This window comes from Hyperolius riggenbachi, chromosome 6, assembly GCF_040937935.1.
Source record: "Hyperolius riggenbachi isolate aHypRig1 chromosome 6, aHypRig1.pri, whole genome shotgun sequence".
Classification (NCBI taxonomy): domain Eukaryota; kingdom Metazoa; phylum Chordata; class Amphibia; order Anura; family Hyperoliidae; genus Hyperolius; species Hyperolius riggenbachi.
In genome coordinates this window covers 358,399,082-358,543,260 of record NC_090651.1, presented here as the reverse complement: position 1 = coordinate 358,543,260, position 144,179 = coordinate 358,399,082, and the positions used below count along the sequence as shown (strand labels likewise).

The window sequence follows — 144,179 nt, the reverse complement described above, 5'->3', positions numbered from 1 at the left end:
CACTTAAACTAGTTGCTGATTCCATCTGCAGTCGCTCTGAGGTTAATGACAGTTTAATATGCTTTTGTGTAAACAAACATTGTCTGCTGCAATGGAGGGGCAATCCCTTTCCTGCAGGCTGCATATCATTGTCTGCCTTTTCCTGCTGTCAGCCTGTGATTAATTACCATTCACTTGTGTGGGAATCTGCAGGTCTGCTCCCATTGGATGACCTCAGTATAAAGAACTGCTTCCTGCAATGTCTCATGGGCTACCATAGTCTCAGATCCTGTCTGTTACTCTGCTCGTGCCCCACCTCGTTCCTATTCCGTGTGGACTGCGCTGACTCCTGCGAAGGGGTCAGCGAGTCCTCCTAGTTCTGCTCTTGTTCTAGAAGTTGTTACTTTGCTTGTCTTGTGTCATATATTGGTTCATCGCCAATATATACGCATACTTGCACGTTTATTATTTTCCTTGTATTCGTGTTACGTTGATACATCAGTGTCGCTGATATATACGTACACGAACTGTTTATATCCTGTGTTCCGTTAGTCAGCGTTCCAGCACGCTGAGCTAGTTATCCTGTTCCTGGTCCTGTTTGTGGATTGCGTTCATCTCTGCGAAGAGATAGCGAATCCTTCTGAGTCCTGTTCCCTGTATTACTCCAGTCTTAGTCAGAGTTCCTGCTTATGTCATATATCGGTTCATTGCCGATATATACATATGTTAGTCAGACGTTACAAATAGTTTCATTGATAGCTGTAATTGTAATACGCTAGGAAATCATACTTATTGTATATTTATCTGTGTTACGTTCATCTATCTTGATCCTGCTATTTCCTGACTATCCTGTCCTGTCTTTGTGAAGCACGCCATTGCTGCAAACGCATTGGCTACCTCATTCCAGTCTGTTTTATTGTGGACGCTTGCTGTCACTAAGTAGTGGCTAGTTAAGCAAGCGTTCATTCTGTCTACCTGTCCTAATCTCCTCAGTCCTGGTTTATGCGCTCAGCGCTACTTTGCGCTGAGACGTTATTACGAAAGTGTTGTTTGTGGCTGTTCGGATCTGCACCGGCTCTGTGCACCACAATCTCCTATTGGAGTCAGTCCTCTCCTCCACTAAACTGGGGATATCCTGATCCCTTGTGCTGGTGTGTGTACCTCCTTCACGTCAGCTTATGTGTTGTATGCTGACTGTGGAGATTACACCTCCAAGCTTAACATTATGATAGCCCCATTACCAATCCCTATTGTGGGGGGAATTTCCAGAAATTATGACACTGTTTGTCAGGGGTCCTGCTCCTTTAAAACATTTGAAAAGCTTGGTCCTGAAGTTACAGACAAATTTATATCAGAATTGGTTAAAGTTCTGGCCAATCCCGACTTTCGGGCTTCTGCAATTTCTACCTGGTCTGATTGGATCGTTTGTGCTCTTTTTAAGGGCAAACTTTTTGATTGGGCAATCGATGTCTTAGATCACACTCAGTTTCGACAAAGTCCTTTGCAATTTATAGCTTTTGTAATTCACAATTGGTTGCGCATAGATCCATTGCCTTTTCCTCTTAATGAACTCCTGGCAGCAGGCCAATCAGCTGCTCCTTCAATTGCTTGCAAGAATGAGCAGCAAGCAGAAAGTGTTACTGATAATTTTCCTGCAGCTTTGAATAAATCACCAAAAACAGCAAGGTCAAAGGCAAAACGCAAACGTTCTAAGAAACGTGTCCAATCTGCAGAATCGTTATCTTTAGCGACTGCGCATCAGACCTGCAATGAGATTCTGCCATTAACAGATAATGAAATGCAATTGTCTTTCAGGGGAGTTAAATGGACTTATGAAACTACTAATGAACTTTCATCATTGGCTAGGGAAAATAAAGATTTTTGTTTAAAAGAATTATCTGAGTATGATTATGAGGATATATTACAGAGTATTGAACAAATCAATCTATTCGTGCAGCAAGAAAAATTTGCATACACTACAGTCCAACACTTGCTACAGGTATTGGAGATCCTTAGGAATAAGAAATCTGCCAATCGCCTGCTAAATAATCCAATGTATGTTTCTGCCAAAACCACATTTGCAAACTGTGATCTGCCTGTTAAGTATGCTTGGAATCCTCCATTTGAGAAAGGAGAGATGGAAGCTCTGGTCAATGAATGGAAGAATGATTCAAGTTCATTTTGTCAATTTTACAGTGCAAAAAGTGAATTAGTATTGAATGCATGCATTAAGTCTGCCTATAACCTAATAAAAACTGGTGTGTGTGGGTATGACCTTGTGGCTCCATTGATCGATGTGTGGAAAATGATTTTGGACGATTTTTATGCGATTCAATCAGTTGATACCAGGGAAGACACACTGTCAATTGGAGACTGTCCCACTTCTCCAGTTACTGAGTCCCTGCCATGTCTTGTGAATGTTCCTGTAACTCCACCCTGTACCATGGATAACTCAGTGTTACTTCCCAGTAAAACAGAAGCCACTGATACTTTCTTAACTTTGCCCTGCACAAATTTCTCAGCAGAGAATCCAGAGGTCCTGCTGACTTCTGAGTCCAGCCTAGCCAGTACTCATGAGTCTTTGTTCAGTGAAACAGACACCAGAAAAATCTTGCCTGTCTCTGCAAACACTTCTGCAGAAGTTACCTGTGTTAATAAAGTTCAACTCCTGTCTGATCCAGCAGATGCCAGTAGATGCACTACATCAGTTTCCGAGTCCCAGCAATCCTGTCCAGAAACCTCAGAACCCCAGCATCTGAATTTTCCAATTTCACAATTGAATGGTGATTTAGATGCGCAAACATTGTGTTTTGATCTTCCTGTTTCTACACCTCACTTTAGCTTCGTGAATAACTCAAAGCGTCTGCTATGTGAATCCGAAATCGCAGAATTATTACCGTGTTCAGAAAATGTTCCAGTAAATTTGCCCTGTACCATGAATTGTGCAGTAGATCTCTCCAATGAAACTCAGGTCACAGAATCATTATGCTGTCCAGCAGGTGCTTCCATGGTTTTGCCCTGCAATATGGACTGTTCAGTGATCCTGTCCAGTGAAGCTGTGGTCACAGAGTCTTATGCTTCACCCAGTACTTTGGATACTTCAAACCCTCTAGCAGAGGAGTCTGAGGCACTGCTTACCTCAGTTGGTGTTGCAGTAATATTCACTTGTCTAGCAGCTGTTTTGGAATTACATTCTGCTCTAATAAAACTTGATGAATTTCTGCCCAGCGAAGCAGAAGCCATTGAAATATTGTCCTCGTCAGCAAGTGTGTTAGATACCTTGCCCTGTACACAGTCTGATTTAACCAATGTTGTTGAGTCCCTCTCCAGTGTTGTAACAGCCGAGGAACTCCAGCCCTGTCCTCTGAATGTTTCAAAAGTCTTGCCCTGTAACATGGATAATTCTGACTCGCTGGAAAAAATAATAGAAATCTCAGAATTTCAGTCCGGGTTAATGAGTGTTTCTGAAACCCAGCCCTGTATCCTGGAAAATTCTGGTTCTCTGGCCGGTGTGGCAGAAGTTCCAGAGTCCCCTTTCTGTCCAGTGAGTTACTCAGTTTTGCCTAGTTCAGTGGGGATTGCTGCACTACTGACTTGTTTTGCAGCCCTTCATGAGCTCCAATCCAGTGTATTTGATGAGTCTCTGTCTAGTCCAGAAGAAGTTATGGGAACCCTGTCTAGTTCGGTGCATACATCAGAAGATTTGTCCTGTCTTGTAAATGCCCCTGAACATGATTTGTTAATAACCTTGCTGGAATCAGAGACATCTAAGTCTGATCCTGCATTTTTTAGTGAGAATCCAGTAACTGTGAAGTCTAGTCATGATGATTTTTTTTGCCCAGTCCTGGTTTCGGTCCTACCTTGACTGACTTTGAGGTTCGCAGTTCCTTGACATGCCCAGAAGTCTCTCTTGTGCCGGTGTGCCCAGATGTGCTTCGTATGCCAGAGTGCCCAAGTGTGTCTGTGTTGGCGTGCTCACACGCTTCCCTAGTGGAGACATGTTCTGATGTTGCCGGTTGGCCTGCATGCCCGGAGATGGTTCTGGTCCCTAAAAACCCTGATCTTGATGTTTGTCCTTGTGACCCTGACTCTAGAGTTGCCCTGGGTTCCATAGGGGTTCTTGATGGTTCTCCATGTGAGCCTAAGGGGCGTTCTGACCTGTGGGGATCTCTTTGGAGCTTCCAAGTGTTCTGGGAGATCTCTGAGGAAACTTGTCCTGGTACCTTGGACTGGTTCAACGGTGGGTTTTGTGTTGGTAGGGACAGTTCCGGTGGGCATTGCAAAGGCTTTGGCGTTTTTGGACAGTCCCGGGAAGGCGGTGGGTATCGCTCAGAGAGTTTCTGGGGGCTTTTTTCTGGAAGTCGTGGTTCTGATGGGTATCACACTGAGGCTTGTAGTGCTGACGGGCATGGTTCTGTAGGTTCTGGTTCTGATGGGTCCAGTCTTGTGGGGACTGATTCTGGAATTTGGTCTTGCCGGGCTGTCCCGGTCATCATGAATTATCAGTCAGATTGTTTTGTTGGGAATTTCAGTTTTGAAAAGCGTCTGGTATCCGCTTTTAAGGGGGGGGGGGGGGTAATGTTATGATCATGTCTGCAGCGTTTACTGCTGGCTGCAGTGGTATTGTAACCCAAGCAGTTCTGATGTCATTACATACATTTTCTTGCATAGTTTGGTTTGCACTTAAACTAGTTGCTGATTCCATCTGCAGTCGCTCTGAAGTTAATGAGAGTTTAATATGCTTTTGTGTAAACAAACATTGTCTGCTGCAATGGAGGGGCAATCCCTTTCCTGCAGGCTGCATATCATTGTCTGTCTTTTCCTGCTTTCAGCCTGTGATTAATTACCATTCACTTGTGTGGGAATCTGCAGGTCTGCTCCCATTGGATGACCTCAGTATAAAGAACTGCTTCCTGCAATGCTTGATGGGCTACCATAGTCTCAGATTCAGTCTGTTACTCTGCTCGTGCCCCACCTCGTTCCTGGTCCGTGTGGACTGCGCTGACTCCTGCGAAGGGGTCAGCAAGTCCTCCTAGTTCTGCTCTTGTTCTAGAAGTTGTTACTTTGCTTGTCTTGTGTCATATATTGGTTCATCGCCAATATATACGCATACTTGCACGTTTATTATTTTCCTTGTATTCGTGTTACGTTGATACATCAGTGTCGCTGATATATACGTACACGAACTGTTTATATCCTGTGTTCCGTTAGTCAGCGTTCCAGCACGCTGAGCTAGTTATCCTGTTCCTGGTCCTGTTTGTGGATTGCGTTCATCTCTGCAAAGAGATAGCGAATCCTTCTGAGTCCTGTTCCCTGTATTACTCCAGTCTTAGTCAGAGTTCCTGCTTATGTCATATATCGGTTCATTGCCGATATATACATATGTTAGTCAGACGTTACAAATAGTTTCATTGATAGCTGTAATTGTAATACGCTAGGAAATCATACTTATTGTATATTTATCTGTGTTACGTTCATCTATCTTGATCCTGCTATTTCCTGACTATCCTGTCCTGTCTTTGTGAAGCACGCCATTGCTGCAAACGCATTGGCTACCTCATTCCAGTCTGTTTTATTGTGGACGCTTGCTGTCACTAAGTAGTGGCTAGTTAAGCAAGCGTTCATTCTGTCTACCTGTCCTGATCTCCTCAGTCCTGGTTTATGCGCTCAGCGCTACTTTGCGCTGAGACGTTATTACGAAAGTGTTGTTTGTGGCTGTTCGGATCTGCACCGGCTCTGTGCACCACAATCTCCTATTGGAGTCAGTCCTCTCCTCCACTAAACTGGGGATATCCTGATCCCTTGTGCTGGTGTGTGTACCTCCTTCACGTCAGCTTATGTGTTGTATGCTGACTGTGGAGATTACACCTCCAAGCTTAACACTTACACAACCTTGTGTTAGTAGACTCTGAGTTACTGGCAACGGTAACGGTTTCTCCAGCGACATCGTCATTAACATAGGAAACCATGGCCTGGCCGGCCAGTCTGGAATGACTGCAATCACTGTTAGATTGGTAAAACTCAACTTTTGAAGAAATCTGAATATCATAGGTATTGGGGGAAATGCATATGCTATCCTGTAATTCCAGTTTTGCGTCAAGGCATCCACTGCTAGAGCCCTCTGATCCGGAGACCTGGAAAAGTAAACTGGAACTTTGTGATTTTCCCTCCAGGCAAATAGATCTATTTGAGGTACGCCCCATCTGCGAACCAACATTTGAAATACTTTGTGACGTAGAGACCACTCGTTGTTTTGCAGTGTATGTCTTGACAGGTAATTTGCATGAACGTTCTGAGTACCAGGCAAATAGACTGCTGTCAGATTGTCCAGATAACTTTGTGCAAGACTCATGAATGGTTTTACCTCTCTCAATAGTGATTTGCTGTGGGTTCCCCCTTGATTTCTCACATACGAGACTGCAGCTCTGTTGTCTGACCTGATCATTACTGATTTTCCCACCAGGAGAGGAAGAAAATGCATCAGACCCTGAAAGACTGCTCTTATCTCCAACACGTTGGATACTAACCGACTGTCCTGACCAGTCCATAGCCCTTGAGCTACATAATGACGAAACACTGCTCCCCATCCTGAAGAACTGGCATCCGTCGTAACTACTTCCCAGTCTAGCTGGAAAATTGGCAATGCTCTGCTCATGTTGTCTTGATTCATCCACCAACTGAATGACCTCTTGGCTTTCGCTGAAATGTGAATTATTTGAATCATACTTGTCACAGACCGCTAGGCCGGTCTGCGGATGGGGTAAATCGATCAGCGTCAGAAATCCTCTTACACGGTCATTTGTTCATCACGAAGGGTAACCCGCATTCGCAATTTGATGAACTGACTCGCGAAGGGAGCGTTCTGATACCAACCGAATCACTCCACACACATACAATTCAAAGATCTGCCACCAAGCGAGTTACACAGCCCGCTACTGTAATTTTACTAGGACTTGGAGAACGCTATATTAACCCTTAGCAGTATGCAAGAATCTGGGTCAGATCGTTATGTCTGGGCCGGGTTCTCGCATACGGGTTATAAATGTATACTTCTATTAAACACAGGGTAGCGAGTTCAGGAGAATAGGTACGATTGTGTATGTTCAGCAACAGGTCATAACCGCTAAACGATTTTTAAACGTTTAATAACACAAATGCATTACATACAGTTATATACACCTATTAACATATAAAACACAGAGCTTAAAAATAAAAAGGAATAAAATCAGAAAGTTCTTACTTAGTTAGCTGAGCAGTCCATTTGAAGGATGAAGAAAATAGTCCAGTTTAAAGTAGGCATTCAGGTTAAAGTCTTTGTACACAACATGCGCCCGGTTCTCCTTGAGCACATGTCTAGACCTTCCTGGTAGATGGAAATTGAAGAACTGGGTGGAGTTCCTTGCAAACGCTTTTTACTGACCAGAGTTTTGGGGCGGTCACTACCTGGAAAGTAGGTGTGTTTGAGTCAGGGTTACCTCCTGGCAGTCAGGTTACTACCCCCAGACTTGGAGCAAGGAATGTACCAATTATTAATAATTTGTGTAATTCCGCCCCAGATGGGTGCAACGCAAATCCGAGACCATATTCATAAGCAGCACGCGACTCTGTATTAAATGAGTCTATACACGCCTAGTCTGTCGAATTTGCTCTACGCAGGCCGGATCAAGTGGATTCTCTGTTGATTCCTGATAGCCAGAAAATTATAAATCATGTGAGTGATAGAACTGATTTCTGGGTATCAGGAAATGTGTTTGTTGTCTTTCTGTGCCAAACCCATCTTGAATTATTAATAAAGTAAATGTTCCCATTGTGTGAAGCTATAAGCTTGGAGGGAAATTTGAAGTTCAACCAGTTTGAGCTGGTTTGGTGGAACCTGAGCTATGTGACCAAATGCTGCTCCCCAGGTGGTCTGGCCACTTGTGAATTCTTTCCTGACCTCAACAGGATGTGGGGGAGGTTACTGTACTCAGTAAGAGAGAGGGAAATTGACATCTATTGTGTATTTACCCAAGACTGACAGGAACTGTGCACGACCATGCGAAAGTCGATGGCGATTTTGCGCACAACTTTCCGTAATGTCCGTCACATCTCCCCCCTACCAGTCGGACGCACAGAGTGGGTCTGCATGACCCGCTCTACGCGCCGCTTAGCTACTGAACGGGTTCTCGACTTCTTATCTGACTGCCCGTTAGACAACTCACCAGAAGCATAAGGCCTCATGGTCCGGTGTGTCCCAGTTTCCGCTTTGCAGACGGTGCGATGCACACCAACAGGCTGACCTCTAAAGGCTTGGCTGGGTTTGCGTAGCGCTTCCTGTAACGGAGAGAGTCATTGGCTGACATCCGGGTCACTTCCTGACTCTCGGGTGTCAGCCTGCGAATCTGGAAGCAGCGTGGCATACCCCTGCTCTAACTGACTACACCTTGGCACAACATTTTGGTCAGCACAACCTAGTTGGACATTAGAGCACATTTTAAAAAACGAATCAGCCTTTACCGGGGTGGCGAGGCTTGCCCCTTCTCCAGGAAGGATAGAGGGTGGACCTCTGGGCAGTTTTGCACTGGGTTGCTTCTGCAAGGGGAAAACATGCAAGGGTGAGACAGGGAAGGCATGGCCTGTCTCCACCAGCTGTTTGTTAACAGCAGGCAATGGTGGAGCACTCTGGCTGTCATAGCAGGAGGGGAGGTCTAGGCCCCCTGCTGCCTGCTCTGACACCTGGCCTGCTTCCACTGCCAAGCACGGATATGACCCAGGCAACACAAGACTGTTACCTCTTAGGTTAGAGGCAATCACACTTAAACATAAATCATTTTTAGTAATAGGAGATTCGGCATGAAATCTATTAGCAACATCTGGTACAACATTAACATCACAGTTACGTTCTTTTTTCACATCATGTACACAGGTATCTGGAACAACAGTGACAGGTTTAGAATCAGACAAACCGTGATTAGACAGCTGTCCATTAGAAACAGGTACCGCTTCCTTGCCCCCTTCCCTAGGAGGGCTAGGTACCATTACCCTTGCTGCCTCCCTCTGTCCCACCCCAAGCTTGTACAGTACCTGAGTGGGTCCAGACTGGCAATCCGGGGTGTTGATCACAGGTTCATAAAAGGATCGTAGGGTGCCAAGATCGGTGCCCAACAGCACAGGCACTGGGATGTCATCTGTCACCCCCACAACTTTTGACTGGCGGCCCCTTCCCCAATCGAGAACAACACGAGCTTTTGGCGATGCGTGCGTGTGCGCCACCAACTCCCAAAAGTGTGACACGCTCATTAGGCAGGAAATTCTCCCTGGCTACAAGATGAGAGCGAACCAAGGTAAGCTCTGCGCCTGTGTCACGGAAACCAACAGCGATCTGGTCGTTAACTTCCACGACTTGATGATTTCCGGAAAGTCGAGGATTTGCTGCTCCCATGACGAGGTAGGCGTGTGCAGTGGAGGATGCGCTAGCCACTTCTGCGCTAGGCTCTGGAGACGGCGTCCTCACCTCGGGGCAGGCAGACTTGAGGTGTCCTCGCTGTCCACAGTGGTAACACTTCGGAACATATGTGGCATCAGGCGGATGAGTAGCAGGCGCAGCATCCGGCCTCTGTGGCTGTGGGACCCGATTCCCACAGTTAGCAGGGGGAGGAGAGCTGGGTTGCATAGGTCTCCCCCCTCTCCAGCTCTGGGCTGGAGGTTTGCGGCTGTCCGGCACACGGGTGGCCACAAAAGTGTCTGCAAGTTCTGCGGCAGCTTTGGCGGATTCAGGCTTCCGCTCCAAGACAAACTGCCGGACATCTGGAGTGCAGCAGTTCAGCAACTGCTCCTGCACGATGAGGTCCTCCAGACCTTGGTGAGAGTCTTTTTTGAGGCCCCGTGACCACTGCCTGAACACAGTCAGCAGGCGACTCTCCAGGTCGGTGTAAGAGTCGGTGTGGCCTTTCTGCAGGGAGCGAAACTTTTTGCGATAGACCTCTGGGGTCAACTGGTATTTGGCGATAATTGCAGCTTTTATCGCCTCATAGTCATTGTCTTTCTCAGCGGGTAAGTCCACAAACGCCTCAAGCGCTTTGTCCCGCAAGTTGGGTGTCAGATATCTCGCCCACTGCTCCTGGGGCAGATGATGCTGACGACAAGTCTTTTCAAAGGAGTGTAAATAAGTGTCCGGGTCGGTTCCCTTCTCCATTTCTGGGAATTTAAACTTTGGAGTCCCAAACGGGCCTGCTGTGGGCCGGGGTTCCGGAGCACTTTGCGAGGGATTTTGGCCTTGCCCTCGCAGTTTGGCCATTTCCAGGTCGTGTCGGCGGGCGGATTCTCTCTCTGCCGCCTCCTTCTCAGCAAGCCACCGGCGTTCAGAGGCTTCCCGTTCTGCCTGGCGTTCTGAGGCTTCCCGTTCCGCCTGGCGTTCTGAACGGTCAGCGTCTCGTTCTGCTCTGTCAGCGTTTTCTCTGACAATCTGCATGTACAGCTCAGGATTTGTCTCCAACAGCCTTTGTAATACAGGTTGCATTCCAGCATCAGGAACACAGAACAGGTTGGCATGGGCGGGCTCCTGCCGGCCACCATGCTCCTCAGCAGTTACAGCGACCGGTTCAGACGCGGTCCCGTTTTCCTCTGGGTCTGGAAGTGGGTTGCTTTGCTCCAACCGCTCACTTTCCTCTGCCCCAGTTACAGCACCGTCTGAACCAGGAGTGTGCTCTCCCAGCATCTGCTCCGGCTGGGTATTCAGTCGCAACAAGTCCTCGATCAATTGGGATTTCTTTTTTCTATACGTCATAATGCCTTTTTCCTCACACAAGTTTACTAGGTCTGCCACTGACATTTTCTTGTATCTTGCTGCAGCCATTTTTGCCAAATAAAAGATAGGATAGCAAAAGAGATTGGGGGGGGAACTCTGTGCTACACGTTTAGTCTATATAAATGGTAATGCACCGGTTATCGACCACAGATTTTTGATCTGTTCTGGCAGGTTAATCAAATAACGTTGCCGTTGATGTTCTGAACATACACAAATCCCAAAAAGCTGCCAAACAAATGTCACAGACCGCTAGGCCGGTCTGCGGATGGGGTAAATCGATCAGCGTCAGAAATCCTCTTACACGGTCATTTGTTCATCACGAAGGGTAACCCGCATTCGCAATTTGATGAACTGACTCGCGAAGGGAGCGTTCTGATACCAACCGAATCACTCCACACACATACAATTCAAAGATCTGCCACCAAGCGAGTTACACAGCCCGCTACTGTAATTTTACTAGGACTTGGAGAACGCTATATTAACCCTTAGCAGTATGCAAGAATCTGGGTCAGATCGTTATGTCTGGGCCGGGTTCTCGCATACGGGTTATAAATGTATACTTCTATTAAACACAGGGTAGCGAGTTCAGGAGAATAGGTACGATTGTGTATGTTCAGCAACAGGTCATAACCGCTAAACGATTTTTAAACGTTTAGCGGTTATGACCTGTTGCTGAACATACACAATCGTACCTATTCTCCTGAACTCGCTACCCTGTGTTTAATAGAAGTATACATTTATAACCCGTATGCGAGAACCCGGCCCAGACATAACGATCTGACCCAGATTCTTGCATACTGCTAAGGGTTAATATAGCGTTCTCCAAGCAGTAAAATTACAGTAGCGGGCTGTGTAACTCGCTTGGTGGCAGATCTTTGAATTGTATGTGTGTGGAGTGATTCGGTTGGTATCAGAACGCTCCCTTCGCGAGTCAGTTCATCAAATTGCGAATGCGGGTTACCCTTCGTGATGAACAAATGACCGTGTAAGAGGATTTCTGACGCTGATCGATTTACCCCATCCGCAGACCGGCCTAGCGGTCTGTGACATTTGTTTGGCAGCTTTTTGGGATTTGTGTATGTTCAGAACATCAACGGCAACGTTATTTGATTAACCTGCCAGAACAGATCAAAAATCTGTGGTCGATAACCGGTGCATTACCATTTATATAGACTAAACGTGTAGCACAGAGTTCCCCCCCCCCCAATCTCTTTTGCTATCCTATCTTTTATTTGGCAAAAATGGCTGCAGCAAGATACAAGAAAATGTCAGTGGCAGACCTAGTAAACTTGTGTGAGGAAAAAGGCATTATGACGTATAGAAAAAAGAAATCCCAATTGATCGAGGACTTGTTGCGACTGAATACCCAGCCGGAGCAGATGCTGGGAGAGCACACTCCTGGTTCAGAAGGTGCTGTAACTGGGGCAGAGGAAAGTGAGCGGTTGGAGCAAAGCAACCCACTTCCAGACCCAGAGGAAAACGGTACCGCGTCTGAACCGGTCGCTGTAACTGCTGAGGAGCATGGTGGCCGGCAGGAGCCCGCCCATGCCAACCTGTTCTGTGTTCCTGATGCTGGAATGCAACCTGTATTACAAAGGCTGTTGGAGACAAATCCTGAGCTGTACATGCAGATTGTCAGAGAAAACGCTGACAGAGCAGAACGAGACGCTGACCGTTCAGAACGCCAGGCAGAACGGGAAGCCTCAGAACGCCAGGCGGAACGGGAAGCCTCTGAACGCCGGTGGCTTGCTGAGAAGGAGGCGGCAGAGAGAGAATCCGCCCGCCGACACGACCTGGAAAGTAGGTGTGTTTGAGGCAGGGTTACCTCCTGGCAGGCAAGTTACCACCCCCAGACTTGGAGCAAGGAATGTACCAATTATTAATAATTTGTGTAATTCCGCCCCAGATGGGTGCAACGCAAATCCGAGACCATATTCATAAGCAGCACGCGACTCTGTATTAAATGAGTCTATACACGCCTAGTCTGTCGAATTTGCTCTACGCAGGCCGGATCAAGTGGATTCTCTGTTGATTCCTGATAGCCAGAAAATTATAAATCATGTGAGTGATAGAACTGATTTCTGGGTATCAGGAAATGTGTTTGTTGTCTTTCTGTGCGAAACCCATCTTGAATTATTAATAAAGTAAATGTTCCCATTGTGTGAAGCTATAAGCTTGGAGGGAAATTTGAAGTTCAACCAGTTTGAGCTGGTTTGGTGGAACCTGAGCTATGTGACCAAATGCTGCTCCCCAGGTGGTCTGGCCACTTGTGAATTCTTTCCTGACCTCAACAGGATGTGGGGGAGGTTACTGTACTCAGTAAGAGAGAGGGAAATTGACATCTATTGTGTATTTACCCAAGACTGACAGGAACTGTGCACGACCATGCGAAAGTCGATGGCGATTTTGCGCACAACTTTCCGTAATGTCCGTCACAATACTGACCTTGTTCCACTGACTCAGGAAACAAGACTGCAGGGGTCGTAGATTCCAATGTGCCCACTTTATCATTGGTATCGTGGAAGACATTATACCCAGAATTTTCATACACTTCCTGGATGTGACCCAACTCATCTGGCGCATTTTTTGAATCTGCAGACGAAGAAAATCCTGCTTCACCTTTGGCATGGACACTGTAGTCTTGACTGTGTCCAGCTCTGCCCCTAAAAATATAATTCTTCTTACTGGCTCCGGTTGACTTTTTGGTACATTTATGATCCACCCGAAGGCTTGTAATATCTGAATTGTGAGATCCCTGTGTGCTACTAACAACTGTCTCGACGAAGCCAGGATAAGAATATCGTCCAGGTAATGGAGGACGCGTACCCCACGTACCCGAATCAGAGCTATTACTGACAATAGAATTTTCAAAAACGTTCTCGGCGACGTTGCTAAACCGAAAGGCAGACATACGAATTGTAGATCCAAACCACCGACGGCAAATCTGAGATACTTTTGAAGCTTCTGGTTTACAGGTACGTGGAAGTACACGTCCTTTAAGTCGATTGAACACATCCAATCTTGAGGTTGTATCGCCATTAGGATGGACTTTAAACTCTCCATTTTGAATTTCGGTATATGAATAAACTTGTTCAGGTTCTTCAAGTCTAATACTGGCCTTAGGTCTCCCGTTTTTTTCTTTACCAGAAAAATTGAAGAGTAGTAGCCCCGGCCTCTCTCTTGTTGGGGAACAAACATCACCGCTTTTTGAGCCATCGACTTTGTGATATAGTCCACAAGCACAAGGAGATTTTCTTTGTTTTCTGGAATTTTTGTCACCACAAACCTGTCCTCTGGAGGATTCCTCTTGAAACTCCATAAATGACCCTTTGTCACTGTATTCACGACCTAATTGTTGTTTATTGATCCCGCCCAGACCTTCTCGAAATAGGAAAGTCTTGCACCTACCGGAAAGTCTTGGATGGGCTTCATCTCAAAAAGACTTCTTACTATCACTTTGTGAAGAGGTTGGCTTAAACTTATTAAACTTTGAAATAGGATTGACTCCCTTCTAATTTCTTCTGTACTCTTTCCCAGGCCTGTAAGATTTTGAATCGTTAAACCTATTAAAAGGTTGTCTCTTAAATTGGTTACATTTTTGTCTTCTGAAACTTCTATCTTGCGGGATTAGCCCCGACTTACCCCCCGTAACTCTAGATATTGCTTGGTCCATTCTTGGACCAAACAAATTCTTTCCATCGAATGGAATCTTAGTCCACGATTGTTTTGAGGACGGGTCTGCGGCCCAAGGTTTGAGCCACAAGGCCCTTCTGGCCATAACTGCATACAGCATAGCTCTACTATTGCTCCTAATAGCGTCAATACTATCTACTCCGATAAAATCTGATGCTAGCTTAAAGTCGGCAAATAGTGGGACCAACTTTTCCATATTGTCCAGCTGATGACACTGTCTTTGTAAATAACAGACCCAGATTTTGATTGCTTTTGCTATTGAAGTCAGTGAAACTGCTGTCTTAGAGGAATCGCCAATCACCATAAAGGTTCCTGATCGATTTGACTGTCCATAATGTCCCTAAACGATATAGCATCTTCGATAGGTAGGGTGACATTTTTAACTACTCTCATTAGTGAAGCATCAACCATAGGGTTAGACTGGAATAGTGCCTCATCCTCTTCTTTCAATGGATAAAGCTTTTGGAATCTATTTTTCAATGATGGTTTCTTGACAGTCTTATCCCATTCTTCCAATACTAATTCTCTTATTTCTTCCATTAACGGGAAATTTTCCTTAGACTTATCCAAATGTTTGTAGAACCTTCTCTTCTTCACCTCAGCCGAAGGAACTTCCTCCTGCCAGCTGATTGCATATTTCACATCCGATACAAACTGAGGCACTAAGGAGAAGTCAAACCCCACATTATCCGCCTCTGACTCTTCATCTGATGAGTACTGTTCCGAAGAAGAAACCTCCTTTCGCCTAGAGGCATGAAGACGATTCTCAGACGTAATTTCTGAGACTGTATCCTTTACTACTTGTTTTATTAAAGAAGATACTTCTCTATCCTCCTTTGCAATATCTAGGTAACAGAGTTTGCAAACCTTTCTTTTCGGTAAGGCGTATCTACCGCAAATCTAACATTTTTCTTTCCTGGAAGAAGAAGTGTAGTAATCCTTGGAAGGTAATGGCTCCTTAATTTGCACCTCCTCACTAGATGAGGATGTGTAATCCTTTGAATTTGACACCCCCGATTTTGAACGTGAGTCTTAAAGAGAATCTGTATTGTTAAAATCGCACAAAAGTAAACATACCAGTGCGTTAGGGGACATCTCCTATTACCCTCTGTCACAATTTCGCCGCTCCTCGCCGCATTAAAAGTGGTTAAAAACAGTTTTAAAAAGTTTGTTTGTAAACAAACAAAATGGCCACCAAAACAGGAAGTAGGTTGATGTACAGTATGTCCACACATAGAAAATACATCCATACACAAGCAGGCTGTATACAGCATTCCTTTTGAATCTCAAGAGATCATTTGTGTGTTTCTTTCCCCCTGCAGCTCTCATGCACTGAAGTTTCAGGCTGCTCTTTTCTTCCTGCAAACAGCTTTGCCCTTGTTTGTAATTCCTCAGTATGTGAAAGCCCAGCCAGCTCAGAGGACGATTTATCCAGCTTGTAAAAGATAAGAGAGAAGAGAGAAGCTGCACTAATCTAAATAACACACAGGCAGTGTGCAGAGAGGGGCCTGGAAGGGGGAGTTCATAGCAGAACCACAACACTGAAGAACTTGGCAGCCTTCCAGACACAGGCCGACAAGTCTGACAGGGGAAAGATACATTGATTTATTACAGAGATGGTGATAGTAGAACGTGCTGCAATAAGCCAGAACACATTAGAATAGCTTTTGGAACTTGTAGGATGATAAAAAACAGGATGCAAGTTTTGTTACGGAGTCTCTTTAAGATTTAGGGACCTCTGCCACTGAGGTTTTTGGCAAAGATCTTTCCTTATGCAAGAGAAGTTCCTGAGCTGCAAGATAACTTGATCCAGGCAACTGGGACCGCTCTTCTTGTGTAAAAGAACTTGATGTCCGTTTCTCAGATACAGGATCATTTTGTTTGGAACCCCGACTTGAACCAGGAAGCTTGTCCTTAATGTCTGACTGGTGAGATTTTGATTCCGATTTAAGTCTGGTAAAACACAAGAATAATAAATCTATATCCGTTTTTGTAAAAAAAACTGAAGCTCCCTAAGGCCATACTCACCCATCCTTACCTATTAGGCCCCGTTCACACTTGCGGTTGTCTGCCAAACGGACCGGATGACCTGACCGGATCCGGACCGGATCCGATCCGGATCCGATCCGGATCCGGTCAGGTTGCATCAGGTGTTCATCAGGATGCGATCCGGATCCGTTTGGCAAAAGTTACGTAAAAAACAAAAAAAAATGTTGGGGTCTGGGAGGTCAGCAGAAGGGGGACCTGTGGAATCAGGCCCTCCGCTGTTTAGCACTCACCTCCACCTCCAACATGCTGCCAACATCTCCAGCTCGTGCTGCTCCACTCCAAAATGCTTGCCCATGTGTCCCCGATCCAATATCGCCGCAACAATCCTCATAGGAAGTGGGGTAGAACATCCGGATTTTTAGCCAGTGTGTTGTGCGCTATCCGGTTCTCATTGATTTGTATTGGCTGGATGGTGCAGTCCGGCTCCGCCCCGGATACGGCTGCCGGAGGAGCCGGACCAAAAAATAGCGCATGTTGGAACGGACGCCGGAGTCCGGATCCGGTCCGGCTCCGGTCCGGACGAAACGGACGCATGTGAACGGTGGCATAGACTTACATTGCTATGCCGTGCGTCCGTTTCGTCCGTTCCGCATGCGGTGCGGCTCCGGCACGGCGATTCCGGATAGCCACCGCTAATGTGAACCGGGCCTAAGATTTATGATCTGAGCACTCTTTTCTCTTTTTCCCCATGATACAGCTTCTGAAAGTGATCAACCCACTATTAGTGAATGATCCAGTAATCGTTATATGAAACAACAAAATTGAACAGATATATATATATATATATATATATATATATATATACCTAAAGAATATATATATATATCCAGATCCAGATGTAACAGTTCCGCCAAACCTACCGGAATCTTGATACAAGAAAAGCTCAGCCTAGTCCGGATGGATGCAGAGCAGCAGCACGAGGCTAATGGCGCCGAACGCTGAACTCTGCTTGAGTTATATCACGTCCGGCACCTCCTCCTCGCACTTCAATCACGGAAGCCGCCGCCGAAGCAGAGACACCCGTACACGTTCCGCATACTGCGGTAAGAAACTATCCACATAGTAACAAGCTGCTGGGGCCACCATATCGTTTAGATATGTAATGTGGGTGCAGGATTTTCATAAGTATGCCTCAGAGTGCTTAGAAGAGGCTCTATATCTTTTGATAAGCATTTAGCTCTATAAGATATAGACTCCAACAGGGGAGCAACCTGCTGGTACCGCCTAGCATAGCAGAGCGGAGGTAAGGAACGATGAAAACACAGACGGAGTCCCACTGGAGGCGAGGACAAAAAAGAGAATAAGGGGATAGGATATGTGGGGCCTTTTAACACTTTGGGACGTCCTACATGAGCAAAGGGGGGGCGTGGCTTTGCCCATTAGTATGCTGACATGGGAGACACCAGGGAAAGAGGCTTTACCTGAGTGATTTAACTGCATGGATGCGCAGAGCTCCAGTATATGGACTACATTACACATCTAGCATTCAAAACAGGCAAAGAGGGTGTTAGCTTCAGTAAATAATATGTGCACAAATTATTCCCTACTGGACTTCCCCACGGCGGTGACGTACCCCCTCGGGGAAGACCTAACACTAGTCTAGCGATAAAAACATAATATTCCTCAGCTGCTAATCATAAAATGGTATACACATTTCATCAAACAGACAGACAGATAAATGACAGCACTCAAGATTGCACCTGCAATGTAAGCCTACAGAGGCAATGCAAAGCCCTACTGAGCTATATACATGCCTTGAATGCAAAGCAGATGCAAATTATGTACTAATTCTAATCTAAATTTTTTTTATTTCATTTTTTAAAGTAGATTTGAAGCAATTAATGCAGCTAGCCACTAGTATACTTACGTTCAATTTGCACAGCGGGAGAGATGGCAGCGCTTTCAAATACAAGCTTTACCTGAGTGATTTAGCTGCATGGATGCGCAGAGCTCCAGTATATGGACTACATTACACACCATGGTCCTGACAGTTTCCTGTCTGTGGACATCACTGCATTGTGGGAAATAGCTGTTTGCAGCTGTTTCCAACTGCCAAAAAAGCAAGCAGCATCTCCTTCCACAGGTACATATTATCTCGACGCCACTCAGTTTGGCGCGGGGAGAGCCGGATGACGGCTGTCCCCGCTGCCGCTAAACTCCGAGGCAAATCGTTAAATACTATTCCCCCTCCAAGTTGTCGCAACTCAAAAGGAGATGTAATTCGGGGTCTGGCAGCCGCCAGAGCCCCGAATTACTGCTACGCGGGGCGCGCATCGTAGCATTGCTGCTATGACTGCGCCCAGTTTCAGCGCTCGGCTCTCAGAGCCACGCGCTGAAATGAACTGATCCGCCTTCCACTGACATCACCTGCTAGCAGTAAAAATGTCACCATGTGATAAATGTCAGAATGTAAATCAGGGAGAGGAAAGCTTTTACAATGGGCAAACACTGACTAAATCATTTATACATAATTATCGTAAAAATGAAGCACCTTTTTTTATTACATTATTTTCACTGGAGTTTCTCTTTAAAGTGTTCCTGAAGTGATTCTTTGACCTGTAACTTTAAAAAACGTCTCCTGGGGGCTATTTACCTCGAACGGTGGCCATGTAAATATTTACCTTCATCGGCTCAAACACAGGTGCAGTAGCGGCTCTCCTCTTGGGGTCAGGCGGAAAAAGCTGATCCCGATCGGATCCGGTCTACTGCGTAGCCGCAATTCACCTGCACCTGTGCAGTAGAGCAGACCCGATCAGGATCGGCTATTTCTGCCTGACCCCGAGAGGAGAGCCGCTACTACAACTGCGCTGGAGTCTGGGAAGGTAAATGTTGCAGGCACTACTGCACCTGCACCACAGCCGACTTTCCATGTCGGCTGGAGTTTCGGGGAGCCCAGCGAGACCACCATGGAATGGAGGAGGACGGGGGAAGCCTCTATAGGATGCAGAGGCTTCCCCCTCCGAAGGTACGTATCCCCCAGGGGACGTTTTTAAAGAGAAAATCCGACCAAGAATTGAACTTTATCCCAATCAGTAGCTGATAACCCTTTTACATGAGAAATCTATTCCTTTTCACAAACAGACCATCAGGGGGCGCTGTATGTCTGATATTGTGTAAACCCCTCCCACAAAGAAATTCTGAGTTCGTACTCTTGGCAGTTTCCTGTCTGTGTACCTTGTTGCCTTGTGGGAAATAGCTGTTTACAGCTGTTTCCAACTGCCAAAAAAGCATGCAGCAGCTACATCACCTGCCAACAGTAAAAATGTCACCTGTAATAAATGTCAGAATGTAAATCAGAGATTTAAAAGATTTTACAATGGGCAAACACTGACTAAATCATGTATACGTAATTATTGTAAAAATGAAGCACTTTTTTATTACATTATTTTCACCAGAGTTCCTCTTTAAAGTTACAGAGTCTCATTAATGATAAAATTAGATACTTACCTCAGTATTGTAGTAGGAAGCTGCTGAATAGTCCTGAGGCTTCCCCAATCATCTAACATCCCATCGATTCACATGCAGGGGTAATTTCATTCTGCTAGGCATGCGTGGATCTTGTGCATGCATGTGCCATAGGGAGGCGCCCATACACAGAATCATAATTTGGAATCATGTCCAGCATTCATGTGTTGGTGAGCCCGATAGAAAGGCATGCGCTTTGCCTTGCAGAATAGCATGTTGAGGACCATGGAAAGGGCGGGAAGAGAAGGTGGTGCCATAATCAGGGCCTTTTCCTGCCCATCAGTAGTATTATTATTGATTCATAAAGCACCAACATATTCCATGGCGCTGTACAAGGTAAGAAACAAACATGAGGTACAAAATGATACAATGCATGTTCTCCCCAGAATTTTTTTTCCAGCCGGGTGGCATGAAAAAGAAGCCGGGTGGGGCGCGACGGGGGAATGCAGTGTCGGCGCATCTGTCCTTACAGCAGAGGAGGAAGTGACTGATGACAGCTGGGTACTATCCAAAATTAGCCAGGTGGAGCATTTGGCTAAAACTGCCTGGGGAGAACACTGCAATGGTATACATCAATATACAAAATAAGTCCCGCCACACCCTCTACTGCATGCACAGTACAGCTGCACTTGTACAAAGTACGGAGCGCGACCACCAACAAAAAGAGAGTGCCAGCCAGCAACAGTGCAGCAGAAGTGCAGAGGCTTCCCTCTACTACTTTTTTTTTTTAACCATTTCAGCCCGCGGGGATTTTTCACCTTATGCAACAGAGCAATTTTCACCTCCCATTCATTCGCTAATAACTTTATCACTAATTATCACAATGAATTGATCTATATCTTGTTTTTTCGTCCACCAATTAGGCTTTCTTTGGGTGGTACATTTTGCTAAGAATTATTTTTTTCTAAATGCATTTTAACAGGAATATTAAGAAAAAAATGCAAAAATTCATTATTTCTCAGTTTTCCGCCATTATAGCTTTAAAATAATACGTTACCATAATTAACCACTTCACCACTGAGGGGTTTTACCCCTTGAACACCAGAGCAATTTTCACCTTTCAGCGCTCCTTCCATTCATTCGTCTATAACTTTATTATTACTTATCGCAATGAAATAAACGATATCTTGTTTTTTTCACCACCAATTAGGCTTTCTTTAGGTGGGACATTATGCCAAGAATTATTTTATTCTAAATGTGTTTTAATGGGAAAATAGGAAAAAATGTGGGGAAAAATTATTGTTTTTCAGTTTTCGGCCATTATAGTTTTTAAATAATGCATGCTACTGTAATTAAAACCCATGAAATGTATTTGCCCATTTGTCCCGGTTATAAAACCGTTTAAATTATGTCCCTATCACAATGTTTGGCACCAATATTTTATTTGGAAATAAAGGTGCATTTTTTTCAGTTTTGCATCCATCCCTAATTACAAGCCCATAGTTTATAAAGTACCGTATATACTCGCATACAAGCCGAATTTTTGACCCCCAAAAAGGGGGTCAAAAGTTGGGGGGTCGGCTTGTATGCGAGTCTTCCCTGGTGGTCTAGTGGTGGGTGGTCGGGTGGTCCGCGCCCCGCTCCCCCCCCCCTCCCCGCTCCCCCCGCGGCCGCCGCTGCTATTTTACCTTCTTAGACAGCGGCCGCTTCCTAATCCGCGTTCCTCTTCTTTCTCAGAGTGTCAGTGTATCACAGCAGCGCGCCGGGCGCTGCTGCTGTGACGATGCAGGGGGCAGGAAAGAGCGGTTCCCTTGGTAACGGCGATACAGATCGCCGTTATAGGGAGCCGCGCTATTTCCTGCCCCCTGCATCGTCACAGCAGCAGCGCCCGGCGCGCTGCTGTGAAACACTGACACTCTGAGAAAGAAGAGGAACGCGGATTAGGAAGCGGCCGCTGTCTAAGAAGGTAAAATAGCAGCGGCGGCCGCGGGGGGAGCGGGGGGGGGGGAGCACTACCCACCTATGCTGGGCACTATACTCGCTAAACTGGGCACTATACTCGCTAAACTGGGCACTATACTAGCTAAACTGGGCACTATACTGGCTAAACTGGGCACTATACTAGCTAAACTGGGCACTATACTAGCTAAACTGGGCACTATACTGGCTAAACTGGGCACTTTACTAGTCATACTGGGGCACTATACTGGCTAAACTGGGCACTATACTGGCTAAACTGGGCACTATACTGGCTAAACTGGGCACTTTACTAGCCATACTGGGGCACTATACTAGCTAAACTGGGCACTATACTGGCTAAACTGGGCACTATACTAGCTAAACTGGGCACTATACTGGCTAAACTGGGCACTTTACTAGCTAAACTGGGGCACTATACTAGCTAAACTGGGGCACTATACTAGCTAAACTGGGCACTATACTGGCTAAACTGGGCACTATACTGGCTAAACTGGGCACTATACTGGCTAAACTGGGCACTATACTAGCTAAACTGGGCACTATACTGGCTAAACTGGGCACTATACTAACTAAACTGGGCACTTTACTAGCCATACTGGGGCACTATACTAGCTAAACTGGGCACTATACTAGCTAAACTGAGGCACTACCTACCTATACTGGGCACTATACTGGCTATACTGGGCACTTTACTAGCTATACTGGGCACTTTACTAGCTATACTGGGCACTATACTAGCTATACTGGACACTACCTACCTATACTGGGCACTATACTAGCTATATTGGGACACACTGGGGGGCTGCACCAATCCAGCATTTCCTACCCCCGGCTTATATGGGGGTCAATCATTTTTCCCTGTTTTTTCAGGGAAAAGTTGGGGGGTCGGCTTATATGCGGGTCGGCTTATATGCGAGTATATACGACAGTGTTATACCCTCTTGACATAAATATTTTAAAAGTTCAGTCCCTAAGGTAACTATTTACGTTTTTTTTTATTGTATTTTTTTTTTTAATTACAAAAAAAATAATAATTGGGTAATGTGGGAGGTAATGAGTTAATTTATTGTGTAAAACTAATGTATTTGTATATGTAAAATGCTTTAGGGTGTAGTTTTACTATTTGGCCACAAGATGGCCACAGTGAGTTGGTATTCATGCAACCTGTAAGCGGCCGGAAGGACGCTTACAGGAAGCAGTATGAGGCTGGGAAAATCACAATGATCGCGCTGTTTCTCATAGAAGCAGCAGATCATTGCGGGGGCTTAGATCAACGAACGGGAATGGATTTTCCCGTTCATTAATCTCCGGGCGAGTGGGCGTATTTGCCCATTTGTCCCGGTTATAAAACCGTTTAAATTATGTCCCTATCACAATGTTTGGCACCAATATTTTATTTGGAAATAAAGGTGCATTTTTTTCAGTTTTGCATCCATCCCTAATTACAAGCCCATAGTTTATAAAGTACCGTATATACTCGCATACAAGCCGAATTTTTGACCCCCAAAAAGGGGGTCAAAAGTTGGGGGGTCGGCTTGTATGCGAGTCTTCCCTGGTGGTCTAGTGGTGGGTGGTCGGGTGGTCCGCGCCCCGCTCCCCCCCCCCTCCCCGCTCCCCCCGCGGCCGCCGCTGCTATTTTACCTTCTTAGACAGCGGCCGCTTCCTAATCCGCGTTCCTCTTCTTTCTCAGAGTGTCAGTGTATCACAGCAGCGCGCCGGGCGCTGCTGCTGTGACGATGCAGGGGGCAGGAAAGAGCGGTTCCCTTGGTAACGGCGATACAGATCGCCGTTATAGGGAGCCGCGCTATTTCCTGCCCCCTGCATCGTCACAGCAGCAGCGCCCGGCGCGCTGCTGTGAAACACTGACACTCTGAGAAAGAAGAGGAACGCGGATTAGGAAGCGGCCGCTGTCTAAGAAGGTAAAATAGCAGCGGCGGCCGCGGGGGGAGCGGGGGGGGGGGGGGGGGAGCACTACCCACCTATGCTGGGCACTATACTCGCTAAACTGGGCACTATACTCGCTAAACTGGGCACTATACTAGCTAAACTGGGCACTATACTGGCTAAACTGGGCACTATACTAGCTAAACTGGGCACTATACTAGCTAAACTGGGCACTATACTGGCTAAACTGGGCACTTTACTAGTCATACTGGGGCACTATACTGGCTAAACTGGGCACTATACTGGCTAAACTGGGCACTATACTGGCTAAACTGGGCACTTTACTAGCCATACTGGGGCACTATACTAGCTAAACTGGGCACTATACTGGCTAAACTGGGCACTATACTAGCTAAACTGGGCACTATACTGGCTAAACTGGGCACTTTACTAGCTAAACTGGGGCACTATACTAGCTAAACTGGGGCACTATACTAGCTAAACTGGGCACTATACTGGCTAAACTGGGCACTATACTGGCTAAACTGGGCACTATACTGGCTAAACTGGGCACTATACTAGCTAAACTGGGCACTATACTGGCTAAACTGGGCACTATACTAACTAAACTGGGCACTTTACTAGCCATACTGGGGCACTATACTAGCTAAACTGGGCACTATACTAGCTAAACTGAGGCACTACCTACCTATACTGGGCACTATACTGGCTATACTGGGCACTTTACTAGCTATACTGGGCACTTTACTAGCTATACTGGGCACTATACTAGCTATACTGGACACTACCTACCTATACTGGGCACTATACTAGCTATATTGGGACACACTGGGGGGCTGCACCAATCCAGCATTTCCTACCCCCGGCTTATATGGGGGTCAATCATTTTTCCCTGTTTTTTCAGGGAAAAGTTGGGGGGTCGGCTTATATGCGGGTCGGCTTATATGCGAGTATATACGACAGTGTTATACCCTCTTGACATAAATATTTTAAAAGTTCAGTCCCTAAGGTAACTATTTACGTTTTTTTTTATTGTATTTTTTTTTTTAATTACAAAAAAAATAATAATTGGGTAATGTGGGAGGTAATGAGTTAATTTATTGTGTAAAACTAATGTATTTGTATATGTAAAATGCTTTAGGGTGTAGTTTTACTATTTGGCCACAAGATGGCCACAGTGAGTTGGTATTCATGCAACCTGTAAGCGTACGGAAGGACGCTTACAGGAAGCAGTATGAGGCTGGGAAAATCACAATGATCGCGCTGTTTCTCATAGAAGCAGCAGATCATTGCGGGGGCTTAGATCAACGAACGGGAATGGATTTTCCCGTTCATTAATCTCCGGGCGAGTGGGCGGCGGCGTGCACGAGCGGCGGGAGCGCCAGCGGCGGTAGCGCGGGAGGTACGGATTTCTCCGTCCCTTGGTTTTTTAAGGGTGCAAAAAGGGACGGAGAAATCCGTACCGCGGGGGGTAACGTGGTTAAAACCTATGTATTTTATTTGCCCATTTGTCTCGGTTATTACACCATTTAAAGTTTGTCCCTATCACAATGTATGGCGCCAATATTTTATTTGGAAATAAAGGTGCATTTTTTCAGTTTTGCATCCATCACTATTTACAAGCTTATAATTTAAAAAATGTTCTTAATATACCCACTTCACATGCATATTTAAAAAGTTCAGACCCCTAGGTAACTATTTATGTGTTTTTTTTGTTTTCAATTGTATTTTTTTTTCCATTAAAAATTATAGTGTGGGAAATAAACAGTTAATTTTAAATGTAATAATGTGTGATTATTATATTGAAAAATGTATGTAGATGTAGTTTTACTATTTTGCCACAAGATGGCCACATTGAGATTTTTTTTTTTTCGATTCTTCTCGCTTCCAGGAAGCGAGAGGAGGACGGGAAACTTTTTTTGTCTCTGATAAGACACCGTCGGTTTTTCTGCTGGGGACTTAGATCAATGAACCATGTTCCTGTTCATTGATCTCCAGGCTACCAGGGGGTGGCACTGGGGCGCGTGGGCATGTGCGCGGGAGCGCGCATCAGCAGGAGAGCAGCCGCCTGGACGTGAAGATCACGTCCAGGCGGCATAAATGGTTAAGTTACAGGTTTTCTTTAAAGCGGAACTGTAATTTCACAAAAAACAAACAGTTTCACTTACCTGAAGCTTCCCCAAGCCCTCAGCAGCCGTCCTGTCCCATGCCGATCCTCCACGATCCTCCGTTTTCTCACCACAGTGTAGTTTCGCTACCATCAACTTGTAAGTTTACAGCAACTGCGCCTGCGCGGCCCGGGCTACGCGAAGCTTTAGCTCGGGCCACGCAGATGCAGTTGCCTTTGACTTACAAGTCGATGGTAACGAAACTGCACCGTGGCGCTTTAAAGGGAACCTAAAGCGAGTTGTATATGGAGGCTGTCATATTTACTGTATTTCCTTTTGACCAATGCATATTGCCTGGCTGTTCTGCTTATCCTCTGCCTTTAATATTTTAGCCGTAGACACTGATCAAGCATGGGGATTAGGTGCTCTGACTGAAGTATGACTGGATTAGCTGCGTGCTTGTTTCAGGTATGTGATTCAGACACTACTGATGCCAAAGAGATCAGAAGGACAGCCAGGCAACTGGTATTGCTGAAATAAATCTAGACGCCTCACTTTAGGTTCCCTTTAATGTCTATTCAAGGTTTTCAGTGGCAGAGAGACTACAAACCTCAGCATATCTTCCAAGCTTAAGGTGCGTACATACAGTACTAAAGTCGCCTGTCGAAGATCGGGACCCAATCCCCTTGGGCGACATCACTGAGCTAGGCTGCACAGATGCGAGACACACTGTGTTACTATGCAGGGGGAGTGGAGGGAAGATGCATGGGTGACATCACACGGCGGGTGTGGGTGTGGCTTAAACAATGGGATCGGTCGCTGGAGGTGAGTTGATCTGGTGATGGGCGGATCACTTGGTGGTCGCGAGTCTTTGTACCCACGCCTGACTATCAGTAAAAGCAGTCATTATCGGTCTCCTCAGCCGACTTTAGTCTAGCGTATGTACGAGGCTTTAGATGTGTAGTTCCCCAACTGAAGGTCCACAAATAAGCAACGGCTGCGACTTATAACCTTGTATGAGTTCTTTGTAGAATTTCCTGACAACCCAGGTTGCTCACCGTTGACTAAACAAAGCCCATCCCTTTCATCCTGCTCAGGGGTAGCTGGTAACTTATCAGTGGCCATAAAGCTTATCAAATATTGAGTTAAAGTTTAAACCACAGGCGATAAGAAGCAGTCATCAGCCATCTGGAAAGGGTTCTGTTGGCTGCCTGAATTCAGCGCAACCTGGAGGAAGAGCAGAATAACCGCAGCAAGACCAGACAATACACGCCAACTCAGAGGCTTGGTGATGGGGGAACCAGCAGACCCTCATAATATTGCCCCGGGGGGTTCAACATGTCAGCTTTCCTCAGACATGGAACATGAACGGAAACTGGATGTGTGTAAAGACAGAGAGCTAACAGAGATCCCATCACCTGCTGTGACTTCATCTCCTGAATTGTTGAAAGAACAGCAGGCCACTACAGGTGCAGACAATGTGCCATCCGCCACGGTTAACATGGATGCCTCCTCGGCCAAGGTCAACATGGATGTCCCAAGCTCTTGCTTGACAGATATGGATTGTCCCATCTGTTTTACCAGATATGACATCTATCGTGTCCCCAAAGAACTCTCTTGCAAACACAACTTTTGTGCCGTGTGTCTCAAAATTCTCATCCATAACCAGGGGGGCACCTGGCTTATCTCATGCCCCATCTGTAGAGGGTCCACCACAGTGTTTGGAGGGCTCGTGTGTACGTTGCAGAACCAGGAACTACTGATGAGCAAGCTGCAGAACCCCGAGAAGAAAGTAACTGACCCTGCAGCCTCCAAACCATCACAGCCAACCATAAGACTGGACAGCACCAATACGACCTGGATTTCGGAAAGTGATGGCCATGGGAGTCTGAGGATGGCAGCAAAGAGGCTGGTGATACTTCTCCTCATGCTGGTGATTTTGCTGATAGTCATCCTGCAGTTCATCTGCAAGGGCATCGTGAAATGGGTGCTGGGCTGTATACTAGGAGTGGTTGTTACCATCACCATCTTATTATGCTTTAACCCCTACTGCCGAGAGAGACCGCCTCAGACAGCAAGTCAGGAGAAGGAAACTCAGAACGTTTCATCTGTGTGACAGAAGCCCATCCAGATACTTTCTATTTATCCAGATATGGAATCGTGGACTCATTTTCCCAGATTGTGTAGCTTAAATATAGCTGGAAACATGCATAGACATTAGCAGAAGCTGAGATGGTTTGTGTGGAGAAAGACTAAACCATGTCTGCCCCTTATTTTTTAGGTGTACATCCAAAAACAAACTTTTCATCAAAACGACCCAAAAAATGTCTTGTGCATAAGCTTGTATAGATAACATCCAGTTTTGTTTGATACTTAAAAAGAAAGTTCTGTGTCATGCCTGAAGAGGCAACTTAGTTTTTAAGAACTAGCAAGAAAACTATGTACTGTTACTTATTAAAGGTAATTCCTAAAGCGAATGTTGTTATTTCCACAAAAAATATATCTTTGGATCTTCTCCACGAGTATCGATGGGGGTCCAAATAAAGAGGGACTGTCGTGAAAATCTTAAAATTTAAAACACATACAAATAAGAAGTTAATTTCTTCCAGAGTAGAATGAGCCATAAACTACCTTTCTCCTATGTTGCTGTCACTTAGGGCTCTTTCACATCAGAGCTTGCGTTGGAGAACGCTCAAAGCATACGTTTTGTTGTATGCGTTTTAATGCGTTTTGATATGCGTTGCACTGCAGTGAGTGTGCGTTTTTAATCCGTTTTCAATCCGTTACTGCACATAGAAAAACGCAGGTAATTTTTTTTACTTTTAGTTTTCAACTTTCTACATTGTTCCTCTGTTGCATTCTGGGACTGATTGCCTGCGTTAACGGATTAAAAACACGCATAGTGTGCGTTTTACATTGACTAACATTGTAACGCATAAAGCTAGCGTTGGCCAAAAAACTGCGCCTGGGTGCAGTGTAACGCAACGCACAAAAAGGCTGCGTTATATGTGAAAGCTAAAATGAAAGTCTATGGACTTTTATTTCACCTTGGGTAACGCAAACTTTATCCTTTGCGTTGAAACGCAGAAAATCTGCCCTAATGTGAAAGAGCCCTTACAGTAAGTATTAGAAATCTGACATTACGGACAGATTTTGGGCTAGTAGATTCTCTTGATTGATTGACAATTCTCTTCATAGGTTATTCTCTGCATGGCCTTTATTCTTTATAAAGACATTCCCTGAAAAAAGATTTATACAAATATGCTGGCCAGCCTCCCTGCTCCCTGCACACTATTTTGACAGTTGAACAGAGCAACTGCCATTCACTAAGTGCTTTTAAAAATAAAGAAAACCCTGAATACTCCCCCATTTGAAGATAGGCTAGTCCAAAACCTGTCGGTCATGTCAGATTTCTACTACTTATTGTAAGTGACAGCAACATAGGAGAAAGGTCGTTTATGGCTCATTTTACTCTGGAAGTAACATACTTCTTATCTGTATATGTTTACACATATTTTACATTTTAAGATTTTCCACAACAGTGGTCCTTAAAGGCAGGGTTCACAAATAACATATCTGAATTGCGAATTAGCAAAAAAGCAATCACCACACATACATTGGAAGCCAAAGGAGATTTGTATGTTGGGTTCACACTTTGCGACATTGCTTTCACCTTTCCATCTGCATGAAAGAGCGTACATCATGCAACATCAATTTAAACACACATGTGTTTTCTCATTGTTAATCATTGTGGTAAAATATGCATGTTTCACTTTTTAGCAGCCAATTTATTTAGAGGCTTGCAAGTGTTCCAGGCCAATTTATTTTAGCACTTTTTGTTATTTCTTATTTGTCACATTTCCTTGCTACTAATTAGTACTGCTGTAATGTGTATTTATGGTCACTTGTCACTAGGGGGCAGTGTGAGCCAATAACAGAGGACTTCTGCTTTCAGTTTCTATATCATCTGCTAGCAGAGAGACATCAAAGCGTTCCAAGAATTTGCAGCACAACAAGCTCTGCCTGTGCCTGCTGAGGTCAAAATCAGAGCACTTACCTCAAACGTTATAATTCCTTTGAAGCTGCTAATGGGTTAAGGCAGGCATGGTCTCACAAGTAGTTACCATTCCCTAAGGACTCGAATTTGTGATTTAAATGAGGCTTAATTGCCTCAGGCGTGCGGCTGGATGAGAAGGGGTTAGTTACCCATAAGTCCGTCGTCCTCCCTGCGCTCCAAACAACTTGCACACATCCTAATGGACGCGTTGCAAGCCGCACTACGCGCACTTCCTCCTTCAAGCCGGAAGGAGGAAGGGTTTTTTGGGGGTTTAAAACCTGAATGACCTTCAGCATGACGATCAAGTTGTACAGCATGGAGTGTACAATTGCGTGCTGACAGGCATAGGTAGAGGAGGGACCCATTCTAGCTCAGAGCTACCGTTTTGCACGGGTGATTTTACCATGTTTAGCACATTAAAATCACTGTACACTCCCACGATTCCCGACGATCACAATCAGCGCTTGTTTAAAGCGGAACTGTAAACTGGTATTGTACGATAATTTGTTAATTTCACTATGTCCCTTTAATCCTTGCATACCTCAGCCCTGTGTAGTTTTGTAATTGCATGCTCTCCCAGTCCCGAAATCCGCTCGTTACAATCATCGACTTACAAGTGGATGATGCGGTGACATGAAGAGCCTGTGCTCTTCTGTGTGTGCGACCTATGCAAATAGCCTCTGCCCGCATTCTCCTCCCTTTCTCCGCCCCTCCGCGGCCCTTCCATGCTTGTTCCTTCCTGCTTTTGCTCACCACAACGAGCCTGGACACGAGGAGGAGAAGGGCTCTTTGATCATGGACGTGCAATATCCCGGAAGTATTTCGGTATCGCGGCCATCTTGAGTGGAGCACGGAAGCATAGAAAAAAATAAAAAATCCGGTGATTGCGGCAGCAGAGAGTGGCGAAAATTCAATGACTGTGATCAGCAAGAAAAGAAGAAGCCGGTATGTTTTTTGTTGATTTTTAAAACAATATTTCAGTTTTAAGCACTTTACCACGATCACTCGACAATGCTGCAGGTAACACGCTTTGCGATTACCATTAATCGCGAAACGCCTGCGATCAGCGGCAATCGCGGCAGTGAGATCACTGCCATAGGGTTATAATTGTGCTTGCGCTTTAAAAAGCGCTTGCACTTCGGCGATTAGTGGGAATCGCCCGCTAATCGCCGTAGTGTGAATGGACCCTAAAGCCTGATCTACACGGTACAATTTTCTGTCAGATGAGTCTATTACATAATTTCCAATCGGTCCAATCGGATTGCGTTGGATTTTACAATAGATTTTGGGTACTTATCAAAGCAAAATCAGAAAATGTATCTGAAACAATTTGGACGTCTATACACGATGCAATTTCTTTTTCAGACCACTAAGCAATCTGATGGAAAATTGTACCGTGTAGATGAGGCTTTACAGCGTTTTTGTTTTTTTTCTGTAGACCACCTGGAAATGTGAGTGCAAGGTGTGTATGCTTTTGTCTAGACAGTTTGTCATTTTTGTGTGCAGCTGGTAGAGTTATTAATGATATAAACCAGGTGTTTAAACAGCAAACAGATATGCAAATAGCTATTTCATTGAAGGACGTAATTCCCTGTATGTCTCATTGTGTCCCTGATGCAGCGTGCTTGGTTCCCACTGGCTACCAGATCACGTGCGGCCAGCGGGAGTGGACAGTGTAGTGTCCGCTTAGGTGATCTGCTGTGATACGGGTGGAGCCTGGGACAGATGGGTTACCCCCATAGGCTATAGGGCAGTGATGACTAGCCTTGGCACTCCAGCTGTGACAAAACTACAAATCCCATCATGCCTCTGCCTCCCCGAGTTATGCTCAGAACTGTCAGAGTATTGCAATGTCTCATGGGACTTGTAGTTCCACCACAGCTGGAGTGCCAAGGTTAGCCATCACTGCTATAGGGGAATGTATCTGCTTGGCCTGGGATTATCGCGGATGGCAAAGAAGTGCGGCCCGCTTACCACAACGGATCCATTGCAGAGTGACAAGTGTGATTGGCCCTTATTTATATAACAGGGGACGTTCACTGTCAAAAAATGTCCATTCTCTGCTCAAGTGGGAATACAGCCTTACTTTACTACCATCAAATGCCCTACAGTCACCCTGTGTACTATTAGGAACACTGGTATAAATAGAGATTTTAACCTCCGTAGCTGTGAGGTATAAAAATGTGTTGTGTTCAGGGCCGGATTTAAGCCAAGGCCATGGCCTAGAAGCTCACAGTATAATCCTACCATAGTCATAGTCTAATATCCTACAGTATTTATTACCTATCTCCCAACTTTTTGAGATGAGAAAGAGGGACACTTAAAGAGAACCTGAACTGAAAACAAAATGTCAAAATAAACATACACAGGTCATACTTACCTCCTGTGTAGTCTACTCATCAACCTCTTTCTCCTCTCCTGTGACTGTTTGTCCAATGTGATCAGTGGAATTATCCGTCCTCGTTTTTAAAAATGGCCATTACCCCATAACAGCTTCCTGGTCAGCACACTGTTAAACTGTAATATCACCCACTTGAGCCATAAGAAACATTGACATTGTCAGGAACCGGCCCTGCGGCGCACCTGCAGATACGGGTTCCCGACTGCGGGTTTGACCAGATCGAGAGGGGAGCAGCCTTATTCAAGCTAAAACAAGGCTGTGACCCCTCAAACACTTCTTACTGCCAACACTAGCTGTTGCTAGACACACTCCTCACTCTGACGTCGAGCTACTCGCACTGGCGTTTTCGTACGTTGGGTCAGCTGCGCGCTTTAGGCCAACATATGACAAACGCCCCACACACACGCACAATTGCAATCTTACACTGTAGTGAAGCAAACCACTAACAGTTGTTCCGAACGATACTGTTAGCCACTCCGAGACTTCCCACTCTGCTGTCGAGCGCGGAAGTGTCCCATACACACAATGCAATTACAATCTTATACGGTAGTGTTGCTCAATCATACAATCAGGCATGAACTTATACACCATTACACTTCAGTCTCTTCTACTAGGCTATGAGTGTTAGTTTAGTACAGCAGAAGTCAAACTTATTAAATAACGACTTAATATTCCAGAAAAAAAAGTGGAACAATGCAGAAAATAATATATACAAAAGATTTACAAAAACAAAGTAAAAAGTTACAAAATAAAAGTTACAATGATACACACAAGGATATTTGCATAAAAATAAAAGGGAAATACATTTTTTTACCAGTGTATAGATCTGGGCGTTGGTTGGTGGGAGAACGCCGTTCCAATTTGCTCGGGATCATCCCTAGCTATGCGCTACCTCCAAGAGAAGATGATCTGTGACTGTCCTAGCTGCTGTTTTATAGTCCGCTGGGTGGCCTGGGGCAGGTAATGTTCCATCCCCAACTAACGCAATTTCCCAGATTGTGGCATCACGGTCTGCCGAGCCCCTTGTCACATCTGGGCTAGCTGTGACATGCGAATTTTAAGGCTTTTACTGTCACACTTTGGGCTCTATTCATAAAACATTTGAGTCGGAAAAAATCGTGGCGGTAAAATACCGCAGCGGTATTTTAGACTTCTGGGTGGTCATTCATAAAAGTCCCTCCGTGCGCTGCTCTCTCTGGGAGGTCTGTCCCATTCACTTGTATGTAATCCGCAGGCTTCTCGCTAAATCAGAGGAAGCGGTATTTCCCGTCCACATACCGCTTCCTCTAATCTTTATGAATGGCCATTTTGTTACTTTTTTCTAGATAAATCTAGAAAAACACTGCAGAAGGCGGAAATTTCTCGCTCTGCTGGGGGATTGTAGATTTTCATGCGGGAACAGCTTTTATGAATGCCCACTTTGCTAAATGGTCGGAAAAGTCCGCTGTTTTGAGCGGAAAACTTGCGGTAAAGTTTTATGAATAGAGCCCTTTGCAGACTTCAAAGCAATCCAAACACTTCCTCTTTCCAGACTGAGTCTGATTGTAGATTTGGTCATATCCTTTCTGTGATATGCAGCTGTCCCAATCTGTCCCAATATTCAGACCACAGGTAAAATTTGTAAACACACACATCAAAAGACATAAGTCAGCTTCCTGGCTGTCATATGTAAATTCCTGGCCCTGTGCTGGTGTGAGCTGAGTCAAAGCACACTGCAGCCAGTCCAGGTGACAATTGCTCCTAAGCACAATATACATCTGAGACAGTATTTCCCAGAAGGTCAAAAGGTAAGCACATGACAGGCTGTGGGCATAATTATCCATCTCCTAATTAGAGGCTAGGTAGACAGTCCTTACTTGAATGTCTAGGTTCATTTGCCTATTCAACGTAATTGACCTATTAAAATGCAGACAATAGTAGAGTTAATTTACATGTACATACAGGAACTCCATGAAGCCAGCTGCCAGCCTGGCATACCTCCACCTCTGACATAATACATAGCAGATAGAAAAATGAGAATATACTCCTGTATTATCCCAACATCATAACTAGCTGCTATATTCCTGACAGACATTACCTTGCAGATTCAGTTGTAACTGACAGCTGCTGATATATAACTGACAGCAACTGGTAAATTTCAGTTCTGACAAAATAGTGTCAGAACTGGAAGGGATCACTGTAAGAAGAAAATGGTGAGCTTCTGAGAGGAACTGACAGTGAGGTAAGTATGTAATATTCATTTGCAGGTACATCATGTGTTTATTTTAAATAATTTTACTCGCTTCAGCTTCCCTTTAAGCCACGCCCCTGATCATGCGTACGTTAAAAAAGGGCGCCGGGAAAAAAGGGCTTCCCTGTTTAAAAAGTGAAATTTATAATAACGTTTTATAAAACATTAATAAGAATGTTACTAAAGCTATACCTAACCCTTCTCTCACACAGAGCCCTCCCTGTACCTTCCCCTAACCCCTAGACCCCCCTGGTGGTGCCTGAACCTAAGACCCCCCCTGGTGATGCCTAAACCTAAGACCCCCCTGGTGGTGCCTAAACCTAAGACCCCCCTGGTGGTGCCTAAACCTAAGACCCCCCTGGTGGTGCCTAAACCTAAGACCCCCCTGGTAGTGCCAAAACCTAAGACCCCCTGGTGGTGCCTAAACCTAAGACCCCCCCCTGGTGGTGCCTAAACCTAAGACCCCCCTGGTGATGCCTAAACCTAAGACCCCCCTGTGATAAGCATTAATAACGTTTTAAAAAAATATTGTGCGGTTTTTCGTTTAGAAATAATATTTTTTTTAAAAAATTGTACGGTTTTTCGTTTAAAAATAATGTTTTAAAAAAATATTGTACTGTTTTTGTTTAAAAATATTGTTTAAAAAATTATAAATCATTAAATAATGTGTAATCATGAGAAGCAGTTATAAAACATTAAAAGTCTCCGGGCGCCGCTTTTAAAACGTTATTTTTCTCCGGCGCCCTTTTTTCCTGTTGGGCGCCCATTAAACGATATTTATTATGGGAGTGAATGGCGGCGCCCTTTTTGTCCACCTGCCTCATGCGCCCAAATTTCCTGCCTCCCCTGATCATGCCCCTGGCACACTCTTAATCATGAATACCATAAAGATTTAATAAGAAAAATGTTGTTTTATAACTCAAACCACACTGGTCCTTTCTATCCTGGTTCATTTTCCTTCATATTAACATATCAATTTAAAGGATGGGGATAAAGTTGAGTTAGTAATCAAACACATTTTTCAGTAGAGAAACATATATATTTACATAGAAAGAGGGACAAGGTTCTGAAAAATTGACAAATGAGGAGGAAAGAGGGACAGAGGGACAGGGCTTCCAAACAGGGACTGTCTTTCCAAAGGAGGAACAGTTGGGAGCTATGTTATTATTACTATGTAATAATGTTATTATTACAGAGTACATAGTCATGTCACTGACTGTCCCCAGAGTAGCTCACAGTATAATCCTACCATAGTCATAGAGTAGACATTTTTTGTTGGAACCCATACACTTAGCAGTACATTTTTGAGATGTGGAAGGAATCCAGAGTGCCCAGAGGAAACATGCCAACATAGAAAGAACATGCCAACATAGGAAGAACAGTGTCCTGGCCAAGATCTGAATCGGAAGCAGATGCTACATAAAGTAACATCTGATGCACGGCTAGAGGGATTTGGATGCGTCATGGCAAAGTACACGTGCCAACGTCCATCTCAGAGATGAGCACTCAGCACAAGTGGAAACCCACTCTATGGCCTCAATTCACTAAGCTTATCTCCTGTCTTTAATAACTCTTCTAGAGTGGTTACCATGGTGATAAGGCATGTAGTATTCAGGAAACATTTTACCTCAGGCAAACCTAAAGTTAACTCTTCTGTCTTTAAGTTAACTCTTTAATCCTTAAAATAACTCCAGAGTTAAAGACAGGCTGTTCATTAACTGCGTGTGAAAATAACTACAGAGGAGGTAAATTAACTACAGAAGAAGAGGTAACGTAAGTAATGAAGAGATAAGATAACTCTCTTACTGTGTGGATGTAAGTTTTCTCTTGCCTTATTATCTCCAGCATGATCTTAGTGAATTGAGGCCATATGTGTGAGAATAGGACACCAGGTATGTCTATAGTAAAATATCAGTAATTTTATATTACCAATATTTTTACTATTGGCACCACTTAGCACCAAACTCGCTGGGCAACACTACAAATACAGGTACTGAAACCTGGGCCCTGCTGCAGATGCATGGCTGCAGTCCCAATCTATTTTAGATTAAAAATGTCGGAACAAGATAGGAAAGCAGATAATTGCAATAACAGCCCTATCTGCAAACATGAGGCAAATGACAGGGGCGTAACTTACATATTCATATTCACTACTCCGTGCAGCTGCGACATGCAGCCTATTAGCTTGTGGCTCTCCTGATACTGCATGTCATGTGACAGGAAGCTGCAAGCTAACAGGCTGCATGCTGCGGATACACAGAGGAGTCAAGAGGACCTAACAGGTGCTAGTTGGCCAGGACCATTCTGCAGGTGCAGGACTCTCCTGGTGGCGGGAGCAGGATGGGGCATGGGTGCCGCTGGTCTGCACATGCACGGTATGCCCCATCTTCTGAAGTTACCGAGCTGCCTACCGGAGGATCCAGGTGGCAGAGGAGTACAGCAAGAGATCAATAAGCCTGGAGGGAGCTGAAGAAAACGCCCCAGGTACCTGTATGTATAAAACTTTTTTTTTTTTGCTCATCTCAGGTATACTTTAAAGGACTTCCGATGTGAAATAGCTAATCTATTCTTTACTCACCCCGGGCTTCTTTCAGTCCCTCGCAGCCGTCTCAGTCCCTCGCCGCAGCCCCGGTCCTCTGCATTGTCCTACTGGCCAACCGTAATGATGACGACCCGCCGGCAGGGTTGGCTCTTCTGCGAAGGCGCAGAATGCGTCAGAAGACATGGACGTACCGGCACGAGTACTCACGCAGCCGCAGAAGGGCCGACTCCTCTGGCGGGTCGCAATCATTGCGGCACGCTAGTGGGGGCACCGAGGAGGACGGGAGCTGCGGTGAGGGACTGAGATGGCTGCGAGGGTCTGGAAGCCCCAGGTAAGTAAAATATAGATTCGCTATTTCATATTGGAAGTTCTTAAAGTGTACCAGACACGGCGCATACTTAGTTTTATACATACCTGGGGCTTCCTTCAGTCCCATGTGCACGGATCGCGCCCACGCCGCCGTCCTCCGCTGCTTGCAGCTCCGGTATCAGGTCCCATTAGTTCGGCCACTTGCAGCCAGTCTGCGCAAGTAAGTGCACTCTTTACGCATCTCTCCAGCGGCCGCTAGAGAGATCTGTAAAGAGCGCACTTTCTCTGGCGCAGACTGGCTGCGACTGGAGGAAGCTATGGGGGCAGCGGAGGACGGCGGCGTGGGAGCGATGCATGCGCACGGAGCTGGAGGAAGCCCCAGGTATGTATCAAACTGTAAGTATGCACCGTGTCTGGTTTCCTTTAAGGGAATCATCATAATTGCTTTGATCACACTGTCCAATCCAAATAATAAAAAAAAACAGAAACGTGTCAGGGTTAATTAGCCAGTGGCCAGCAGACAGAGCACAGACGTCATATCACAGATGACCAGGTACAGCATATAGCGCTGAGCAGTCCCAGCAAGTCCAAGAAGCAATGAAACTGTACGCACATACTGCGCGCGCATGTTCCACATCTGACGACAGCCTCAGCAGCTGCCGGAAGTCTTATATCTCCATAGCAACCATCCCCTCGGATCAAAGTCTTCCTGCCAGCTCATGAGGCCCCGCCTCTTCCAGAGCGCAGAGCTGCGGCAGCTACGAACTTTGCGTAACCTACCGGCGAGCTCGCGGCTGCGCAGGCGTAGCGGTGCTATTCTGCGTGAGTGTTACGCCGCTTCTGTACGCAAGGCCCGGGGAAGGTCTGCGGGTCACAGAACCGGGGTGAGAGCGGGTGCTGGGCCAGTACCGACCTCCTTCATGCGGGACTGCAGAGGTGAGGGGGACTGAAGGCCGGATATCATTGCTAGCCAGAATTATTATTCTTATTAGTATCACTGCTATTAATGTCATTATTATAGTTGTGATGAAGTTTTATTTTTCTGTGTAATATTTCTTTAAGTGAAATCTTATTATCTTTAGTCATTTTATCTTCTATTATTAAGAGAATTAATTGTCTATTTATAGTATTTATAATGCACAATCATGTTCCATATGGTTAGGTAGCCAGACAATCCACAAGGCATGTCAGGCAGCTGCCTAGGGTGTAGTGGTAGTTGAGGGGCCTTGCTGTCACCTGTTCTTATACCCATTCACCATTTTAACCTGACCAAAGTAGGTAAGCAGCCGGCTGTGTAGCCAAATTAGCCCCCCGAGGTAGTAATAATATGAGATGATTATAGGTTAATAATAATGAGGAGTGGATAGGCTGACCTTCACATAAAGTCCTGGTTGTATTTTATGATGTCATATCATATATTATCTCCTGTTGCTCTTCTTCATGAGATATTATAATAGGTTACATTGCTGTGGTTTGGATACATCTAACCATAAGTAGTCTAGCAGGCATCTGCAGAGGCAAATGTAAACAATCTGCTATGGAATGTATATACAATGTGTCATTACGCATTCCATATGCTCCACCCAGCTCTACCTGTTAGCAGTGCGGCAGGTGGTGGCGTCCCAGGACCTGAAGTCCTTACATGACTGCTTCTGCCTCTGAGAATAAAGCAGAACTAGTTTCAAATTTAGGAAGTCATCAATCCTATATAAAAGCATAAAAGAGCATTTGGAAGAGTGGAAGGCTGAATTACGAGCATTGCTAATAAATATAATGATTTCCTAGTGGAGGAAATGACTTCTGGCACATAACCAGAACCCAGACTGTCGCACAACAACAAAAGTCTTGACGGGGATTCTAAAATGGTGCCAGATTTTCTGCATCCCCAGTAAGTAACATACTGTAGATTCAGTGCTCCCATGCTGTGCTACTACCTTCTCACAACCAGGGCTTTGGAGTCGGTGTAAAAATCATCTGACTCCTCAGCTTATGAAACCTCTGACTCCTACTTCAGGTACTCAAAATTGCTCAGATTCCGACTCCTTAGGGCCTGTTCAGACTGTCAGCGTATGAAACACGCGTATAAAATCAAAGAAACGCAAGTTGAAAAACGCATGCGTTTTTCTTGCATTCTAATGCGTTTTCTATTGCGTTTTGCACACACACGTGACCCAGGGGAAAAAAAAAGAATTATGGGAACCGCAGCGGGAAACATACGCTAAAAACGCAATAGTACGCGTTTTTGATACGCGTCCATAGACTTTCATTGCGTCCGTTTCTATGCGTGACGCACAGAACTGCATGCAGCAATGCGGATAAGAAACGTATGCGTCTCATACGCATACATGTGAACTAGCCCATTCAAAAGCATTAGGAGCCGTTTCTATGCGTTTTGGTACCCGTACGCGTTCCCTGAAAACGGCTAGGAACGCGCATAGTCTGAACAGGCCATTTTTACAATTTTTGATTCAAAAATACTCAGACTCCGACTCCTCAGTTTATTGAAACCTCCGACTCCAGGTAACTAAAATTGCTCCGACTCCTCGACTCCGACTCCACAGCCCTGCTCACAACCAGCTATGCAGTCATTCACTCAGTACAAATACTTGTGGTAGTTGCATAGCTGTGTTGTAGGCGATTCCAAAAGTGCTATGCCAATAGAACCCTATGAGGCTCCCTGCACACTGAATGCGATTCCGATTTTGAATTGGTTTTTACACCCGATTTTGATTTTTAATCGTTACTGCATGCTGCGTTTTTTCCTCCGTTTTTCTGTTGATTGCATTCAGGGAAAATCAGAATTTCAAATCAGAAACGGAATCGCAAAACGGATTTGCAGGGAGCCTCGATTATGCTCACAAAATCACCAGCGCTTATGATCAATCTGCAGTATTTTTTTTTCTTTTTCTGGCAGTCCTGTTGATCTATTTGGCTGCAGTAGTGTCTGAATCACACCAGAAACAAGCATGCAGCTAGTCTTGTCAAATCTGACAATGATGTCAGAAACGCCTGATCTGCTGTATGCTTGTTCAGGGTCTATGGCTAAACGTATTAGAGCAAGAGGATCAGCAGGATAGCCAGGTAACTGGTACTGTTTAACCACTTCCCGACCGCCCAACGCACAGAGGCGGCCGGAAAGTGGACCCCGCAAGGACCGCCGCATGCACAGGGGCGGCGGTCCTTGTAGGGGCATGGGCGGCGCGATCTCGTCATTCGTGACGCGATCGGCCGCCGGGGACTGGCTCCGCCCACCTCGCGCTGTAACCCGCCTGCCGTTCGGAAGCGCCGGCGGGTTACTAGCACCTGGATCGCCGCATACAAAGTGTATAATACACTTTGTAATGTATACAAAGTGTATTATACAGGCTGCCTCCTGCCCTGGTGGTCCCAGTGTCCGAGGAACCACCAGGGCAGGCTGCAGCCACCCTAGTCTGCACCCAAGCACACTGATTTCCCCCCCCCCGCCCCCTGATCGCCCACAGCACCCCTCAGACCCCCTCCTGCCCACCCCCCAGACCACTGTTTGCACCCAATCACCCCCCTAATCGCCCATCAATCACTCCCTGTCACTATCTGTCAACGCTATTTTTTTTTAATTCCCTAAACTGCCCCCTGCTCCCTCCTGATCACCCCCCCCCCCCTCTCAGATTCTCCCCAGACCCCCCCCCCCCCATCCTGTGTACTGTATGCATCTATCCCCCTGATCACCTGTCAATCACCTATCAATCACCCATCAATCACCCCCTGTCACTGCCACCCATCAATCACCCCCTGTCACTGCCACCCATCAATCAGCCCCTAACCTGCCCCTTGCGGGCAATCTGATCACCCACCCACACCAATAGATCGCCCGCAGATCCGACGTCCGATCACCTCCCAAGTGCAGTGTTTACATCTGTTCTCTACCCTAAACACCCACTAATTACCCATCAATCACTCCCTGTCACTGCTACCTATCAGATTAGACCCCTATCTGCCCCTAGGGCACTCAATCACCCGCCCACACCCTCAGAACGCCCTCAGACCCCAGCCCTGATCACCTCGCCAGTGCATTGCTTGCATCTATTCCCCCCTCTAATCACACCTTGAGACACCCATAAATCACCTCCTGTCACCCCCTAGCACACCTACCCATCAGATCAGGCCCTAATTTGCCCCGTGTGGGCTCCTGATCACTCGGCCAAACCCTCAGATCCCCCTCAGACCCCCTTCCGATCACCTCCCCAGTGCATTGATTGCATCTATTTTCCCCTCTAACCACCCCCTGAGACACCCATCAATCACCTCCTGTAACCCCCCTAGCACTCCTATCCATCAGATTAGGCCCAATACAACCTGTCATCTAAAAGGCCACCCTGCTTATGACCGGTTCCACAAAATTCGCCCCCTCATAAACCACCTGTCATCAAAATTTGCAGATGCTTATACCCCTGAACAGTCATTTTGAGACATTTGGTTTCCAGACTACTCACGGTTTTGGGCCCGTAAAATGCCAGGGCGGTATAGGAACCCCACAAGTCACTCCATTTTAGAAAAAAAAGACACCCCAAGGTATTCTGTTAGGTGTATGACAAGATCATAGAAGATTTTATTTTTTGTCAAAAGTTAGCGGAAATTGATTTTTATTGTTGTTTTTTTTTCACAAAGTGTCATTTTTCACTAACTTGTGACAAAAAATAAAATCTTCTATGAACTCGCCATACACCTAACCTTGGGGTGTCTTCTTTCTAAGATGGGGTCATTAGTGGGGTTCCTATACTGCCCTGGCATTTTAGGGGCCCTAAACCGTGAGGAGTAGTCTAGAAAACAAATGCCTCAAAATGACCTGTGAATAGGACGTTGGGCCCCTTAGCGCACCTAGGCTGCAAAAAAGTGTCACACATGTGGTACCGCCGTACTCAGGAAAAGTAGTATAATGTGTTTTGGGGTGTATTACACATACCCATGCTGAGTGGGAGAAATCTGTCTGTAAATGGACAATTGTGTGTAAAAAAAATCAAACAATTGTGATTTATAGAGATATTTCTCCCACCCAGCATGGGTATGTGTAAAAATACACCCCAAAACACATTATACTACTTCTCTTGAGTATGGCGGTACCACATGTGTGGCACTTTTTTACACCCCAAGTGCACTAAGGGGCCCAAAGTCCAATGAGTACCTTTAGGATTTCACAGGTCATTGTGCGACATTTGGTTTCAAGACTACTCCTCACGGTTTAGGGCCCCTAAAATGCCAGGGCAGTATAGGAACCCCACAAATGACCCCATTCTAGAAAGAAGACACCCAAAGGTATTCCGTTAGGAGTATGGTGAGTTCATAGAAGATTTTATTTTTTGTCACAAATTAGCGGAAAATGACACTTTGTGAAAAAAAACAATTAAAATCAATTTCCGCTAACTTGCGACAAAAAATAAAATCTTCTATGAACTCGCCATACTCCTAATGGAATAACTTGGGGTGTCTTCTTTCTAAAATGGGGTCATTAGTGGGGTTCCTATACTGCCCTGGCATTTTAGGGGCCCTAAACCGTGAGGAGTAGTCTTGAAACAAAAATGACCTGTGAAATCCTAAAGGTACTCATTGGACTTTGGGCCCCTTAGCGCAGTTAGGGTGCAAAAAAGTGCCACACATGTGGTATCGCCGTACTCAGGAGAAGTAGTATAATGTGTTTTGGGGTGTATTTTTACACATACCCATGCTGAGTGGGAGAAATCTCTCTGTAAATGGACAATTGTGTGTAAAACAAATTAAACAATTGTCATTTACAGAGATATTTCTCCCACCCAGCATGGGTATATGTAAAAATACACCCCAAAACACATTATACTACTTCTCCTGAGTACAGCAATACCACATGTGTGGCTCTGTTTTGCAGCCTAACTGCGCTAAGGGGCCCAAAGTCCAATGAGCACCTTTAGGCTTTACAGGGGTGCTTACAATTTAGCACCCCCCAAAATGTCAGGACAGTAAACACACCCCACAAATGACCCCATTTTGGAAAGTAGACACTTCAAGGTATTCAGAGAGGAGCATAGTGAGTCCGTGGCAGATTGAATTTTTTTTTTTGTCGCAAGTTAGAAGAAATGGAAACGTTTATTTTTTTTAATTTATTTTTTTTTTTGTCACAAAGTGTCATTTTCCGCTTACTTGTGACAAAAAATAATATCTTCTATGAACTCACCATGCCTTTCAGTGAATACTTTGGGATGTCTTCTTTCCAAAATGGGGTCATTTGGGGGGTATTTATGCTATCCTGGAATTTTAGCCCCTCATGAAACATGACAGGTGGTCAGAAAAGGCAGAGATGCTGGAAAATGGGAAAATTCACTTTTTGCACCATAGTTTGTAAACGCTATAACTTTTACCCAAACCAATAAATATACACTGAATGGTTGTTGTTTTTTTTATCAAAGACATGTAGCAGAATAACTTTCGTGCTCAAATGTATAGGAAATTTAACTTTATTTGAAAAATGTCAGCACAGAAAGTTAAAAAAATCAATTTTTTTGGCCAAAATTCATGTCTTTTTTGATGAATATAATAAAAAGTAAAAATCGCAGCAGCAATCAAATAGCACCAAAAGAAAGCTTTATTAGTGACAAGAAAAGGAGCCAAAATTAATTTAGGTGGTAGGTTGTATGAGCGAGCAATAAACCGTGAAAGCTGCAGTGGTCTGAATGGAAAAAAAGTGGCCGGTCCTTAAGGGGGGTAAAGCCCACGGTCCTCAAGTGGTTAAATACTTGATACACACCTGATACAAGCATGGTTTACACACCTGATACATGCATGCATACATGCATGCATCTAGGCAGTCATTAGTCAGAGCAGCTGATCTGCTGCATGCTTATTCAGTGTCTATAACTTAGGCCTCTTTTCCACAAACTGCTGATAGGCATTGAAATGCCTCTCAAACTCTCACAACTGCTTGCTGCTGCCTGGTAACTGCTCACTGACACCTGGTAACTGCTTGCTGAGCACACACTTCATCTGTCTGTGGAAAAGAGGCCTAAAAGTATTAGCAGAAGAAGATCCGCAGGATAGCCAAGCAATGTGCATTGTTTAAAAGGAAATAAATATGTCAGCCTCCATATCCTTCTCACTTCAGGTGTCCTAAGCCATGTTTACAGTGCCCGTTACGTCTCCTGTGACAGCAGGAACGCAACAGATCAGGGCAGCGTTGCTGCATGCAGTGATCTCCCCAGGCTCTTTTAGCCGGGTGCTCCACCCGACTAGATTTTCTGAGCACCCGGCTGTCATCGGCTCATCTTCTCTTATTCTGTAAGCAGAGTTGATCACAGAAGCACCGGCCCTGCATTCTCTCATCTCGCCCCACCCGGCTACTTTTTCATGCCACCCGGCTGGAAATAAATTCTGGGGAGAACACTGCGCATGTTATCTCCGTGTTGGGTTCAGTGAAGCATATAGTCAGTGAAAAGGATGCTTCACTTTCACTGCTAACTTGCGCGATTAGCGGTAACGCACTGCAACCCATTATACCTCAATGCTACCACCGTAAAGTGAACGTCACATAGGTGGTGCATTGCAGCGTGGTAAGCCACGTTACAAAGCAGCCATTACACCACAATGCATGTCAGGTTTTGATTTCAGAAATAGTTTTCTGTGATACAGTGTGGATGCTGCCTCAACAAAAGGTAGAGGTGCTGACTTTGCCAGTCCAGATGGTGTATTGGAACAGGTTCTCCCCGGATAACAGGAGTCCTTGTTACTCCTTTGTCCTGTCGCCATCTATGGCTGGTTTAGTCCCCATGAGAAGTCACTTTGGACTGTGAAATATGAGGAGGTATATTATGCTGTTTATAACCAACTAAAGGAATTTGTTCTTGAGAAGTGTGACATTTATGTCATCGCCATGCATGTAGTGCTATCAGAGTTCCTTTAGCGGGTGTGTATTGTCTATCACCACCAGTATGGCTGTGCTGCTACTGGTCACTTTCAACTTTATTTTACCAGATAGCCATATATGGTATCGATTAACATCCACAGTAGTGAATGAGTCAGGCCTTTATCTCTGGAGTGATGAGAGCATTTGATGATAAGGTGGCAAATAACATGGAAGTACGAGCCAGTTGCCATGTCTTTAGGTGTGGTGAATCGAACACAGTGAATCCAGCGCTGGAGACCTGGGCGCAGCCAGCGCCACCATAGTCCATAAGAGAAATTACGGCTATAGCAGCGCACAGGGAGTAACTTCGGCGCCATCAGAAGAAGGAGCAATTGCTGGAAGCCGAATTATTTCATTCCCCACCATCCATGGCGGCCTGGAGGGGGAATAGTATTTAACACGGCCCGGACTTGTGCAGCAGCAGGATCAGCCATATATATTGAACAATGTAGGAAGGAAAAAGAAATGGAGCGTACATACCAATAATACAAATCAACAATAAATGTAGTAAAAATATATAAACTTTATTAATAGAAATTCTAAACAATAAAAAACTCCTAAACCCCTAGGACCAATCCCCAATGTCCCTCCCCCGCATCCCACGTGCACCCCCACCCCTAGGCATGCACCTCCAGCATATGCAAAAATCACAAAATACAATGCCACTATTCCCAACTGCCTAATACATCAGTATGGATTAGAATAAGACCCTACTGCAGCCTGATATATTGCATGAGTAGCTAGTACTCCAGCAGGGTAAGTTTGTAAATAGCAAGCTTGCAATCTTGTAATCAGGTGATGAGTTTCCACAAGGCAGGATATCCTCAAAAGATCCTGAAACACTCATATGTACTGACTGTGACTGTTCAAGCAATGCAGCCAGTTTTGCAGGAAAGGTTAAGCAGCAATTGCAGCCAAGGTGACATAGATTCCATGCTTAAGCAGATGCATAGTAAAGTAGAAAATATATGTGCAGCAGCAAAATAGCACCAGCAGTCCAGTCAGCATAAGCAGTTGGTTATGTAAAGCATTCAAAAGCATCCATATTGGTGAATGGTAGCTTCCCGGTAAATACACGGGTTAGGGCCCGTTCACACTGCACGCGTTTCCAGCCGCGTTTTGGAAACGCGTGCAGGTGGCCGATACGCACGACATCAGACATTGCATAGAGTGCAATGTCTGATGTTCACACTGCATGCGTTCTGGACCTGTGCGGTCCGGGAACGCATGCTGCACGCAGATTTTGCTAAAACGCGTGGCTGTCCCATTCACTTTTCAGTGATGGGATCAGCCACGCAACGCACACAAACGCGGATGGCCATGCGTTCGTACGCGTTGCGGTCCACACGCGTTCCGCACGCATGGCCCATCCACATTTGTGATCTGAACGGGCCCTTAGACTTGTATTTCAGAAAGGGTGCAAGTAGTTGCATTCATTGCTCACCAGCATTGCTGAGTATGAGTCCAGATAACGGATGCACCTCATGCAGTGCAGATCTGCAGGGTACTGGCATCCGGTTCCTTATGGCTGCTGTTCACTTGAGGAGCGTGCGGCTGCCTTGTTGGGGACCAGGCAAGCATGCGGACATACGAGGAGGCAGAGGGAGAGGCCCCAAGAGGTCAGGACTGCAAGGCCACATGTAGCCTTGACATGTTTCGCTAGCATCTGCTAGCTTCCTCGGAAGGCGTGGCTTTGGGTCAGCTACCGTCTGTATCCTGCGCCCAAGTCTCCTGCGTTGATTCCTCTCGTACGCGTGGTGAATGGCCTGCATTCAATCCGCAGGTGAGAATTGCTGAAGAATAGCAGAGCATGTAGTCCAGTAGTCTAACCAGCTAGTGTAATATTCAATAAGCAGGGGGAAGGACATGGAGGTAAGTATAAATTGTTTTTAGTTTGTTTAGCAAGTGTAAATTAATTTCAATGCAACACGTTACTCGGGGAGATCACCTCCACTTCATCAGACAGTAAAATAAAGAAATAAAATTTATATTTGTTGCCACCCGACTCCCCCAGCTTAGTGAGTATTTTCCTCACTGGTTAGACTACAGTATTCCATGCTCTGCTGTTCTTCAGCAATTCAACTGAACTGAGAGGGATACGGAGGCTGCCATATTTATTTCCTCATAGACAATGCATATTGCCTGCTGATCTTCTGCCTTCAGTTCTTTTAGCCGTAGACCCTGAACAAGCATGCATATCAGATGTTTCTGACTGAAGTGTGACTAGGATTAGCCGCATGCTTGTTTCAGGTGTGTGATTCAGACACTACTGCAGCCACATAGACCAGCAGAGCTGCCAGGCAACTGCTATTGTGTAAAAGGAAATAAATATGGCATATTTTCTTTTTTGTAAGATGCTGGAGCAGGCTTGCATTTAGCCTCTCACAACCTCCACGTCACCATTGCATACAGAGAGTCCATCGCTCCTGGAGATGTGGCACAGATAGAGTGGCTATCTCATATACAGCTAGATATCTCTCCTCCATGCCGTAGCCATAGTCCCAGGTTAAATGGGGATACAAGCCTTTTAGGGGGACCCCAGAACATGACAGTCAGCCTGCTGAATAGTGAGAATATTAGCTGGGCACTTATATCATTGCCACAGATTTACACACTGGATGGGCATTTTGTCCTTCTGATCACCCTTGTATAAAGCGCGCAGCACAACTGTGGCATCTGTCCTGCCTGATCACATCACTCACCTCGGCTTTCATTCCACTCACCTGAAAAATAGCATGTAAGGATTGTTTACATAATTATCTCTGCCTTATCACGTCCTTAACATTCCTGTTATTGTGTGACTAAAATGGAAAGTAAACTCCACACAGAACTCCACGGAACTCTTCCTACCATATAAAAATAAAAATATGAAAAGGGATCAATTGCATATTCAGTAGCAGTGCATTGTGGGTAACCACAAATGTTCACTTATAACTGAATTATTGCAAATTTCCTTCTGTTTAAGAAGGCAATTACACCAAGCTTTGCTTTTTTAGTAGGAGGGCTTTTTGGTTCCTTTTATCCCCTATACATTCCTAGTAGTTTGGGTCACCCTGAGCTGCTTGGTTACTCTGTTGTACTGGTCCAAGCCCTATCTCATACAGCCATATCAATCCCTGCCATGTACTGATGAGGTCCAAAAGTCTGAAACAGGCTGTCACATGTGGGTTTGATATGACTGTGTAAAACTTAAAGCTATAGGCTTGCTATACACCAGCGGTTCTGGATGCTTGCTTGGCCTACCAAGGGGGAAAAGGGGTAATTTGCATATTCAGTGGTAGTGCATTGTGGGTAACCACAAATGTTCTCTTATAACTGAATTATTGCAAATTTCCTTCTGTTTTAAGAAGGCAAATTACACCAAGTATTTATATAGCACTAACATCTCCTGCAACACTTTACAGAGTACATAATCCTGTCACTGACTGTCCTCAGAGGAGCTCACAATCTAATCCTACCATAGTCATAGTCTAATATCTTACCATATTATTATTATGTATTTATATAGCACTGACATTTTCTGCAGCACTGTACAGAGTACATAGTCATGTCACTGACTGTCCTCAGAGGAGCTCACAATCTAATCACTACCATAGCCATTGTGTAATGTCCTATCATATTATTATTATTATTATGTATTTATATAGCACTGACATCTTCTGCAGCACATTACAGAGTACATAGTCATGTCACTGCCTATCCTTAGAGGAGCTCACAATCTAATCCTACCATAGTCATAGTCTAATGTCCTACCATATTATTATTATTATGTATTTATAGTGCTAACATCTTCTGCAGCACAGTTCAGCCGACTCGAGAGTAATCTGAAATCTGCTGATATATAGCATTAGGGCGGGATGATTGAGTTGGTGATGCAATGTTCTTATCTGCCCGTGTATGGCCCTCGACACTCATGTACAGAGCTATTCATGCCCATTCTGTGATTCATTTTACATTTCCGGTTTTATTTCAGGTGAATCCTGAGGGGGGCGCCATCATGCAGGATGAATCGGACGGACAGAGAGAGCGAGTGGTGTTGGGGCGATCACTGGAGGAACCAGCCAGGTTTGCCTACGCTGGACTCTGTGCTATTTCATTGGCTCAGCTCTACCCAGAGAAAGAACAGAGGTAATCCAGGAACTTCTTAACCCTTAGACTTCCGCAGACATCCATAAGTGTTCTGTGTTTTCACATCCATATGCCACAGACATAGAAAGGCGATTTAGTAAAGAAATACCTCTGCCTGCAGTAGACGTCTATAGGCGTTTTCGTTTCCCAATACTTCTTTGCCACTGACGTCTTAAAGGACAGCTATCAAAGTTAATTTAACTACAATTCTAAATGCCACATCTATTTCCAGTGATTCCTAGCCGTTTTCACTGTGGGCAATAATATGGAGGACTGTGTCCAGCACATCCAGCATACAGAAACAGTCCTCACTAGCAGTTATCCTGTGACTGGAATCTCTTAAAGGGGAACTTCAGAATAAACAAACATTCTGTCATTAAGTTACATTAGTTATGTTAATTAGAATAGATTGGTAATGTAATCTCTTACTCTCCCTGTTTTAAAAGAACAGGCAAATGTTTGTGATTCACGGTGGAAGCCATCTTTTTGGTTGAAAAGAGGTGACAGGGAGCAGGAGACACAGTTCCAACTGTTCTGTGTCCTGATAACCCCTCCCAGCTGCGCACACTAGGCTTCAAATGTCAAATTCAAAATGTAAAAAAAAAAATTTGCACCAAAACAGGAGAACGAGATCAACAACATCAGAAATCCCATCATGCTTTGCACAGCATCAGGGGGAAAAAGCCCGGGCAGTTTTCTTCTGTGCATCTAAAAATGAGGCTTGTATAAGAGAAACAAAGTTCTGATGCTGTGAATCTGTTAAAGAAACACCAAGCCTTTTCAGTTCTGCTGAGTCAATTTTTAGTCTGGAGGTTCACTTTAAGAATGATAGAAAACAGAAATAGAGCATCAATATGCTAACTCCTCAGCTGTTCCTGTGTCCCTCTCTGCCTTATGTAATGTAAAGTAAACAGAAATTGCAGCCGGGGGAAGAGCTCATTCTGAATGAGGGGTGTAAGCATGCAAAAACAGGAATAAAGTACAGGTCCTTCTCTTCAGATCCTTTCTCTGTAGCTGAAAAATCTGTCAGCTGTTTTCATATGATCTGTGAGAAAGTAGCGAGTGTGAGCAGGGCAGAAACAAACAGTAAATCATTCCTCTGTGAATAGTGAAGTGGAACCTAGCTACATGGTACAGCTCTGGCCCCAACGCCGACATTGTTACAAAAAGCTGATAAACAAGGCATTCTTTTCAGAGACTTTGAAAAGCTTTCTATTGTTGCTGGCTAAAAGCTCCACAGGTATACTACTGCATGTGGGATTTACAGAATGACAGTTTATTTGATAGTTCCTCTTTAAAAAGGAACTCCAGTGAAAATAATGTAATAAAGTGCTTAATTTTTACAATAATTATGTATAAATGATTTAGTCAGTGTTTGCCCATTGTAAAATCTTTCCTCTACCTGGTTTACATTCTGACATGGTAACATTTTTACTGCTGGTAGGTGATGTCAGTGGAAGGAGAGGCTGCTTGCTTTTTTTGGCAGTTGGAAACAGTTGTACACAGCTATTTCCCACAATGCAATGAGGTTCACAGACAGGAAACTGTCAGGATCATGGTCCTGACATCACACTGTGGGAGGGGTTTTACCACAATATTAGCCATACAGACCCCCTGATGATCCGTTTGTGAAAAGGAAAAGATTTCTCATGGGAAAGGGGGTATCGGCTACTGATTGGGATGAAGCTCAATTCTTGGTTACGGTTTCTCTTTAAGGAATTTAGTACAATATTTTGGATCAGTGCCAACTTTCTACTTTACTTAAAATGTACAAATAATTCTGAGATGATACAGAATTATGCAAACATTACAGCTAATCTGTGCAGCGTGAAAATGGACCAATCAAAAGCTGTCACTGCAAGATTTTATTAGTCCATTTCACACGATGACCTAGTGGTTAGCACTCTCGCCTTGTAGCACTGGGTTCCCAGTTCGAATCCCAGCCAGGTCAACATCTTTAAGGAGTTTGTATGTTTCCCCCCATGCCTGCGTGGGTTTCTTCTGGGAATTACGGTTTCCTCCCACATCCAAAAAAACATACAGATAAGTTAATTGGCTTCCCCCTAAATTGACCTTAGACTATGATACATGCACTACACGATGCATACATAGACATATGACTATGGTAGGAACTTGATTGTGAGCTCTTCTGAGGGACAGTTAGTGACATGACTATGTACTCTGTATAGCGCTGTGTAATATGTCGGCGCTATATAAATACTTCAATAAATAGATTTTCATAATAATTAGCATAGTATGGTGAGAGGGCCCTTCCCTCCCTACTGACTAATGTGGACTTAAGTATATGTTGATTTAGGCAAGACATTTAAAGGATACCCAAGGTGACGTGACATGATGAGATAGACATGTGTATGTACAGAGCCAACCACACAAATAAAACTATGCTGTGTTCCTTTTTTTTTCTTTCTCTGCCTGAAAGAGTTAAATATCAGGTATGTAAGTGGCTGACTCAGACAGGAACTGACTACAGTGTGACCCTCACTGATAAGAAATTCCAACTATAAAACACTTTCTTAGCAAAAAATTGCTTCTGAGAGCAGGAAAGAGATAAAAAGGGTCAATACTTCATAGATTTTTAGCTCTAGCATACTTCAATGAATGTCTCATTGAACGAAAAAAAAATAAAACCATTAAAACTTAAAAAGTAGATTTAAACATAAAATTAAAACTGTGGAATATCTTAAGTCATTTTTAGGAGAAGGAAGATAGATACAATGGTTTATTTCATTAGTTTATTTTCACCTTGGGTGTCCTGTAATAAACACATTTTAAACATACATGGCACTGGCGTGTAGCTTTCTAAAATAAAAATAGCTGGCAGCTTAAGGGTTAATTGACATAATACGGTAGTTTTATATATTGTTTACTGAACTATTGAGGCCACTAAGATATATCTGGAAGTTTTGGGAAACTACAAATACCAGCAAGCTTTGACAGCAAACTGTTTTGGCCGATACAGAATGAACTAAATGAAGAGGAATTACTCTATCTTTGGAATTATTACTATTGATTTGATACGCCAGCGTCTTCTGTGTTAAAATATTTATAACTGTCGCGGCATGCTGGGAGTTGTAGTTCCCCAGCAGTGTACGAGGCAAGGCCTCTGATCTGTAGGGAAAAGTAATCACTATTCGTTATTGTGCAGGGATTTCTGTCAGAAGTTTGTGGAGGGTCTGGTGATTTGGTTGGACCTTTCCCCGAGCGTCATCCCGGCCATGGAGGCATTCGCCAGCGGTCTGGGAGGAGAAGGGACGGACACCTTCACTAAGGTTCTCCTGGAAGATTCCGTCATGAAAGAGAACCCGACTATTATAACACAGGTAAGGGGGCACATTGTCACTTGTCTATCTGCATTCACAATAATTGCATTCTGGCCTCCACAGCTCTTATCTCGGCTTATGTAGTAACAGGTTCTCGGTGCGTTCAAGAAAAGCTAAACAAGCTATATTGTAATATAAAGTTATTCAGTATTACCCTTACATTACAGTGATGGGTTAGAGATCTTCCAGACATGGCAGGTAACTAACATGACTAACGTACTCATGACTGCAGTGTGAGGTTCAGTGAACACCATATACCATATCTCCCTTTGCAGAGGTAGTGCACCTCATCTGCAGATATAACTAGTCAGCACTTTCTGTTCATTTGCTCAATCAGTTCACCAGCCTCAGGAGAGATGGCGACAGGACAAAGGAGTAACGAGGACTCCTGTTATCCAGGGAGAATCTGTTTCAATACACCATCTGGACTGGCAAAGTCAACGCCTCTACCTTTTTGTTGAGGCAGGATTTCACTAAAGATAATAGGACACAGAGGCATGTTCTGTGTACAATGATATGCCTCTGCGTCCTATTGCCACCGCTAGTCCCCCCTGGGCTCTGCTGTCCCTCCTGCAAAACAGAGCCAGGCTTCCGGGTCCCGGCTTAGCTTCCATTTGGAGGAAGCTGACTAATGGGGGAAGCAATGCGGAGGGAGGTGGAGGAGGACACTGATTGACAAGCTGACAGGTAAACAGCAGGCTAGCGACAATCGGATTGTCACTAGCCTGGCGCTATTTATCGGGGGGGAACGCAAAGTATGGGGGGGACTGGCGGCGGCACTAGAGGGACACAGAGGCATGTCATTGTGCATAGAAGATGCCTCTGTGTCCTATCATCTTTAGTAAAAACTGCCTCAGGTTCTCCTTAAGGCCCTATTTACACTTAATGCTCTAATGTGTTTATAGAGAACAGCCTATCTAATTCTCCCTTCTCAGCAAGTAATGAGCTACTGTAATTTGAGCTCCCAGCTGTCTGCTGAATTGAGAGCTAATATGTTACCATGGTAGTTAAACCCTTTCTGTGCTGCCAGCAAACCAAAAAGTAACTACACTGCATCATCCCTGACAGAGCTCTATAAGCTCTATAAATGTTTTTTTTGTAACAGTTACTGTGCTGTTGCCTGTCTTCTAGAGCAGAGAGGAAGTTCTGAGTTCAGATCCACGTTAAAGTAAACTCGAGGCTTACCCCCTCGTGTATCCGGGTTCCATGAAGTCCCGACAACAAGACAGATCCCCCGGAACGCACACAGATCTGTTTTGAAAGTGAGTGAAGACTGCTGCTATTTTTAACGTCCGTATCCATGGCTCAGTTTTCTGGTCCTGGCCCCAAAACGGAGCCACGGTTACGTTTTTTAAACAAGTGTGAACCTACTCTTACAATCCTCATGCTGACCAGCACGTCAGTGCTTGTGCTTTGCTTTATGTGAAAGTAGAAATGTCCAGAACGGTATATGTAAGTGGTATGGGACAGAGCAGTGCGGGACCTGCCAGCATGAAGACTGCCATAGAGAAGGTGAGTATACTCTCTGCTATCCCCTCACAGGTATTGTCCTTCACCCAGAAATCTGCTGTACAGACAGGGCTGGACCTCCCTCGCTTTCTTACCTAATGACAAAGTCACTTTAGGTCTTGCAGATCTGTTTTTGTCTTTTGTCATCATCTTGTAATTTGCTGACTTATTATAATAAGCTCCTCCCCTTCTCTTGCAGGATTTGGTGTCTTTCTGCCTACGTGATGGTGAGTAAAACTGTGAAGTTTTGTTTTCTACAGAAAAGTACATCGTTTCATTGAAAAAAAAATCATGGACCTGAGACCTTACTGTTTAGTCAGACTTTAACCACTTGAGGACCACAATGCTAAACCCTCCTAAAGACCAGGCCATTTTTAATTAAATTGGCCACTGCAGCTTTAAGGCCAAGCTGCAGGGCCACACGACACAGCACACAAGTGATTCCCCCCCCTTTTTCTTCCCACCAACAGAGCTCTCTGTTGGTGGAGTCTGATTGCCCCCCAGATGTTTGTGTATTATTATTTTTTTTTTTTTATAAAAAATGTTTTTTTTTTTGTTTTTTTTTAAACTATTGTACCCCCCCTCCCTCCCCCCGGCATCCAATCCCCGTGATCAGCTGTCATAGGCTTCAGCCTATGACAGCGGATCACCTTTGTGCCTCTGGAGGGGACAGCCGTATCACACTGCAGATCGCATCGCTGTACAGCCCTATTAAACGGCGGTTTCTCCGTCTTACAGTCTCCCGAGCGGCGAATCGCAGCCTGCACGTGATCTGCAGTAGCCAGCCCCAGGACTTGACTCTAATTGGCCTTAGGTGGTCCTGGGGCTGGCGCCGCGGTCACGCCCATGGGCATGATCCGGTCTTTGGGTAGTTAAAGAGACTCTGTAATAAAAAAAAAAATAAAAAATTAACCTTGGGGCATACTTACCTCGGGAGGGGGAAGACTCTGGATCCTAATGAGGCTTCCCCCGTCCTCCTAAATCTCAGGGATCCAGCAATGGCTCCCCCAAAACCGCAGCCGACAAGGATGACTGCTGTGGCTCAGGCACAATAGTGCCTACAATATCTACCTTCCCCGTCTCCAGCTCAGATCTTTTGGAGGGGCCAGTGGCTCTGTTTCATATCAGCTTCCGTATATCTGATAAGTCGTTGATCTGTGTCCGCACAGGATATTACGATGCTCGTAGCCGCGTCTTGATCTCCCACGTGTCCTGGCTGCTTCGCGTTCCTCCGGAAACAATGGAAATGAGCGAAGAGTCCCTCATGCAGAGGCTGAAGGAGACCACCGAGGAGCCCTCAGAGTAAGCACCTTTCCTTGTATACCGGTATAGAGATTTAGATAAGGGCATTATTTTATGCTGCAATGCAATTTTACAATGTAATTTTTGTGCAGTTGTGATTTGCATATGATTGGAAACGAATCTCAAAAGGCAGCAAATAACGGATAGTAAAAAACAGCCTTAAAGCGGACCCAAACCAAACATGTTTTTAATTCAAAATATTTAGTTGCACCACTCTGACACATACAAAACACTCCTTTAAAGGGAACCAGAGACGGAGAAAAACAAAAAATAGGAAAGGCTACTATACATACCTGGGGCTTCCTCCAGCCCCAAAAGCCTGGATCGCTCCCACGCTGCCGTCCTCCGCTTCCTCTATCGCCGGTACCGGGGCCCGTCACTTCCGGCGGACACAACCAATTTTCCGCATGAACAGGGGCTCCCTTCATATCTGTACGCATGCGCCTGCGCAGTATGCAGCCGCACGCGTAAGGGTATGCTGGGAGCCCCTGTGATGCGGAAAATTGGCCGCGTCCGCCGGCAGTGATGCAGTGCGCTTGCCTCGACTGGCTGGGAGTACGGGACCCGGTATCGGTGGACAGAGGAAGCGGAGGACGGCGGCGTGGGAGCGATCCAGGCTTATGGGGCTAGAGGAAGCCCCAGGTATGTATAAAATTTTTCTCTTGAACGTCTCCGGTTCTCTTTAAGCCTATCATGAGGCAGGGAACACACTTGACTGTTTTCGTGCGCGTTTTCTGCACAGAAAAACTGAGAACTCATGTTAATCAATGTGCTAGTACACACTTAGGCTGCTTCCACACAGGGACGCGTGCGCCTGTAACGCTCCCCCAACGCACAGCAATGTAACACAAGTGGGCTGTTCACACAGCCCACCTTGCGTTACATGTAACGCTGCACGTTGTCCGGAAAGTGCAGCATGCTACGGCGTTACAGCGGCTATAGCTGCGTTAGACTGTTTGCACGTGCGCAGTGGGGGGCGGAGAGGAGGCGGGGAGAGCCAGCTACAGTAGCCGCGCACATCGCTACTTAATATTCACTGCACTGGTCGGCCGCTGATTGGCCGGCGGGACCACGTGATGCGGAGTGTCTCGCTCCGCATCACGTGGTCCCGCCGGCCAATCAGCGCCACTCTGGGAGACCTTATAGGGATAGAGCCGCCTAACGCGGCTCATTCTACCGTCCTCTCTTGCAGCACCATACGATGCGTTAGGTGCACGTTATGCGACCTTAACGTGGCACCTAATGCAACGTCTTGGTGTGCAAGTAGCCTTACTGTGTTGTTCGCGCGCAGAAAAAAAATGACATTCTGCATCCTGATTCTGCACATTTTGGCAGTTTACTGTATCTATTACATCAGCTGCTGTGAAAAAACGTGCACATTTTCCTGCATGGAAACACACTTGTGTGCAGAAAAAGTATGCAGAAAAACGCGCGCAGAAAACTGAAAGTCAAGTGTGTTCCCTGCCTGAGCATTTCAGTGCATGCTTTTCACCCTTCTCTTTTTCCTGGACCAAACATGGCGGCATACATATGGGTTATGGCTCCGCCCCCTGAACCCGATAGGACAGACTACCTATAAAACCTTTTGACCTGCCCCCTCCAGCCATTCTTTTTTTTTCTGTCCTCGAATGGACAGGTTGCCTATTTTTTTTCCTTTTATTTTTTCTTTATTTCTCTTTTACCTTTCTTTTTTTTTTCAAGCCTGTGCAGGACGGGTTCAGCCTCTCCCGTCCTTGAGGAGCGTCCTGTACCCTTAAATAGGGTTTAATGGCGTTTTCCTCCGTGTGCAGCAGCTTTGCTGTTTGTGGCCGGCTGCCCTCTTTCTTAATGGCGCCGCCTGACCCCTCCGTCTAGCATCATAGCGCCGATGCGCAGGAACTCTCGCGAGAGGCGAGATTTGCAGAGTCGCCGCTGATTGGCTGCTCTTCTGCATTTGGGGAGGACCCGGAAGCAGCTCTGAGTCTCGCACGCTGCTTTGGCGTCTCTGATTGAGACAGCAGGCGCTGACAGGGGACTGAGCTGAAGGCTGTACGAGCTGAAGCTGATCTGACCCAGGATTACATGCTGATCTGTCTGCTGGAGCAGGTATGATTCACAGTATTATTATGAAATGCAATGCAATGCTATGCAATTTCTATGCTGTTATGGTAAACTTTCTTATGGCTCTTTATCTTTCTCTTAAATAGAGAAATGGATAATGTGGAGCCTAGAGAGGAGGTGGTCGTTGTCAGGTAATGGGCTGCTAAAAGCAGCCTTTCTGATTATGCACACAGGGTGATCCTTTTAAGTTCTCCCAAGCACAGGGGTTCCAGGTTAAAAGAGTGCTTTCCCTCATTTTGTATTTCTGGTATACACGGATTCTTGTGGAAACATATGTGTATTCTATGTTTCCACAGTCCGGGGGAAGGAGGAAGTGGCCAGGTGCCGAAAGATCGCAAGTCGGCATCTAAGAGACGGCAATCTCGGTCACGTTCCAGAGACAGGAGCCATCATTCCCGTAACAAGTCTGCAGCCAGGAGAAGGTCCTCCAGAGAGCATAGGAGTAGATCCCGGAGAAGATCTCCTAGAGACCGCAGAAGTAGATCCCGGAGCAGAAGCAGAAGATACAGGGAATCGTCTAGGAGACGGCAGTACCGTTCCCCTTCACATAGACGTTCCAGAGACAGAAGGAGAGAGCGGTCCACTGATCGCTTTTCCGCCGACAGACGGAGAGGACGCTATGAGAATAGGTCCCCTAGGAAAGGCAGGGGGGAGTGGAATAGGTCTCCAGAGTCAGACCCCTTTGAGCCTTTCCAGAGACCTGTTCAGAATCAATGCTGGTCATGCTCCCTGCCAGCAATGCCTGATAAGAGGGTTTGCGAGGCTTGCTTTGCAGAGCTCGGAAGGGACAGAGACTCTGATAACCAACAGGTGTTAGCTTTCATCCAACAGGCGGTGCAGGAGACTTTCCAGAATATGGCACCTTCTCAGCCTGGGACAGCAGCAGTTGCTCAGGCTCTTCCGGAAGACCATCTGTCTCAAGAGGATTTATCCCCAGTGGGGTTTAATTTTGCCCTAGTGCCTGCATTTCTTACAGCTATTAAGGCAGCTATTGAATGGCAAGATGAGGAGGGTACAGTGCAGGAGCCAGATAAGTACTATCCTCATTTAGACCAGCAACCAAAGGTTTTCCCATTCATGAAAGTGATAAAAGATGTTATGCTGAAAGAATGGAGTAAGGTGGAACAAAAACCATCTCTCAATAATAAACTGTCTAAACTTTATCCTCTGAGGCAGGAGGATGCAAAGTTATTGGACTCGGCGCCGGTAGTTGATGCATCAGTGGCCAGACTGGCCAAGCATGTGACTCTGCCTATGGAAAACGTGGTTGCCTTCAAGGAACCTTTAGACAGGAAGATAGACACGGATGTTAGAAAGGCCTTTCTGTCTGCCGGTTCAGCCTGCAGGCCAGCCATCGCCTTGACCTCCCTAGCAAAGGCCACTCGCGTATGGGTAGACAACGTGGAGGCAGCAATCAATGCAGGTGCTGACAAGCAGGAGATCATAAAGGCTCTGGATGAGTTGAAATTGACAGGAGATTTCATGGGGGAAGCGGCCATTGACATCATTAGATCAGCGGCAAGATCAATGTTATACAGTGTCACCGCCAGAAGGGCCCTGTGGCTGAAGCCCTGGTCAGCCGATCAAGCATCAAAGTCTAATTGGTGTAAGATTCCCTTTGATGGTTCCCGTTTGTTTGGCGCTCAGATGGATAGTGCTATTTCGATGGTGACGGGAGGAAAATCGGGCCTGATTCCACAGGATAGGAAACAGAGGCCCTTCAGACAGCAGGCCCCAAGAAGAGTCCCCAACAGCAGGTTTCAACAAGCAAGATCTTATAAGCCGGGGAGGCAGTTTAACAGAAGCTGGAAGGGGACACAGTCCACCTTTATGAAGGGGATGAAGGCAAAGGCTTCCTCCGACACTCTGCAGAATCCAAAGCGTTTTTGATGGGGCGCTTACTCAGGATTATCCGGTAGGGGCCAGATTAGGCCTCTATTGGAGATCTTGGGTAGGGATAATCAGAGATCCCTGGGTGTTAAATACTCTGAGGACGGGTCACTCCTGGAGGTTCAAGAAGAATCCCCCACACTTCAAATTCATGGCCACAACCATGCCTCAAAACAACGAGAAGTCTCAGACCCTAAACGAATTTGTAGAGACATTACTGGAGGAAGAAGCGATCATTCCATTATCAAGCAAAGAATGTCGGAGGGGAATCTTTTCTCTACTATTCTTAGTAAGAAAGTCTACAGGAGGCTGGAGACCGATACTCGACCTGAAGTTCCTGAACAAACACATAAAGATCAGTCACTTCAAGATGGAGTCTCTGCAATCCATCATTCCAATGATAGCTGTAGGGGATTGGATGTCGACAGTAGATTTATCCGATGCCTACCTTCACATTCCCATAAAAAGAGAGTTCCAGAAGTTTCTCAGGTTCTCACTAAATGGAAGAGCCTATCAGTTCCGATGTTTGCCTTTCGGTCTCTCCACAGCCCCAAGAACCTTTACCAAGGTGCTACTGCCAGTAATTGCATATTTGAGGCTTCAGGGATTGAGGATTTACCATTACCTGGACGACATCCTGTTACTTCATCAGGATCGTCAGGAGTTGTTGCAACATCAGGAAATCCTGCTCAATCTACTCCATCGCTTGGGCTGGTTAGTAAATACCAAGAAGAGTCAGCTCTCTCCTGCACAGGATCTGATTTTTCTAGGAGCAAGATTCAGGACAATACAAAATCAAGTATGCCTGCCGGATCAGAAGATTGTCACAATCCAGATGAAGGTGCAGAGGGCTCTGAAAGTTCCTTTTCTGACCACCAGGGACTGTTTAAGTCTGTTGGGGACCTTGTCATCATCTATCCCGATGGTAAAGTGGGCACACTGGTTCCTCAGAGAGCTTCAGATATTCTTTTTGCATCATTGGAACAGAACAAGCTTGGTACAGAGGTTCCATCTTCCCCTCCAGGTGAGGATTTCCCTCAGATGGTGGACCAGGGAGCAGAATCTAAGGAATTGTCGGCAGATCCAGCCAGATGTGCCGATAGTAATTACCACAGATGCCAGTATAAGAGGTTGGGGGGCCCACTGCAATGGGATCCAGATGCAGAACAAATGGAGGACATTACAGGAGGGAGTTCCCTCGAATCTCCTGGAACTGAGAGCGGCATTCCTGGCCTTGAAGGCCTTCCAACACCTGATATACGGAAGATCGGTCTTATTGAAGATAGACAACGTGTCCGCAGTGGCTTATATCAGGAGACAGGGAGGTACCAGGAGTCGGTCACTCCTTCAAGAGACTGGACATCTGATGGCCTGGGCAATGAGGAATCTGTCAGACCTCACAGCAACTTATCTCCCGGGAGAGAAGAATATATTAGCGGATCACCTAAGCAGGGAATTTGCAGATCCCCACGAGTGGTCTCTGGACAAGAGGATCTTCCAGTGGATTACCAGGAGGTGGGGATATCCACAGATAGATCTATTGGCCTCTCCCCAGAACAACAAAGTACAGAGATTCTTTTCTCGCTTTCAGCACCCAGCATCAGCAGCAGTGGATTGCCTGGTCCAAGAATGGAACTTCTCCCTGGGATATGCCTTCCCTCCGTTTCCTCTGATCCCCAGGTTTCTTCAAAGGCTTTGCAGGGAGCGGTGCACGATCATCGCTATACTTCCCTTCTGGCCCAGGAGACCTTGGTTCGCCTTAGCAATGTTTCTGAGCATAGAAGACCCAATCAAGTTACCACCGAATCACGATCTTCTGTCACAAGGTCGCCTTCTTCATCCAGGAGTCAGCGGTCTGAGTTTAGCGGCCTGGAAATTGAGAGGAAGAAGTATACTGATGTCGGATGCTCCTCTCAGGTGATAGAGACTCTGTTAAAAGCAAGGAAGCCTTCTACGAATACTACCTATTATCGTATCTGGGAGAAGTTTGTTGCTTATGCTCTTGATAAAGGCTTCGACAGTCTGCGTCCAGAAGTCCAGAATGTATTGGATTTTTTACAAACAGGAGTGGGCAAGGGTCTCAGTGTGGCAGCTATTAAAGTTCAGGTGTCTGCTCTTTCAGCCTTGACAAACCACCGATGGGCGGTCCATCCATTGGTGATACAGTTTGTGCAAGCAGTTTTCAAGATCCGTCCACCTAGAAAGCCTTTCTTCCCAAAGTGGGATCTGACAATGGTATTGGAGGTATTGTCTTCCCCTCCTTTCTTCCCACTTCAATCAATTTCTTTGGAGAATTTAGTTCTAAGAACAGTCTTTCTAACCGCTATGGCATCCGGAAAGAGAGTCTCAGACTTACAGGCCCTGGGTTGTGCCAATAACCTATTGGAGTTTTTCCCAGATAGGGTAGTGGTTAGGCCTGTGTTACATTTCATCCCAAAGGTTGCTTCAGGATTCCATATAAATCAGGAACTCTCTCTACCTACTTTCTTCTTGGAGGAGGCATGTCACCCACTGGATGTGGGACAATCAATTAAGTCTTATCTGGAGGCCACGGCCTCTTTCAGGTCTTCCGACCACTTATTTATTAATTTCAGAGGTCCAAGAAAGGGCATGCAGGTTACCTCTAGGACCATTGCTTCTTGGCTGGTTAAGACGATTCAAAAATGTTACAGCATTAGGGGGTTACCTGTTCCGAGAGAGATTAATGCTCATTCTACCAGGGGCATGTCTGCCTCCTGGGCATGTTTTTCTAAAGTTTCAGTTGAATCTGTATGTAGAGCAGCAGGTTGGTCTTCTGTAAGCACATTCCTCAAACATTATCATGTTGATCCTGCTGCCTTGTCTTCTGTGGATTTTGGAAGAGCTGTATTATCTGTGTAAATAAATTTTGTTACTTTTGCAGCATTCCCTCCCTCAAGTGTGATTTGTTACATCCCATATGTATGCCGCCATGTTTGGTCCAGGAAATCGGAAAATTGTATACTCACCTTCCGTAATTTTCCTTTCCTGGATCAAACGATGGCGGCATACCAATCCCTCCCTCTGGTCCATTCGAGGACTGATTTACACCAAGAATGGCTGGAGGGGGCAGGTCAAAAGGTTTTATAGGTAGTCTGTCCTATCGGGTTCAGGGGGCGGAGCCATAACCCATATGTATGCCGCCATCGTTTGATCCAGGAAAGGAAAATTACGGAAGGTGAGTATACAATTTTCCGATTTATAACTAGGGTTACACAGGTGGCAGCCATTACTTCTGAGCTTAGTAGGAGGTTTTAGATCATGGGTGTGTTTGTCATCAGCTACCCTCCCTCACAGGGGCGTTGTCTATGTGAAATCTCACACAAGCTGAGATCACCTCCCCTGTGACATCATCAGTAGCAGCCTGTGTTTTGTTTTTGTTTTTTATCTCCACCAGTTTGCTGGAAAATCCCGGCAATATGAAAGGAAGGGAGGGATTCCTCCAATAAATGTAAAATATTTTATATTTGTCATCATGCAGCTAAAAAAGGCTGCTATTTATTATTATAATTTAGAAAATAGATTTAATTTCTGAAATCTTGTATTTTTAATTTGGGTCCACTTTAAAGAGGGACTAAGGAATGAACTTCATCCTAATCAGTAGCTGATACCCACTTTCCCACGAGAAATCTTTACATTTTCACTAATAGATCATCAGGGGGTACTGTGTGGCTGATATTGTGGTGAAACCCCTCCCATGGTGTGATGTCATGACCATGGTCCTAACAGTTTGCTGTCTGTGAACCTCGTTGCATTGTGGGAAATAACGGCTTTTTCCAACTGCCAAGCAACCAGTATCTCCCTCTGTACATATGTATAGTTATTAAAAAAAAAGCCTATTCCCTATCACATTGTTAGTGGGTGTGGTTATAGATAATGGCAGTTGGTGCTGTCTAGTGTTTTTCTTGTCTGCCAGCGGTAAAGATGATGACCTGCAGGCTCATTGTGGATCAAACAACATGAAAGAATTACATGGCGAATATCAATCATTTCTTCTATTTTTTTAACTTGTCCCTTTGCAATTCCTGAAAGAACCTGAGCTGAAAGAAGTCTCAGGTTTTAAACTTACCTGGGGCTTCCTCCAGCCTGCTTGAGGCCACTCAAGTAAATTTATTGGTACACTCCAGGGGTTAATCGCAACGCGTTTCGCAGGCACTAGCCTGCTTCCTCAGGCAACAAATGAGAGGAGTACACAACAGCAAGGTGTCTGGATTGCACCTGGCGCCAGGCGCAATCCGGACACCTTGCTGTTGTGTACTCCTGTCATGTGTTGCCTGAGGAAGCGGGCTAGTGCCTGCGAAACGCGTTGCGATTAACCCCTGCAGTGTACCAATAAATTTACTTTGTCTTGAATGCACAGCTTGTTGTGTCTGCTTGAGGGAGGTAAGTCCACCACTTCCTCCTAAGCTATTTTAAACATTTTAAGTACTGTTTTTATCCTTTTGGCGCCTCTGTTCTCCTTTAAAATACAAACCAAAATTTGGATTTTCTAGTTGGTTGTGATAGATAGGAAGCAAAGATTGGCTTGTATATGGTGTAGTGAACGATTTTTCTTCCGATCAGAATTATCTGATCGCTCGAACGATTTTTCGCTAGAAATTGGATTGTTATTGGCCACCTTTAGTTAGTCGGATGCAGCCCCCTCACTCAGTATAGGTAGCCACAAGAGCCTCCAGTATTAGGTAGTCAGATGCAGCCCCCCTCCCCTCAATAGGTTGGCAGTTGTACTGTGTGCACATAGCATGTGGCAGAGGCCAGGGAGCGGCAGTTGTACTGTGTGCACATAGCATGTGGCAGAGGCCAGGGAGCGGCAGTTGTACTGTGCGCATGTAGCATGTGGTAGAGGCCAGGGAGCGGCAGTTGTACTGTGTGCATGTAGCATGTGGCAGAGGCCAGGGAGCGGCAGTTGTACTGTGCGCACGTAGCATGTGCAGAGGCCAGGGAGCGGCAGTTGTACTGTGCGCATGTAGCATGTGGCAGAGGCCAGGGAGCGGCAGTTGTACTGTGTGCACATAGCATGTGGCAGAGGCCAGGGAGCGGCAGTTGTACTGTGCGCATGTAGCATGTGGCAGAGGCCATGGAGCGGCAGTTGTACTGTGTGCACATAGCATGTGGCAGAGGCCAGGGAGCGGCAGTTGTACTGTGCGCATGTAGCATGTGGCAGAGGCCAGGGAGCGGCAGTTGTACTGTGCGCATGTAGCATGTGGCAGAGGCCAGGGAGCGGCAGTTGTACTGTGCGCACGTAGCATGTGCAGAGGCCAGGGAGCGGCAGTTGTACTATGCGCATGTAGCATGTGGCAGAGGCCAGGGAGCTGCAGTTGTACTGTGTGCACATAGCGTGTGGCAGAGGCCAGGGAGCGGCAGTTGTACTGTGTGCACATAGCGTGTGGCAGAGGCCAGGGAGCGGCAGTTGTACTGTGCGCATGTAGCATGTGGCAGAGGCCAGGGAGCGGCAGTTGTACTGTGCGCATGTAGCATGTGGCAGAGGCCAGGCAGGGGCAGTTGTACTGTGCGCATGTAGCATGTGGCAGAGGCCAGGGAGCGGCAGTTGTACTGTGCGCACGTAGCATGTGCAGAGGCCAGGGAGTGGCAGCTGTACTGTGTGCACGTAGCATGTGGCAGAGGCCAGGGAGTGGCAGTTGTACTGTGTGCACATAGCGTGTGGCAGAGGCCAGGGAGCGGCAGTTGTACTGTGTGCACATAGCGTGTGGCAGAGGCCAGGGAGCGGCAGTTGTACTGTGCGCATGTAGCATGTGGCAGAGGCCAGGGAGCGGCAGTTGTACCGTGCACATGTAGCATGTGGCAGAGGCCAGGGAGCTGCAGTTGTACTGTGCGCACATAGCGTGTGGCAGAGGCCATGGAGCGGCAGTTGTACTGTGCGCATGTAGCATTTGGCAGAGGCCAGGGAGAGGCAGTTGTACTGTGCGCACGTAGCTTGTGGCAGAGGCCAGGGAGTGGCATTTGTACTGTGCGCATGTAGCATGTGGCAGAGGCCAGGGAGCGGCAGTTGTACTGTGCGCACATAGCGTGTGGCAGAGGCCAGGGAGCGGCAGTTGTACTGTGCGCATGTAGCATGTGCAGAGGCCAGGGAGCGGCAGTTGTACTGTGCGCATGTAGCATGTGGCAGAGGCCAGGGAGCGGCAGTTGTACTGTGCGCAGGTAGCATGTGGCAGAGGCCAGGGAGCGGCAGTTGTACTGTGCGCATGTGGCAGAGGCCATGGAGTGGCAGTTGTACTGTGCGCATCTAGCATGTGGCAGAGGCCAGGGAGCGGCAGTTGTACTGTGCGCATGTAGCATGTGGCAGAGGCCAGGGAGCGGCAGTTGTACTGTGCGCAGGTAGCATGTGGCAGAGGCCAGGGAGCGGCAGTTGTACTGTGCGCATGTGGCAGAGGCCATGGAGTGGCAGTTGTACTGTGCGCATCTAGCATGTGGCAGAGGCCAGGGAGCGGCAGTTGTACTGTGCGCATGTAGCATGTGGCAGAGGCCAGGGAGTGGCAGCTGCACTGTGCGCACGTAGCATGTGGCAGAGGCCAGGGAGCGGCAGTTGTACTGTGCGCATGTGGCAGAGGCCATGGAGTGGCAGTTGTACTGTGCGCATCTAGCATGTGGCAGAGGCCAGGGAGCGGCAGTTGTACTGTGCGCATGTAGCATGTGGCAGAGGCCAGGGAGTGGCAGCTGCACTGTGCGCACGTAGCATGTGGCAGAGGCCAGGGAGCGGCAGTTGTACTGTGCGCACATAGCATGTGGCAGAAGCCAGGGAGTGGCAGCTGCACTGTGCGCACGTAGCATGTGGCAGAGGCCAGGGAGCGGCAGTTGTACTGTGCGCACATAGCATGTGGCAGAAGCCAGGGAGTGGCAGCTGCACTGTGCGCACGTAGTGTGTGGCAGAAGCCATGGAACGGCAGTTGCACTGTGTGCACGTGGCAGAGGCCAGGGAGCGGCAGTTGTACTGTGCGCATGTAGCGTGTGGCAGAGGCCAGGGAGTGGCAGCTGTACTGTGCGCACGTAGCATGTGGCAGAGGCCATGGAGCTGCAGTTGTACTGTGCGCACATAGCGTGTGGCAGAGGCCAGGGAGTGGCAGCTGTACTGTGCGCATGTAGCATGTGCAGAGGCCAGGGAGCGGCAGTTGTACTGTGCGCATGTAGCATGTGGCAGAGGTCAGGGAGCTGCAGTTGTACTGTGCGCACCTAGCGTGTGGCAGAGGCCAGGGAGTGGCAGTTGTACTGTGCGCACGTAGCATGTGGCAGAGGCCAGGGAGTGGCAGTTGTACTGTGCGCACGTAGCATGTGGCAGAGGCCAGGGAGCGGCAGCTGTACTGTGCGCATGTAGCATGTGGCAGTTGTACTATGCGCACATAGCATGTGGCAGAGGCCAGGGAGTGGCAGTTGTACTATGCGCAAATAGCATGTAGCAGTTGTACTATGCACACATAGCATGTGGCAGAGGCCAAGGAGCAGCAGCTGTACTGTGCGCATGTAGCATGTGGCAGAGGCCAGGGAGCGGCACCTGTACTGTGCGCATGTGGCAGAGGCCAGGGAGCGGCAGTTTTACTGTGCGCACGTAGTGTGTGGCAGAGGCCAAGGAGCAGCAGCTGTACTGTGCGCATGTAGCATGTGGCAGAGGCCAGGGAGCGGCACCTGTACTGTGCGCATGTGGCAGAGGCCAGGGAGCGGCAGTTTTACTGTGCGCACGTAGTGTGTGGCAGAGGCCAGGGAGCGGCAGTTGTACTGTGCGCACGTAGCATGTGAAAGAGGCCAGGGAGCGGCAGTTGTACTGTGTGCACGTAGCATGTGGCAGAGGCCAGGGAGTGGCAGCTGTACTGTGTGCACGTAGCATGTGCAGAGGGCAGGGAGCGGCAGTTGTACTGTGCGCATGTAGCATGTGGCAGAAGCCATGGAACGGCAGTTGTACTGTGCGCATGTGGCAGAGGCCAGGGAGCGGCAGTTGTACTGTGCGCACGTAGCATGTGCAGAGGCCAGGGAGTGGCAGTTGTACTGTGCGCATGTAGCATGTGGCAGAGGCCAGGGAGTGGCAGTTGTACTGTGTGCACATAGCGTGTGGCAGAGCCCAGGGAGCCTCAGTTGTACTGTGCGCATGTGGCAGAGGCCAGGGAGCGGCAGTTGTACTGTGCGCATGTAGCATGTGGCAGAGGCCAGGCAGGGGAAGTTGTACTGTGCGCATCTGGCAGAGGCCAAGGAGCGGCAGTTGTACTGTGCGCACGTAGCATGTGCAGAGGCCAGGGAGTGGCAGCTGTACTGTGTGCACGTAGCATGTGGCAGAGGCCAGGGAGGGGCAGTTGTACTGTGCGCATGTAGCATGTGGCAGAGGCCAGGGAGTGGCAGTTGTACGGTGTGCACATAGCGTGTGGCAGAGGCCAGGGAGCGGCAGTTGTACTGTGCGCACATAGCGTGTGGCAGAGGCCATGGAGCGGCAGTTGTACTGTGCGCATGTAGCATGTGGCAGAGGCCAGGGAGAGGCAGTTGTACTGTGCGCATGTGGCAGAGGCCAGGGAGCGGCAGTTGTACTGTGCGCATGTAGCATGTGGCAGAGGCCAGGGAGCGGCAGTTGTACTGTGCGCACATAGCGTGTGGCAGAGGCCAGGGAGTGGCAGTTGTACTGTGCGCATGTAGCATGTGGCAGAGGCCAGGGAGTGGCAGCTGTACTGTGCGCACGTAGCATGTGGCAAAGGCCAGGGAGCGGCACCTGTACTGTGCGCATGTGGCAGAGGCCAGGGAGCGGCAGTTGTACTGTGTGCATGTAGCATGTGGCAGAGGCCAGGGAGCGGCAGTTGTACTGTGCGCACGTAGCATGTGCAGAGGCCAGGGAGCGGCAGTTGTACTATGCGCATGTAGCATGTGGCAGAGGCCAGGGAGCTGCAGTTGTACTGTGTGCACATAGCGTGTGGCAGAGGCCAGGGAGCGGCAGTTGTACTGTGTGCACATAGCGTGTGGCAGAGGCCAGGGAGCGGCAGTTGTACTGTGCGCATGTAGCATGTGGCAGAGGCCAGGGAGCGGCAGTTGTACTGTGCGCATGTAGCATGTGGCAGAGGCCAGGCAGGGGCAGTTGTACTGTGCGCATGTAGCATGTGGCAGAGGCCAGGGAGCGGCAGTTGTACTGTGCGCACGTAGCATGTGCAGAGGCCAGGGAGTGGCAGCTGTACTGTGTGCACGTAGCATGTGGCAGAGGCCAGGGAGTGGCAGTTGTACTGTGTGCACATAGCGTGTGGCAGAGGCCAGGGAGCGGCAGTTGTACTGTGTGCACATAGCGTGTGGCAGAGGCCAGGGAGCGGCAGTTGTACTGTGCGCATGTAGCATGTGGCAGAGGCCAGGGAGCGGCAGTTGTACCGTGCACATGTAGCATGTGGCAGAGGCCAGGGAGCTGCAGTTGTACTGTGCGCACATAGCGTGTGGCAGAGGCCATGGAGCGGCAGTTGTACTGTGCGCATGTAGCATTTGGCAGAGGCCAGGGAGAGGCAGTTGTACTGTGCGCACGTAGCTTGTGGCAGAGGCCAGGGAGTGGCATTTGTACTGTGCGCATGTAGCATGTGGCAGAGGCCAGGGAGCGGCAGTTGTACTGTGCGCACATAGCGTGTGGCAGAGGCCAGGGAGCGGCAGTTGTACTGTGCGCATGTAGCATGTGCAGAGGCCAGGGAGCGGCAGTTGTACTGTGCGCATGTAGCATGTGGCAGAGGCCAGGGAGCGGCAGTTGTACTGTGCGCAGGTAGCATGTGGCAGAGCAATAATAAATGAGAAAGCAATGGTGCTTCATAAATTGGTTAATATCCCTGAACAATATAGGGTGGGGCCCACCTGAATACTGAAATCAAATTAATTAGAGCAAAAAGAAAGGTCCTCAGGCCACCATAATTATACCAATATACAAAAAGATTTATTGCAAAATATTTTATACAAAGCACAATCCCCTAGATGTAACCCATAATTAAGTAATAATCACTCCCCAAATTAAATTTAAAACCAAAGGACCATGCGGAGCAAAGGTTATGCATGAGTGATGCAGTGCCCGCAACTAAATCAGCATGTTAATCATTGGCCTAGGCCTATAAGACTATACACACCAACACAGTCGCCCGCGCATACATACACCTTTCATTCTGCCATCATATCTCAAAGATTGTCTTCGGGGGCCCCCCTCTCTCTTCCTCCCTTTGTCTAAGGATAGGATTGTCCATATACAGGTTACAAGTTCCAGTGAAAACAGCCAACGGCTTCCGGATATCTTGTCACATGATTCCATTTGGCATAATATGATATAATATGATATGAGTATGGATGGGTCTCACCCGTGGAGAAATCCCCTCAGCGTGTCATGCAGTGCCGCTCACTCCTTACAGACGTTTGAGCGATCCAAAGACCATGCGCATGGTGATGCCGGTATCCCCTCAGGCTGCCGGTATAGATGATTTCGCCTTGTGTTATTTCCAACACGCTGGACGCACTCAATGCGCTGGTCCTGTAAGCGGGGTTGGTTGTGGCCGCCAAGGTGACGTCACGCGTCATGCACGCAAACACTCAGCAGGCCAATGCTCCGCCCACCGACGCGTTTCACGCCCACATTGGGCGTTTCATCAGGGTGTGGCCTATGCGGCCATTACGATCCCTTAAAAGCACTTTCCATAGTCCCTCCTACACCGTAACCACGGCAACCAGCACGCTTCCACCTACGGATTTATACGGAGGCTGGATTGGGTCATAAATATAAATAAAAGGAAAAAGAAATATCTTTTATTCTGCGCATAGCTTTCAAATAGATTTGTGAGTTCTCTCGGATGGATACAATTGCTACTGTATGTGTATATTTGAATAAATCAAAATGTCCAGGTCATATTGTGGGATAGAAACGGGGGAACAATGTAACATTATCCCAAACTTGTGGATGGCCGCTTTTTATCCAAGCATGTAGAATCTAACAACATCCAGATAGTTATATAAATGTATGGGTCATAACGGAAAATAGATGGCAAGACACTAGTCATGCACTGCGGTACCATTCATACTACATGCATTACCCACATAGCTGCAAGCAAAATACAGCTCATAAAGGTACATATTGAACTTAGGGATTATCTATATCTATTATGTCTCAAAAAGGGGGAAAGGTCCAATTCAGCATTAAGGCCAAGAGGGGTGACTGTACCTAATTTAAAAATCCACATTGCCTCCTTGCAATAAAGGACCTCATCGAAGTCACCCCTCCTGCCAGAGATTTTTAAACTATACAAACCTTTTACCAAAGTCCCACTTAAAGAACTATTATGACACTCCCTATAATGTTCATATATTGTACCTGTAGCTTTACCTCCTGTTATTTTTCCAAAATGTTCCAAAACCCGTTCTTTCAAGCTTCTTTTTGTTTTCCCCACATATGTAAGTTTACATGGACATTGAATTGAGTATATTACTCTGGTCGTATCACAGTTAATAAAGGACCTGATAGTAAATTCTTTCCTTCCATTGCTGCTATAAAAAACATTAGTACGTTCAATATAGGGACATAATTTGCATTTGGAGCACTTGTACATTCCAACCGGTCTCCTGCGATCTAACCAAGTCGAGGGGTTCCTCTGAATCTCACTATGTACCAAGGAGTCCCTCAAATTGGGTGCCCTTCTGGCAGTGATAAGAGGACGCGGCCCTACGACCTTGGCAATCTCCTGGTCAGCAGTTAGGATTGGCCAAAATTTGGTAAGTAACCCCCTTAGGTCATCCCAATGGGATCCGAAACCGGTTATGAGCCGCATATGTCCCTCCCCCTCCGCACTTCGCGGCATCCCCCTGGGGGCCAACAATTCCTGTCGGTCCTTACCCCATGCCTTCTTAAGCGCCTTGCGCAATACTGAGTGTGAGTAACCTCTGTCCCGGAACCGCTGGTACATCAGACGAGACTCCCTCCTGAAATCTTCGTCTCTACCACAGTTTCTACGTAAACGGAGAAACTGACCGTAGGGGATACCTCTTTTTAAAGACACCGGATGATGGCTTGCGGCATGCAAAAGTGTATTGCCTGCCGTTGGTTTACGAAAAGATGTGGTTACTACCACATCCCCTTCCACTTTCAACATAAGATCAAGGAAGGAAATTTCCATACCAAAGGTATATGTCAATTTAATATTCTTGTTGTTCTGGTTTAACTTGGCCACAAAATCACCAAGTTGCCCCGCCGTTCCCGTCCATGCCACCAATATATCATCCAGGTATCTAATCCAGAGGGCGACGTGTGCACCATATTCGGGACTTGGAAATACCTCCTCCCGCTCCCAGAGTCCCAAATGGAGACATGCATAGGCTGGTGCACACGACGCCCCCATCGATGTACCCCTCAACTGATGGTAGTATTGTCCCTCAAAAATAAAGCAATTCCGGGTCAGAATCAACTCCATAGATTCAACAATAAAGGCATTATGGGCTGCAGCAGAGGGATGCCGCTCACGGAGGAAGAGGGACATTGCCCGGAGCCCCTCCTCATGTGGGATCGAAGTGTACAAAGACTCAACATCGATCCCCACAAGGAGGGACCCCGGGGGCAGCCCAAAACCATCCAGAACCCCCAGAACATCCCGTGTGTCCTGCACATAGGAGGGCAAAGACTGTACTAAGGTATTAATCTTTTTGTCGATGAATTGTCCCAATCTTTGAGTCGGGCTGCCCACCGCTGAAACGATGGGTCGTCCCGGTGGATTTTCAAGTGACTTGTGCACCTTAGGAAGGACATAAATAGTAGGAATGTTATATGTAGTCACGGTCAGATACTCCCATTCCTGTTTTGTCAGGATACCCTCAGCCAGCCCATCATCTAATAAGTCATTGACTTTGTCTTTTATGGATGGAAAAGGATTGTCCCTGAGTTTGCGGTAAGTATGAACATCACTCAATTGTCGTTTAACTTCTTGAATATATTTCTCCTCATCCATGAGGACAACATTGCCCCCCTTATCACTAGGTTTTATAATCAATTTCGGGGCCTGTTGTAATTCTTTTAAGGCAATAATTTCCTGAGGTGATAAATTTTTGTCCCCATGGAGAGGAGAAAGTCTCAACTTACCCAGTTCTTGTTCTACAGTATCCAAAAATACCTTAATATTCCTGTTTTGTGAAATAGGTGGCATATACGTGGATTTAAGGCGAAGATTGGTATTTTGTGGAGGTGGGGGTATCAATAAGGGATTAACCTCCTGGGCAATCTGAGAGGGGGTCAACTCCCCATCTATGGAAACATCACTACAGTCCTGTACATTCACAGGGTCATCCATTAATACTTGTTCCTGCATTAATGATTCCAAAGCTGCTAGAGTTTCTCTCTCACTCAATGTGAGAGGGGTATAACTCTGCTTCTGTTCTATTACCTGCTGGGAAGATTGTCCATAAGACAATCTCAGCAAGACTTTCCTGAGGAACAGATATATGTCCTTATAGATTTCAAAAATGTCTCCAGAGGTGGTTGGGGAGAAAGACAGTCCTCGTTTTAGCAATGAAATATGTCTGTCCTGAAGTTGAAAGACAGAAAGATTTATTATATTCCTGCCGATCTCCTCACTTCTAAGTTCTATTTCCTCTGATTCCCGCTCCTGGTGACCCTGACTGATAACTCCTCGTCTGTCTGGTCGTGTCTGTATTCCTGTTCTATTCCCCTCCCTCCTCCATTTCTCCAATCTCCTCGACCTCCTGTGCCTCCTCTGCCTCGTCCTCTTACTCTTCCTTTTCTGTTCCTCCCTCGTCCTCTCCTGGGGATACTGCTCTCCTCTAAAAAAGTGACGGATTTTTTACTTCCCGTGGAACCATCAGTATCAATACTCGATGGCTCCAAACTTTCAAGTCCAGAGGAACCTTTTCTACCCCTTCTTGATTTTTTCTGTTCAATTCTATTAATTGGGTTAAGGGCCTCATCCGAGTCCCAACCTGCTAGATCTTTCTGAAACTTTTGTTGCTTTTGTTTCTTTATACTGGCCTGTATTTTCTCAATCTGCCTCTTTAAATTCTCATTAAAAGAATTGAACTCCATGTGGGTACTTAGTGTGTTCAATTCAGTCACACTGTCTGAAATTTCTTCAGTAATTTCCTTAAGTTGTTCCCGTTCCTCATCTGCCATCATCTTTAAGATTTCTAACCCCCGTTCAAGAGATTTTTCTTTCCATTTTTCCACAAACCGTGGAGTTAGGAGGTTGCCGGCAGGAATAATTCTCTCTAATATACCATTAGGTATTACACCTGCCTTTACATAGGACTCCAGGAGGGAGGCATTCCACTTCCTTTTTAATTGTTTTATCAACAGATTTTTGTGTGAAAAAAACAATTCCTTAAGTTCCGAGAGGTCACTGTCTGTCTCCACAGCCACGTGAGTAAAACTAGCAGCAATTTCGCCATCCAGATCTTCACCAATTGTATAAGCCATATCAAAAAGTTGCTAAATAGACCCAAATATGCAAAAACTTGAATAAAAACCAGGGGAGGATCCCAGTTATATACAACAATTCAGGGTAATTAGGGACGCCAGACTAAATTATCCAGCCAATGCAATTGTTAATTTAACAAACATGAATCAAGAACAATAATAAATGAGAAAGCAATGGTGCTTCATAAATTGGTTAATATCCCTGAACAATATAGGGTGGGGCCCACCTGAATACTGAAATCAAATTAATTAGAGCAAAAAGAAAGGTCCTCAGGCCACCATAATTATACCAATATACAAAAAGATTTATTGCAAAATATTTTATACAAAGCACAATCCCCTAGATGTAACCCATAATTAAGTAATAATCACTCCCCAAATTAAATTTAAAACCAAAGGACCATGCGGAGCAAAGGTTATGCATGAGTGATGCAGTGCCCGCAACTAAATCAGCATGTTAATCATTGGCCTAGGCCTATAAGACTATACACACCAACACAGTCGCCCGCGCATACATACACCTTTCATTCTGCCATCATATCTCAAAGATTGTCTTCGGGGGCCCCCCTCTCTCTTCCTCCCTTTGTCTAAGGATAGGATTGTCCATATACAGGTTACAAGTTCCAGTGAAAACAGCCAACGGCTTCCGGATATCTTGTCACATGATTCCATTAGGCATAATATGATATAATATGATATGAGTATGGATGGGTCTCACCCGTGGAGAAATCCCCTCAGCGTGTCATGCAGTGCCGCTCACTCCTTACAGACGTTTGAGCGATCCAAAGACCATGCGCATGGTGATGCCGGTATCCCCTCAGGCTGCCGGTATAGATGATTTCGCCTTGTGTTATTTCCAACACGCTGGACGCACTCAATGCGCTGGTCCTGTAAGCGGGGTTGGTTGTGGCCGCCAAGGTGACGTCACGCGTCATGCACGCAAACACTCAGCAGGCCAATGCTCCGCCCACCGACGCGTTTCACGCCCACATTGGGCGTTTCATCAGGGTGTGGCCTATGCGGCCATTACGATCCCTTAAAAGCACTTTCCATAGTCCCTCCTACACCGTAACCACGGCAACCAGCACGCTTCCACCTACGGATTTATACGGAGGCTGGATTGGGTCATAAATATAAATAAAAGGAAAAAGAAATATCTTTTATTCTGCGCATAGCTTTCAAATAGATTTGTGAGTTCTCTCGGATGGATACAATTGCTACTGTATGTGTATATTTGAATAAATCAAAATGTCCAGGTCATATTGTGGGATAGAAACGGGGGAACAATGTAACATTATCCCAAACTTGTGGATGGCCGCTTTTTATCCAAGCATGTAGAATCTAACAACATCCAGATAGTTATATAAATGTATGGGTCATAACGGAAAATAGATGGCAAGACACTAGTCATGCACTGCGGTACCATTCATACTACATGCATTACCCACATAGCTGCAAGCAAAATACAGCTCATAAAGGTACATATTGAACTTAGGGATTATCTATATCTATTATGTCTCAAAAAGGGGGAAAGGTCCAATTCAGCATTAAGGCCAAGAGGGGTGACTGTACCTAATTTAAAAATCCACATTGCCTCCTTGCAATAAAGGACCTCATCGAAGTCACCCCTCCTGCCAGAGGCAGAGGCCAGGGAGCGGCAGTTGTACTGTGCGCATGTGGCAGAGGCCATGGAGTGGCAGTTGTACTGTGCGCATCTAGCATGTGGCAGAGGCCAGGGAGCGGCAGTTGTACTGTGCGCATGTAGCATGTGGCAGAGGCCAGGGAGCGGCAGTTGTACTGTGCGCAGGTAGCATGTGGCAGAGGCCAGGGAGCGGCAGTTGTACTGTGCGCATGTGGCAGAGGCCATGGAGTGGCAGTTGTACTGTGCGCATCTAGCATGTGGCAGAGGCCAGGGAGCGGCAGTTGTACTGTGCGCATGTAGCATGTGGCAGAGGCCAGGGAGTGGCAGCTGCACTGTGCGCACGTAGCATGTGGCAGAGGCCAGGGAGCGGCAGTTGTACTGTGCGCACATAGCATGTGGCAGAAGCCAGGGAGTGGCAGCTGCACTGTGCGCACGTAGCATGTGGCAGAGGCCAGGGAGCGGCAGTTGTACTGTGCGCACATAGCATGTGGCAGAAGCCAGGGAGTGGCAGCTGCACTGTGCGCACGTAGTGTGTGGCAGAAGCCATGGAACGGCAGTTGCACTGTGTGCACGTGGCAGAGGCCAGGGAGCTGCAGTTGTACTGTGCGCACATAGCGTGTGGCAGAGGCCATGGAGCGGCAGTTGTACTGTGCGCATGTAGCATTTGGCAGAGGCCAGGGAGAGGCAGTTGTACTGTGCGCACGTAGCTTGTGGCAGAGGCCAGGGAGTGGCATTTGTACTGTGCGCATGTAGCATGTGGCAGAGGCCAGGGAGCGGCAGTTGTACTGTGCGCACATAGCGTGTGGCAGAGGCCAGGGAGCGGCAGTTGTACTGTGCGCATGTAGCATGTGCAGAGGCCAGGGAGCGGCAGTTGTACTGTGCGCATGTAGCATGTGGCAGAGGCCAGGGAGCGGCAGTTGTACTGTGCGCAGGTAGCATGTGGCAGAGGCCAGGGAGCGGCAGTTGTACTGTGCGCATGTGGCAGAGGCCATGGAGTGGCAGTTGTACTGTGCGCATCTAGCATGTGGCAGAGGCCAGGGAGTGGCAGTTGTACTATGCGCAAATAGCATGTGTCAGTTGTACTATGCACACATAGCATGTGGCAGAGGCCAAGGAGCAGCAGCTGTACTGTGCGCATGTAGCATGTGGCAGAGGCCAGGGAGCGGCAACTGTACTGTGCGCATGTGGCAGAGGCCAGGGAGCGGCAGCCGTACTGTGCGCATGTGGCAGAGGCCAGGGAGCGGCAGTTGTACTGTGTGCACGTAGTGTGTGGCAGAGGCCAGGGAGCGGCAGTTGTACTGTGCGCACGTAGCATGTGGCAGAGGCCAGGGAGCGGCACCTGTACTGTGCGCATGTGGCAGAGGCCAGGGAGCGGCAGTTGTACTGTGCGCATGTAGCATGTGGCAGAGGCCAGGGAGCGGCAGTTGTACTGTGTGCATGTAGCATGTGGCAGAGGTCAGGGAGCGGCAGTTGTACTGTGCGCATGTAGCATGTGGCAGAGGTCAGGGAGCGGCAGTTGTACTGTGCGCATGTAGCATATGGCAGAGGCCAGGGAGCCGCAGTTGTTTTTGTCTTTTGACCCAGAGTTGAGCTTTCAAAATGCCTCTATAATTCATTATTAAACACATTACGGGATTATGGTGTTTTCTCACGTTGGCCTGGAGATCGGACATTAATGGGCTTTACAGCGCTGTTTACATCTGTGCCTGCGTGAATAATATCTGGTATTTCCTATCCCAGTGGCTGCATTTATCACCCAAGCTGTCATCATCCTATCTCTTATCAGAGATTTACTGAGGTGGTAAATCACCGCCATATATAAACAGCCGTCATCGAGTCTGAGAGGGAAGAACACTTTGACCCCATATAAGGATAGCAGGCCAGGTAACACAGTCACGCTCTGAGCGAGGAGCCGGAGGTGTCCAGATAGCGCCATCTTCATCTTATTATATTCTAAACCTGCCATGAGGAATACAACACATACAGATAAAAAAGCCCTCAAAAAAGTGAAAGGAAACCTTAACTGAAAGATATATGGATGTTTCCTTTAAACAATACCAGTTGCCTGGCAGTCCTGCTGACCTCTTTGGCTGCAGTAGTGGCTGAATCACACCCTGAAACAAGCATGCAGCTAATCCAGTCTTACTTCAGTCAGAGCACCTGATCTGTATGCTTGTTTAGGGGCTGTGGCTAAAAGTATTAGAGACACAGGATCAGCAGGAGAGTCAGGCAACTGGGATTCTTTTAAAAGGAAAAATCCATATACTTCTCAGTGTAGGTTCCCTTTAATGGGAGATGTTATCTGACTGCCACCAGGAAGGATTTTTTTCCTTTGAGGCCTGGTACACACCATACAATTTCCAATAATTTTAGACAGGTCCGATCAGGCCCTGATCCATAACACACATGTCAAACACAAGGCCTGTGGGCCGAATGCGGCCCATCTTGCCATTATATGCGGCCCTCGTGGGCTTCCAATGTAAGCAGCAATAAAAAGAAAGCGCAGTGCCTACCAGTCCAGAGGAGCTCACTGGTTAGAGCATACATGTCAAACTCCGGCCCGCGGTCCAAATCTGGCTTTCGGAGCCATCAGATTTGGCCCTCTGGTGGTTTTCCTACTTTGCATTATGTCTTGCCCACTCTAGACCACCAGAGAAGCTATATTGGAGGGTAAGCCCTAGATCACCTAGATCACCAGGGAAGCCGTATGGGGAGGGGGAAAGCACTAGATACCAGGGAACTGTATTGGAGAGGGAAGGGAAACAGTAGACACTAGGGAACTGTATAGGGGAGAGGAGGAGGACCAGTTAACATCAGGGAACTGTACAGGGGGTGGAGGGGGCATTAGACACCAGGGAACTGTATAAGGGAGAGAGGTGGCCACTAGACATTGAGGTTGGCCCGCGACATGGTCCTAGAGTTTAATTTAGGCCCGCTTTGTATTTGAGTTCGACACCCCTGGATTAGAGTGTTTCTGACTGAAATATTGTCTGCTTGAGCCGCCGGGGTGCACCAGTAACTCATTGGACCCCCTGGCCCTCCCCCCCACGGTAACTGGTAAGACAAACACACACAGCTACACACTTTCCCCCCACACTATCTCCCCACATTGCTGAGTAGCGCAGCGAAGCAGTATAATATTTTACCTGCTCCAACGAAAACATTTCTCTTCTCTTTCCTGGCTGTCACATGCTCTGAGCTTTCCATACTTCCTTCTCCTGATCACGTGATCACAAATCTTAAAGCAGCAGGATTATCCATACTATGTCAGGGGAAAAAAACACATATATAAGTAGATAAATATTTATAATAATAATAATCCAAATAACTTGATCTACTTACATAACACATGTATTGTACTGTCCACGTTTTGATTTCAGTGAATATTTTATAGTAAACTAGCTGATTGCCCGGCGTTGCCCGGGTATGTATTTGGCTGGTGTTGGCTCTGCATACTTTTTCTAACCCTAACACACAATTACTCACTGACCAAGTTTGTGAGCTTTGCTGTCTTTGGTATCAATAATTTGCATTGAAATGAAAAAATCAGATTGGCTGTTTGTGGCTCCACACCCTTTTCTGAATTTGAACCCCAGTCACCCAATAACCAACTGTACCAGGTTTGAGGCCTGTGCCATTAACAGTTCAAGAATGGTAGCAATTAAATATTCCCCTTGAAAAGCAATAGGTGAAGCCTAATTTTGTAGGCTCCACCCACTTTTCTGAATATTAATCCCAGTCACCCAGTGACCAACTGTGCAAAGTTTAAAAACCCTGCCATTAACAATGTAAGAATGGCTGCAGTTTACATTTTCCCAGTGAAATTTGTATTTGTCTCCACCCACTGATGACCCGGCGTTGCCCGGGTATGTATTTGACTGGTGTGGGCTCCGCCCACTTTCTAACCCTAACGCACAAACACTCAATGACTAAGTTTGTGAGATTTGGGGTCCTTGGCATCAATAATTTGTATATTCCCATAGAAATTAAACAAATCAGATGGCCCGTTGTGGCTCCGCCCCTCTCCCGCATTTGAACCCCAGTCACCCAATGACCAACTGTAGCAGGTTTGAGGCATCTGCTATTAACAGTGTAAAAATGGCAGCAATTTAAATATTCCACTTGAAAATCAACAGGTGAATTTTGATTGGCTATTATAGGCTCCACCCACTTCCCTGAATATTAATCTCAGTCACTCAGTGACCATCTGGGCAAAGTTTGTGAACCCAGCCATAACCAGTGTAAGAAGGGCTGCAGTTTACACTTTCCCAGTGAAATTTGTTTTTGGCTCCGCCCACTTTTTGTAACCTGGACACAAAGTCACTACTCAATGACCAAGTTTGTGAGCTTTTGGGTTCGTGGCATCAAAATTGTGCTAATGGAAGCAGTTTATCCAGCAAAGAAATCTGGCTGTTTTTGGCTCCGCACCTTTACTGAATTTGAACATTTTTGCATTTTACCATTGAAATTAAACAAATCTAATTGGCTGTTTTTGGCCTGATCCCTTCAGAATTTAAACCCCAGTCTCCCAGTGACTGACTGTAGCAGATTTTAGGCCTCTGCCATTAAGAGTGCATGAATGGCAGCAATGTAAATATTCCCCTTGAAAATCAAAAGGTGAATTTTGATTGGCTGCTGTAGGCTCCACCCACTTTTCTGAATATTAGCCCCAGTCACCCAGTGGCCAACTGTGTCACGTTTGAGAACCCTGCCAATAACAGAATGGCTGAAATCAATCTAACACATCTGATTGGCTGTTTGTGGCTCTACCCCTTTAGTTAATTTGGACCCTAGTCACTCAATGACTGACTGTATCAGGTTTGAGGCCTCTGCCACTAACAATGTGAGAATGGTAGCAATGGGAATATTCCCCTTGAAAATCAATAGGTACATTTTGATTGGCTGTTGCAGGCTCCACCCACATTTCTGAATATTCATCCCAGTCAACCAGTGGCCAATTGTGTAAAGTTTGGGAACCCTGCCATGTTAAAAATGTAGTTGTTGGCACCGCCCACTTTTTCTAACCTTGGCATACAGTCACTCAGTTATCAAGTTTATCGGCTTTGGGGTCCTTGGTATCAATACTTTGTATATTCCCATTGAAAAATAAACAAATCTGGCTTTTTGAGGCTTCCCCCACTTTCCGAATTGGGACCCCAGTCACCCAGCGACCAACTGTACCAGGTTTGAGGAATCTGCTTTTCACAGTATAAGAGAATGGTAGCAGATGAAATATTCCCTTTGAAAATCAAAAGGTGAATTTTTATTGGCTGTTGTAGGCTCCACCCACCTTCCAAAATCTTAATCTCAGTCACCCAGTGACCAACTGTGCAAAGTTTGAGAACCCTGCCATTAACGGTGTAAAAATTGGCTGCAGTTTATATTTTCCCAATAAAAGTTTTTTTTTTTGCTCCGCCCACTTTTTGTAACCTTGACACACACAGTCACTCAATGACCAAGTTTGTGAGCTTTCAGGTTCCTGGCATAAAAAATATGTGAATGGAAGCAGTTTATTCACCAAGGAAATCTGATTGGCTGTATGTGGCCCCGCCCCTTTAGTGAATTTGGACCCCAGTCACCCAATGACCGACTGTAGCAGGTTTGAAGCCTCTGCCATTAACAGTGTAAGAATAGCAGCAGTTTAAATATTCCCCTTGAAAATCAATAGGTGAATTTTGATTGGCTGTTGTAGGCTCCACCCATTTTCTTGAATCGTAATCGTATTCACCCTGTGATCAAGTGTACCATGTTTGAGAACCCTGCGATTAACAGTCTAAGAATGGCTGCAGTTTACATTTTCCCATTTAAAATGAATGGCTGAAATTTGATTGGCAGTTTTATGCTCCGCCCACTTTTCCTGAATTTGTAACCTCGGTCACCAAGTGACCAACAGTGCCATGTGTGGGGACTCTGGCTTGATTACTGTGAGAATGGCAGCCTTTTAAATTTTTTCCATTGACTTGAATGGGTGAAATCTGATTTGCTGTTTGTAGCTCCGCCCACGTGTGCAGGGGGGCCGCGAGACCCCCAGAACATATCATCCCAGGTAGTAAGGGATCTGTGTACCAAGTTTCGTTCAAATCGGTCAAGCCGTTTTCGCGTGATCGCGGCACATACATACACACACACATACACACATCCGATTTTATATATATAGATGAAGAGAATTCTGTTCCTGGTGGGAACCATGTCTTTTGCCTACAGTTTGAGGCTAAATACCGATGTCATTTCTTCCCTTAACTTTTTTTTTCTTTTCTCCTCCAATCGCTAAGTCACCCCAGCCTTGCTTGTAAACACAAGTGAGCAGAGGATCATGTTTCAGCTAGGCAGCTAGGCAGGGAAATAAAGGGAAGAGGGGGAATATATTTTAGATAAAAAGAACCTCCAGCATGCAACTGAATGGCAATGGCTATTAAAGGGCCAGTGCTGCTAAGGTATGTGAAAACTCCAAAAGAAACATAACAGCAGAAATAGTTTTGAATGCAGGATTAGCATCTGTATCACTTCATACACTCAGACCAGTTGCTGTTGAAATTTGATTTTTATGGTGACGATACCGCTTTAATAGACAATTTGGTCCACGACTAACTCTTTATTTTAGCTTTTGGGCCCTTACGTGATTGAGTTTGACACCCCCGGCCATAACAGGATTGATTTTGTGCAGTAGTGATTGTAAATTTGATCCTGTCATTGATCAGGAGCTGATCGGACGTGTCGGAATTATCGGCAGTTGGTATGGTGTTTACCAGGCCTTAGGGCTAGTTGGCCCAAGCTTTAAGGTGGCCATATACTTATAGATGGCTACTAGTTTCGATCATCAAATCTGATCTGAGAGGGATCGAATCCTTCCACACACCGTACACAGATTTTCAATAGATCTAAGCATGAAATCTTTTTGAAAATCTGTGGAGCTGTGTACCGCGTTCCCGACCCCCCCCCCCCCCCTTCCCAGGTCTCCTCTATCCGATATGCTCTCTTCCTTCAGAGTGTTGGCAGCGGAGCTCACGCTCATCTCTCCATTGCTTCCTCTCTCTCCCCTGGGCCACCTGTGTCCTGTGCCAAACACTACAGTGCCTTATAGGACTACATACAGGCCAGGCTTCTAGTGTTCAGCCTCTCGCGGGGGAGCAAAGGGGGACATGGGAGCAAAAGGGGACACTCAGGGGGAGCAAAGGAGGACACAAAGCAGGAGGGGACACATGGGGAGCAAAGGAGGACATGGGGCAGGAGGGGACACATGGGGAGCAAAGGAGGACATGGGGCAGGAGGGGACACATGGGGAGCAAAGGAGGACATGGGGCAGGAGGGGACACACAGGGGGAGCAAAGGAGGACATGAGGCAGAAGGGGACACACAGAGGGAGCAAAGGAGGACATGGGGCAGAAGGGGACACACAGGGGGAGCAAAGGAGGACATGGGGCAGAAGGGGACACACAGGGGGAGCAAAAGAGGACATGGGGCAGAAGGGGACACACAGGGGGAGCAAAGGAGGACATGGGGCAGAAGGGGCACACAGGGGGAGCAAAGGAGGACATGGGGCAGGAGAGGACACACAGCGGGAGCAAAGGAGGACATGGGGCAGAAGGGGACACACAGGGGGAGCAAAAGAGGACATGGGGCAGGAGAGGACACACAGCGGGAGCAAAGGAGGACATGGGGCAGAAGGGGACACACAGGGGGAGCAAAGGAGGACATGGGGCAGAAGGGGCACACAGGGGGAGCAAAGGAGGACATGGGGCAGAAGGGGACACACAGGGGGAGCAAAGGAGGACATGGGGCAGGAGGGGACACACAGCGGGAGCAAAGGAGGACATGGGGCAGAAGGGGACACACAGGGGGAGCAAAGGAGGACATGGGGCAGAAGGGGACACACAGGGGGAGCAAATGAGGACATGAGGCAGAAGGGAACACACAGGGGGAGCAAAGGAGGACATGGGGCAGTAGTGGACACATGGGGAGCAAAGGAGGACACGGGGCAGGAGGGGACACACAGGGGGAGCAAAGGAGGACATGGGGCAGGAGGGGACACGCGGGGCGCAAAGGAGGACATGGGGCAGGAGGGGACACAGTAGGACATGCGGTACAAGGGTGGCACAGTAATTGGGAGAGAACATCTTCAAGACGCTCCAGGAATATGGATGCATCGGGGTTAGTATATGTTTTCCCCTGGGGTTTGCCCTCTAAACCTAGGTGCGTCTTCTAGTCCGGAGCATTTTATATGTCGAAAAATATGGTAAGTATACACGGATGCTTATGTTTTTCCCTGATTGTCTTTATTACCCTCCTGTACATCGATCGGCATGAATATAATTCGCAGCCTCTGTTGTTTATCTGGGAATTCCTGAGCGTTCAGCCCTATCTCTGCAATAAATGTCATTTAAGGATATTGTATTGATGGAAGTAACACAGTTATCACAAATATGGCAGCAAGGTCACAGCTATAGGGAGGCTATCGATATCAGGTCGGGGGAAATGTCACTAAAGTCACACATCAGACAGTGGCACGAAAGTCGCCCTCGTCACGCTGCATTAATATCATCATAACCAGAAAAGTGTCCCCTCCTCTATGCAGGTGGTTCCCCACTCACGAACATCCGACTTATGCACGACCCGCCGATACGAACCACCTGAAAATGGGAACAAGTCAAAAAAAAAAAATTTCAAAAAAGACCTATTAGTTTTTTTTCTGTTTTTGTTTTGTTTTTTAAAGTCGTTTTTAAAAAAATTCAAAAGAAAAAAGTTTTTTTTTTAAACTAGCAAAATGACATTTTGCTGTGTTACGCTTTACTATAAAGCAAGTTCTGCATACACATTTGATATATGCTTGATATATTTTAAAGCAAACCTGTGATCCAGGGCTGGGAGCCTCTGGAGGTTTACGTGGACAACATGAAATCAATTCACTTTCAAAATCGTAATTACATTTAATTGTGATTGCAAAATATTGTATTAAATTTTGTGTAAGCAAAATTAGCACATTACAATCATCACTCAGACATAGGGAGGCCTAAAGGAGGCATGAAAGAGGAAAGGGGGCAGAGGTGGTACGGAGGGGGGTGCTGAGGGAACAGGGAGACAGAGGTGACATAGTAGGGGGACAGAGGTGGCACAGAGCGAGACACTGGAGGCACAGGGGGACACTGAAAGCACAGGGGAACAGAAGGGGGCACAGAGAGAGACACTTGAGGCATAAAGAAACAGAAGGGGGCACAGAGAGAGACACTGGAGGCACAGGGGGACAGAAGGGAGCACAGAGAGAGGTACTGGAGGCACAGGGGACACTGAAGGCACAGGGGAACAGAAGTGGGCAGAGAGAAAGACACTTGAGGCACAGAGAAACAGAAGGGGGCACAGATAGAGACACTGAATGCACAGGGGAACAGAGGGGGGCACAGAGAGAGGCAGAGGGGGGCACAGAAAGACACTGGAGGCACAAGGGAACAGAGGGAGGCACAGAGAGAGAGACACTGGAGGCACAGGGGAACAGAGGGGGGCACATAGAGAGACACTAGAGGCACAAGGGAACAGAGGGGAGGCACAGAGAGAGAGACACTGGAGGCACAGGGGAACAGAGGCGGGCACAGAGAGAGACACTGGAGGCACAAGGGAACAGAGGGAGGCACAGAAGAGGTACAGGGGACAGAGATGGGACAGTGTTCCGACTTAAAGAGGAACTGTAGTGAAAATAACAATGAATGAAAGTGCTCATTTTTTACAATAGTCATTTATACATTATTTAGCCAGTGTTTGCCCATTGTAAGATCTGATTTACATTCTGTAATTTCTCACAGGTGGTGACATCTTTAGTCCTGCCAGGTGATCTGTTCAGAATGTTCATTACTGAGAGTTCTATGCACAGAGGAAGATATTGCTTGCTTGGCAGTTATTAAAAAAAGCCGTTATTTCCCACAATGCAATGAGGTTCATAGACAGCAAACCGTCAAGACCATGCTCATGGCGTCATACTGTGTGTGTGTGTGTGTGTGTGGGGGGGGGGGGTTCAACACAAGATCAGCCAGGTTAAAGTGACACTGAAGCGAAGAAAAACTCATGCTATAATGAATTGGTTGTGTAATACAGATAACTAATAGAACATTAGTAGCAAAAAAAATAGTGTCATATTTTTATTTTCAAGTATATAGTTTTTTTTTTTATAACATTGCATCATTTACGGTATTTATTATTTCTTGTATTTATAAAACACCAACAGATTATGCAGCGCTGTAGATTAGTTAAGGTTACAGACAATATTTAGGGTGACATACAGCAATAAGACAATACAGGAATACAAGAAAGACCAGATCATGCAGCACAGTGTGAGTACAATGTAATGCTTAGTCACTAGATGGCAGCATGGAGATTAGGCAAGTTAGAACAATTGCAGTTTCCAAAATACACTCAGCATTTTAAATGATTTCACACAGCAGGCTAATGACCCTTTGAACTTTTCTCTGCAGAACAACCATAAACAAAGAAGGAACAATGAGAGACAGTTGAGATAAATGCTTCTAAAGACAGTGCTGTCCACGACTTTATAAAGTCGAAGAGCTCAAAGAAGCTCTTTTGCATAGATAACAACTGAAGATTCTTAACTCTTCCTGTACTGGAAACAATATGAGACTCATATATGTGCTAATGGTTTATTTCTTAGCAGTACTACACATAGAATTCATTATGTCATAAATGTATTTTCACTTCAGATTCACTTTAAGGCAAAAACCTACAGTCTCGATCTCGTTCGTTGACTGTGAACTACCTGTAATAACATATGGCCTCTATTATTATTTATTGTTATTATTTATTGTATTTATAAAGCGCCAACATATTACGCAGCGCTGAAAGTTCATGTGTCAGAAGTGGGATATGACCCACGCCTCCAGAATTAACTAAGGGCTGTTCAGTAAAAAAAAAATAGGTCAATAAAATACCACATTTTGGTATTTTAATTTTTGTTTTTTTTGAATTCACTAAGATTTACACACGCTGTAATAATCCAGTAATATACAGAAAAATGTTGCTGCAATGCACTGAGACCGGCTCAGTAAAATGTAGAAGTGTAACCAGCTGTGGAGCAGGTCTCGCAGCAAGCTTGATTCTGCTACGGTGATGTCCTCTAGCCACTTAACGACCGCCTAACGCTGATAGGCGTCGGCGGGTCGTTAGTGGTTTTTCATGGATTTCCATGCTAGTTCACGGAGGGTGTCTCTGTGAACAGTGTGCGAGCCGCTGATCGCTGCTCGCACAAGTAATGTAAACACGCGGGGAAAAAATCCCCGCTGTTTACATCATACGGCGCTGCTGCGCAGCAGCGACGTAAGGCAGATCGTCGATCCACGGCCTCTGATTGGCCGGGGATCACCGCATTCTGATTCGCCGGCATCTGCTCTAGGCGGCGCAGGACAGATCTCCGTCCTGCGCTGCCCATAGCAGGAAGGGGAGGCACGGAAGGGGACGGAGGCGGAAAATGACTTTGGAGGGGGGTCGTCCCCCCCCCCCCCCCCCCGCCGAACGAACAGAGCCGGCGGCGATCAGACCCCCCAGCAGGACATCCCCCTAGTGGGGAAAAAGGGGGTAAGTCTGATCGCCCAGCCTCATTGCTGATCTGTGCTGAGTGCTGTAGAGCCCACGCTGCACAGATCAGCCAAATCACCCCTGGTCCTTAAAGGGAACCTAAACTGAGAAGGATACGGATTTTTCCTTTTAAAATAATACCAGTTGCCTGACTCTCCTGCTGATCCTGTGTCTCTAATACTTTCAGCCACAGCCCCTCAACAAGCATGCAGATCAGGTGCTCTGACTGAAGTCAGACTCTATTAGCTGCATGCTTGTTTCAGGGTGTGATTCAGCCACTATTGCAGCCACAGAGATCAGCTGGACTGCCAGGCAACTGGTATTGTTTAACAGGAAACATCCATATCACTCTCAGTTAAGGTTCCCTTTAAGTGGCTAGAGTTGTGATGATTCTACAGGCGGCCTGCCTAAAACATGAGCCGTTCCTGCGTCTGTCATGTGACAGCTTTCAAGAGTAAAAGTCATCCCCAGCATCCCTTTAGATGTGAATGCCACTAGAGGGCCCTCTTCTGTGTATCACTCTATAGATCTTCACATCGGAAGGGATACAAGCAAGCCTGTATGAATATCTCCTGCATCTGTTTGCTTTTTTTAAGTTTTTCGATGTCCCGCCCGGCAGTGCATCGGATCAAATGGAGTGAGTAGTGGCTCCTCTTATTGGCTGTCTCCTTTGTCTGTCTATTTTACCAAATGCTGTTACTGACCGCTCCAGGCTGGAGGTAAAATACCGAACATCCCACTTGTTTAACTTAATGCTCTAATCTTTGTTAATTGACATTTACTGAGGTATTTGCCACACAAGTCGGTTATTTACCTCACTAGTCAGTAATTTTACTTTTCAATGCAGTAACAGCCTCAGTGAATTAACATTTGGCAAGATCATCTGTGCTCTGCATTACCACATATGCTAATGTTGAGTGAATGAAGCCCATAGGCAAAATAATGAGTAACCTGGTGAGGGGCGGGAGCTTTCTGAACAGAGGTGGTCAATACCGTCAATTTGAGGAAAATAGTGTGCAGCTTGCAATTCAGCCAATCAAAATTAACAGGAAAAAATCTGATTGGCCCAATACTAAGCCACTTATAGTTGGCATTAACTATCAGTCTCCAAAGTTTTGTATTGGCCGGTGCACACCAAAACCCGCTAGCAGATCCGCAAAATGCTAGCAGATTTTGAAACGCTTTTTCTTCTTTTTCTGCAGCGTTTCAGCTAGCGTTTTGCGGGTTTGTGTAGCGGTTTTGGTGTAGTAGATTTCATATATTGTTACAGTAAAGCTGTTACTGAACAGCTTCTGTAACAAAAAAACGCCGGCAAAACCGCTCTGAACTGCCGTTTTTCAGAGCGGTTTGCGTTTTTCCTATACTTTACATTGGAGGCAGAAACGCCTCCGCAATCCAAAAAATGCCTCACCCCAGGAGTATGCGTTTCTGCAAGACGCCTCCCCCTCTGGTGCGCACCAGCCCATTGAGATACATTGACCAAGCGTATCCGCAGCCGCAAGCGGATCGCAAAACGCAGCCGAACCGCTCTGGTGTGCACTAGGCCTCTGTTGTTACAGGCACTTGGAGTTTCTGCTGTGTCCAAAGGAAAAATGTTTTAATTCTGTGTAGGAATGAGCTGCTTGATATGTAATGTGTGTGTACACTCCATGCTGCTGCAACAGGCAAACTCTCTCTGTTTTTGTAATGAAGCAACAAGCGCTGTTGTGGTAGAGTTTTGCTTTAACTGATATTTTCCTCTCTATTCTTCCTGCTGCCGACTCAGGAGTGGAGGTACAGGTAAGTCAATGGTTTGAGTTCACTGCTGTGACAAAGATAAGTCCTTTTATTGTAAAAAGATATCTGGAGTAGTCCAAAGGACCTTCCAGAAATACATGAAATATACACAGAGAGCACAGGATCCCCGTGTAGTTTAGTATTCAACTTCCTCGGAAAACCCATGCTCCCTCAGGTCTTTGAATCTTCTGTAAGAGGCGGATCTCTGCAAACAGGCGCCTCCTTAATACAGTCTATCTCTAAAGACACTGAATACTTGACTACCGAGGAAGCGGGCAAAGACCCATGAAACGTGTTGACTTTTTGAAGTCCAATAAAATCACCTATTTATTCTTTTAAAACTATATATATTTTGTTATGAGCTTTCCCTCCTACCTAATTGTCTATTAAAGAAACACTGTTGTCATTGGGGTGCCTCCCCTATCCCCGTATTTTAACGTGCAGTCCCAGCACAATTTATTTATGGGTAAGTGGCTATATCTATTGCTTAAAGTGTACCTGAGATGAAAGAAGTCTCCAGGTTTTATACTTGCCTGGGGCTTCCTCCAGCCCCCTTGAGGCCGCTTGGCCCCTCGCTGTCTCCCCGGCCCACTCCTGTCCCCCGCTGGTACTCTGGCTGAGACGCGCCTTGTCGCGCATGTATGACCCTGTAGCAGGGAGCGTTCCGTACCTGCGCACGGACAGGAGTGGCCTGGGGAGATGGCGTGGGACTGAGCGGCCTCAAGGGGGCTGGAGGAGGCTCTGGTAAGTATAAGGCCTTGTCCTTCCTGCAGTAGTTTGTGTCGTTCCACCCCCCCCCCCCCCCCACACACACACACACACACACACACACAATGGTGAGATTTCCCTGCAGTAGTTTGTGTCTTCTCCCCTCCCACAATGGTGAGATTTTCCTGTGGTAGTTTGTGTCCCCTCCCACAATGGTGAGGTTCCCCTTGTCTCCTCCCCTCCAACAATGGTGAGATTTCCCTGCAGTAGTTTGTGTCTTTTCCCCTCCCACAATGGTAAGATTTTCCTGCAGTGTTTTGTGTCTCCTCCCCTCCCACAATGGTAAGATTTTTCTGTAGTTGTTTGTGGGAGGGGAGGAGACATAGACTACTGCAGGTAAATCTCACCATTGTGAGGGACAGGAGACACAAACCACCGCAGGGAAATCTCACCAATGTGGGGGTCAGGAGACGCACACTACTGCTGGGGAACCTCACCAATGTGGGGGTCAGGAGATGCACACTACTGCTGGGGAACCTCACCATTGTGGAAGAGGTGGAATCACAAGCTTCTGGAGGTAGGTCTCACTATTGTAGGTGGGGCAAAGACACAAAATACATCAGTGAGATCTCGCCAAAGAAGGAATTTGGATATCCAGGGGATTCTCGTCAGTCAGTCTAAATATAAACTGACATTTAGGAATAAAGTTCATTTGTAATCTGGTAATTGTAATCTGGTCAGTTGCACACAGAAGAGCGTAGTCAGCCAGCTTATCGGGAGGGGGGGCTGGTTAGTAGCCAAAGAACGGAGAGGATGGCGAGGGAGCCCATGCAACTCCTGGGGCCAGGTAGATATAAATACAGCCATTATTCACGTATCAGGTATACTTTAAGTATAAAGTTTGTCAAAGTTTGTTTGAACAACACATTGACATGAGCCGTACAAAACAGAGCATTGTGCAGCAAAATATAAACGCCTGCACTGTGCGGCTGATTTCCTCCAGACAAAGCGGCAGCTGTGGAATTGTGAAGGTCGGGAGGAAATCACAACAGGAATCGTACCTTTCTGTCACCACAGTGCTCTGTGTGACTTCAGAGAGAAATCAGGCCATTCTTCTCTTTGTAATTATCTTGTTTGTTTTTGCTGCGCTCCTCCTGGGCTTATTGTACCATTGTGTGTATTCAAGGCGGGAATTAATTGTACCACCCACGAGGATCCGTACAGTATAAACAATCCCCACCACCCCAGGGGGATTCTGCCCCATCGATCTTTTGTTTGTGCGGCTGAAATGAAATTCAAGTCTGTAATTAGACACGATTATAATGAGCGCGTATGGAAGATAAACTGGAAAAATATGTTCTTTGTTTTCAGTTGAAACTGGCAAAAAGTCGCTCTATAACGTTTGTTATGGAAAGTAAAGTATAAAACTTTTCAACTTATCTCGGGAAACTAAAGTTCATGCAACCCAGCATATGTCATGCCAGATCAACACCTCCTCTCTTGCTTTTGACAGGTCCTCTTTATAATAAGGACCAGCTGTTAGTGTTGTAATAAAGCAGTCCTTTCCCTCTGCAGGTCAGTCCAGGCCTCTCGTAGGAAGAAGGAGAGCAGGAAGAAGTTGAAGCGGTACTTACTGATCGGATTGGCCACAGTGGGAGGCGGCACGGTGATCGGTAAGAGATGTTATAAAATAGTGATCCAGAGTGTCATCCTCTGAACTGACTGAAGGATGAACCATACTTAGTTTTCTATAGCAGCCAATCCGATTGTAGCTTTAATGGCTCCAGGACAGAACGGGAGAGATTGGTTGCTTGGGATAAATAAAATGTAACTTCCGTTAGGCCTGATACACATGATGCAAATTCCCGCCCGACATCTCGAATCGATAATTCCCGACATGTACATTCTTCTCCCGTGGAGTGAAAGGATGTTTGACTTTTGCTGCAAAAAGAGCGATCAGTGTTGGTTGTCTATGGGTAGGGTTTGCGGTTGGTGCCGCTGTGGTCCACTAGGATGATGGGATGAATGGTTATATGGCCGGGCCGAGGAGTAACCTCACCTAAATTGGTGGCTGGTAAGTCCGTATCGCCTTCCCAGCTGTATAGCTTTCTCCTTCTCACCAGGGACCAGGCATGCGGCTCTGTAAGGCTCCTGTTGTCCTCCGCTGGGGGTCCTTGCGAAGCTGGTGCCTGTGATAACTGGCTACACACAGCTCCTGCACTCTGCGGGTGCACTGCGGTCCAGTGAGCGGCAGGTGGTATTAGTGGCTGGACGGGGGTTTCATATCAAACTTATTTTGAGTATTTTCTTCCTTGCTGGAGGCTTCAAAGGTATTTAAATAATGTGAAAACATCTCTTGTGAGAAAACTCAGAAGAAAGGTTAATTGAATAGGACCCTTATCTGTCTAGAATCAATGTCTACATGACTGTCTATATCTCATGAACACTCTCTTATAGTTGAGATTAAAGGGTACTTGAGACAGGGACTATGGGATGATTGATACATACCTGGGGCTTCCTCTAGCCCCATGAGGTCTGTAGGCTCCGTTGCTTTCCTCTCTAGCCGCTCCATTCATTTGGAAAAGTTCCCGGTATTCGGGCCAGTCGCGGGCAGTTGTCGGCCTCTGCCCCCGCTATGCTCCCGTGCCCAGGAGCGTTCTGCTCCAGCACAGTTCTACTACGCAAGAGCAGAACGCTCCCAGGCACAGGAGCACGAGGGGAGCAGCGCGCGGCCTGGCTGTGCATGCGCAGAAGAGCGCGTCCGGGCAGAATACCGGGAGCTTTTCCAATTGAATGGAGCCACCAGAGAGGACAGAAGGGGAGCCTACAGACCTCATGGGGCTAGAGGAAACCCCAGGTAAGTATAAATCATGCCATTATCACCATCTCAAGGTCACTTTCAAAAGGTTTGATTATTTATGAGATACGTTTTGTGAATCAAGCGCTTTAATAGTTTCCTGTTAGCAAAGTTTGGTCTTACAGTCTCTCACCCCCTACTTCCTGTAACCTAGAAGTCCCTCCTCCTCATACAGACACAAGATTTCTCCTGTAATACAAGGAATTGTAGTCTGGCATCTGTTGTTGTTCCTACTTTGGGCGTTACATGAACACACCTAATTGCTTCTTCTATTGCCTGACTTCAGTGAGGACAGAAAATGAGCTGCAGTGCAGTTTCTTAAAGAGTAATTTTGGAACTTTAACTCAGGATTGAACTTCATCCTAATCACTAGATGATACCCCCTTTCCCACGAGAAATCTTTACCTTTTCTTGAAAAGATTGTCATGGGAGGTCTGTATGGCTGATCTTGTGGTGTAACCCCTCCTACAGTGTGATGTCATGACCATGCCCCTGACAGTTTCCTGTCTGTGAACCTCTTTGCATTGTAGGAAATAAAATCTTTTTCCAACTGCCAAGCGAACAGCATCTCACTCTGTGCATAGAGAGCTCTCAGTAACCAACATTCGGTACAGATCACCTGACGGGACTAAAGATGTCACCACCAGTGATACATTTCAGAATGTAAATCAGGGAGAGGAAAGATTTTACAATAGGCCAACACTGACTAAATAATCTATAAATTAATATTGTAAAAAAAAGAAGCAATTTTATTCAGTATGTCATTTTCACTACAGTTCCTCTTTAAGTTGATCCACCAAACAGACATTATGTTCACCACTTGTCTCCTGTACGCTGTTCATATGTAATCATTATGCGGTTTCCTATTAGAATCTTTCTCTGTCAGTTTAGCGTTTAGTTAGGCTCTTATGTTATCCATTCGCTTTGGTGTATTCCGGTATAACGCCGCTGATTATTCATACCGTCAGGTCTCACCGGCGGATTGGCCGCTCCCCTGGTCGCCGCCGGAGCAGCCACTATCATTGGAAGCGCAGGAGCAGCCGCATTGGGCTCCACGGCCGGAATCGCCATCATGGCGTCTCTGTTCGGGGCAGCCGGAGCCGGCTTGACTGGTAAGTGGCCAGTTATAGAATTGTCAGCACTGCCTACTAAAGTCCCATACACACGCAAGATTTTTGTTGCAAGATTGATAAAATCTAGTGTCGATATGCAGCTGTCCCACTATGTCATTTAGCAATGCATTGGGCTCTAGTAACTTCTCATAAATGACTTACTTGTCACCTTAATGGTAAAAATAACCTTTCAGCACATTTACAAGCAAAATAATCACTCAAAGTAAGCTGTCCTTTAATTATATTTTTGCTCTTTTCGAGCTTAAAAAAGTAACAAACGGTAGATAAGGTGAAAACAGAGCAAAACTAGTGAAAAAGGTTTGTGAATCATGTCCATTGTCACATAACGACAATCGTATGCAGTGTTCTTATTGCCATCGCCCCACTCTGCGGTTATAAACTGGACATGGGGAAAATGGGAATGTGTGAAAAGGCCCATAGGTAAGCATGGGTGCATTTTGCATGCCTGTTGGGTAATGGTCTGACCTGAACATTAGTGGCAAGACTGATTAAAAAAGGCAAAGAAGTTTTTTTTGTCTGCAGGATACAGTCCTTGTGAGCAGTGGCGAGATAATTATCCTCCCTGAAAAGCTTATTAAATGCACTTAATGATATAACATAGCCTTCCAGTGACAGGTCCCAGCTGTGCTGTACTGCGAGCTTAGGGAACTTAGGATTTTTACACAGATGTCATTACTAAGGTAAAAAAAACAAGTAGGATAACTATATGGGTAATAAAGAGCAGGGAAGCAATTTTTATTATATGTTACTGCCAGACTGTCATTCCACTTAAAGGCCGATACACACTTAATAATAGCCATCCGAAAACAATTATCCCTGATCATTGTGGGCCATTTCTTTTCTAAACAAACACGCTGATTGGCTCTCTGCTAAGCTAATAAACTGTCGGGGCATCGGGAGACATCTGTACAAACTGAGGAAAAATGCCTGTAATAATGTGTGATTGTTTCAGGCGACCTGAGTTGTAAAGGCGCGGGCCTTCAGTAAATTACAGCCAGATCGGCTGCTCCCGAGTGAACCTGGCAAAGATGAATGATGCCATATTTGTGGTTTGTAGGATACAAGATGAAGAAACGAGTTGGAGCGATAGAGGAGTTTGAGTTTTTGCCTCTCACCGGAGGAAGCCATCTCCACATCTGCATCGCCATCACCGGCTGGCTCTCCACCGGGAAATACGGTACGTTCCTGGCGATGGCTGAGGATGTCATAGGCTGATGATGTCAGACTCTGGTGTGAGAGTCATAACACTGAATATGCCAATCAGAAAAACATACAGTGCCACCTTGTAGCATTTTTTTTTTGTTTGTTTGTTGTTGTTTTTAGCACACACACAGTCTATGCATAGTTTATTCCATATACCAGCAAATTTATTAACGTAAAAGGACACCTGAAATAGGTTAAAAAGATAGATTACATAGTTAATATTTGGTAGCCTTTGGATGGTCCAGAGGCTTCTCATATCCTCGTAGTGCCCCCTGTTTCAGCGCAAGGTCAGATGCCTGTTCTACAGATTTTGTCAAATGGCTATAGAGGGTCCCAGTGCTGCATTTGTGGGCTGTAGGAGGTTCCAGAGGCTTACTACTTCTGAGGTATCTCATAGCTCCCAACTCCCAAAAATCTGCAAAAATAGCATTGCAATGGCCCCATTGGCTGCATACAATTTGCATAACTTTCACATGCAAGTTGGAATTGTTGACCATCTCTAGTGGATGTATGTTCTGCTGTATGGCAGAGGCTGTGGCAACATCTAACTTAGGACATTTTCTTAGGCAGCTTTGCAGCCCCCTGGCACAGCCTCCTGCACTCCACCGAGCAATACTGCCTGGCCTGGGAATCCAAGTACCTGATGGAACTGGGAAACGCAATGGACGCCATACTGAACGGCCTGGCCAACATCGTGGCTCAGGAGGCTCTGAAGTACACCATCTTGTCAGGTAAGTGCAATCTGCACTGCGGGGTGCTGGTATCACTCCTGGTGCTGTAACACTACAAGTCCCAGCATGCTCCACAGGTATACGCACCACATTCCTAGCTGACCACGCCTTCCTTTCCTCTGCAGGCATTGTGACGGCGTTGACGTGGCCGGCCTCCCTCCTCACTGTGGCCAGCGTGATTGACAACCCCTGGGGCGTGTGCCTGAGCCGATCGGCAGAGGTGGGCAAGCACCTGGCACATATACTGCTCAGCCGACAGCAGGTAAATGATAGACGGGTCTGTCCTGCTATGATATTATCTCTTTAAAGGATGCGTCTCACCGCTTTCCACATAGCGTCTTTCTCTGCAAATGCTGATTGGTTCAGAACACAGTGCATGTAGAAAGCGAAATGGCATTTGCACATATTATACCCACGTTATAGCTGGATTTGCATCTGATATATACTGCATATTTAACCATTTCAGCCCACGGGTATGTTTCACCTTATGGACAAGAGGAATCTTCACATTTCAGCGCTCCTCCCTTTCATTCCCCAATAACTTTATCACTACTTATCACAACAAAATGATCAATACCTTTTTTTTTTTCCTCCACCAATTAGGCATTCTTTGGGTGGTACATTATGCTAAGAATTATTTTATTCTAAATGCATTATAATGGGAATAATAACCAAAAAAATGATAAAAATCATTATTTCTCCGTTTTCAGCCAGTATAGTTTTAAAATAATACATGCTACCGTAATTAAAATCCACACATTTTATTTAGCCATTAGTCCTTGTTATTGCAACGTTAAAATTATATCCCTAGTATAATGTATGGTGACAATATTTTATTTGGAAATAAAGGTGCATTTTTTCAGTTTTACATCCATCACTAATTTTTATCCCATAGTTTAATAATAATATGCCATCTTGACATACGTATTAAAAAAAAAATATTCCCCCAAGTCAGAGGGTGTAATTTTACTATTTGGCCACAAGATGTCCCCACTGAGTACTTCCTATTCTTGTACAATAAGTACGCAATAGGAAGTAATGTGTTGCTACATTGTAACTAGGGAAGTGACACAGGCATCAATGGATGCCTGCGATGACGGTGGCCTAGAGGGGAGATTAATCTAACGATTGGCAGCGGAAATCGGCGGCGGGAGGAAGCGTGTTTAGAATGAGCACTGTTTTTGAACTAAAACGGTGTTTATTCTCGGCGTGCAAGAAAGGATTGGCTCAGGGGACTTCCGTCCCCTGCAGCCAGTCCCCCCACCCCCGTGTCCGGTAACAGTGCGATAGCGGGCACGATCGACCTGCACAGCCCCTCAAGCTGCAGGGACGTAAAGCTGCAGGGATGTGACTATCTCATCCCTGCGGCTGTAGCAGCTGCCACAGCGGCAGAAATGGTTAAAGGACCCTATCATGAAATTGATTGGGCTTGATTCATCAAGCTGCACTGCTAAAGCAGCACAGCTTCATGAGAGGAGCACGAGCTCAGCACACGCTGTCCTGTGGTAGTGCAGCATAGCGTGCGCTGGTAACTTACACATGCTCCTTGTAACTAACAGCCGCTCCACTCATCCCGCCCTGAGCCCCAGAAGGTCCAGTGGCTTTGTAGGAAGTGATCCTGGTGCTTTGATTGGCCCAATAGGCTCCCTATCAAGTGGATGTGTATTTCCACCAGCACTAGGTCAGGGGTAGCCCTGCATTGTATTCCCAGGTTATAGAAGGCCTGGGAGATCTGTTTTGAGCAGCTCAGCTGATCTAGAGACTCTGTATATGTTCACAGATGTTTTTATCATCATACAGAAAGTAATACAGCGGTGGCTGGATGGTGTGCTAGTTAGGGGCTCTGCCTCTGACATAGGAGACCTGGTTTCAAATCTCGACTCTTCCTACTCAGTAAGCCAACACCTATTCAGTAAGAAGTTCTTTGGGCAAGTTTCCCTAACACTGCTACGACTTACTGAGTGCGCTCTAGTGGCTGCTTCACAAGCACTTTGAGTCCGACAGGAGAAAAGCGCTATATAAAAAAAGGAATTATTATTATTAATACACAGGAAAAAAATAAGAAAAAAAAATCAGACTGCATTCTGAATCTTCACCACAAGGTGTCACCGAATGTTTCTTTTTTGCAAGACCAATACTGATGAACCATTGAAACATGAATTTCTCATGTTTGTCTTGAGCAGACACAACCAGCTCCTCCATCCTCATATCATTAATAGTGTCAATTAATTCCCTTCAATGGTCCATATGAATAGACTTCAGGGATACACACTTATCATCATCAAGCTCTAGCTTGAGCCCTTCTGCTGAGTTAACTTCCCTACCGTAATCCCCTTCCTGGTTTCACCTTCATGTTTCTGTTTTCATTTATGATGACCATTGTGCTGATTACTGTGCATGCTGTGGTTCTCCTCCTGGTGTTGATCTGTCTCTTTCTCTTCTCTTTTTTCTTCTCCTTCTTTTCGTTATTCCTTTCCATGCTCTCTTTCTTTCTGTTACGAAAAATGGTTCCAGAGGTTATCTGTTGGCCTCTTGATATTCCCTCAGCTATGTTTGTGTTCTTTCCCGAACAGCAATAATGCATTAGGCCTGTACACCATATTTCTGCTATTCTACTTGCATATTTTTGTCAGCTGTGCTATCTCTTTCTATAATGTTTGTATATTATTCATTGACCTTTTGAACCAATAAAACTTGATTTGCAAGTAAAAAAATCAGACCTTCGCCTCAATTCACTAAGGGCTGGTCAGTAAAAAAAATAATAATTTGAGAAAATACCACATGCGGGAATTTACTTTTTTTTTCTAAACTCACTTTTTCCTGCAGGCGTTGGTTTGTTGATAGTTGTCAAAAAACAATAATGGTAACATTGTGATATCCATGCTGGTCCTCCTCCGCTGCAGCCAAGCAGCTCAGTGCTGCCCAGATTGCTCTGAGAGACAAGGCTGTGTCTACCCTAAAAGTGGCCATACATCAGGCGACTTGGCGGCCGATCGACCATCCAATTCAATAATTATCAAATTGGATGAAAATCGTTGCCGCTAAGTGCATGCCCAACTGACAAAGCACCAATTTCGGGACAGAAATTCATCGCTTTGTCTATCACGCATGCAGCAAGATGTCGGGCCGAAGTTGCTTGGTCGGGTGTGTGGCAGTACGGCGCGATTTCTGAGCGAGCGACGAGACAACGAAACCCGTGCCGCAATGTATAAATGTGCCCACCTTGTGCATTTATACGTTACCAGTCCTGCTGCAGCCTCCGCGCAGTGTCCCGTAACCTCCAGGCGATATTCGGTATGCGCTACTGCCGCGTAGCGTCTGACGTCAGACGCTAGGCGCCTGTAGAGTGTACGGAGAGCCACCCGGAGGATTACGGACACCGCGCGTAGGCTGCTACAGGACAGGTAACTTATAATTGCACACATGGGGGGGGGCACATTTATACATTGGGGGGCAGCGGCGGTGCAGACACAGCGGGCTTATCCGATTCCCTGAAGATTTCATGCTGAAATCGAACGGTAATCTGCCTGTAGTGTATGGGCAGAATCTACAAGAGACAAATTTATCTCTAATCAGATTCGATTAGAGATAAAATTTGTCTCTTTGTCGAATCTGCCCACAATCTTTAGGTCTATGGACACCTTAAAGAGGAACTCCAGTGAACATTTTACTGTTGGCAGGTGATGTAGCTGCTGCATGGTTTTTGGCAGTTGTAAACAGCTATTTCCCACAAAAGTTCGAACTTTTCTTGTGGGAGGAGTTTCTTCTGGGAGGGGTTTCACCACAATATCAGTCATACAGCGCCCCCTGATGGTCTGTTTGTGAAAAGGAATAGATTTCTCATGTAAAAGGGGGTATCAGCTACTGATTGAGATTAAGTTCAATTTTTGGTCGGAGTTTCTCTTTAAGAGACGGGCTGTCTGCAGCGCTGGCCAGTGGGGGCACCGTGAGCCGGATCAGGTTTGTGCCTGGATGATGCTAAGCTGCAGTCTGGGTCTCCCATACGTGTGCACTGTGAGGCTTAGAGGGGGACATCCAGGGCACGGGGTGGGCTTATGTGTGTGTGTCTCTCCCATGCATGTCACCAGGAGCACATGGTGCTTGTGTGGCATCTGCTATATGGGGCGCTGCTGCCACACTGCTCTCCTGTGCTTCGCTGTCACCGCCACTGTCCTGATGTGCTGTCAGATCACCACTCATACTTCTTCATGCCTCATGAATAGGGATGGCAATGCTTAGGAGAACTCATGGAGAAGCATGTGATCAGTTTGATCAGCTGATAGATTTATAAGGCTCTGATTTGCTGTGATGACTTCCTCGTTTAACACATGATCATGACCAGCAAATCAGAGGCCTTATAAATCTATCAGCTGATCAAACTGATCACATGCTTCTCCATGAGTTCTCTTAAAGGGAACCTGAAGCGAGGAAAATTATTTAAAATAAACACATGACGTAGCTGCAAATGAATATTACATACTAACCTCACCGTCAGTTCCTCTCAGAAGCTCACCATTTTCTTCTGACAGTGATCCCTTCCAGTTCTGACAATATTTTATCAAAACTGAAATATATCCGTTGCTGTCAGTTATGTATCAGCAGCTGTCAGTTACAACTGAATGTGCAAGGTAATGTCCATGTTTCCATATGGCTCAAGTGATTGATAATACAGTTTAACAGTGTGCTGACCAGGAAGCTGTTATGGGGTAACGGCCATTATTAAAATGGAGTACGGAGAATTCCATTGATCACAAGTGGGACGCAGGAAAGGAGAAAGAGATTGATGAGTAGACTACACGGGAGGTAAGTATGACCTGTGTATGGTTATTTTGGCTTTTTATTTTAAGTTCAGGTTCTCTTTAAAAGGAACCTAAACTGAGAGGGATATGGATGTTTCCTTTTAGACAATACCAGTTGCCCGGCAGTCCTGCTGATCTCTGTGGCTGAATCACACACCTGAAACAAGCATGCAGCTAATCCGTCAGAACAGTCAGAACACCTGATCCGCATGCTTGTTGTGGGGCTGCGACTGAGTATTGGAGACACAGGATCAGCAGGAGAGTCAGGCAACTGGTATTATTTTACAAGGAGAAATCCATATCCTTCTCCGTTTAGGTTCCCTTTAAGCATTGCCATCCCTACTCATAAGTCTAATACAATCCCTTACATAGTTAAAGGGGGAATCTGATCTGTTCTTCTGTTAAGATTTACCTTTTGCCGTTGGAAGCACTCATGTCTCCGAATGCTTCCGTACACGGCCGCTCCATACTGCGCATGCGTGAGTGCACTTTCACGCCTGCGCTGTATGGAGCCGCTCGTCTTTACGTGGCGGCGAATTTGAATTGGGATCCAGCGCTGGATGGCGGGGACCATGAGGTGAACGGGGAGACTATTTAGGGCCTCAGAGCCTTCCCTCTCCTTAGGTTGATTTTTCTTTCTAAAGTTCGTTACAGATTTACTTTAAAACTGTTAACAAATAAACCTGGCAGAGATCTGAACAGTTTTTATTTCATTATGATACCATTACTCTCGCCTCGCTGCACTTTCTTAGTCGTGAGGCTACTTGAAGGGGTCTATGCTGCCTCCCTCACTCCAGGCCTGTTGCTCATAGGACTGCATTTCCCATGATTCCTAGCAGGGACTGTTAGCTACTAGACAGCTGATAGATTGTACCTCTGCTGGCCCTCCTGTGACATCAGAAGGTGTGAAACCAGAATCACAGTCAAGTAAATTGGAGACACACCCCCTGAACCACCCCCCCCCCCCCCTGCCGTCCCATGGAATGGACACGGAAGCACCTGACCTGAGCTCTCATGGTGCACAGTCCTCCCATCATTCTTGCACCTTTCTGACCCCTCCCATCTCTGGACCTCCCCTACAACACTAAACTGCAATTCAGGGCCATCAGGATTGCAAACGTTTGAGACGAGATTCAGGCAGTGTGTGAAAGGGCCCTAAGTATATGTCACTGATTATTGTACTACCACAAAAAAATACACCTGAGGAAGAGGGGGCTAACCCCAAAACATGTTGTGTATGTGCTAACACTTAGATAAACGCAAGTTTAACAGCCAGTTGAGTGCCTGCTTTGTTGTTATTTGGATTGACCTTGGTGGAGTGGTAACCCGCGGGAGGATTGTGCACTGGCTGCTAGAGCTTGTTTAAAGAGGACCTTTAGCGAAAAGGGGGATAAAAATCAATACGTGGCAAAGTGAGAAGTAGAAGAGACATCAAGAAATGATTGATATTCGCCATGTAAATTGTTCATGTTGTTTGAGCCACACTCAGCCTGCATGTCATCATCTTTACTACTGGCAGACAAGAAAAAAACAGCACCAACTGTCATTATCTATAACCACACCCCCTGACAATGTGATAGGCTAAACGTTTTTTTTTTATATATAGATATACATATGGACAGAGGGAAATACTGGTTGCTAGGCAGTTGGAAACAGCCGTTCATTCCAACAGTGCAACAAGGCTCCCACAGTGTGTGATGTCAGGACCTAGGTGCTGACATCACACTGTGGGAGGAGTTTCACCACAAGATCAGCCATAAAGACCCCCTTATGATCTATTTAAGGAAAGGTAAAGATTTCTCCTGGGAAAGGGGGTGTCAGCTACTGACTGGGATGAAGTTCAATCCTTGGTTACAGTTCCTCTATAAGCCTAGACTAGGTGATAGCTCCAGCATAACTGTGTGTGACATTGTACTACCAAAGCCTGGTCTGCTGGTTTCCAATGCAAAAGTCAAGGTATGAAGCTTATCACCTTGACAACAGCTATGGGGCTGGTTGAGGTCTCCGACTGTCATTCAGTTAAAAACGTAAATGATCTAATCAGTGGTTACTGCCATAGATTGATCTGTTATTTCCATCAGCCATCCATATTATTCCTCACAGTATCCCCCCTACCATTACAATGGTAACAGGCCCCATCCCCTCAGTTTACAAGGCAGTGATTACTTCCATGTTGTCTGAGCAGCGGTTGCTATGGTACTTATCTCATGGGTTTAAAGGATGTCTGTCTCCTCCTCTTCTCCCTCTATGAGCAGGTCTCACAACAGGTTGACCTTTTCTATAGGTCCCAGTCTTTTCAGTTTACGCTGCAACATCAAGTGATCTTCTTCAGAGTGTCATCCACACAGTCTTGTAACCTGGCAGCCATCTTCTCTCCACACCTTGGAAGAAGCTCTTGCACATTTTGACCACTCTAGAGCCTTCAGTTCAGTTTGTCTACCTTACATACCATTGCCAAAAACAAGGTGAACATCCACCTGCTGAAACAGGAGCTGTGATATCCTAGTCCTCTGTGTGGAGTAAATATGGAAGAAAATAGCGCCACATTTGGGTTGGGGTTGAACACATGACTTTGTGGCTGTCCTATTCCCAAATCAGGGTGGTACAGGCCATCTATTTCAACCTCTTGTCACACAGATTGAATTATGGGATATGAAGTTAAAACTGAAAATAATAATAATTAGCACAGATTATTTAGACATGCTATATTCAAGTTGGTAGATTTCCAACATTGCCCCATCAGTTTGAGTAATGTTTATTATTGTGTACTTCTGTAGCACTGACATCTTCTGCAGCACTTTACACAGTACATAGTCATGTCACTGTCCTCAGAGGAGCTTACAATCTATTGCTACCATAGTCCTAGTCTAATGTCCTACCATATTATTATTATTATTATTATTATTATGTAGTTATATTGCACTGACATCTTCTGCAGCACTTTACAGAGTACATAGTCATGTCACTGACTGTCCTCAGAGGGGCTCACAGTCTAATCCTACTATAGTCATAGTCTAATGTCCTACCATATTGTTATTATGTAGTTATATTGCACTGACATCTTCTGCAGCACTTTACAGAGTACATAGTCATGTCACTGACTGTCCTCAGAGGGGCTCACAGTCTAATCCTACTATAGTCATAGTCTAATGTCCTACCATATTGTTATTATGTAGTTATATTGCACTGACATCTTCTGCAGCACTTTACAGAGTACATAGTCATGTCACTGACTGTCCTCAGAGGAGCTTACAATCTATTGCTACCATAGTCCTAGTCTAATGTCCTACCATATTATTATTATTATTATGTATTTATATAGCACTGACATCTTCTGCAGCACTTCACTGAGTACATAGTCTGATCACTGACTGTCCTCAGAGGGGCTCACAATTTAAACCTACCATAGTCACAGTCTAATGTCTCTACCATAATATTATTATTTATTTATTTATTTATATAGCACTGGCATCTTCTGAGTTGACCAATCTCTGAAAAGTTCTTATAGATCAAAATAATTGCTCGGTATGTCCCAGCACACATTGCTGAGGCTGAAAGCGGCAGGTCCTCTTTAAGAAGAGCGATGTTACAGAGTGAGTGAGCTGATCTCTGACATGCTGAGCGTGTAGAGTTAGCTCTGAAGTACTCTCCTGGTTACTCACGCAGCTGCGCCTGACCAAGTGGCTGCACGGAGGATCCAGAGATGTGCCAGCCAGTAGCTTGGCATAATGAGCGTGGTGGAGTGTTTATTTATGAGAGCCGTCTCCCTGTGCAGAGCGCATATGCTCATTAGAGAGGGAGCTTCGGGAATCGTAATCACATGCTTATTCAACACCTGAGAGTAACCCTCCCGTGGCAGGTGTGTGCTCCCTCCCCTCACAGAGTGACTCATCTCCTCTCAGATCAATCAGTTACACCAGAGATGCCAGCCTGCATGGAGCTTGTAGGGGGGAAGCTAATTCAAGAGGACTGGTCATAGTGCGAACATGCTTTTTATATAAAAGGCACCTTCATTGGTAAATGTATGGCGTATCCAACAATTCGCCCTTTTATAAGCGTATCCCTAAAGGCCCATACCCACTGCGCAGTTTTCCCAATGATTTTTCCGATGACTGGTGAGTGTTTTTGAGCAAAGAGCGATTGTTCCAGGCGATTATGCAAACGATGTTTGGCAACGCGCAGAGATAATGACCTTCACCCGACGACGCCGTCGTATGTACCCATCCACAGAAAGACGGATCAGGGAGCGCTCGTCGTCATGGGAAGTTGCTGGGATCAATCTTCCTGGTCGTCAGGTGATTATTCAGCTTAAAGGGAACCTGAAGTGACAAGCATATGGATGCTGCCATATTTATTTCCTTTTAAGCAATACCAGTTGCCTGGCATCCCTGCTGATCCTCTGCCTCTAATACGTTTAGGCACAGACCCTGAACAAGCATGCAGCAGATCAGGTATTTCTGACATTATTGTCAGATCTGACAAGATTAGCTGCATGCTTGTTACTGGTGTTATTCAGACACTACTACAGCCACACAGATCAGCAGGGCTGCCAGGCAACTAGTATTGTTTAAAAGGAAATAAATATTGTCAGCCTCCATATTCTTCTCACTTTAGTTGCCCTTTAAAGTCAGTAGGAACTGTGGGGTGAAAAAAAAAAAAGCCAGATACTTACCTAAGGAGAGGGAAGGCTCTGGGCCCTAAGTAGCCTTCTCTCTCCTCTCCCGGTGCCCTGGGTGTAGTGCTGGCTCCTGTGTTTGAATCCCCTGCTGTGGGGGACTTCAAGAGCCGAGTCCTCCCGAAGACAGACGGCTTCATACTCACCCGTGCGCAGTCTGGAGCGGCCAGTCCTCGGGAGCACTCGGGTGCGAAGACTTTCCGAAGCCTTCTTTGGCAGCGGAGCGAGTAGTATTGCACTGAATTGGTTGAATACTGCTCCCGGGGACAGCGCTGCTCGGAGGGCCCTCTTCTTAGGTAAGTATCTGGCTTTTTTTTTTTTTTTTTACCCCACAGTTCCCATTGACTTTAAGAACATAAAACTATCTTTTTCATTACATTCTCAGCAGAGGATTTCTATCTTCATTGGTACACGTTGCAAAACCTCTTATTGCTTGTTTGGGTATCCTGTTCAGGTTTTCCATGAATGGTGTGCAGCATTGTGTTTACACATTGTCCTTTTCCAGGGACAGCGACCCGTCACTCTGATTGGCTTCAGCCTCGGCGCACGAGTCATTTACTTCTGCCTGCAGGAACTGGCGCAGGAAGCAGGTAATAGCCAAAATCTAATGTCCGTGTTTTGTTTTTGTCATGTCAATCACAAGCGGAACAGGTTACAGCTCAAAGGACCCTAGCTAGACCCATATAAATAATTGTGACCATAACAATGTATCTTGTATGGGAGGATTCCAAAGGAAAAAAACAAACTCCTTAACCTCCCTGGTGTTCAATTTCCCCAGGATTTCTGTGCAAAAAGTGATAAAATTAATTTTTCCTTTTTTTTCTTCCTGTAACTTGCCAAAATGTGTCAAGCAAGGGTCCAGTGTACAGTGCAGGAGAGCATTGATGTGTATGCACGCTTATACTGTTCACAGCCAGGGCCGGATTACCGACCAGGCAACAAAAGCAGTCACTTGGGGCCCCATTCAGAGTCAAAGGGGCCCCATCAGCACATAAACCAGCCCTCGCCATCCTGTCAGCGGTGGCTGGATGGTATAATGGTTAAAGGGACTCTGAGCAGTGCAGTAACTATGGAAAGATGCATATCATTTTAAAGCTCTCTTTCTCCTCTTTCCAATGATATATAAACCGCCGCCCTATGCCTTTTAGTTTTCGTTATTTTCGTGATCGAAATCGCGGCCATGGCAATTTCAATCACGAAAATAGCGAAAACTAAAAGGCGTAGGGTGGCAGTTTGTCTATCATTGGAAAGAGGAGAAAGAGAGCTTCAAAATGATATGCATCTTTCCATAGTTACATTGTATTACACAGGACGACTTTTCTCCATTCTTGTGTGGATAGTGTAGTGTTTAAGTGCTCTGCCTCTGACACAGGAGACCAGGGTTCGAATCTCGGCTCTGCCTGTTCAGTAAGCCAGCACCTATTTCAGTAGGAGACCTTAGGCAAGTCTAACACTGCTACTGCCTATAGGGCGCATCCTAGTGGCTGCAGCTCTGGTGCTTAAGGCCGCCAGGAGAAAAGCGCGATATAAATGTTATTTGTCTTGTCTTGTCAAATTATGCCGTGCGCTGCTGATTGTCTTTAGAGCCAGGCTCTCCTCCTAGGTCCCCCTCCTACTACTGTGCGCTCTGACGCTGCCCACTCCTCCCTCCCTTACCACAGCTGCAGCAAGAATGATAGCAGCAGATGGCAAACGCTCACTCACCTATCCATGATCCAAGCGATAGAGATCCCGTCATCTGAAACCCATCTGTCTCTTCTACAGTGCAGCCGCTCGCTCTGAACTTCCTGATTCTCAGATCAGACAGGAAGTAGGAAGTAGTAATAGTGGTAGTAACAGAGCGGCAGCACTCTAGAGGAGACAGATGGGCTCCGGATGACGGGACCTCTATTGCTTGGATCGAAATAGGTGAATGTGAGTCATCTGGTGCTGTCATTCTCCCCCACTGCGGCTGCCTTCTCTGCTGGACTATCGTATTCACTGGGATGGAGGCTGCATGGTGGCTGTCTAGTTTGGGAGGAAATCGGTTGTTCGGTGGTGGGGGTGGTTATGTAATTCTGTCTGGGGAACGGCTTCCGGGTTGGCGGTGTCCAGAGCTTTCTGCTATTGCCAAGCTGGAGAAGCAGGGGGAAAGTGCTGCTGCTGTGATATCTGGCGCCCTCTTCACAGGGGTGCCCCAGCCCCTGAGTGCAAATGTCCCAGCCATTCATCTCTCACTCTGCATTTTGCCGCTGGTATTCCCTGCATTGTGCACCCACAGAGGAAAGCGGGCTGTTGCCCATAGCAACCAGTAGCTCGGCTGCCCCGGTGTGTGTGGCATGTTGCTGTGCAGCTGCATCTTCTGATTCTATTACGACATGATGGGGGGCCCAAATCAGTTACTTCGCTTAGGGCCCCATTTAGCCTTAATCCGGCTCTGTTCACAGCATGTTTTGTATGGATGGATAATCTGTCAATACTACTAGGGAGAGGTCAAAATAAGTCTCAACTGAACTTTGCCAAACACACTTAGAATATTTTTAAAGGGAACCTGAACTGAGAAAAAGTATTTAAAATAAACACATGAGGTAACTTCAAATGAACATTACATAGTTATCTTGCCATCAGTTCCTCTCAGAAGCTCCCCATTTTCTTCTGACAGTTATCCCTTCCAGTTCTGACAAGATTTTGTCAGAACTGAAATATATCAGTTGCGGTTAGTTATATATCAACTGCTGTCAGTTATAGCTGAGAGGACAACTGATGTGCCATGTTTCCCTATGGCTCAAGTGGGCAATGTTACAGTTTAACAGTGTGCTGACCAGGAAGCTGTTATGGGGTAATGGCCATTTTCAAAATGAAGGACAGAGAATTCCATTGATCATCATGGACAAACAGGATGCAGGAGAGGAGAAAGAGATTGAGTAGACTACACGGGAGGTAAGTATGACTTGTGTATGTTTATTTTGACTTTTAATTTTCAGTTCAGGTTTTCTTTAAAGAGAACCCGAGGTGGGATGTACTTATGCTAGTGGGGCACAGAGGCTGGTTGTGCACACTACCACCAGCCTTTGCTGCCCCATGGTGTGCCTCCAGGACCCCCCTGCGCGCCTCTATACCCCCTGCAGTGCTGGCGACATGCAGCGTGTCACCAGCACAATGTTTACCTCTGCCTGTCTGTTAGCACCGCTCCCCCGCCTCCTCCGTATCGGCGCTACCCGCCCACGTCCCTTCCCTCCCGCTCATTGGAGGGAAGTGACGCGGGCGGGTAGCACCGATACGGAGGAGCTGCACGATCATTCTAATAAATAAGTTTCCCATCTTCAGTACACTTCCTGTAAGCATACATATTTTGCTTACAGGACGTATAAAAAAAAAGACTGAGGCCATCTTGTGGCCAAATAGTAAAACTACATCTAAAAGTATTTTTTTAAATGCAAAGACCTGTTTTTACATTTTAAATTAACCCCTTACCTCCCACACTCCCCAATAGTTACCAACATTTATTTTGTTTTGTAAAAAAATACAATGACATAAATTTACAATTATAAAAAATGCATAAATAGTTTTCTTAGGGACTGAACTTTTTTAATATGTATGTCAAGAGGGTATAATTCTGTTACTTTATAAATTATGGGATTTTTATTGATGATGGATGCAAAACTGAAAAAAATGCATCTTTATTTTCTAATAAAATATTGGCGCCAGACATTGTGATGGGGACATCATTTAAATGGTGTAATAACCGGTACAAATGGGCACATAAATTACGTGCATTTTAATTACGGTAGCATGCAGTATTTAAAAATTATAATGGCCGAAAACTGAAAAATAAGAGTTTTTTTCCAATTTTTTTCTTATTTTTCCATTAAAAAACATTTAGTATAAAATAATTCTTGGCATAATGTACCACCCAAAGTAAGCCTAATTAGTGATAAAAAAAACACATTTAACACATTTCATTCTGATAAGTAGAGATAAAGTTATTGGCAAATGAATGGAAGGAGCTGAAAGGTGAAATTTGCTTGGATGCTGAAGGGGTAAAACCCCTCAGTTGTGAAGTGGTTAAGGACAAACAGAAAAGGTTATGGTTCACTAAGAATACAGTAAATTTGACCGACTCACTAAACGTTTATATCTGGTGGAAAGCCAATATAACTCACCATCCAAGGAACATCCACTGGCCTGGTGGGGTATTCCGTAATGCAGGGAGGGTTTTATGGTGCTAACCAGTCGATCCAAAAACTGAACAACCAGATAAGCATTCCTGAAGATGTCTACAGGAGACTTCCAGGAGGCCCGATAAATGTTTGCGTTAAGTGTAAAATTCAGGGCCGGCCCGCTCATGAGGCGGGGTGAAACTTTTGCCTCAGGCGGCAAATTTCTAGGGGCGGCATCCGCCCGTCGGAGGGTGCGGGGAGCCGGCCGCCCAGCTCCTGCACGCCGCCCACTGTATTGTAAATGGACGGCGCTGCAGGAAGGGACGTCAGTGGAGCGCACGCTGGATCGAGCGAGGAAGAGGTGAGTTCTCCCCGCCCACTGCCTCTTACGAGTTGCGCTAGTTCGGATGTATTTAAGGCTGGAGGGGAGCGGAGGACGGGGACCCAGGCGAGGCCCAATACCCCCACCCTGCCCGCTACCCCTCCAGCTCGGCGGCGGCACCCCCCCCCCCCCCCAAGGGGGGGGGGGGGGCGTTTGGGCGGCGGCAGCAATAATTTTTTCTTTAAATTTGCCTCAGGCGGCAAAAAGTCTAGGGCCGGCCCTGGTAAAATTGACTCGCATAACCACACCGGTGTTGTAAAATTGTATTTCTTCTGTACAGTCTTTGTGGTTCTGCTTCCTCACCCCATTTTTGTCTACCGCCATATTTTTAAAATTGTCCTTCCATCTAGCTTGTTCTCTTCCTCTTAGTAAGAACTCCCGTATTGCTTGAAGTGTTATCAGCTTTCTTGAATTATTTGCTGAATTATTGCAAGTTTCCTTCTGTTTTAACCACCCTGGCGTTCTATTAAGATCGCCAGGGCAGCTGCATGAGGGTTTTTTTTAAATAAAAAAAAAAATATTTCATGCAGCCAACTGAAAGTTGGCTGCATGAAAGCCCACTAGATGGCGCTCCGGAGGCGTTCTTCTGATCGCCTCCGGCGCCCAGAATAAACAAGGAAGGCCGCAATGAGCGGCCTTCCTTGTTTTGCTTAGATCGTCGCCATAGCGACGAGCGGAGTGACGTCATGGACGTCAGCCGACGTCCTGACGTCTGCCGCCTCCGATCCAGCCCTTAGCGCTGGCCGGAACTATTTGTTCCGGCTGCGCAGGGCTCAGGCGGCTGGGGGGACCCTCTTTCGCCGCTGCTCGCGGCGGATCGCCGCGGAGCGGCGGCGATCGGGCAGCACACGCGGCTGGCAAAGTGCCGGCTGCGTGTGCTGCTCTTTATTTCATGTAAATCGGCCCAGCAGGGCCTGAGCGGCACCCTCTGGCGGTAATGGACGAGCTGAGCTCGTCCATACCGCTAAGGTGGTTAAGAAGGCAAATTTCACCAAGCTTTGCTTATTAGTAGGAGGGCTTTTCGGTCTATTTTATCCCCCTATACATTCCTAGTGGTTTGGGCACCCTGAGCTGCTTGGTTACTCTGTTGTACTGGTCCAAGCCATATCAATCCCTGCCATGCACTGATGAGGACCAAAAGTCCGAAACAGGCGGTCTACATGTGGGTTTGATGTGGCTGTGTAAAATTTAAAGCTATAGGCTTGCTATACACCAGCGGTTCTGGATTTAAGCCTGGCTTACATGGGGCATAAAGAGATCATTTGCATATTCAGTAGTGGAGCATTGTGGGTAAACACAAATGTTCACTTACAGCTGAATTATTGCAAGTTACCTTCTGTTTTAAGAAGGCAAATTACACCAAGCTTTGCTTATTAGTAGGAGGGCTTTTTGGTCTATTTTATCCCACTATACATTCCCAGGGGCTTGGGTCATCCCGAGCTGCTTGGTTACTCAGCTTTCTTGAAGAGACACCTGCATGCAGCATTCATATTCTTTGAGCTATGACACTCCGTTAATTTAATCCCAATGCGTACACACACACACACACACACACACACACATATACACACACACACATACACACATACACACATACACACACACACACACACACACACATACACACACACACACATACACACACACACACACACACACATACACACATACACACACACTTACACACACACACACACGTGTACACACACACACACACACACACACACACGTACACACACACACACACGTACACACACACACGTACACACACACACACACGTACACACACACGTACACACACACACACACACAGTGTACACACACACACACACACCCATTCCAAAAAAGAAAACCAAAGACTTCTATCAGCTTAGAGGAAAACAAAATTGTATAACCTACTTTGTAGATTGAGTACGTTTTACATACAACAGATAGGAAGGGGGCTCCTATAAGACCCCAGCATTGTTAACAGGGGTCAGGCAATTTGATTGCACCACAAGCCTCTTTCCCTATTAAGCAGACACCCCACTGTCCCAGGGATATCCAAAGACCTTTACTACTTCATTCCTCACCCCATTCCTCATTCCTTCTCCCTGAAAGGCATCCTTAATCCCCCAACAATCCACCCACACTGCTGACGGGCATAGAGGTCTTGTAAGAGAGTTGACGAGGGCCCAGGTCTGTCTGTGCTTGTTACTAACCTTAATGCTTGGGGAAAGAGTTTAGTATAGCCTGAAAAACTGGAAAAAAGATAGGTAGAAATATAGGTCTACATACTCATAAAGGTGTATCTGTTTCCAGGTTCAGAGGGGATTATTCAGGATGTGGTGCTGCTCGGAGCCCCTGTTGAAGGTGATGCGAAGCGATGGAAGCCGTTAACCCGAGTTGTAGCCGGGCGAATCGTGAATGGATATTGTAGGTGTGTAATTGCATTGCATTGACCTGGCAAGATAAACATAAGGCTGGAGAAGGAGACCAGCATCCCGGGCGAGTCCTTCACCTGTCATTACCGGGAGCTGTGGCTCTTCAGGACCCGTATCTGTTTCTACATCCATCATCTCCAAAAGGGGCTGAAATAAAGACCGAAAGAAGTAGAAAGAAGCCAATTCCATTTCTAAAGGCAACATGGGCAGTTCTTCATTCCGGCATTGCTCCGAGGTCACAATATAAAAAAGATAATGAAACGTAATGATTAATCAGTGGGTAGGCAACATTTAAGAGGTGGAGAGCTCTGAGAAATATTAAGAAACCAAAGATGACAGGAAATTGTGACAGCATTCAGGGCTGAGGCATGTCAGTCATACAGAGACAATGTTACCAATAAGGGCAGGTGACGGTGACAAACACAGTACCAGCAAAGGTAGATATTATTAGCGGTTACCGGTAACACTCACACCAGTGTTCCTATACTCTTCTAATGTTCCAACAAGTACAGTATTCCCTTCCCCCTCCCTGTCCATATAGCCGGAGCTGCCAGGGGAAGCAGGCAGTGCTGCACAGGGAAACTGGCGGAGCCGCACAGGGAAACATACAGACTTGCACAGGAAAACAGGTGGCGCTACACAGGAAAACGGGCGGCGCTACACAGGGAAACGGGTGGAGCCGCACAGGGAAACGGGCAGAGCCGCACAGGGAAACGGGCGGAGCCGCACAGGGAAACATACAGACTTGCACAGGAAAACAGGTGGCGCTACACAGGAAAACAGGCGGCGCTACACAGGGAAACTGGTGGAGCCGCACAGGGAAACGGGCGGAGCCGCACAGGGAAACATACAGACTTGCACAGGAAAACAGGTGGCGCTACACAGGAAAACAGGCGGCGCTACACAGGAAAACAGGCGGCGCTACACAGGGAAACTGGCAGAGCCGCACAGGGAAACTGGCGGAGCCGCATAGGGAAACTGGCGGAGCCGCACGGGGAAACGGGCGGAGCCGCACAGGGAAACATACAGACTTGCACAGGAAAACAGGTGGCGCTACACAGGAAAACAGGCGGCGCTACACAGGGAAACGGGCAGAGCCGCACAGGGAAACGGGCGGAGCCGCACAGGGAAACGGGCGGAGCCGCACAGGGAAACGGGCGGAGCCGCACAGGGAAACATACAGACTTGCACAGGAAAACAGGTGGTGCTACACAGGAAAACAGGCGGCGCTACACAGGAAAACAGGCGGCGCTGCACAGGGAAACTGGCGGAGCCGCACAGGGAAACTGGCGGAGCCGCACAGGGAAACTGGCTGAGACCGCACAGGGAAACTGGCTGAGACCGCACAGGGAAACTGGCGGAGCCGCACAGGGAAACTGGCTGAGACCGCACAGGGAAACTGGCGGAGCTGCACAGGGAAACGGGCAGAGCTATGCAGGGAGACAGGTGCTGTGATGGCATAGTACAATCTCCACCAATCGGTGTATGTGACATCACAAACACCTGGTCAGATGTGACAGGAGGAGGATCCCCCACTTCCCCTTCCTCTGCTTTCTCATCACTTGCTTAAATCCCTTCTACCTCCAACTTTTGTCTCTCCTCACCATCTTTCATTCTCACTGTGCCCCCCCATAAACATAAGCCACCCTTTCCCATTCACTCTCCATCTCCCCCCATTACCCTCACTTTCTCCACACTCTTTCATATCATTCATCACTCTCCCCCTTTATGGTATTTTTTCTTTCCCTTCCCTCCACGTCCCCCTGTTCTCTCTCTTTCTCACTCGTTCATATTCTCGTTCTCTCTGTGTGTTTCTCTGTCCCTTTTGTGTCCCCCTTTCTCTTATTTTTTTCTCTTTCCCTTCCCTCCACCCCCCTGTTCTCTACCTCTCTCTGTCTCGTTCATATTCTCGTTCTGTTTCTCTTTTGTGTCCCCCTTTCTCTTGACGCCCATCAGGCCTTCCTGTTTGCGGTTGTGACGGAGGATGAATAATGCAGTAAATAATTATACTGATTACAGATGGCCAGGAATAGATGGGAGAGCTGGAGATTGTGTGGGAGGAATTATGTCACGCTAAAGCATTCCTCAGCTCAATTCATTAAAATAAATTCTGGAAAGGGAGAGATTACAGATTTATACTGATGTACTTACCCCTAATGTCTGCACTGTACTGTGTACCCCATCCTCATGTCGCCCTCCTGTGCACCCCATACTGACATCACATTACTGTGTAACCCATACTGACATTACCCTGCTGTGTACCCCATACTGACATCACATTACTGTGTACCCCATACTGACATCACATTACTGTGTACACCATACTGACATCACCCTACTGTGTACTCCATACTGACATCCCCAGCTGTGTACCCCATACTGGCATCACCCTCCCGTGTACCCCATACTGGCATCACCCTCCCGTGTACCCCATACTGACATCACCCTACTGTGTACTCCATACTGACATCTCCCTGCTGTGTACGCCACACTGACATCACCCTGCTGTGTACCTCATACTGACATCTCCCTACTGTGTACCCCATACTGACATCCCCCTGCTGTGTACCTCATACTGACATCCCCCTGCTGTGTACCCCATACTGACATCCCCCTGCTGTGTACCCCATACTGACATCCCCTGCTGTGTACCCCATACTGACATCCCCCTGCTGTGCCACCATACTGACATCACCTTGCTGTGTACCCTTTACTGGCATCTCCCTGCCGTGTACCCTTTACTGGCATCTCCCTGCTGTGTACCCCATACTGGCATCTCCCTGCTGTGTACCCCATACTGACATTCCCCTCCTGTGTACCCCATACTGACATCACAGGTTTTTGCGAGTCACACAACCGTCATAGGTCAGGGCCGTACTGACACGTCTCATTCTGTCTTTGCAGAGGGGATTGGCTGCTGAGTTTCGTGTACAGAAGCTCTTCCGTAAAGTTGAACGTGGCCGGACTGCAACCAGTTGGTCTGGATGACCGGAGAATGGTCAATGTCGATCTGTCGTCTGTGGTAAGTGACAATGGCATGCTGGACTTTATCCCAATGGAGAGTGGTGATCATAAGGTGCTTCTTGTGTATTTGTGTATATTACAGGTGGTGTCGGAGTATTTGCCATGGCAGTGTGATTGTTTAGGTATTTCATACATATCTCTGTGTTAAAGGGTGTGTCTACAGTGCCACTGTGTTAGATGGGGTGTCTGCAGTGACAGTGTGGGCATTAGGCACTCTATACATATCTGTGCGTTAGAGAGAGTGGCTATAGTAGGGGTGTGTGCAGTGACAGAGAAGTCATTAGGCACTCCATATGTATCTGCCTAAGAAGGTGTGGCTATAGAAGGGGTGTGTGCAGTGACAGAGCAGTCATTAGGCACTCCATACATATCTGTGTGTTAGAGGGTGTGGCTATAAAAGGGGTGTGTGCAGTGACAGAGCAGTCAATAGGCACTCCATATGTATCTGTGCCTAAGAAGGTGTGGCTATACAAGGGGTGTGTGCTGTAACAGAGCAGTTGTTAGGCACTCCAGACATATGTGCGTTAGAGGGTGTGGCTATAAAAGGGGTGTGTGCATTGACAGAGCAGTCATTAGGCACTCCATATGTATCTGTGCCTAAGAAGGTGTGGCTATAGAAGGGGTGTGTGCTGTAACAGAGCAGTTGTTAGGCACTCCAGACACATGTGCGTTAAAGGGTGTGGCTATAAAAGGGGTGTGTGCATTGACAGAGCAGTCATTAGGCACTCCATACATATCTGTGCGTTAGAAGGTGTAGCTATAAAAAGGGTGTGTGCATTGACAGAGCAGTCATTAGGCACTCCATACATATCTGTGCGTTAGAGGGTGTGGCTATAAAAAGGGTGTGTGCATTGACAGAGCAGGCATTTCATACATATCTCTGCGTAAGAGGGTGGGGCTATAGAAGGGGTGTGTGCATTGACGGTGAAGTCAATAGGCACTTCACACATAGGAAAAGATAAAAAGGTCAATAGTTCATGTATTTTCACTCTGGGACTCTTGAGATTGAAATTGAGCACAGACTATAAAACATTAAATCTGCTTTGTAAATGTTTATATATAAAATAAAACCTTGAGATATCTTAAAAAGAAAAAGTTATTTTTAGGAGTAGGACAGATCCAATTGTTTATCTCATTAGTTTTTTTTTTTTTTTTTTTTATCTCTGGTTCACTTTAAAGGCGTTGTCAGGGAAATGATACAAAATGAGCTTTACTCACCTGGGGCTTTCTACAGCCCCTTGCAGCCCACTCTCACGCCGACCGCTGTGCTCTGCGCCACCGTCCCGGTCTCCGTGCACGGTGCAGAGGCTGACCCCGAGGTCGTGCACGTAGACCGGGATGGCGGCGCAGAGCACAGCGGTCGGCGTGAGAGTGGGCTGCAAGGGGCTGGAGAAAGCCCCAGGTGAGTAAAGCTCATTTTGTATCATTTCCCTGATAACTCCTTTAAGGCCCGGTTCACACTTGCATGGGAGTGGCAAACAGATCCGTGAAAACGCATTTGATCACTGGTCGATCGGATCAGTTTTCACTCTGTTTCCGCTCTGCTGCTTTCATTCCGTTTCCCCACAAAACCCCCTTTTCCCCACAAAACCCCCTTCCAGTGACGGGACTCGGTTCCCGAAGCTGCGGGCAGAGGAGGACGGCGGCGGCGTGGGAGCGATCCGAGCGGATGGGGCTGGAGGAAGCCCCAGGTATGTATAAAACTTATTTACATATTTATTTCAGCTCTGAGTACCTTTAAGCGATTGCCCAGAACATCTGTGTCAGTGGGTGGTCCTCTTTAATCCGTGCGCTCTTATCGGGAGCAGCATGAAGTTACAAGCGCAGTGGTTCGATGGTTGCCCCCCCCCGCTCGCCACACCGATCTCCCGCTAGGATTTCACAACTCTTCCAGGAAAAGAGGCACCTGCTTCTCTCATTACAATCAAACCTAATTACGTGTAAATCCCCGTCTGCCGCGGCGCCCGCACTTCTGCGACTTAATAAGATGAGGGTTAATCTGATACGATCGTCTCTCCGTGCGTCAGTCTGTCTGTCAGCAAAGTGGCCTTTTCTCAGGCTTTAATTCTCCAGCAATCAATATCTGAGGGGGGGGGGGGGGGGATAAATGATCAGAATCACTTAAAGGGAACCTGAAGTGGGAGGTATGTGGAGGTGGACTTATTTGCTTAATTTTATACCATACCATTTGCCTGGCCGTCCTGCTGATCCTCTGTCTCGTATACTCCTAAGGTGATCATACATCTAGCAATCCGGTGGCAGGGTGACCATTCCGATTCGGTAACTATTATCGAATCATTAAAATCGGTAATGCAAAAAGCATGTCTGATCAACGATTCCATCGATTTCAGGCCAGAATTGTATCGATCGGACATGCTGGGTAGTCTCAGGCCGACATGGTCATCCGGGTACATGGTGGTAACGACATGCGATCTCACGAGCTGCCAGTGACACGGATCTCCCGGCCACTGACCCCCCAAAGGTTATATGCCCCCCCCCCCCCTCCCCCCTGGTGCCTGTGCATTAAAATACTTTACCTGTCACGCCGCCCTCTAGTGTCCGCTGTACTTCCGCATTCAGGTCCCACGTGACTTCCGGCATAAACCACACGGGGCGCATGTGAGACGTGGTGACTTTTTCTTCCCACTCTTTGGGGGAGAAAGGGTGCATCTTGTGGTCTGAAAAAATGTGGTATTTACTTTTGAAAAAACTCTGGATTTGGATATACAGTTTAAACTATGTTATTTTGGTTATTTGTGCTTTTTAAAGAACCACTATCGCGAAAATGGTAAAATGTAAAATACAACACATACAAATAAGAAGTATGTTTCTTCCAGAGTAAAATTACTCCTCTTCCACATTGCTGTCACTTACAGTAGGCAGTAGAAATCTGACATTACTGACCGGTTTTGGGCTAGTCCATCTCTAGATGGGGGATTCTCAGCATAGCCTTTATTCTTTATAGAGACACTCCCTGAAAAGGATTTACACAAAGATGCTGCCCAGCCTCCCTGCTCGCTGCACACTTTTTAAGGAGTTGGACAGAACAACTGCCATTTGCTAAGAGCTTTTGAAAATAAAGAAAACCCTGAGAAACCCCCATGAGGAGATGGGCTACTCCAAAACCTGTCGGTTCTGACAGATTTCTATTACCTACTGTAAGTGACAGCAACAGAGTAGAAAAGTAATTTATGGCTCATTTTACTCTGTAAGAAATGTACTTCTTATTTGACTTTATTTACATGCATTATAAATGTTATGTTTTTTGCGATAGTGGTTTTTGCGAAAGTGTTTTAAACTACTTATACTACATGTAACAGCAAATATATGTCATAAAAACAGTATTGTATATTTTGAACATGAAGATAACTTTGTTTCTATCTCTGAAACGTTGTAACTGGAGTCGTTTGTAAGTGGGGGACTGACTGTTCATGTAAAACACTGTCTGCCGTATCCACTAGTCCTGCACTATGATATCGGACTGCAGTAGGGTTTTCTGTGCACTGACTCATCCTATTAATTGTCGGCTTCGCGGCGCGCAGCAGGCAGGCTTCTGTGCATCGCAGTACGTTCAGCAGTGGCAACAAGGATTAACGAATATATAAAGGTATTAAAATGCGATTTTCGGACTATATATCAGTGAGTCACGGCTGCTGCAGCGATGGGAGTCATTAGATGATATTAATGATAAGTATGGCTGAGTGGATCATTAAACACCTCTCTTCTGAGGGTTCCAATCATTATACTCCCTCTCGCGGGAGCTGAGGCCGCCGTACGGCAGAGAGCTTCACCGGATTAAACCGCAGATTGGCATTTCATGCTGGGCTGGTGCCTATGATCTGCAAGTACACCCAGATCAAGCGGCTCAGCTACCGCCGCCCCCACCCTGACATTAGCTGACGAAGGACTTTTTCAAAGTTTTGAAGATGCAGTCTAGCTGTTTTAAGTTCAGCTTCAGTTTCTTTCTTAAAGGACCACTGTCGTGAAAAGCTTAAAATGTAAAATATATGTAAACGGATAAGACGTGCATTTCCCCCAGAGTAAAATGAGCCATACAGTACTGTTCTCCTATGTTGCAGTCACTTAGAGTAAGTAGTAGAAATCTGACAGAACCGACTGGTTTTGGACTAGCCCATCTCCTCATAGGGGATTTTCAGGTATTTCTTTATTTTCAAATGCACTTAGTGAATTTGAGTTGCTTTGTCCAACTGCCCAAAAAGTGTATGGTGAGCAGGGAGACTGGCCAGCATATTTGTATAAATCTTTTTCAGGGAGTGTCTTTTATAAATAATAAAGGCCATGCTGAGAATCCCCTATGGAGAGATGGGCTAGTCCAAAACCTGTCGGTAATGTCAGATTTCTACTACTTGCTGTAAGTGACAGCAACACAGGAGAGAAGCAATTTATGGCTCATTTTACTCTGGAAGAAACGTACTTCTTATTTGTATGTGTTTATACACATTTTAAGATTTTCACGACAGTGGTCCTATTAAAGAGGGATTTTCCGCCACGAAAACAAATTCCATTTACCCACTTCTCTGTTTATTATGCAGCCTGCGACCTTACCCTGCATTGCAAGCACTCCAAACTAACTGGAAATGTTTCTGCTGTAATCAATCTTATTTCAGTCAGCCTGGCTCTATTTGGTACATTGCTGACAAGAAGGGAGCTTGTCACCACACCTCCTACATTCCTGCTCCTCACTGATTGGCTGAGGGCAGTTCAGTGAGCTGCTGAAATCTGATCCCTCACTGCAGTGCAGCCGCGGCTGTAAATCCTAGCAGCCAAGGCTGTAACTAACATTTCTGTTTAGCGTTCATGGCGATCGCGCTTCCCGGAAGCCTTCCGTCCCACCTCTTCTATCAGCTACACTTGGCCCGCTCCCTTCATCACTCCTTCAACTGTGCTTGGCCCGCCCCCTCCATCACTCCATCAGCAGCGCTTGGACCACCCTCTCCATTACCACCCCCGTCATAAGCTGCAGCGACATGTAGTGTGTGTGCACGGCGCGACTATGGCCCTGCATTTTCAAAGCCTCCAGTCCCGCCCCTTCACCAAAAGGCCCAATCAGAAGCAAAGGAAACCGGAGAGCAGGAATCAGAAAAATATTATACTTACCTGCGGCTTCCTCCAGCCCCATGAGCACCACTGCGTCCCTCACCGTTCGGCTGCAATCAACCTCGGTAATCTGGCTTGGTCGTGCAAGACGGGCTCTTCCACCCATGTGCGGCCGTTCGCCCGGTCTGCCGGGCCTTGGAAAAAATGTCTTGCATCAAAGCGGTCCTCGGGTCCAAAAAGGTTGGGGACCCCTGCCTTCGAGCCTTCCTGTTCCTCTCTGTGCCTCCTCGTTCCACCACCGTGCCCTGCTCTGTACTGTGCATGCATGAGTCTGCGTTCCCATGTGCGCAGTACAGAGCTGCTCTTCTTCCGAAGTACTTGGAGACCTGAGTACTTTCATGGCCATCCACGGAGACCCAAAGGCCTCTTCGACATTAAAGATGGAGGCTGGAACTGGGTGCCGGCAGTGGAATGAGGGGGCACAGAGAGGAACGGCAAGGCCCCTTCGCTGCCGGCTGAGACTCTCTTCTTCCCCGCTGTGTACAAGCACGCCGCACTGCACAGCTGCCAGTGGGTTTGCACCTGTGCAGTAGCACTAGTTACAGTGGAAAAAAAAGGATTGTGTGGTTCTGTGCTACTGCGCAAGTGCAGGCCATACAATGTGCCAGTGCAGTGCGTCCTCGCTCATACATGGAGGGGAGATCGAACACAAGCAATCTTCGACTTTAAGAGGGTTTAGAGGGGGGTGCTGGTGCAGAGGGGATGTATGAAGATCCGGAAAGCCTCTCTACCATCCAGAGGATTCTGCCTACAAAGTATCACTATTTATTTATTTATTTTTTTAAGTTTACAGGTACCCTTTAAAGCAGCAGGGACAGCCATACTATCCCAGGGAAAAAAATTACACACATATAAGTAGATAAATACTACTAATCTACTTACATAACAAATGTATTGTACTGTCCACGTTTTGATTTCAGTGAAATTTATTTAGTAAATAAAGAGAAAACTGTGTCAGGCATTTTCCATCTTTACTCCCTTTGACTGCAACCAATCCTGATGTAATTTCCTCCCTTACTCTTCTCTCTTCTAGGAACTGTCCTGTTATAGCTTGCTTTGTAAACACATGTGAGCCCAGCATAGATCTATTTCAGCAGCTTCTCCCTTCTCATCCTCATGTCACACTGAACTGCTCTCAGCTAATCCAGTGAGGATCAGATATGTGGCAGGGTAGATACTGTAACAAGCTTTCTTCTCCTCAGCAATGTACCAGAAAGGAGCCACGCTGACTGATGATAGATTAATTACAGCAGACACATTTATGATTATATTTGAATGCTTGCAATGCAAGGTCATGTTATAGACTACATAATAAACACAGATCAGTGAGTAAATGGAATTTGATTTTGTGGCTGACAATCCTGCTTTAAGTTCTCCGTTGCAGGATTCTTGTCTCTAGATTCTGACTGGTCTATGTCATTCAACTTCAAGTTTTTATAGCGCTCATAAAAAAATGAAAAAATTCAATGCCAGAGTCTGATTGGTTTGCATAAAAGCACTCTCCTACCCATCAATATCTATAAACCAAATGCAGCATATTCTAATTTATGCTGCTGCCCCCTTTTCCCGCCGCTCATCGGTTTCTGAGAAGGAGGATGTGAAATATACATTAACCACCCACAGAGGCCAGCCAAACTGCGAATGTATCTGATGTTGGCCCGCCTTACCTCTACGGGGCTGACCTGCCTTAGCCAGAAAAGGGGGTGTTGGGTATCAGCACAGAGTACCCAAGTAACACACACAGAACATCATGCAGCTCAGACATTCCCCCCCCCCCCCCCCCCCCCCGTCAGGTAAGGGGATGACAGGGAGTGAAAGGTTCAGACCTGATTGCGCTCTCAGATTTTGAACTTTGTTTCTTTGCCCATCCGTCTGGGGGATAACGCCTGAACGCACAGAATACATTCCAGCGCTGACAACCGCGATTACAGGGAGGCCTTTCCCTGCTGCAGCACTTAGAGAGGTTGATAAACTCTTTACCTGTCACTGCGAATAAAGCTTTTTACATTCAGCAGAGCACAGGACTTCCATTATTCTTTTTTAACCCTGCTCCTGCCAATCACAGCAAAAAAATTCTAGTACGAATAAAAAATGTCATCAGCAGATTCCAGCCCAACTTCTGGACAAAAAAGTTTTACAAGCTGTTTTCAGTGTGTACTGCCGTTCGTGCTCCCACTGGGTAGATTTGACATCACTTCCTGTTCCCTGGGGGCCTTCCCATGGTTCTCCATGCTTTTATAGGAACCCTGGTGGTGCCAGGAAAAACAAAGCATCTGAAACCTCTTTTTTGTACATAAAGAGATGAGACTAGAGTAGATAAGACTATTGGGGTGCGGTTGAATGGGTGGCAATGCCAAATACAGTATTGGGTTCCAGAGGTTTTGGTAAATCAGCTGTTTAGCTCTGAAGCTGCAGGAAGGAAAATTGGCCATGAACTGTGTATGGAGAGCAGAGATTTTAGCTGTTTGGAAAGGGATCTTTACTTTAAGAATGTTTAAAATGTGGATTATCTTAGTAATAATAATAATCCAAACATTTGTATAGCGCTTTTCTCCTGTTAGACTCTGCAGCCACTGGGACGCGCTCAAGAGGCCACCCTCCAGTGTTAGGGAGTCTTGCCTTGAACTCCTTACTGAATAGGTACTAACTGTAGCCAGGGCATGGTCTCCCATGTCAAAGGCAGAGACCTTACCCAGTACACTATCCAGCCACTGTAAAGGATACACACAGATCTTTTTACAGCTTACAGTCCTGGCCAAACGTTTTGAGAATCGCACAGAATCCTGCAACAAGGGTCAGGGGTAGGCTTATTAATACTCTTCAATATACCACAAATACAACTGACAAAAAGTTTTAAAAACACTGAAGCAGCAAACTTTGTTTAAACCAGTTTGTGCCATTCTCAAAACTTTTGGCCATGGCTGTAGATAACTTTGTAATTATGCATAGAGTTTGCATGTTCTCCATATAATTGCCTGGTTTTTCTCCAACTCCCCAAAACACACTGGTAGGCTAATTTGGCTTCTTCCTAAAAGTGTCTATAAATTATGATCGTGAGCTCCTGTGAGGGTCAGCTAAGCTACATACACACACTGGATTAATCTTAGCCAAGGCAGTCGTTAAAGAAAATCTGTAATAAAAAAAACCTCCCCTGGGGGGTACTCACCTCGGGTGGGGGAAGCCTCTGGATCCTATTGAGGCTTCCCCCGTCCTCTGTTCCACGGCGCAGTAGAGCGGACCCGACAGAGATCGCCTATCTCTGTGGGAAGAGCCGCAACATCGCCCCCGCTGGAGCCAGAAAAGGTAAATATTGCACAGCCTGACAATTGTCGCCTGTGCGTTCCGTGGGCTGCAGCAAGACCGCCGTGGGACAGAGGACAATGGTGGAAGCCTCGATAGGATCCAGAGGCTTCCCCATCCTGAGGTGAGTACCCCCCGGGGGAACTTTTTTCAAGTACAGGTTTTCCTTAAAGTGTATCAGAGATGGGGGCTTAACTTGGGCTTCCTCCATTCCCCTCCAGACTTTTTGCTCCCACGCCGTCCTCCTCCTCGTTGGCCTCAGTAAGTCGTCCAGTCGGCGCAGTCCAGCAACGCACGCTTCCCCATCTCGTCGGCGACGGGAGTGCACGACCACGATGCGCAGTTGGCCCTGGACCGGAGGACTTTCCGGGGCCAATTGCAGAAGGAGGAGGGCAAGGGAGTGATACGTTTGCAGGGGGCTGGAGGAAGCCCCAGCTATGTATATTTTCTTTTTAAGTCCCCATCCCAGGTTCTCTTTAATAGCCTGGTTAGCGTGTGTACAGGAGCCCCCCCCCCCCCCCCCCCGACTTCAGCTAAATATATGACAAGCCAGATCGTCAGCTGTGTCCAACCCCCAAGCGCCTTGTTCTTCTACCAACCCACCATCAGAACTCACTCCGTCATGCTGTCCCTCTACCCTGCTCTGTAGCAACTGACACACCGCTAGCCTCTAAGCTTGTAACATATCTGTACAGCACTTGGTCCTGAACTGTCGCTTGAGAAATGGAGTCCAGTTTAGGGACGACCCTTGTACATGAGTATAAAGCCTAGAGGCCTGTAGACATGCTTACTCAATGCCGCCCAATAGGAATCGGGACTCGATCCCTCCGGCAACATTGCAAGGCAGAGGCTGTGCAGACGTGACGCTCGCTTGCAAGCAATCAACCCGTTCTGTTCCATGCAGAGCGCACAGCGGTGCAGGTGTCACTCACGTGGCAGGTGAGGTTAGTGGGGGGAATAATGCTCTCAGCCGTAGTGACCCGTCATGGTGAAACGCTGGCCGAGGGTTCAGGGCTGACTTACTCATGCTGGATTCTCATAGGAGGTCCTTATTGTCCAGTGTCATCTGGCGAGTGTGCAAAGCTTTAGAATTGTTTTCTGTACTCTTGGAAAAGTCAGTACAATATAATCATCCTCTCCCCTCTAGAAATGCGAATAAGAGGTCGTAACCCCTCTCCACTAACAAAAATTGTTTTTGTTCTCCACCCGAATTTCAATGTTGCGTGATAAAGACTGTGATGGGGGAGGATATAAATTGCCTAATTAACCAATAAAAAAACAAGACCACAAAATGAAGACAAGATACAAACAGACACGACTGCAGCAGATAATGACAGTGCAGCCGGAGTATGATGCTGGCGGATTCTGCCAGCAGCGATATTCCTGCGACAGGTGTAACCTGGTGGGCTGCCTAACGATTGTATTCCGAGCCGGCAGAGGGAGAAACCCCTCCCTCCCCCCACAAGTGACGGCACAAAAGTGTGAAAACGATCCGCAGGTTTCTCATTAACGGAGACAATAGACGCTCGGTAATTGGCTCTACGTGTGATGCGTGAGATCTCAACAACCTCACATCAGCTCGCGTACCGAGCCGTCCTTGTCATATGATGTTTACATCTGTGTCATCGGCACTGAAGCAAAAAAACGTATGATATAATGAATTGTATGTGTAGTACAGCTAAGAAATAGAACATTAGTAGCAAAGAAAAAGAGTATCATTTTTTTCCCCCCTTATATAGCTTTTTTTAATAACATTGCATCATTCTCTAATATTTGCAGTTTACAAACCACACTGCATTTTAAATTATGAAACAGCAGAGCTAATGACCCTTTTAACTTCCCTGCGGTAGAATCTTATCTGAAGTTGTCTTTCACTGTTTCTTTGTATAAGTGCTTCAGAAAATAGCACTGCTCTTTGAGTAAATTAGTCAGAGAGCTCAGAGAAGCCCTTTTACATAGATAGCAACTGAAGTTTCTTAAAGGGATACTGTAGGGGGGTTGGGGGAAAATGAGTTGAACTTACCCGGGGCTTCTAATGCTCCCCCGCAGACATCCTGTGCCCGCGCAGCCGCTCACCGATGCTCTGGCCCCGCCTCCAGTTCACTTCTGGAATTTCAGACTTTAAAGTCTGAAAACCACTACGCCTGCGTTGCTGTGTGCTCGTTCCGCTGATGTCACCAGAAGTGTACTGCGCAGGACCAGTATGGTCTGTGCCTGCGCAGTATGCTCCTGGTGACATCAGCAGGAGCGAGGACACAGCAACGCAGGCGTAGTGGTTTTCAAAGTCCTGACATCACACTGTGGGAGGGGTTTCACCACAATATCAGCAATCATGAGTCCCCTGATGATCCGTTTGTGAAAAGGAAAAGATTTCTCGTGGGAAAGGGGGCATCAGTAAGGGCCCGTTTCCACTAGGGCGGAAACCTCCGCGATTCCGCAGAGTTTGCCCGCACATGAATCGCATGGGGAAACTCTGCCATAGGGGAGAATGGTGCCGCCGGCGGAATCGCTTGCTGTAGCGATTCGGCCGGAACCCCCCGCAGAATAGCCGTGCATGGCACGGCTGATGGGATTCAACCTGCGATCCCGCCCACCCGCTCAGTGCCGGCGTGCGTCTCGCAGACGCACGCCGCACTAGTGGAAATGAGCCCTTACTGATTGGGATGAAGTTCAATTCTTGGTTACGGTTTCTCTTTAAGATTCTCCTTGAAACGTCCTTTCAGCTTTCGGATATTTCTTTAGCGCCCCTCCTAGTCCTGTCATGGAGTTCATTTTGAAGGAAATAAAAATTAGTAATCATCGTAGTCGCCGAGCGCGTCACCCCCCACCTCACCGAAACTAATTACACCTTGAGGTTAAACCGCAACGTAGCGTCCCTTCTCGCGGCCCCACGGGAGAGACGTCACCGTGGCAGGTGTCACCGCGTTTGTGTGATAGTCGGGCATCGGGTGGCGAGCAGCTGCTCGGAACAATGAGGCCCCGATTCCACCCTGGTAATTAGCGCCGCGTGCAATCCACGCCTATTGTTCCCCTCGCGCTGAGCTCTTGATTTTAATTCATTTGCATTTTCTTCACGTCCTGCGGCGCCGCATTGTTTGCATTGCCGTAGTTGTGCGTGTCGCTAGCTCACTGCGCAGTGGAAACCGCGGAGCGGCAGAAAGAAGTGGAAGGTTTATTCCCCCGTGTGGCGTTAGTTACCAAACTGCTGCCTTTTGTCCTCCGTTATGCCTTTTCTGGGGAAGCCCGTGAGGCTGCAGTTCAGAACTTTCTCTCTGCTCCACAAGATAAGCATCAGCATAAAAACATTTATTTGTTACAGCTGATACAAATCCTGCAATAAATCTGCAGTGTCTACTTCCTGCTTTTATGGAAGCAGAAATATTAACATCCTGTGTTTACAAATTAGCTGCTCTGCCAGGGCAGAGGAGATTTCTGAGCTGACACAGCTCAGAGATCAAATTACTACATGTGATTAGTCACAGATGAGGCTAAATTCTCTAAATACACACAGGGTGCATTTCTGTGTTTTCCTTCTGTCTTGTGTGAGAGTTCAGGTCCACTTTAAGGAGGAACTGTGCAAATGGAAAATACATTAGGCATTGACAGGTGCGTATCATTTTATTTGAACAACATGGCATACATGTTGCTGACTGCACAAAATCTTCCCAACAGTCATTTGCGTTGATCTGCTGAATGGATTGGGCAAAATGCCTGATATCAGTCGCTCGTTGTTGTCATCTAGTTGTACACGATTGTTGTCGGATACAGCGAAATCTGTTGGTTTTTGGATGTTTCAAACGACTTTTGTTGATCACATGTACAAGATTTAAAGAGGAGATTTAACCCAGGATTGATCTGCTAGTTGATGCCCCCTTTCCCACAAGAAATCTTTTCCTTTACTCAAATAGACCATCAGGGGGGTCTGTGTGGCTGATATTGTGGGGAAACCCCTCCCACAGTGTGATGTCATGACCTTGGTCCTGACAGTTTGCTGTCTGTGAGCCTCATTGCATTGTGTAAAATACCAGCTGTTTCCAACTGCCAAGCAAGCAATATCTCCCTCTATGCACAGAATTCTTAGTAAAGAACATTCCGTACAGATCACCTGGCAGAACTAAAGATGTCACCACCAGTGATACATTTCAGAATGTAAATCAGGGAGAGGAAAGATTTTACAATGGGAAAACACTGACTAAATAAACTATAAATTAATATTGTAAAAAAAAATAAGCAATTTTATTCTTTGCGCTATTTTCACTGCAGTTCAGCTAAGTACCCACGGGCAGATCACGGCCAGAGGGATCAGGGATCTTCGCCGACGAATGATCGTTCCCCGATCCATCTGACTGAATCTGCAAGCATCATTTGCGCAGTCCTAAATGAACGATCTGTCATTTACACGGTTGCGGCAAAACCTGCAAAAGTCGATGAGGATTGGGACGATCCTTCGTGATTTAATCTAACATGGTGGTCGTTCAAAAACAAACGATCACCGCAGGTAGTGTGCATTGTGAAACATTGTTTAACCCTTTAGCAGCCAATTTATTTAGAAGCTTGCAAGTGCTCCAGGCCAATTTATTTTCACACATTTTTTTTAAACATAATTTGTTACATTTCCCTGCTTTTAATTAGTACTTCTGTAATGTGTATTTATGGACACTTGTCACTAGGGGGCAGTGTGAGCCAATAACAGAGGACTTCTGCTTTCAGTTTTTATATTTTCGGCTAGTAGAGAAAGATCAAAGCATTCCAAGAATTTACAGCACAAGTTCTGCCGGCTGAAGTCAACAGAGTGCACTTATCTCAAACGAGATAACTTTATTGAAGTTGCTAATGGCTTAACACATTTTTGGTAAACTATGTTGAGCAATATCGCGGAGAGAAAAAATTGAGAAAAATCTATCGGAAAAAATTGCATCATGGGTATAGGCCTCTCCTCTTTTAAGACTGATTGGGTAGCCAAGAAAATATTGAACTTTCGAACTATGTGGTCATATAACGTTTTGACATTAGATATCTTCTTTTTATGCGTGACAATCGACACAAATGTGAACTATATATTTCTGTGTTTTCTATAAGAGTACCTGTCTCATCCCCTTTGTAGGTGAACGGGCATCTGGACTACATGAAGCAAATGGATACGTTGCTGAAAGCGGTTGGAATCAAGACCAAAGAGTGCCGGCTTGAGGAGCAGAGCGGGCTGCTTCGGCCGATGGTCGGGATTGCAGCACCGATACCAAAAACTAACACAGCTGAAGAAGTGGAGGGCGAGGACAGCTCACCCTGGGACTGGGAGCCAGTGAGCACCTCAGCCCCCCAACATGCAACGGTCCACACAGGCAGCGGCCTAGAGCCACCTCTGACTGAGGACCCCACCCCAGCGCCCTGCTCCAGATGTTCAGCAGAGGAGGAGGAGCCGCTGTGCAATGACTGCTCCAACAACAACAAGAAAGGCACAAAGGACTGCGTGTGCGAAAGCGTCACGACTGACGGCGCAGCGTTTAATTATCCATTTACAGAGGCCAAAGCGGAGCCAGATACCTCCGATCATTTAAGATAATGCAGAGTAATGTGAGGATGTCCCAGTTAATGTGACATGCAGGCAGTCTCTGACCCACTTACTTGTTAGTCATCGTCACTGCGGGAGACAGGAAACCAGGTCACACAAGGCTGCGTCTAGCCTTACATCGTCCCCAATTCCCAGAATCCTTCAGTGCACTGAGAAACAGCTGGGGACGTAAATAAATACCGCAACAGAACAGACCGCCCGGGGGCCACAACCATCATTGCCTTTAAAGAGGGACTCTAGCCAAAAACTGTACTTTCAGCTTTGGATAAACTGGGTAAGATTTAGACGCTCTAGTGGGTTTTTAATTGCTGTCGGTACCCCAGATGGAGAAATTCACCGCGATTAAAAGGAAGCCAGAGAAAGTCCACTATAGTACTGCCATGTTCCTAAGTCAAGTCTCTCCATGGTCCTAAAGGTCAATAGAATAGAGGGTGCAATAAAATAAATACCAAATGTCATTGGTTTATTGCTGCCTTGGACACCTAAACGCTAAAACCTAAACAGGAAAACAAAATAAGATCTGGGTTTCTGTAATGCTAAATGTGATGTGATGCGCCCGAATGATTGCATCTGGCACAAGCGCATTTTAGCGTTATGGGTTAACCTTCCCAGTGACATGCGTTGACCGTAAGTCAATGGCGCCGCAGATATTTTAAACTGCTTTGCGTTGCGGTGTGCATGCGCAGAATTGCATTTTTTCAATACGCTTCCTTGCAATTTGTATTTTGGCCACAGGAGAGCCTCACTTAAAGTTTGGTTTGCTGCCAAAAAATACATTACCGTGCAGCAACGCAGGTGTATACGAGGCTTCTTTTTTAGCATTGCACTCATCTGAACGGCTCTGTGCACACTGGCAAAAAACGGATCTGATCACGATCGATCGGATCAGTTTTCACTCTGTTTGCCGGCAAATACATACTAATGGTCTTTTGAAGCCAGCGGTAGAGGCTTCCTGTTCCTCCGCTGTGACTACCCGACGCGGCATGTGACTAGTCACATGACGACTCATGTAGTCACATGATGCAGAAGAAGATGGAAGCCTCTACCGCTGGCTTCAGAAGACTATTATGTATGTATTTTAACCCTCACCCGCCTCCCGCCACTCAGATTTGCGTCCCCACATCCCCCCCACCCCCCATGGATGCCCTCTGAACGGTCCATTTCTTCACTGGTGTGAAGAAACGTTCCATTGCCCTCAATGCACAGCATTTCTTTCTGGTTCCGTTCCGCTGGGCAGAACGGTCCAAAAAATTAGGGCCTGCAGCATCTTTCCGGTCCATGGAGTGGAACGTACTCAACGGATCCATACCAACGGACACATGTGATCGGTCCAATAGGTTAACATTGGATCCGTTTGCATCAGTTTCGTTTATACAGTATACGTTCTGCTTCAGGTCCGCAAAAAAACGCAACACTGCAGAGATCGGGGGGGGGGGGGGGGGATGACTCCGAGACACAATGCTGCGCAACACAGCAAAGATTGGCAGACCCAGGCTTGAAAAAAAGAAAATATATATATACTGCCTTTGCGCCATATAGGCAAACTTTATGCCATCACTATAAATGTTCTTACTTTGAGGACTTTCCTAAAGGAAATCTGTAATGATAAAAACACCCCCTGGGGGTTCTTACCTTGGAAGGGGGAAGGCCTCTGCATCTTCATAAGGCTTCCCCCGTCCTCATCAGCTTTCTACATCCAGCGCTGACGGCCACTAAACACCACGTGCAGCAAGATTTACCTTTTGGGCTCCAGCGCATGCGCAGTAGAAGCTTTCCAATCACGTTCCGGCAGAAATAGTCAATCCCCGTCAGGTCCGCTCTACTGCGCAGGTGCAGACGACTCGCGCCTGTGTAGTAGAGCGGACCTGATCTACTGTGCCTGCGTTGGATCCCTGAAGGTAAATATTGCTGCGCAGTGCTTGCTGGGGGTATTTTCGGGGAGCTATTGCTCGATCCCCAAGGCTACAGAGGACGGGGGAAGCCTCATTAGGATCCTGAGGCTTCCCCCTCCCATAGAAAGTACCCCATAGGGGCTGTTTTTTTGTTACAGGTGTACTTTAAAGCCAACTCCTGGATTTTCCCAGGCTCATGACTTTCAGTTACTTACAGTATTTGTATATGCTGCCTGTTCCAATCATTATGAACTAGATTGTTACTTTTATCTGAGCACTGACCAATAAAAATGTGAACTGTAACGTCATCTCCAATATTTTCGAAATAAAAAAAATATACACTGTATTTTTAGCGTCTGAGGGCTGGTGCACATCAGAGCAGTTCTGGAGCGTTTTTAAAAACACTTGCGGGCTGAAAACCGCTTGGCTAATGAAGGTTAATGGGCTGGTGCACACCAGAGAGGTTCGTTTTTTCCACAAGCGCAAACTCGGGGGCTGCAGTATATTTTAGATCTCTGAAGCGTTTCTGCCCCAATGTAAAGTATAGGAAAGTAGAAAACCGCTCTGAAAAATTCTAGATCTGAGCGGTTTTTCAGGCATTTTTGTTACAGAAGCTGTTCAGTAACAGCTTTTACTGTAACAATATATGAAATCTGCTACACAAAAACGCTCCAGAAAACACTAGGCATGTTTAGAAAACCTCTAAATATGCCTAGAATCGCTCTGAAATCTGCTTCAAAAACCTCTAGCGTTTAGCAGATCTGCTAGAGGTTTTTGGTGTGCCTGACATTTGTGTGCTGTACTTGAAAACCCAAAGTCCTTTTTGGAAAATTCGAACTAGTTGTGAGCTAGTTGTGGATCCTCCGCATGTCTTGGGTCTGGTCTGTGAATTATTGAAGCTAGAGGATGAGTATGCTGACCTGGCATTGGTGTTTTCAGAGCAGAGCCAGCTATGGCAGCATGCGTACATCGCTTATGACAGATTTTTCTTTACGGTGAAGATGGATCTGACAGCTCCCCCCTCGCCTCCCTCCTCCCAGAATTACCATTTGCAATCTATCTATTCATTAGTGATTCAATCTGTTTCCCCGACAACATGACAAGTGCCTGACATTGAACTGATGTTATCGTACAGCGTCTGCAGCGCAGAGAGAGATGGAAATGCAGATACCGCGGCCTCTCCAGGCTTCCGGGGAACGTTTTATACAAACATGACAGAACGTTCGGATAGAAGAATAGATTTTATACTGAAGGACATGCATGGTACAAAGCGGACTGAAATGACACAATCCAGTACTAACCGCTAACTAGACCTGAACGCACAACTTCTTCTCTGCTCTAAAGCATAAGCAACAGCATAATAGGCTTTAAAGAAAATATTTCTTTGTTACAGCTGATACAAATCTGCAGTGTCTGCTTCCGGTTCTAATGAAAGCAGACTAAGGGCCAGTGCACACCAAAAACTTCTAGCAGATCTGCAAAACGCTAGAGGTTTTTTAAGCAGATTTCAGAGCGATTCTAGGCATGTTTAGAGACATTTTCTAAACATGCCTAGTGTTTTCTGGAGCGTTTTTGTGTATCAGATTACAAATATTGTTACAGTAAAGCTGTTACTGAACAGCTTCTGTAACAAAAACACTTGGAAAACCGCTCAGATCTAGCGTTTTTCAGAGCTGTTTTCCACTTTCCCATACTTTAACATTGAGGCAGAAACACCTCAGAAATCTAAAAAATGCTGCAGCCCCTAAGTTTGCGTTTGTGGAAAAAACAAACCACTCTGGTGTGCACCAGCCCAAAGGGTTAACATCCTGTGCTTTCAAATGCGCTTATCTGCCAAGGCAGCCAGCTGACCTAACAGAGATCAAATTACACTTGTGATTAGTCACAGATGAGGGGGAATTAGAAAGGCTAAACTCTAAATACATACAGAGTACATTTCAGTATGTTTTCCTTCTGTCCTGTGCAAGAGTTCAGGTCCACCTTTAACAGTCCAGTTACAAACTGAATGCCTCAGACTGGCACGATCACTGTCATCAGTAGCATCAAATTGGGCACCCGTGGTCCATAGGGGCTAATGCAAATATCGGCTATTAGGACGCCCAAAGCAGAAATTTGGGTGCATGATAATTATCGTTTTGAAAATCATAACATTATAGTTTTTGATTTATTTTTTTTATTGTTTTAAAAGTTAGAATGTTATAGTTTTTGACAGTTTTAATGTTTTGTATTTATAAATTATCCATTTTTGAAAGATATTGTTAAAATGTTAAGGTTAGGAAGGGGGGGTTTAGGGTTAGGCATTAGGAAGGGGGTTTTATGGTAAGGCGTCAGGAAGGGGAATTTAGAGTAAGGTGTTGGAGGGGGGAAGTGTTATGTGTGAGGCCTAGTGCACACCAGAGCGGTTTGGCTGCGGTTTGCGATCCGCTTGCGGCTGCGGATATGCTTGGGTAATGTATTTCAATGGGCTGGTGCACACCAGAGCGGGAGGCGTTTTGCAGAAATGCATACTCCCGAGCTGCTGCAGATTTTGGATTGCGGATGCGTTTCTGCCTCAATGTTAAGTATAGGAAAAACGCAAACCGCTCTGAAAAACGGCACTTCAGAGCGGTTTGCCAGGCGTTTTTTGTTACAGTAGCTGTTCAGTAACAGCTTTACTGTAACAATACATGAAATCTACTACACCAAAAACGCTTCACAAAACCGCAAAATGCTAGCTGAAACGCTACAGGAAAATAAGAAAAAGCGTTTCAAAATCTGCTAGCATTTTGCGGATCTGCTAGCGGTTTTTGGTGTGCACCAGGCCTGAGAGTAGGTTTAGGACTCAGTGTTCCCCAACCCTGTCCTCAAGGCCCACCAACAGTACATGTTTTGCAGAAAACCACAAACATGCACAGGAGAGATAATTAGTGTTTCAGCAGAGCTGATTAACTTCCTCTGGATTTCTACAAAACATGCACTGTTGGTGGGCCTTGAGGACAGGGTTGGGGAACACTGGTTTAGGTTAAGTTGTAGTAAATTATTATAATATATAAATATATTATTGTAATACAAGTCTACCTAAGCCTGTTTAAAAACGGGCTCTAGTTAATGAAATTACCGCCGTCGGGCAGCGTGCGCACACGGCCGTCCTGCTCCCTGTCCTCACCTCCCGTCCCAACGGCTTTCGACTTTCTGTACTGCGCACGTGCACAGTACAAAAAAGCCACGGACGGACAGACAGGGAAAGTGGATGACGCAGGGACAGTTAGGTTTTATTATACAGGATATAACCTATATTTTATTCTGATAATTTACACTTTAAAAACAAAGAATATTGGTCGATATTAACGATAATTTTATTGATGAAAACGGGCACCATTTTTCCTTGCGCCCCTATTTCATGCCCCACATGTCCAGCGTACAAAACCCCAGCAATGTCTTATGCTGGATACACACTGTGCGTTCCCGCACTCTATTTCCCGCTCGATTCCCGTCGATTCCTTTATTTTCAACATGTCCGATTTGCATTGCGATGGATCGTTAGGTCGATTCGCATGTAAAGTATGCCAAATGGACCTAACGATCCATCAAAATGCAAATCGGACATGTTGGAAATAAACAAATCGACGGTAATCGAGCGCGGGAACGCACAGTGTGTATCCAGCATTATTTTGTTGTATACGGCACTGAATTACAGTGGACTTTTGTGTATCTCTTTAAACCATTCCAGTGTGGTTTTAGCAATATGCTTAGGGTCATTGTACTGTTAGAAAATGAACTTTCAACCTAGTCTCAAGTCTATGGTAAAAGCAGGTACTCTTCTATATTTGCCTTGTATCTAGTGCAATGCCATCCATCTTGCCTTCAATCCTGCATATGTGTATCAGTGCCAAGGAAACAAAGTGGCCGCCGCTGAGAGAAGAACAATGTCCGGAGTTCACAAACAGGGAAATTATATAGAATCAGCGCAGAAACAGAAGACGAGTCTTCAACATAGAATAAGAGCAGGTCAATCTCCACCACAGTAAATATCGGGGTCACGGCACAGCTCTGCAATCCTGCATAGCCAGAATAAGGAAAGAGGCTTACCAGCTGGTGACCACACACGTTGTAAGGTTGTATCAAGGCTTTGGTAGGACATCAGGAAGCAACAGTCCGTCCAGGATCCACCAATTCAGCAATGATTCATCTCACAAATTTATATCAGTAAACATCATAAAAAACAAACAGCAACTCCTAAGTGTAAACCGTTTAATATAGAGTTTTTATAGTAAAAACAGCATAAAAATAGCATAAAAGCAAAACTTACATACGGGGCCCATGCAATGGGAACCCCGAGAAAGTTGCACGCGTATATAGGTCAGCAATATAGGACAGTATAAAGGTGCTGCCTTTCTCCTCCCCGACTGGTATCGCAAACTAGCATTCCCCTGATGATGCTAGTTTGTGAAACCGATTCGGGAGGAGACAGGCGGCCCCTTTATACTGTCCTATACTGCTGACCTATATACGCGTGCAACTTTCTCGGGGTTCCCATTGCATGGGCCCCGTATGTAAGTTTTGCTTTTATGCTATTTTTTATGCTGTTTTTACTATGAAAACTATATTAAACGGTTTACACTTAAGAGTTGCCGTTTGTTTTTTATGATGTTTACTGATATCCATTCATGAGATGAATCATTGCTGATTTGGTGGATCCTGGACAGACTGTTGCTTCCTGATGTCCTACCAAAGCGTTGATACAACCTTATAATGTGGGTTGTCACCAGCTGGTAAGCCTCTTTCCTTTTTCTGGGTATCCAGGATTGCAGAGCTGTGCCGTGACCCCGATATTTATTGTGGTGGAGATTTGCCTGCTCATATTCTTTGTTGAAGACTCGTCTTCTGTTTTTGGATTGTGCGCTGATTCTATATAATTTCCCTTCAATCCTGACCAGTTTTTCTATTCCTGTTAATGATAAACCTCCCCACCACCATGCTTCACTGTTGTTCTCAGGGTGATGGGATGTGTCTCATCAAACTCCTTGTGTTTTACTTGAATCCAGTGCTGTAGCTAAGGAGCTTTGGGCCCCGGTGCAAGTTTTACATGGGGCCCCCAAAGCACTCTATACATAACAATTGATACGACGCACCAAAACCAGCAAAGGACAAGAACCGTGTCAGAGGTGCAAGAAGGGGATGGGAAACAGTTTGTTAATGATTACTACTATGTGAAGCATCTATAGAAGTGATTATTACCAGCACAGGACCAATAGAGTGCTAATATTGTGCTTGAGGGAGGGCCCCTCGGGGCCCCGATGCGGTCGCTACCTCTGCAACGCCTATTGCTACGCCACTGCTTGAATCAATGACCTATAGACACACACTCCCATGAAGTCAATGGCAGCATTACAGAACCTCGATTCTTGGCCCAGAATGATCTTGTTGGGGAGTTTTCTCTGGCATTTGTACAAAGGTGACATATAATGTGACACTTTGATTATGCACAGGTGGACCATGATCAACTGACTGTGACGTTTAAAGTTAATTTATTAAATTTAAAGCAAACCTGTAAGAAGAAAAAAAATCAGTTCTATACTTACCTAAGCAGGGGGCAGCCTTTGGATGCTCCAGAGGCTTACCAAATCTTCTACAAGCCCATTGCATGGAACATTCTTCACCTACGTGGCCATGCCCCCGTTTGTGTATGAGCATGACTGTAGTGTGCATGTGCAAGTAGGGTCCGCGCATGTCCAGTGGCACAAAGTCAGTCATGCTTGGAGAAAAAGCCATTCACAAGCAGCTCTGTGCTGCTGTACAGGTGCATGCCCTGTGTGGACCCGTTTATAAGCATATTCCACAAGCTGGAACCATCAGTCACAAGACAACCAGGGGAGACTCAAAGGTATCTAAATGTATTACTTATACTCACTGGGCTTGATTCACTAAATACACCACTAAACCCTGATAGAGAGATGAATATATTTGCAGGGTCCTGTTTTTCTGCAGATCTAACGGCCCTTTCTGGTGACAGTCGGCTCCCCACTGTCATAAATCGGCCCTCAAACTTGGCAGCAACATTTCGTATACATGTCATAAAAAATAATGATAGCAGCTGTGTGATTGGAAATTCTTCCAGAGATTTTGCCGTATTGGGGGATGTGCGATGTTTCTGACAGGTCCCCTTGACGGGAGGCGGTGGATTAGCAGCCACAGGATGGTGATCTGGGCTGTAGTTATGTTGACAGACTTGACAATGGTCTATACCTGTCAGGATAAAGCTACTTCCCCCCACGAGGGAGGCTGCTGGAGATAAGAGGGTGACTGTCTATCACTCTGATGAGCTTTCTGTGTCACAGAATCTCTGACCTCTGAGATATACAGACCGTTTTCCACCATTCGTCTGCACGCCGCCATTTCCGTTCCACGCCGTTGCTGCACTGTTAGGAGAAAAATACGGTGACTGTTTTCCTTTTTTCTGTTTAAAGTGAACCCGAGGTGAAAATCAACTGATGAGATAAACAATTAGGCCTAGTGCACACCGGAGCGTTTCCGCTGCGGTTTCCGATCTGCTTGCGGGTGCGGATCCGCTAGGGTAATGTATTTCAATGGGCTGGTGCACACCAGAGCGGGAGGCGTTTTGCAGAAACGCATACTCCCGGGCTGCTGCAGATTTTGGATTGCGGATGCGTTTCTGCCTCAATGTTAAGTATAGGAAAACCGCAAACCGCTCTGAAAAACGGCACTTCAGAGCAGTTTGCCGGGCGTTTTTTGTTACAGTAGCTGTTCAGTAACAGCTTTACTGTAACAATACATGAAATCTACTATACCAAAACCGCTACACAAAACCGCAAAACGCTAGGTGAAACGCTGCAGAAAAATAAGAAAAAGCGTTTCAAAATCTGCTAGCATTTTGCGGATCTGCTAGCGGTTTTTGGTGTGCACTGGGCCTTTCTGTGTATTTTTCCCCTACTCCTAAAAATGAAATTTTTAGATACCTAATGGTTTTATTTTATATTTAAACATTTACAAAGTAGATTTAGGCTGTATTCACAGGGGGACGTTGCGTTTTAATGCAACGTTAAAGTCGCAACGTGTCTGCAACGCAGAGGTAACGCACTGCAAGCAGCGAGTTACCACAACGCAACATTTTCCAACGCAACTTTAATGTTGCACTGTGACCGGCCCATAGGATTAGCACTGCAGTGCGGTAAGCTGCGTTATAAGACTTTATAACGTGCGACCATAACGTCCCAATGTGAATGTGACCTAAATGTTGTTGCCTCTGCTCAGTGGCAACCTATTGAGTGTCCCAGAGTCAAAATACATGAACTATTGACCTTTTTCTATCTCTCCCCTGCCCTCTCAGAAGTTGTACTTTGCCAGGAAAACTTTTATGGCTGTACTCGTAGGAAGAGGAACGGATCCGTAAACTTCCAGAGGGTCCCGGGCGGTGGAGGAGGTGGATGTGTGATGCCTCTGCAGCATCCAGAGTCTTCCCTCTTCTTAAGTAGGCATCCAACTTGCCGGATCTGTTCATCCGATAATCGTGCATGATCTATTGTGTACTCCCACGTGTGTACAGTACATCTCCCCACCTTTCCTTAACTTTGTAACTATGTAACTGTCAGGTTAGCTGCTCTCAGCCCCTCCTCCTGAGTTTCCTGTTTGCATAATAAGTAGTAGCAGATTTGCATATGATTTGCATCTGAATTGAATGCAAAGTGTGCAGAAAATCTATTTAGGTGATGCACACTGAGCTGGTGGTAATTTCAGATGCAGCCTTAGTGGTATGCGCTGGCGTTCTCCTTGCTGTTCAACCAAATGTAAGTTACACTTTTTTTTGCTTAGCTGCTCCCAAGGTTTTAAATTTAGGTTAGGTCACTTGCCCGGAGGTTTGCCTCACCGTGGCGCAAGTGTCTAGTATGATATACTTTGCATGCAAACCATATTGGAAGCTAAAGTTCCTCCTAGTTTAATAAATGTTAGCACTTGTCTAGGATGCAGGGCATGCATTTTTCAGTCTGACAGAGGCGGTGTATGCCTGTGCGATTAACCATTCAATTGCAACATGTGTTTAGGGACGCGCAGCCTTTCCCCCCCACCTTTCCTTAAAGGGACACTGTAGGGGGTCGGGGGAAAATGAGTTGAACTTACCCAGGGTTTCTAATGGTCCCCCGCAGACATCCTGTGCCCGCGCAGCCACTCCCCAATGCAAGGGCGCCGCCTCCGGTTCACTTCTGGAATTTCAGACTTTAAAGTCTGAAAACCACTGCGCCTGCGTTGCCGTGTCCTCAATCCCACTAATGTCACCAGGAGCGTACTGCGCAGACACAGACCATACTGGGACTGCGCAGTATGCTCCTGGTGACATCAGCAGGAGCGAGGACACGGCAACGCAGGCGCAGTGGTTTTCAGACTTTAAAGTCTGAAATTCCAGAAGTGAACCGGAGGCGGGGCCGGAGCATCGGTGAGTGGCTGCGCGGGCACAGGATGTCTGCGGGGGACCGTTAGAAGCCCCGGGTAAGTTCAACTCATTTTCCCCCGACCCCCTACAGTATCCCTTTAACTTTGTAACAATGTAACTGTCAGGTTAGCTGCTCCCAGCCCCTCCTCCTGAATTTCCTGTTTGCATAATAAGTAGTAGCAGATTTGCATATGATTTGCATCTGGATTGAATGCAAAGTGTGCAGAAAATCTATTTAGGTGCTGCACACTGAGCTGGTGGTCATTTCAGATGCCGCCTTAGTGGTATGCACTGGCGTTCTCCTCGCAGTATATCACTTCTGCTGTGTGGGGAATTCTGCTGATCTGATAGAGCGTCTCCACCATGGCATGGCTATTATGTGTATGGTTTTGTTGGCACCATGAATCACTTCTGGATATCGTGTTACCATAAATGATTGTTTTTCCACAATGTAGATCTAGTGTACCTAGCTTGAGCTGCCAGTAAGGCCCCTTCCAGATGGGCAGCGGACAGGCAGTGAATTCACCGCCTGTGAGCTGCTCTCCTGCACCCGCTGGGCACTTGTCAGTGCTTGGTACTGACACTGCACAGGCGCTGACCCTTCTATATAGGCAAAGGGGTCAATTGACCCAGGGCCCCCATATCCATAGGGGCCCACAAGTGACCCCCTCCACCCCACTAACATAAGTGGCTGTTGGCAGTCAGAGGCTCCCTCCTGCAGCGTAACAGAGGCAGTGGGGACAGCCACACACTCTCCTCCTCCCAGGGCTTGTTCCAGACTTTTTGCTGCCTGAAACAAACGTGAGGATGCGCCCCCCTTGCTGTGAGCCTCCAAAAAAACACCTTCAGCATAGCTCCCAACTGTCCCTCTTTTGGAGGGACAGTCCCTCTTTGGGAGCCCCGTCCCTCTGTCCCTCTTTCTCCCTCATTTGTACCTCTTTCAGGACTTTGTCCCTCTTTCTATGTAAATATATATATTTCTCTACTGAAGAATGTATTTGATTGACTCTAAACTTTATTCCAATCCTTTAAATTGAGATATAGTACTAATTTAAAAATGTTAATATGAAGGAAAATGAACCAGGATAGAAAGGACCAGCGTGGTTTGGATTATAAAACAACATATTTTCCTTATGAAATCTTTATGGTTTGCGCGACTAGGGCTGTGATCAGGGGTGTGGCAGGGGCATGGCTTAAGTGTCCTCTTTCTCATCTCAAAAAGTTGGGAGGTATGCCTTCAGTATGGTTAGGTAGCCAGGTATAGGTGCCCCCGGTATTGATAGCTAGGTACATTTGCCCCCAGTATAGGTTGACCAGGCACTCTCTTCACGTCCTCTTGGTGCTGGCCCCACACTTCTGCCGCCTGAGGAAGTTTCCTCACTTGGCATCATGGGCGGGCCGGGCCTGCCTCCTCCATGTTCCAGGTGAAGCAGCTCCCATCTGTCTCCTCTGTAGTGATTCCATCTTTCACTTCCGGCTTCTACATTTGGGCTCTAGTGCCTGAACAGAGAAGCAGGAAGTGCAGGGCAGAGTCGGCACAGGGGAGACAGACGGAGCTGCATTGCCTGGAACTTGGAGGAGGTGAGTGCGTGCCTGTCCCCACTGGATCTTTTACGCTGCCGGGAGGGGGGGGGGGAGGGGGGGGATGCCGGCAGCCATATAACTTAGAAAGGTTGAGGTCGAGGAGGGTACATCAGGCTAATACTATTGTTTAATAAAGATTGGACATCGTTGGCCTCAAAGTCAAGTGAACTTTCCTTTTGGCATTTTACCTGGTGTCTCCCCTTTCTGCATATACAGGGAGTGCAGAATTATTAGGCAAATGAGTATTTTGACCACATCATCCTCTTTATGCATGTTGTCTTAAGGCTCATACACACATCAGACTATAGTCTTTGGAAAATGAAAGATCACAGACCAATCTTACCACCCTTCATGTAGTATGAGAGCCATACCTTCAGAGTCTTTTCTATGGAGCTGAACTCCACATCAGAAAAAAATCTTTGCAAGATGCTGCACACACAGATGCTGTACAGACACAAAAGATCTGTAGCTGCAAAAGATCTGTTCCTGCCAAAAATCCGTTCCTGCAAATTGCAATGATAGTCTATGGGATCTGCAGATCATCATACACACATGATTTAACTGACATTCATCTGCAGATCAAGCAATCATCTGCAGATCTGAAAATCCATCCTGGTGGATCTGATCTGCAGTTGAATGTCAGTTAAATCATGTGTGTATCATGATCTGCAGATCTCATAGACTATCATTGCAATTTGCAGGAATGGATTTTTGGCAGGAACAGATCTTTTGCAGCTACAGATCTTTTGAGTGTGTGCAGCATGTTTGTGTGCAGCATCTTGCAAAGATTTTTTTTCTGATGGGGCGTTCAGTTCCTTAGAAAAGACTGTGTAGAGTATGGCTCTCATAGTACATGAAGGGTGGTAAGATTGGTCTGTGATCTTTAATTTTCCAAAGACTATAGTCTGATGTGTGTATGAGCCTTTACTCCAAGCTGTATAGGCTCGAAAGCCTACTACCAATTAAGCATATTAGGTGATGTGCATCTCTGTAATGAGAAGGGGTGTTGTCTTAATGACATCAACACCCTATATCAGGAGTGCATAATTGTTAGAAAATTTCCTTCCCTTTGGCAAAATGGGTCAAAAGAAGGACTTGACAGGCTCAGAAAAGTCAAAAATAGTGAGATATCTTGCAAAGGGATGCAGCACTCTTAAAATTGCAAAGCTTCTGAAGCGTGATCATCGAACAATCAAGGGTTTCATTCAAAATAGTCAAGAAAAACAAAAGTTTGCTTTCCTAAAACAGAAAGAATTTGCGATTAATTTAGGTTGGAGTGAGCTTGAGATGTCTCCCAGAGCAACACTGCTGAATATATGCAAATTAACCATTGTACCCTTAGAAGCTAAACACACCTCCAGAACCGCTGGAATGCAATGATGTGTCAGCTTGTTAATGTGTACAGAGCCATAATAATCCAACATGCATACAGACTGTTTCGGATTGTTTGATCCTCATCAGTGCATGGCATGGATTAATTTGGCTCTATGGAGTAGGGCTTGTGAATCCGAGAGGCACAGACTAGCCAAGAAAGCTCATGGTGACCCAGAACTCATTGGAGTGTGTAAGGGACTACAATGGTCCTAAAAGCCCCCTTACTAAGATGTTAAGAAAAACAAAAGTTTGCTTTCCTAAAACAGAAAAAAATTGCGATAATTTAGGTTGGAGTGAGCTTGAGATGTTTCCCAGAGCAACACTGCTGAATATATGCAAATTAACCATTGTACCCTTAGAAGCTAAACACACCTCCAGAACCGCTGGAATGCAATGATGTGTCAGCTTGTTAATGTGTACAGAGCCATAATAATCCAACATGCATACAGACTGTTTCGGATTGTTTGATCCTCATCAGTGCATGGCATGGATTAATTTGGCTCTATGGAGTAGGGCTTGTGAATCCGAGAGGCACAGACTAGCCAAGAAAGCTCAAGATAGTCAACAGGGTCGCAAGAAGCGTGTGGAAAAACCAAGGCACAAACTAACTGCCCATGAACTGAGAAAAGTCAAGCGTGCAGCTGCCAAGATGCCACTTGCCACCAGTTTGGCCATATTTCAGAGCTGCAACATCACTGGAGTGCCCAAATGCACAAGGTGTGCAATACTCAGAGACATGGCCAAGGTAAGAAAGGCTGAAAGATGACCACCACTGAACAAGACACACAAGCTGAAACGTCAAGACTGGGCCAAGAAATATCTCAAGACTGATTTTTCTAAGGTTTTATGCACTGATGAAATGAGAGTGAGTCTTGATGGGCCAGATGGATGGGCCCGTGGCTGGATTGGTAAAGGGCAGAGAGCTCCAGTCCGACTCAGACGCCAGCAAGGTGGAGGTGGAGTACTGGTTTGGGCTGGTATCATCAAAGATGAGCTTGTGGGGCCTTTTCGGGTTGAGGATGGAGTCAAGCTCAACTCCCAGTCCTACTGCCAGTTTCTGGAAGACACCTTCTTCAAGCAGTGGTACAGGAAGAAGTCTGCATCCTTCAAGAAAAACATGATTTTCATGCAGGACAATGCTCCATCACACGCGTCCAAGTACTCCACAGCGTGGCTGGCAAGAAAGGGTATAAAAGAAGAAAAACTAATGACATGGCCTCCTTGTTCACCTGATCTGAACCCCATTGAGAACCTGTGGTCCATCATAAAATGTGAGATTTACAAGGAGGGAAAACAGTACACCTCTCTGAACAGTGTCTGGGAGGCTGTGGTTGCTGCTGCACGCAATGTTAATGGTGAACAGATCAAAACACTGACAGAATCCATGTATGGCAGGCTTTTCAGTGTCCTTGCAAAGAAAGGTGGCTATATTGCCCACTAATTTGTTTTTGTTTTGTTTTTGAATGTCAGAAATGTATATTTGTGAATGTTGAGATGTTATATTGGTTTCACTGGTAAAAATAAATAATTGAAATGGGTATATATTTGTTTTTTGTTAAAGAGACACTGAAGCGAAAAAAAAATGATGATATTATGATTTGTATGTGTAGTATAGCTAAGAAATAAAACATTAAGATCAGATACGTCAGTCAAATTGTTTCCAGTACAGAAAGAGTTAAGAAACTCTAGTTGTTATCTCTATGCAAAAAAGCAATTAAGCTCTGCCGACTTTCAAAGTCAAGTCGTGGAGAGGGCTGTTATCTGACTTTTATTATCTCAAGTGTTATTGGACTATTTACTTTTCCTCTG

General features: G+C 46.2%; 2 protein-coding genes across 2 annotated transcripts; both read left to right on the top strand.

The window, feature by feature from the left end:
• Positions 1-27,145: 27,145 nt before the first annotated feature.
• Positions 27,146-28,282, top strand: RNF186 (ring finger protein 186). Its single transcript, XM_068243168.1, has one exon. It carries the CDS (start codon positions 27,197-27,199, stop codon positions 28,019-28,021), a length of 825 nt encoding a protein of 274 aa, XP_068099269.1. The 5' UTR covers positions 27,146-27,196; the 3' UTR covers positions 28,022-28,282.
• Positions 28,283-38,244: 9,962 nt separating this feature from the next.
• On the top strand, positions 38,245-130,518 carry TMCO4 (transmembrane and coiled-coil domains 4). Its single transcript, XM_068241749.1, has 14 exons — positions 38,245-38,380; positions 49,324-49,478; positions 52,645-52,819; positions 54,528-54,555; positions 55,498-55,630; positions 91,318-91,415; positions 93,568-93,711; positions 94,790-94,909; positions 95,502-95,666; positions 95,792-95,928; positions 105,646-105,730; positions 111,963-112,080; positions 114,989-115,106; positions 128,631-130,518. The coding sequence occupies exons 2-14, from the start codon at positions 49,348-49,350 to the stop codon at positions 129,084-129,086; spliced, it is 1,908 nt and encodes a 635-aa protein (XP_068097850.1). The 5' UTR covers positions 38,245-38,380; positions 49,324-49,347; the 3' UTR covers positions 129,087-130,518.
• Positions 130,519-144,179: the final 13,661 nt, after the last annotated feature.

Coding starts and splice junctions, on each gene's coding strand:
- TMCO4 (XM_068241749.1), top strand. CDS start 49,348: ATGCAGGATGAATCGGACGGACAGAGAGAGCGAGTGGTGTTGGGGCGA. Junction 49,479..52,644: donor TACCCAGAGAAAGAACAGAG/GTAATCCAGGAA, acceptor GTTATTGTGCAG/GGATTTCTGTCAGAAGTTTG. Junction 95,667..95,791: donor GAAGTACACCATCTTGTCAG/GTAAGTGCAATC, acceptor TTTCCTCTGCAG/GCATTGTGACGGCGTTGACG.
- RNF186 (XM_068243168.1), top strand. CDS start 27,197: ATGGGGGAACCAGCAGACCCTCATAATATTGCCCCGGGGGGTTCAACA.